Raw genomic sequence first — 109,574 nt, 5'->3', positions numbered from 1 at the left:
ATCTAAGAACATACTTCTCGGTTAGAAGCAGGCTTCTGAAAAAGAAATGGATGAATCACCAAAGCAAGACCAGAAAGAATCTTGAATAAGCCAGCTCCAGTAGAATTTTCAAACCTGTTATGTGAATGTTTCTGAAAATGAATTTGCATAAGATGTCGGGATGGGAAACAGGAACCACTAAATTATTTTCATTACAAATGTTTTGTACTTGTGCCTGGTTTTTACCATTTTAAATTGAATGTGGCAGGCCTGAAGGCCCAATTCAAAAGATGGCGTCCAGGCCCGACAGAATCATCTTTACCCCTTTAAATTTAAATGCAATATATGCACATTTATACTTTTATCTGTGAATCTCCCACCATGAATTTGGGAGGGTAGGGGCATGAAGGATGGACTTGAACTAAGTGGGGCTTTTTTACACAGCAGGCATAGTGATAAAAGTTCTGTCATGTTTTCTCTTCATTAATTCCATGTTTCTAAACAAAAGAAAATCCCAAATAATATTAATTTTCTTCTTTGGGACCTTGCTTTATTAAAGCTGCATTTTCTTCTTTTGCTTGTTACTTTAGTTCTGTGAATAGTGGACATAAATATTTATAGTACGGAAATAGAAAGATGTCCATTTTAAAAAGAAAGGCATTGTGTATTCCTATTTCCTGTTATCTAGAAGGTATTCAAATATTTTAACTCATTTTTTTCACGATAAATTGCACTGTGGTTCAAAAGGACTATAACGGCAACAGTGGGAGATCATGATTCAGAAGGACTGGTGGAGTGGAACGAATTTCTGTATAGCCACCTGCTGTTGCATCCTGAATAGAAATTTGTTGGATTTCTATATCAATAAGGATACATATTGGACTGCTGCAGTTATGTTATGACTGTTTGCCATCAGTAGTCACAATGTAGAGTTGGGTGGCCATACAAATCTTTCTCCCCTCATCTGTCTATCTGTCTGTCTATCATCTATTTATATCATCTGTCTAGAACATTAGAATTTCAAAATCTACCAATCATGGTTTAATATTTGTTTTCATTTCACTTGGAAACAAAGCCAACTCTGGATTAAAGTGGATGTTTAGGTTCGCCAGCCAATATTTTCTGCAAATACCGGACATTGTTTTGCCATTATCAATATTTGCAAGCACATATTCCAGTGAAAGACTCATTTATTTCTACAGTCTTCATGTAATAGGAAGAGCTGCAACACATCATAAAAGAGTGTTAAAAGGGTGTGGGTGTGCTTCACTTACTTTTATTTTAGAATGGTCGCACTAGTTGCCCAGATGCCACAGTGTTTTCTTTGTTGGCTTTTTTGACAGAAGCAGGCATCTGTACTTCCTATCTCGTGAAAAACGACTCTTCTTTTTCTCCTTTTAAAAAAACAGCCTGCTGCTTCTTTAAGCTTCCTTCAAAAGACACGACTGATCTTCTTTCTTTTGAACTGGAAGAAACTTCAAAGAATCTTGCTACTCAACTGTCCTCTGTCTGCCAGAAGCCTTATTTTAGTAGATAATATTTTTGGAGCTAAGGGGCATAATAAAGGAAACTCTGGGTGCTCTCATAAAATACATGTCATGGTGATGAGGGGGGCTTACCTATACATAGAACATGACCTCTATGATGTATATTCATTCGGAAACACCCATTGAGACCTCAAGGCAAACTGAGATTCTACCCCAAGTTGACTTTTATCTTGAGTGGTAGGTGGACAATTCCCAACAAAGTATGTGGTGCCTGCAGCCCATATATGTAAATATGCTTCTATAGGCTAAGGCTTTGATTGGTAGCATGTCATGTTTCCATTTATTTCTTCTTCATTGAAAAAAATAATAATCTAAAAATGGCCAGGTGATAAATGGGTTGAATCCAGATGCAAGTATCCTTAGAAGAAAACCCGGTGAAATCAAGGATGTTATAATTAACTCCTATTTATTGAAATATTTATTTGTTACCAGTAAGCAAGTGCATATGGCTCCCCAACTCATGCATGGTGACTCTGGACAACTTACAATATTAACATTTCACAATGAAAGGACCCATATACCCACCTCTTGCCGGCCATTGACAGCAACCACACAATTACACCAGCCACTTTATCTGTTTGGTATCCACATATATTTAGACTCTAGGCCAGTAATGGCAAATCTTTTTGAGTGCCCAAACTGGAACGCCTATGTGCGCGCCAAATCCCAGGAAACTTGAAGACCAGCTGCCCAGTGCACATGTGCACGCCAGCTACCTGGTCTTCTGGTTTCTGGCGCACGCATGCATGGTGGCCAGCTGGTCTTCACGCGTGCTGGAGCACGAGAAACCAGAAGACCAGGTGATTGACACACACCTGCACATTGGCCAGCTGGTCTTTGGGTTTCCAGGGCTCCGGCACATGCGAAGATCAGCTGGCCTGCATGCATGCGTGCACCGGAAACAAGAAGAACAGCTAGCAATGGTGTGCGTGTCCACACAGAGGGCTCTGTGTGCCACCTCTGCCATGTGTGGCTCTATCTGCCATGAACCTCTATATAGGTTCATTGACTAAATATGATACGATCTGGATTTACCCTAGATGTTTGACAGGATGACTGTTCCATTTTAGAGATGATAAATGGGACCTACACTAACATCTTAGTCTAATTAAGCTGTTTTTAAAAAGTGTTTACCTTTTATTTTGAATTAATTTTACAAAATGTTACTGTGCACAGCCAACAACACAAACAAAAATAGATCATTGAACAAATCAACCCAGAGTTCTCACACGAGACACACAAAAGAATTAAATTATCCTACTTCAGACCCATGGTGTGAAGACTTGGGATTCTGGCAAGGGTTCTAATGCTGGAAAAGGAAAGGGAGAAGAAAAGGGAGAAAGAGGATGACTAGAAACAAGTTAGATGGAGTCACTTACTGGTACAACAGAGGTCTCCAAACTTTCCAGTTTGCGGACTGGCGGAGAGGGCACTCCAGCACGCAGCTTTATTTACACAAGCAGCAGGTGCGAGCACCCACCACTTGCACAAATGGAGCTTGCACAAGAGTGCAAATGTCTGCCGTGCGCACAAATGGACCTGCTGGCCCGATCACAAGTGTCCGCATGAGCACAAGTCAGGTTGGGGGCTCCTGACTTACAGTGTCTGTGACTGCACCAATGGAAGATCTGAAAGACCAGGTTAGGTATAGTTTTCATGGGGGGTGGGGGTGGGGAGAGGAATCTATATGGTCTACAAGAGTCAAAAACGACTTGGTGACACATAACAGATCCATCATTGTTTTAAAGACTGAAATTCTAAAGCAAGTTTAGCTTATAATGGTTGGATGTTGGCATTCCACACTCTTGTGTATTTTCAACTAAGTTCTTCAGTTATACTGACAAGAGGAACTTTATCATACAAATTATTACTCTGCAATTTATGCTATCTGCCACCTTAAAAGTAACTTATTTCTGCTATTGATGTCATTTTACATGATTTATTATATTGCAATATTTTCATCTTGTCTAATTGATTTTGCAGCTCAACATGATCTACAAGATTAAAATGCAAAATATAATGTAAAGTGAAAGCATATAAAAGATTTATATTAAAAATATTCATATTTTTTTTCTTTTTAACGCTTTACCAAAATTTCAATTTTTCTAATACCAGCAGACTTTTGAAAATATCTTGGGTCAAATTGATCATTAGGAGATCAAACTAATTTTATTCAAGAGCACAAATGAAATTCTGAAATTTGCCATTCATTCATGATTTAATTGTGTCGTTTCACAATGATGTATCGATTTATGTGTTTAGACAAGTATCGCTTTTGTTGGTGGTTAAGGCACAAGGCTAGGAAACATGAGACCATGAGTTCTAGTCCTGCCTAAGGCACCTTGGGTCAGTCATACTCTCATCCCTAGAAAGCTGGTAATAGTAAACTAATTTAGTTTGGAGAAATCCTGTCAAGAAAACTTCAGGGACTTGTTCAAGCAGTTGCCAATAGTGAAGAGGTAATTTGAAGGCCCAACAAAATATAAAATAAAATAAAAATAAGGATTTACCACTCTTTCAGACCAGTGGTTCTCAAAATGTGGTCTGGGAACCTCTGGGAGTTTTCAAGACCCTGTCAGGGTATCTGTGAAGTCAAATAAGCATTTCCCAGTTTTAATTTCTAATACAATCAATCATTTTTAAGAATCAGAAGGGGTCCTGACTGAGACCAAAAGGTTTGAGTGCCACTGCTCTAGACCACCAGATTCCAGCAACAATTAACGATTACAATTAATGATTTTCACTTAACGATTCATCACATTTTATTTAAGACAATATAACCAATTCACAAAACAATTATTGTAAACTCTCCAGCTAGCAATTCCGCTTTTAGTTAGGATGGTGCTCCTTTTCTTCCATGTTTCATAGGTTGCTTTAAAGAATAAATTAATGGAAAGAGTGTTAGAAGATCCTTTAACTGAAGGATAGGATATATGCCCCTGGCGATCTTCTCCTCTCACCCTTAAGAGTTTTCATTCATATTACATGTCATGATCTGGAATGATATAATTTATCAGTTCAAATTAAAGAAGAGTTGTGAGAAGAGCTCATAATTCATAGTTGCTACAGGGCAGCTTTGATAAATTGCGTAGCTTTCCACACCCTTAGGAGATGGTTTTCTTTTATTTCTTCCTCTGTTTTTATCCCCTTAGAAAATGATGCAGTTCCTTTCATCTTCTCTTGCAGAGTTTGCCTAAGCAGTCAATTTTAACATTTTTTTGTGAATTAAGTGGAAAATTATCTTCCTTTCTTGTGGCAATATGAAATGAGAGAGAATCAATTGTATTCTCAACTAGATGAAGAAACATCTCATATGCTTTCTAGACTAAGGAAACTTGGAACTTCTCTGTTTCAAAGATCTAAAAGGAGATTTCCTTCATTTATTAGAAATTCATTAATTTATTGCACTCTTCAGAAAAACTTTTAAATTCAAAATCTTTCGCTCATTTCTCTAACCGAGATTTGAAGCCAAACCAAAACTGCAGGAAAGTCCACCTCACTACTAAAATGATAATAAATGTTCAGAAGGACCCATTATTAATTATGGTTCATCTCACATCTCAACATTGGGGGAGGGGATACAATACCACCAGTCTCCTGTTTGTAACACAGCCCTTTCAGCAATTCCAAGAAGATGCCACACTCATTTGCACTATTCAGGTGCCCCCCCCCCCCCCCGAGACCACAGCTAAGCCTCCAAGTGGCCTCAACAACTCAAAAGAGATTGCCTGCAAGGAATATAAATCCTTCCATTCTCTACCATTCAGAAGCTTTTTGGATGAGAAGTGAAATGTCTTCAAGGAAAAACAAAGAAAATTCAGTTGTCTTTTGAAAAAGCACCTTTGGGATAATGACCTGGATCAATGGTGAGATTCAATTTTTTTTGACACTGGTTCTGTGGGCATGGCTTGGTGAGCATGGCAGGGGAAGGATACTGTAAAATCTCCATTCCTGCCCCCCTCCAGGGGAAGGTTACGGCAAAATCCCCATTCCCTCCAGATCAGCTGGGACTCGGGAGGCAGAGAATAGATGGGGGAGGGGGACAGTCAAAGGGGGTATTTACTGGTTCTCCAAACTATTCAAAAATTCCGCTACCAGTTCTCCAGAACTGGTCAGAACCTGCTGAATACCACCTCTGACGTGGATGACTGAGAATCTCCACATATATTTATTCACAATACAGTATTCTGAAGAAGTGGAAATGCTTTGCTCGACTCTGCAGAAGAAGGGTCTACAATAGGAAATATGAATGATAACTTCACTAATATTTGTATTCTAAATAATGCAGGTTAAGCCTGTTGGGTAGAGTTAGCTTTTCAGTGAGTCAGAAACACAGTTATCATTAGAAAGCAGTCACCGGTGTCCTGAATATAGCAACAGCTGGGGAAACAAGATTAATGGCCTTCTGGAAATTAAATCTTACTTCCTGGGGACTAATGCTCATTAGTAACAGAAGAAGAAGAAGAAGTGATATTAAACATGTCATGATAGTTCTTTGATTGCCAAAAGTTTACTTTGAATTTTGTCTTATTCTATGCTTAATAATAATTAAAGGCTTTTAATGTTCTAAGGATACTTTCTAAAAAGCATTAACTAGAATTCCAGTTCTACGGGGTGAAGGAGTGTGCAGAAACTCAGTTTCTTATGAGGAGCATTACAAGTGACTTCTCGGACCATCAAATCTTACAGAACCAGAGCAGAGATATAATATGCCCTTGGCATTTCACTCCTTTACCCCAATTTCAACTTCCCGTCTTCAAAGGCAGCCTTTCCCATATCACAGTTACAATAATCTTGTGATATTTCAAAGACATCAGTGTTCATAAGAAATTGCTGGAGTTCATTTTTTCCAGAAATACGTTAATTTTTCAAGATTTATTGAGAACAAGTCTGATCCCTATTAGAGGTTAGTTGATATGTTTTGAAAGGAAACATTCACAAGTGCATGTGAATTCATACTATTCATACCATTTTAAGTTGCTCTGCTAAAATGTGCCCATAACATTACACCAGCCTGTTAGAGTTTCCAAGGACAAATAAAAATATCTTTCAGTGATGAGTCATCTAAATTTAATCTAGCAGTGCCAGATGTGCCTGAATTTAAAATTTAGAAGTAATACTGTATATTTGGGGGGGGGGGCTTAAAATAACAATCAACTGAACAGGGAAAAAGGCATTTTATTCCTGACTCAAGAATCAGAACATAATATGGAATCTATTCAAATTGAAAGTTTAGATGTTTCAGGCCAATAGCGGCTAATTAAACATCCTTTCCATTTTACAGGAATTTAGTGATTAGAGACAAATGCTTAATGGGAAGAATCACTTCTCCAAAATCAGCTACAGAGGAAGTGGCACAGCTCCACTGCTATTTCTTTAATAAGAAATTCATCTTTGGTTTATAATGTAATCACACCAAAATGAACTCACTGGCAAACAGTTGATTTAATTAGTATTTTCTTTACTTAAAAACAACTCTTTAGGGGTAAAAGATACAAGAAAGACAATTAATTACCACTATCAGTTGGAAACCGGTTCTTTCTTTTTTTTAATCTTTATAATTTATTCTTTTACAAATTCTGCCCAGCACAATTACAGGACACCAGAATATGATGGTGGACCTGACAGCCATAAAATCCCAAAATAGCAATGATTGATATCTGTATATTAAAATATATTACATCGCTATGAAGGTTAAAGTCAGTACTAACATTATGACCAATATGGCTCAAATTATAAAGTACAAACCAAGATAAAGGGGTTACACTAATTTCTGTCTCATTAAAACAATTAATGAGTTTAACAAATCATAAAACAATGAAATATTATAATCTTATGTTAGGAAATCCAAAATTTGGATGTGGTATTATCCCATTTATAAAAATGCAGTCGAAAATGTTTTCTACATTGCATTGCAAACTCTCAGATTTGTTTTTCCGATATGAAGTTAAAGTTGATATGGATGCATATTCCCATAACAACAATTTATTTACATTTATTTATTCAATTTCTATCGCAGTCGGAGAAATAAAAAGCACAGAAGTTAAAATAACCAGGAAACAGGACCCTTAACACATTGGGGGCACAGGCACATAACCAGGTCTTCAAAGCTTTATGAAAGGCCAACCAAGTCAGAATCATCCTAATTTCTGGAGAGAGAATATTGCAGAGGGCAGAGGCTACAACACAGAAGGCACACCTCCTAGTCCTCACCAGCTGACACTCCTTAGCTGAAGTGACCTGGAGTACATGTCCTGTCAGCCAGACTGGATTGGATAGAAAAGACAGTCCCACAGCCTCAGGTAACCAGATTCCAAGTCAGAAAGGGCTTTAATGGTGACAATCAGCATATTGAAATACAGGCAGAAACACACTGACAGCTAATGCAGTTCACGAAGCACTGGTCTCCCATGCATCAAATATCCCACACTTTTCACTATCTATGCAGCTGCATTCTGCACTAGTTGAAGCTGCCAGATGCTCTTCAAGGACAGCCCCATGTAGAGTGTGTTGCAAGTAATTCAGATGGAAGGTCCCAAAGGCATTGCCATTCCATTATAAAAGGGATTATTATTTCATAATTTTCAGTATAAGAAGTATAAGGAATCATAGCTGTTATCTTGTACAAAGCCATTTCTGTACACCTTGTAGAAATGCAACGTTAGTAATTCAGGGGTGGATTGCTACAGGTTCACCCAGGTTCAGAAGAACCCATAGCTAACATTATGGCCAGTTCAGAGAACCTCCAAATCCCACCCCTGGCTGGCCCAACCTCCCCGCCTCTGTCCTTCCAGGAGTCTCCATGCAGCCCCTTTTGAATGCAAAGTAAGCGTAGGGCCCGCATGGAAGTTTGTGGAGAGGATAAAACGGGCCTCCCGGAAGGCCTCCTGAGCCACGGGGAGGCAGTTTCGCCCTCCCAGAGTCTCGAGAAAGCCTCCAGAGCCCGGGGAAGGTGAAAATGAGGCAGCCAGAAGAAAATGGCCAAAATATCACCATATCACCTGGGTATATAGAAACTTCTTACTAGCTGTTGAATATCAATATAGACTGCTGCAACAAAAACACCCCCCTATCATGGTGCAGGAGGCACGCCCACCTAGCAACTGAGTTGAGAACCCATTGCTGAAATCTTTGAAGCCCACCCCTGGTAATGTTTAATTAAAAAATAGGTTGAAAAGAGAAATTCACTTTTAACACTTGTTTCATTTATACATTGTATGCCAAATTGTTGGACTTTGGGAAGTTATTGGTTCCTGATTGTCTTTAACTGAAATCTACTTCAGAAAGTTGTTATGATAAAGCAAGGAGAGGCAGATACCTCCCATCTATCCCAGAACCTCCAGAGGAAAGGGAAGATATAACTGCAGGAATTAATACAGGTAGTCTTCCACTTACAACAGTTCATTTAGTGACCAAAGTCACACCAAAGTCACTGAAAAGGTGACATGATCATTTTTCATACTTACGACCGTTGCAGCAGCCCCGTGGCCACATGATCAAAATTCAGAGGCTTGGCAACTGCTTTATATTTATGACATTTGCAATGTCCTGGGGTCATGTGATCATCTTTTGTGACTTTCTGACAAGACAAACTAAGTCGATGGGGAAGCCAGATTCACTTAACAACGGTGCTACTAACTTAATAATGGCAGTGATTCACTTAACAACTGTGGCAAAAGAAGGTTGTGAAATGGGGCAAAACTCACTTGACAAATGTTATACTTAGCAACATAAATGTGAGGCTCAATTGTAGTCGTAACTCAAGGACTACCTGTTCATATAATTTATGTACAGTTTATATATGGTCACCTATCTCATACCATAATTCTATGTGACAACAATCCATCTGGGGCGACCGCCAGTCAGATGTGCCTCTGAGGTCCCATTAGGTGGTAACATGATGATACTGCAGGTTTTTAGGGAAGCTGAGCAAAGAAGGATATGTTTTTTCTTGACAAAAGGGATACGTAAGGAGACAATTGGTAAATTTTCATTTCAGTTGGTATGAAAGAAAAAGTTCCTGGATGTGTCTGTCATCTGTACCCCTATAACTGTCTAGTTTGTCTCTGCAACCAAACAAGACAGACACAGACTTCAACGGATAATTAGAACTGCAGCAAAAACAATTGCTACCAAGCAGCCTTCCACTGAGGACCTGTATACGGCACGATTCAAAAAGTGGGATGTGAAAATATCTACAGACCCTCATATCCTGGATACAAATTGTTTCAACTTTTACCCTCGAAACGACACTATAGGGCAGTGTTTCTCAACCTTGGCAACTTGAAGATGTCTGGACTTCAACTCCCAGAATTCCCCAGCCAGCATTCGCTGGCTGGGGAATTCTGGGAGTTGAAGTCCAGACATCTTCAAGTTGCCAAGGTTGAGAAACACTGCTATAGGGCACTGCACACCAGAACAACTAGACACAAGGACAATTCTCCCCCCCTCCGAATTCTCTGCTAAATAACTAATTCCCACAACACTGTCAAATAATTTACTAAGACTGCACTACTATTCTTCTTCTCTTCCTTCCTAGTACCTATCTCTTCCCACTTATGACTATAACCATGTTGCTTGTATCTTTCAATTTTGTATTGTTTAATTTCTTTCCTAGTATGATTTAATTGCTTATTAGTAGCCTATGTCTATCACTAAGTGTTGTGTCTTATGATTCTTGATGAATGTATTCTATTTTATTTTTCTTTATGTACACTAAGAGCATATAGCAATAGCAGTTAGACTTATATACCGCTTCATAGGGCCCTCTCTAAGCGGTTTACAGAGTCAGCATATTGCCCCCAACAACAATCCGGGTCCTCATTTCACCCACCTCGGAAGGATGGAAGGCTGAGTCAACCTTGAGCCGGTGAGATTTGAACAGCCGAACTGCAGAACTGCAGTCAGCTGAAGTAGCCTGCAGTGCTGCATTTAACCACTGCGCCACCTTGGCTCCATATGCACCAAAGACAAATTTCTCGTGTGTCCAATCACACTTGGCCAATAAAGAATTTCTATTCTATTCTATTCTATTCTCTTTTATGTGAAATATGTTTTTAAAACATATTTTTTAGACATGCAGCAAAAAAAGAAAGGGAAAAGCCCAACTGATTGATTGATGGGGTGTGGATTTAAGAGCAACACACACACACACACACACACACACACACACACACACACACTATATTTCCAAATTCTCTAAAGAAATTGGAAACCACCCTGCATGTCATGAAATGCTGAGTATATAGAGACAACACAAATCTATCAGCCTCCATCTTCTGCTCCCCAGCAGGAGAGAATAGAAACACCTCCCATTCAATTACTCAACTTAAACTGCAACATCCTATTGTGCATTGTTGCATATTCAATATGCAAATACCAGCTGCGACCTGATTGGTTGGTCGTTTTGACAGTTGGTCTGAGTGCTAGTATAAATACCCTGACAGTTGCAGGGAACGTTTGAATCGCTTGTCACCTGTGTTATAATAAAGATCTGTCTTGCACATGGCTCCTGCATGTCAATTCCCTCACAAGAACAACCCACACGTTTACAACACTGGCGACGAGGATGGGATTGATATGCGATTCCCGCAGAGCCTAACAACATCAGCCAACATGAACGCAGTGAACGCAGGAAAAAAAATTTCTTTCCTACATTGAGGGCCTGTCAGGGCCGCCGCTATGGCCAGCAAGCGACATCAACAGCAGCCTCCGGTTGTAGCCAACCTCAGTAAGCTCCAGGCGCGGCCTCCATCCATCCGAGGGACGGGCTTCCTACGCTTAACCTCGACTGGAGCCGCCGCCGCTACTCAGGGACGAGCTATGGACCGTGATGGCTAAACTGCGCCAGCTGTGCCTGCCTGCCTGCCTGCCACCAGCTGTTCCTACGGCATGCCTGCCACCAGCTGTTCCTACGGCACTCCAACCGCCTCGTTCCAACCGCTGCGTTCAACAACAGCCTCGTTCTCCAAGATGCGACCTAGCACCACCGGCTACGTTCTCTCAGCCTGTCTAAAGTCTCTCCAACACTAGCACACTCACAACATACACCAGACTGTCCTCTACACCATGAGCACATCCGCTCCTGTGCAATCCACTTGCCTCCGCTGTGCCTCCCAAGGAGCCCAACCGCTGCTCTACCTTACAAAGCTGCCTGCCTCCCAAGGAGCAACTCTAGAGCAACTATAGCCGATCAGAAGCCTCTAGCCACTCAGAAGCCTGCCTGCTGCACAAGAGCCTCCTTCCGCTGCAAAGGCCACCGCTTGCTTCTCGAGCCTCCCTGCTGCAAAGATTCCAAAGGACCTGTTTTTTTTTCCTGGTTCTAAAATTTAGCTACGAAGGACTCACCACCATCTTGAAACAGCAGAACTGGGGGGAAGGAGAGAGATTGAATATGCAAATACCAGCTGCGACGTGATTGGCTGGTCATTTGGTCTTTAGAACTGGGGGGAAGGAGTGTTGCATATTCAATATGCAAATACCAGCTGCGACCTGATTGGTTGGTCGTTTTGACAGTTGGTCTGAGTGCTAGTATAAATACCCTGACAGTTGCAGGGAACGTTTGAATCGCTTGTCACCTGTGTTATAATAAAGATCTGTCTTGCACATGGCTCCTGCGTGTCAATTCCCTCACAAGAACAACTCACACGTTACAATATGCATCTCCTTCCCTGCCTTCCGAACAGAATGGAAATAAAATAAACTGCCAGCACCAAAGATGAGTAACAGGATACCAAATCTTGTTTGGCACAAGGCGTGGAGGGAATGATCCCTGTATGGTGTTAGAAGCCAGAGGTTAGGCTGAAACATGGGAAGTGTCCACCAGTGTGGAGGAGACCTTTCAACAAGGCATCTTCAGCTAATTTTAGTGTTGCTAACAACAAAAATGCTTCTTCTGCAATTCTTGACACAAACTGAGACAGAACAACAACAATTAAAGAAAATCAGCTCAGTTTAACTCATCACATTCAAGTGATGTCATGAGATTGCAAAGGCATGCAGCTACTTTAAGCTTGTGATATAAAGATACGTATGTGGGGGAGTACCTCTTGTAGCAAAAAGTGTTGTTGTTTGTGCAATACCACACAAACAAATTTTTGCTTGTTTCCAAAGCAAAAATTTAAATCTGTCAACATCCCAAGAAATCCAGTGTTCTCTATTGAATGAAATGAATAGAAAATGACCATAGGTGGTGACAAATCCTCACCTTAGATTTAGAACAGGGATCCTTCATCCTAGTGTTACCAGATCAGGGCTGCAAAAATCTGAACAATCACTAGATGGCAACAAAGAAACACAGAACCTCAACTCTTTGCTGCCATCTAGCAACTGTACAAATATCATCAGTCCAAATCTGATAGCTTCACCCTTTCTCAAAGTCTAGAGAAAGAGCTTGCACTTTCAGTTGTTCTTCATCAAAAAGACTCCAATTCATTAATAGTAGCACATATTGTATGTTTAAGACAAACCATAACTGGATTTCACATGTATGTTTTTAAAGAGTTGATTAATAAATGTTTGCAATATGAAGTAAGTTCACTGAGTGTTTTGAGGCAAAATTGCCGCATCTGCCATTACATTTCTGCCATTCTTAGTTGTAAGGCAGAAGCATACAATGACTCATGTGACAACAAAGATACTAGAAAACTTTGAAATGTGGATTTTATAGAAGACTACATAAAATATCATAGTGTGCATATAAACAAAATGAGATGGTCCTCCAAAGACAAATAAATACGCTGCTTGGACATTGTGAATACCATCACCAAAAGGACAGTAAAATATTAAGCACACAGGGTAAGCAATCAGAAATATAAAGAAAAGATTCAAGAAAACATAGCACTGGCAGATGGCATCAATCCTAGTTCAAAAAACTATATGTATTGTTTGACAAAAATGTATTTCCTTGTTTAGTAACATCAAAAGAGCAAATATTGTTGATGGTCACCAATCTCTGGGAGAAAAGAAGAAAAAAAGAAGAAAAAGAGTTCATTTGTGATTGTTTATGGTTCATGCACACAAATTGTGTGAACATTGATGTGGCATCTGCCTTGCTACTCTTCCACGAATCCCATTTCTACTCTGAAATTTTTCTGAAAGCGAGTCATGAACTTTAACCAAGATGAGATTGACCTGCAGATCCATAGATTGTCCTTGGCCATTTTATGCTCTATTCATACAGTGATTTTGATAAGATGAACACTCTTGGAAAAGCTCAGTATTATCGCAAATGGTCGCAATTTCAAGAGTACATATCTGACTGAATTGGAGACATCCAGAGCTTACGAAATTGTGTTGAAATCTTCTGCAAACTGATAGGTATTAATGCCTTTTTAAAATGCAGTGGGCATGTCATCTTTCTCAAATATTGTCCTATTCACTATGATGTGAAACCAAACTTTGTAACCATGAGTGACCCAAAACAGCCCTTATTGTTTAGTGCAACACAGAAAGAATTGCCCATAGTTAATCCTTTAATTTAAATTATTGAATTGAGGTCAATATTAATGTTCATACTGAGATGTTATATTCTGAATTATTTGTTCGTGAAATAAATAGCATTATAGCACTTATACACCACTTCATAATGCTTTACAGCCCTCTCTAAATGGTTTACATAATCAGCATATTGCCCCCAACAATCTGAAACAAGTACCATATTTGGGTATTGTTTGCTTCTTTTCTATATTAGTGGGGCCCACATGAAGTTCTGTCAACATTTAGTGGCAAAGCAATTTTTAAAATCACGTACATACACAACTGAGGCATCTCATATTGGAACACGTGAAAAATTAACAATGTTCAAGGGGAATCTCAACATCAATAAGCAATTGAAGTGAAGCCACAGAGCTTAGTGAAAAATGTAGCAGATAGTTTGATGCATATATTCACTGCTGAAACGTAGACAGCACCAAAATTGACTGGTCAATTATTTAACTCAGAATAAAAATGGTTCATAAGTTAACCACATAGTTAAGTTCCTTTTTTAAAGGTTTCACACAGTATGCCCTGCAAACAACATGGGATGATATTCTTTTGGTAGGCAGTGAAACAGACTTGAAACAGAACTACCTCTGATGCTGACAACTAATTATTTAAAACAAATGTATGGAAACTTCAGCCAGAACTGATGTTTTATTATCAGTTAATGATGAATTACTTAATATTACATAAAATATCAATATTATATTAAACTAAGCTAATACATAAAGGGACTCAGTGGCTCAGTGGTTAAGACGCTGAGCTTGTCGATCAGAAAGGTCAGCAGTTTGGCAGTTCGAATCCCTAGCGTCGTGTAACGGAATGAGCTCCTGTTACTTTTCCCAGCTTCTGCCAACCGAACAGTTTGAAAGCATGTAAAAATGAAAGTAGAAAAATAGGAACCACTTTTGGTGGGAAGGTAACAGCGTTCCGTGCGCCTTCAGCATTTCGTCATGCCGGCCACATGACCACAGAGACATCTTCAGACAGCAGACACTGGCTCTTTGAAATGGAGATGAGCACCACCCCCTAGAGTCGGGAATGACTAGCACAGATGTGCGAGGGGAACCTGTACCTTTACTTTAAGATAATACATGTTTTTAAAATGTAACCATACTTGTGTTAACTTTTGGCAAAGGAGATTGAACTCTTCAAAACTTGCCTGTTGTATAAAGAAAGTGGTGCCATCTAAATTATTAGAACATACATGTTGCTTTATGTTTTTATCATATTTATTTGTAATAATGTGCAACAATAAGTTATATATACAAAATTACACAAAATTGTTACAATATTTATCAAGAAAGCAGGACTAATCTTGCCTTTTGCTGCTTTTTAAATTACAGTAAAAAGCTTCTTTCTATTTTAAACAAAATATTAAATATTCCTCTGTTCACATTGGTACTATGGATTTCAAAGCCTTGATATTCCCCAGACATAAAATATGTATTTTTAAACAATTACCAAAACAAAACTAATGGCAATTCTTCAGTTCTCCAAGATAACTTTGTCAGTAGGAAGTTGGGATCTGAATTATTATTTATAGCTTGGAGCTGCATTAATGTGGAGATGCAGAATAAGCAATAGAAATTCTTGCGTGTTATAATCCCAAAATTATGACCCAAAGGTATTTCTTTCTTTTTTTTAAAGTGCTTGTGAATTTAACACAACTAATCCTACAAAGATGGAATAAAAACTAAATCCAGTTTGCAACAATGAACCTATGGGATTACTTTATTATGTCACCATTTTAAAAAAAGGAAAAGATAGTGTCCCTCAGTTCTAGTGTAATGCATTTATACTTGATACATTTATCTTATTTTCTTAGCAACAGTACACAATCAGCTTGTCAAAGTCTTATTGTGGCATTTTTATCCACCTATTATTATTTACGATCTAGAAGGCCCAACTCTGCTTAGCCTATTGAAGATCAGCCAGGCTTGGCCTAGATCATGCCACCTGCTATGATAATTGCTTCCTACCTCTGGATAATTGTCTTAGAGCAGATGTTGAGAAGACCACAGTGGGCAGTCTTCTTCTACCGTACAACATCTTATGATGTAATGATTAAGCTGTGGTATTTGCAAATATTAATTCCACGGGAATTGCTTGAGTTTCCACTGAGCATCCACCTGAACAGTCATACTGTGCACTAGATTATAGGCCATGGAGGCTCAGAATAAAACCCAAAGTTACTTCCTCCCCTTTTTCAAGGTACTAATCTGACACTTCTATTTATTTGTGTCTACGAAAATATATTTAAAGGTGGCTTCCAGCTGCATTGGAAAAAGGAACTGTAACAAATACTGTGTTTGCAAATTAAGTACAGGAAATAATTCTATCATTATTCAGAGGAGAAAGGACACAGCTCGGGTAGTAAATATATTTTAATGCAAGAACTCATGGGCTAACAAACTGGATGCTGCATGGAGACATACCAATATTAAATATTCATCTCGGTGACCCCATTAGACTACAATTTGATTTTTCTTATTTGGAATAAAGGCACTAGGGGGTTGGCCTAGTTATTATTTTCCTGAACATGAATTATAGTTTTATAGCATTTTCATTCAGTCATGCTTCTTGTAATTAAAAATGTTTTAAAGGCATGTTGTTTCTTTTAATAATAATAACTTACTGAAATCTGTCAACATAGCAGTTTCTGATAGGTATATTAACAAACTTGCTAATTAAATTTCTACCAACTCTTGGGCTCTGTAGTTATGATTCCTGGCATAAAAAGAGGGACTATTCCTTTCAAATCTATAAATAAAGAACACAGGCCATTGTATCCAAGGGCATAGTGTTTACACTAGGAATGTGCTATGATAAAACTGAATAGTTACTATTCTCTCTTTTTTTGCACAAAGCCAGGTTATCAGGATGGGTCACAGGAAGTGATCCAAATGCAAATTTCTCAAGTGCTGATGATAGGTAAGAATGGATGAAAGCCCTAATGGACGCTATAACTATACAATGTAGATCATCATAGCAAACATTAGGTGTTCATATGATATTCCTATAATCAGTTCTTCCATGGATTTCATATTAAAACATGTTACACAATTATTTTAAATAATATTGGAAAAATCAGTACCTTTACATTAAATAAAATAATTTAGAGCAATACAGTTTTATCATTTGGTACTTAGTCCAACATCCTATAGGCAGAAAAGAAACCCTCCACTTCTGAGGAACCTGCATCCATCATAGATGATTCTGAGATATTTAGTTCACATGGCAAACAGGTCCTTCTGACAGATGGCCTCTCAGCTGGGGAAAAGGTGAATTAAATGAAACACATCCTCAAACATGCCCCAACTCCATGCAAATTCAGATACTGTGACAAACTGGGAATAGTGTTCTCATTCGCTCAGATATTATAAACCAGATTTATTTTAAAAAATAATCATAAGAAAGATAATTCACTATATTCAAATATTAGAGGGAGCTGTGCTTGTATCAAAAGTAGATATTTCTGTTTCCTCATTAATTACTATTGTTTAGTGTTCCTATTACGGCTGTCCAGAAAAAATGGCTTTGGGTAAAGTAAAAGCCATCACAGGAAAACTAAGCATACCATATGCATTTCTGTTGGTGACTGCAACAATTCTAATCAAGAAATCTGTAAAAATTTTAAAAGCTTTCCATAAAAGTGTTTCAACGGTCATTAATTTCCTTTGCATCTAAAGTTGATCAATTTGGTAGATTTATTAGAGGCTTCTTCTTCTTGTTAATGATCTCTTTTCAAGAACTAACAAATGTTCCCATTTGTTTGTTCTAGTACATAAAAGATGGCCCCGATCAGATGTTTATGAAATGCAATAATACATTAATAAATAAATTCTGCTTATATTATAAGTAGTTTAAGTTTTCACTAGTATCTATGAAAATATTGCTGAAATTTCTGTGTGGACCACATGTACAAACTCTTACTTGCTACAATTTGAGTAAATTGGAATAAAGCTATAGATTTTATAATAATGATAATTCAGCCAACTTCACCTACAGGCATGGATTTTTTCCTCCCCAAATCCATAATATATGGGAGAAAAATTATAATTCAAAAAATACTTCTTGTAGCAGCACAGATTTTCACATAGATCACTATTTTTGATGTGACATATTCATTATCCAGGACCGAAACAAAATTAACCCATATTTCTTCAAAACAAGTAACGATACTAGATTGATCTGTACTCATGCTTGTAAATGGAACTGTAAATGAACTGTAATATCTTTTGGGGACATAAACAAGTCTTGTTGAAAAAGTCTTCAGTTTGAGCACTTTGTATTTGATTCCAAAAACCCCAAACAATTAAATTGTTTCAATAGCAAAAACGATACTGAAACAAAAGCTACAGAAGCTTCAAAAGTTTATCTCCTTCTCAATCCCTTTGTTATTTCAATCACCCCATCATCCTCTGGAGATGAATATCACAAAAATGCATGTCAGGAAGTCACAGCTGGATCAGGCTTTGGCATCACTTGGGCCCACTCTAAGATGTCTACACAGAGAGACTCAACGGCATCCAATCGCTCAATCTGAACCAGTTTTGTCAGCAGTTCTGGGATACTATAGCCAGCTGTGCTGATGCGGTCGAAGACTTGCATGCCATCTGTCATGCCACCAATTTCATCCCGTTTCAATCCAAAGCTCTCAGCAAGATGGCGCCAGGTCTTCACAATGGCTTTCTCAGTGTTGTAAGTGGAGCTGAGCATCCTGCTGGTCTTTTCCAGGCAATCAAAGGGCAGTTCTGTGGGACTGAGGCCTGGAAGAAAGTTCACAGTCACATGATTGGATCTGCCTTGTTACTATTTCACACGTCTGTCCCTTAAGATAATATTAATTGTATATTCCAAATGAAAACATATATTCACATTATGCATTTACAGAGTTGACAGGATCTGTTGGCTCATCCCTATTTCTACTTCACGGTACTTTCCCCCACTAATGCTACATCTTCAATAACATATATTCTATTTCACTGCTTTGATTTCATCTTATAGAAGAAACAGCAGCAAAGATTGTTGAGTCCCTTACTTTATATTTTAAAGCATTTTTTTATTTTTTACCTTCTCCTGGAATATATACCAATCCATTGCTTCTCTATCCCTTGTGATTTAAACACTTGCCAACATAACCTTCTGCCAACCTCCACATGAAGCAACAACAAAATTTAATTAAAGGAAAGAGATGTGTGTCTCCAGCCTCAAAAAAAGGCAGGACAAATGGTCCATTTGTACCAGAACTGGGAATTTCGATCTCATTGAACTACATGTTTCAACTATTTCAGCCCACACAGCTCTTCATGAAGGATGGTGGAAGTACTCAGTCATCTGAAAGGTCTCATGTTCCACAGCCTTTTATGAGAAATTCAAAAGAACCTTCCTGCAATATTTTCTTTTTTATTTTTGTGTGGGTGTTTTTTTTAAAAATCTCTTTATTTTGGGAGCAATGCACTCTGTATTAGTTAACTTCCCACTTCTTATTACAGTTAAGAACAAATCCTGCTCTGAAAGTTTCTTTTTCTTCCAAAGCTTCTTCTGAGATAAAACAAACAAAACAGATGTGAACAGCTTATATCCACAAATATGTGAGTTACTGTGTATAGGATGTATACGTTTTGCCTATTTTACAGTTTTTAAATAATATATCACAGACAGTTATTTTCTGAGTCTGGCTGTGTACAAATATAATTAATCAGCTTAAAGAACCCTACAATATAAGTTTATTTTAACACTCTCCACTTTGTGCCATCTGTCTTCTAGAATAACTATTGAATTGATTCTTAAACATCACAGATAAAGGCAGGATGCCTATGGGACTACAAATCCTATAACTGGAGTTTTTCCACGGAGATTGCTTACAAAAGAAGTTTTCAAGACTTTTCCCTGTTGAATTTCCAAATGTACCAAATGCCAACCTGATTCTGGCATTAGAATATTCAGCTTTACTTCTTCCAAAATAAGCTTTAAGAAAAAAAAATCCTTAGAATGGGATTAATCTGTATCTAGGACAGTGTTTCTCAACCTTGGCAACTTGAAGATGTCTGGACTTCAACTCCCAGAATTCACCAGCCAGCAAATGCTGGCTGGGGAATTCTGGGAGTTGAAGTCCGGACATCTTCAAGTTGCCAAGGTTGAGAAACACTGATCTAGCATTTGTGACTCCGTGGCAGTGTTGAAGCTCCATAAAGACGTGTACTTAAAAAAGCAGTTCATTTGTGTTTTCAGTTTCTATATTTTATTTCTTTTCACTCACCTTCTGCCACACTGCATACATTAGTGTATAGGTCGAGTATCTTTTTTCTCCGGCTTTGTATCTAAGGAAAATAAAAGACAAAAACATTTATCTTTCAAGACTAAACTGAGCTAAATCATTCAAGATTGTGAAGAATCAGAGGCAAAAGTGGCATTCCTTATGTATTTGGTATGGTAGAATAGAGTAACAGAGTTGGGAGGGACCTTGAAGGTCTTCTAGTCCAACCCCCTGCTTAGGTAGGAAACCGTACATCACTTCAGACAAATGGATATCCAACATCTTCTTAAAAACCTCCAGTATTGGAGCATTCACAATTTCTGGAGACAAGTTGTGCCACTGATTAATTCTTCTAACTGTCAGGAAATGTCTCCTTAGTTCTAAGTTGCTTCGCTCCTTGATTAATTTCCACCCATTGCTTCTTGTCCTACCCTCAGGTACTTTGGAGAATAGTTTGACTCCCTCCTCTTTGTGGCAGCCTCTGAGATATTGGAACACTGCTATCGTGTCTCCCCTAGTCCTTCTTTTCATTAAACTAGACATACCCAGTTCCTGAAACCGTTCTTCATATGTTTTAGTCTCCAGTCCCCTAATCATCTTCATTGCTCTTTTCTGCACTCTTTCTAGAGTCTCAACATCTTTTTTACATCGTTGCGACCAAAACTAGATGCAGTATATACAGTAGTTTTGGTTTGAACATAAATTACATACGAATCTTGGCTGTAGAGTTTAAAAAAACATATATTTGCATACCTAGCTGGAAAGAAGGAATTGTGTCAAATTGTTTGTGTTTTAAATGGAAATCTGCTCTTTTTATTTTTGTTCAAAGCACACACTGCTCTGGCTTGGATTCCTGTAATTTGGCTCTCAGGATTTTACTTTTTCAGGAGATACATATTGGATTGGATGAACTATTCAACTCTTAGTTCTGAATCCATGGAAAACAGGGAGGGAATGTCAAGATTATTATTGGCGCTGACAAGACTGAGGCAGCTTTAGGCAAGATTCTTCCATGTGGTTTCCTTGACATTACTGCTTCTCTTCCCAGTATGCAACCTATTTATTATTCTCCTTTAAAAAGAAACAAATAGAAATCCCTTTTATTCCTTCTTCTTGCACTGTGTCACAATGGACACGGGTGACATGTTTTTGAAGTCATCTGCACTGGAATGGTTAAGCCCACAGAGTTGGAGGCTGGAGGTCTCAGACCTTTTCTCTTCTGAGCCTTTTGGGTGAGTGACTTGGGAATACCTTACCTGGCATTGTAATCTTTGTTTATGCTTGCAATTTGGGAAGCTGCGGACACTCACCCCAGCTACCATTCCTTCTTCCTCTCCGTCTTACAGAGTGGACAGTTGCACTTTGCAACTGGGAACATCAGTGGGGGGCTTTGTTCCCGGTTAGCACATCATTTCTCTGAGAAGTTGTAAAGGGAATAATGATGCTGCAACATACTGCAGTCTGCTCAGAGGCCCTGGACCTACATCCCTTCATCCAGACTTATATGCATCACAGATTTCCCTGAAGAGGCCAACAGCCTTCCTCCTACAAACACGCAGTAATGATTTTTGCTAGATCTGTTTGCTTCTAAGAGGAAGATGGGTTGGCTACAAAGGCAATAATAAAACTGCAGTCTGTTTCTCAATCATATCCTTGCCATTAACAACTTTGCCTCTAAAGCAGATATATACTTGAATACATTTAATGAAAAAGTCCCTATATCAAACTGTAAGGGCACTGTGTACTATCAAGTCCTTAAATGTTGCTGGCATATTTTTCTGATCAGTTCCAGGCATGTTTCTTCCCTACAGCAGCTAGTCACTATCTCATGTAGAGATTTCATATTGGGCTGCTCAGTTCTCCTTGCTTTTATATATATATAATTTTGTAGTTGATCCAACAGTGCCCTGTTAAGACAATGATCTTCCCCCTTAGAAGCTCATATTTCCTTTCCCACCTGTGCCACTTTACTGCTAAACTTTTTCTTGATTTTTAAAACATCATTAAGTTGCAATATAGCAGCATGATTCCTTTCCTATAAACTGGAACTCTCCATTTTCCTTGCTGTAAAGTTTTTATGAACCCACAGAGGAAAGTAGGGGTGAAAGAACGTGTTCCCTATTGTTATGTTAATTGTGGCATTAGAACTACGATACTGTGAAAATAAAATAAAAAAGCAAATGTATGTCTTAGTGCAAAGGAGATCACCTGGGAAAGAGGATCAGAGGGTGAAGGCAGCCAGATGTGCAAACATTTGGGAAAGCAGGGAAAAGCACAGGGATTTGTGAAAATTGTGTCTTTTTGGTTTGCGAGTAGCTTTTATCACAGTATTTCTCAAACTTTGCAATTTTAAGATGGGTGAACTTAATGCTGGCTATGGGATTCTGGGAGTTGACGCCCATCAATCTTAAAATTGCCAAGGTTGAGAAACACTGCTTTAGCAGTTTGATGGAAATAATATAATTCCACCCCATTTTTAGTCTTTTTCTGATCAGCTCATCACAAAGACTCCTTTGTACATTCTTCTTTTCGATACTGTCCATTTAAAGTGCAACTAATCACTGTAGCACATCATCAAAAAGCTCACTGATTCAACAAGATTTCCAATTAACTTACTCCGGTTGATTTGTTGTTTGTTGAAGATTTATCTCGAGCCAAATGTACCAGAGACAACAAACACAATTCCGGAGACCCTTGCTTGTCAATTGCAGCTTCTTCATCGCTGTCCATGCTGCGACTTAAAAGCCTCTCATTCTCTGAAGAAGCATCATTTTCACTGAAAAACAGCAAAACAACAAATAAATATGCTAGGATTTCTTTTAAAACAGCAACATGCACAATTCCAGAAATGCCCCTTTGGATTTAAATTGCATACTTGTTAAATGTTTATTTAATATAGATGATGAATACTAGATTGAGTGTAAGTAAACACTGCAAAAAAGGGGGAGGCAAAACACTCTTCACTTGTATCTGCAAATTAATGTCTAGCAGTATATTTATTCAAAAGTAATCCTGGTTTTCTTCAGCAATGTAGGACTGTAGTGTTCCGTGCATTTCCACTTCCAAGAGAACGTACATGCCCAAGTCCAGCCCTGGTGAATATTCTACTGAATATTTATGAATGAATTCTCTATACATATACATCCACTCCTCACATTTCATTTAACAGGGGCTAATCTACATCTGCATTTGAGCACCATTACTTATTTATAGTCTTAATTTTGAAGAGTTTAAGTAATGGAAACTGTTCCCTCTTAAACAATGCTTGAGCCTTCATTATTGTCCCTACTAATTTATTTGATCTTATTTTCTCATTATACCAGCCATGTCATTGCCAATGAAAACTGCTTAGAAATTCACCCACTGGATTCAATGGGGCTCAGTTTAGGCACAAACATTCCCCCACCCCAATAGATTGCAATTGTTGTCATGTTGCACACAAACACACCCTCACACATACAAGATGCTGTTTAGATAGCACGTACCTCTTGACAACCTTAGCTGGAGTTGCTGTCAATTTTCCAAATTCATCTTTTTCAGAGAAAATTTTTCCATTTTCTGCAATGGAAAAAGAATGTGAAAAGAACAAAGTGGCAAAAATGCAAAACAGACACATACAACAACCATCTGACATTTGAGTTGTGAATACAATTGCCTTGGAGCTTCTCCAAGCAGGTGAGAATGCATAAATAACCAAATGCAGAGCTGAATTTTCATTAGTTTTCGATGCCTTTCCAATTATTCTTCCATTAACAATTGGAGCTTATGCAGTTATATTAAAGCAATGTAAGCCCTGTGGGCACTGATGTCTAAATAGCAGAAATTACAAAATGGTCCCAACCTTGGGCTTCTGTTTTTTCTTCCTGTATGTCGGCCTGGGCTTCTACTGTCTTCACTGACTGGCTGGTGCAGCATGCTGTAAGATCAAAATATATCAAAATTAACTCGTAAGAGTCACCTACACCAAGCATTTTGAATACAAGATGGCAAATGCAGCAGCATGATCAAAACTCCATTCTTTTCATACTTCATTGTATCGCATGGACAAAAGGTGTGGCACTCCAATTGTGTCCTTGCAACTGTCAGCTTTCCCTCTTTTTTTTTATTCTGCTGCAACCTTCCCCGCCCCCCCCCCATTTCAAAACTGTAATCTTTGCTATTGATTTACCTTGAGCTGAAGTTTTAGTTTTCATAATGTAAAACATGATGATCAGCACAATAGCAATAGCCATTATGAAAATAGTGGACATGGCAATGATAAGAGCAGTAGCCAGATGCCCTTGTCCAGAAAGATCTCCTAGAATAATAAACAGGGAGAGAGAGAAAATATAATTTAAAAACATTTTCAGGGTTAACCATCAACTACTTCATTTAATTATTGATTAAATGCATCTAGGATCAACTCAATACTTCTAAAGCAGATAAAAATCCTTCCAATGTTTTGTTATTATCTCCGGTTTGGTTGAATAGGTAGTCATTCTGGTGGACACGTGACCCTACTGGTTCTATGATAGGCCGACACCATCTTGATTTTCTGTTCTGCACATGCGCAGAACAATCTTCATTAAAATGTAATTTTTGTTCATTTTTTTAATGTTGTGTGCATGCGCAAATCATTTTAAATGAAAATGTGCACATGTGTGGAGTGTGCATCTGGCGTGCACGCGAGCAAACCAAGTGCGTGCACGCAATTTTTTTTTACTACCTAACCGGTAGTAATGGCAGTTGGAACCCACCCCTGATTATGTCATAGATAGTACCAGCATCATCTTAAATCAGGGTGCCATTCCGTATGCTTGAAGAAAGCAATGATTTCTTTTTGATGGTGCTTTGCTTGCTGCAGTTACTGAATAAGCAACAATTTTTAAAAAACTCATCTAACAGTTCATTGGAGGTTATTTTTAATCTACTAAATTTGTAATTATTAACCTAATTTTAACAGTGCTTTAAAATTATTATTGTTCATTTAATTAAGGACAATAGTGCACACAGCAGTGGCATAGTGACCCTACCCTAGTAAGAGGATATGAGATATTGGGGGATTACTGTCTTTAGATTTGTATGTGCTGAAAATGGGAGCATAAAAAGTGGAATTGAAGGTTGAACAGGCCTTAGAGATTGTAGATTGGCCATGTCTATAATTTACAATTCCTTGAGAATTAATGAAATTCAACTCAAAGTGTTTGTCTTTAATACAAGTACTTGTATAGTACATTTATATGTTCTCTTAAACAATTAACTGAGGGTAATATAATCAAACTAAACACAATTAAAAGGTAAACTTCCCTAATGAAAATGAAATGTAATTCTCCACTGTCCCATCCAGCTTCTTAAAAAGGATTTAAGAAGGCTCCCAATCTGCCAAAGCAGATTCCAAAGATATCGAGGGAGAAGAGGAGCATCCTTCTCAGCTTTGAAGAAGCAACTCCTGTGCTAGTCGTTCCCAACTCTAGGGGGTGGTGCTCATCTCCGTTTCAAAGCCGAAGAGCCAGCGCTGTCCAAAGATATCTGCTTGGCCATGTGGCCGGCATGACTAAACACCGAAGGCACATGGAATGCTGTTACCTTCCCACCAAAGCTGGTCCCTATTTTTTTACTTGCATTTTTACATGCTTTCTAACTGCTAGGTTGACAGAAGCTGGGACAAGTAATGGGAGCTCAGTCCGTTATCCAGTGCTAGGGATTCGAACCGCCAAACCGCTGACCTTTCTGATTGACAAGCTCAGCATCTTATCCACTGAGCTACTGCATCCCTAACTCTTTTAATAGAAGAGCTTTAATAAAATCACATCACATCTTTATCAAATGCAATCAGCACTAAATGTAAAGGCAATTTATTACCGGTTTGAAATAAATTCCACTAAGTTCAACCAACAAAGTGTTTACAACAAAGACGAAGAACTAAATGTTTCTTTAGTCTCCTGGGTCAAACCTTTCCCTTCTAAGCAGCCAATCTCTTACATTTCATCATTCCCAGCATGTAGAGCTCATGTCATTTTAATAATATACAGTACAGTAACTATACCTAGGATTGTGTTGCCATACGGTATAATATTTTAATTTAAGTCAACTGAATTGTACTTTGCTTGCAGCGGAATAAAAGGGTGGCCTTTATAAACCTCTATGTTTCAGATTGCAATCTATCTTCACTCTCAATCGTTTTTTCACCCTCCATTCACCGCAGAGCATTGTTCACAGAGCTCATTCAGAAAATAACAATAAGAGAAAATGTAGTCTTGGGTGCTCTATCCTCACTAGTCAATACCCATCTCAGAATATGACATTCATTGCAAATTGTGGACATTTTATAATGGCTCACTGACTATTCCAGTTTGTCTATTCAGTCTTTTTAGTACTAGCCATGAAAAGATCAAAGCTGGAGTTGAAATCCTTCTGCAGCTACCATCTATTTTTATTTGTAACTAGAGGATAACTTGGCGTTGCCCGGGTATATGGGGAAAATGTCCGGACCAAAGTAATTTTTTTAAAATAGATTTTTATTGTTATTTCCATCTATAATAACTTTCAATCATCACTTTAACATTGTTGTGTCATCATACCTATATATATGTATATATTGATCTTATATCACTTCTATATTTATATACATTCATTTACAGTTCTATACATTTCTCTATTGCTTCTTGGCTAAATTAACTTTACTTCTGTTATACAACCATTATACCAATTATCCCAAATTTCATAGTATTCACACTCTTCTTTGTCCTTTAATCTTAATGTTAATTTATCCATTTCTGCACAATCTAGAATTTTCTGAATCACTAATTAATCTGGAGGAATATTACTCTGTTTCCAACATTGGGCAAATGTTATTCTGGCTGTAGTCAACAAGTGTATTAATATATATTTAATTTTCTTTCTATATTTTTCCTTGGTTATTCCAAGCAAAAAATGTTCTGGTTTATATTCTATTTGTTCCTCTATAATTTGTTGTATCCATTTTCAAATTTTAATCTAATGCTTTTGATTTGATCACCACATATGATAGAAAGTCCCTCGTGTTTTTTTTTCCCCACTGCCAACAAATCGGATTCATGTTCGGGTACATTTTGGCCAATCTCATTGGTGATAAATGCCAACAATAAAACATTTTGTACATGTTTTCTTTATATGCTAATGATCTTGCTAATTTATAATTTATATTCCAAATTCTTTCCCAATCCACTAGATCTATATTATGTCCAAAATTTTTGGCCCACGTTATCATGCAAACTTTAACTATTTCTTCTAATGTCACTTCTAATAGATATTTGTACATGTTTGGACCTGTTAGAATTTCATCTATTTGTTGTAATTCCGTGTAGATTCTATATTCTTTTACATCTTTTTTCATATCTCGTGAAAGATAATTTCTAATGTTGTTCTCCCTTACCAGAGCCCCCTTGTGGAGTACTGTGAAGCCGTTACCATGGCAACTCCTTTGCACTGCACAGTAGAAGCCATTTCAAAGCACAACAGGCTGTATCTTAACAGAACACCACCACCCCAGAGTTTTAGGGGTATCTTATCCCCACACTATTTTTCTCCAGAGGGTAAGTGGTTGTGGTTGAAATTGCTCGAGGTGTTCCAGAGTTATGCTGGAATGTGCGCGTGCGCCCACACACACACACACACACACACACACACACACACACACATATATATATATATAGAGAGAGAGATTGTCACTTAAAAATAAGACTTGAATTTTCAATAGAAATGGATTTGCCATTTGGTTCCTTGATTCTTCAGAATGGATTATTTTGGTTGTTTTATTTTATTAAATATGGAGTATTTTATTGTTTGTTTGTTTGCATTTTATTTATTTTTTAGTATTATATGGTTCATCACACAGTCAGCCAGAGGTTCCAACTGGGATTTGGCATTATTATAAAATAAGTATTCTTATTTTAGATTTAGCATATTACCCTTTGAATAACTGTATAAGCCACCTGGAGTCAGTGAGAGTGAGTTGGACAGCCATATAAATTTCAATAAATAAACAACAACAAAAAAAAAACAAGCTTGTTGTGCCATGCAGGCATTTCAATATATTTTTCTGCAGCTTGTTGATTTTTGTTTTGTGCCAGTTTGAAACATGCAACTCACAAAGAAGGTAAACTTGCTCCAATTCAGGAAGATCCCCAATTTTTATATTTGTAAACCAAGACTTATTGTAAGCGAGTATTCCCCATTCATGCATAAAAGGCGCTAGTATAGAAGTCTCACTAAATGCCTGGTAAATTACTTCCATACTTCCTTCTCCTTGCAATTAACTAATGAAATTGCTGGGCATTCTTCACACATTACAGTGATGATTACTCTTGGGATCAGAACAAAAAGCTGATTTCATAAACCACATACCCCAATTACTAGGCTGCATATCATTTCCATATATATGTCTCCTAAGCAAGGATCTGGAGGATTAGCAGCCAAAAGCTTGTTCATTTGACTACATTCCATCACATTTCTGCTTTCCAAGTCAGTTACACTCAAGGAGATAAAGCAACCAAATTAATTTCCCTGAATAGGTACATCCCTTTGCAAACGAAAGTCATATAATTCATCTTTACTGAAGTAGACTGATTGCTGAAGAATAATTCTGAGGATTCATCATATCTGAGAAAAAAAGCCATTGTGAAGGATTGTCTGTCGACTGCAGTCCTTTTGCAGCTTGTTCTTTTACAATTTTACACTCTCCTGTAGCTTTGTGGGTTTTTCTCCCATTGGAGATTAGAACAGTCCCCATCCTGTGTGCCTTTTGTAATGCTTAAAAACTTGGCTAGCTACCTGGGTCTGAAGCTGTGTTAAGGGCCCTGTTTCTTGGCTTTTCTGTTAGTTGTTTAACTATCTGGGCTGCCATATGTATGTGTTTTTTCAATGTTTTTATTGTTATTGATTGTTTTAACAGTTTTATAGTTTTAAAATTATAAACTCCCAGTGTCACTTAGCTAGATAGGCTGTTGTAGAAATGGAATGAATGAATGAAAGTAAATAAATAAGGGTTTGCCCGGGTTTGGGAGAATCCGTAGCTAGCGTTATGGCCAGTTTGGAGAATCTCCAAATCCCACCCATGGCTGGCCCTGCTCACGCTGCCCACGCCCTCTCACCCCACGCCGCCCCTCCCAGGAGTCTCCACGTGGTCCATTTTGGATGCGAGGTAAGTGAAGGGCCCACACGGAGGCTCACGGAGGGGGAAAAATGGGCCTTCTGGAAGTTCCAGAAGGCCCGAAACAGGCCCATTGCCAGCCTCCAGAGCCTAGGGGTGGCAGTTTTTGCCTTCCTAGAGGCTCGAACAAAGCCTTTGGGGCAGGGGTGGGTTTCAAAAATTGTTCGAACCACCTCTGTGGGCGTGGCCTCCTTTGTGGGAGTGGCTTGCCGCCCATGTGACCGGATGGGAGTGGCTTGCTGCCCATGTGACCGGATGGGAGTGGCTTGCCGCCCATGTGACCGGATGGGAGTGGCCTGCCACCCATGTGACCTGGTGGGAGTGGCCAAGACGATGTTATTACTAGATATTACTAATTACTAGATATTATTAATATTACTAGATCATTATTAATGCATAGATAACTGTGGGACATTACACACCCACCCACACCCACAAACTATGACAGTGCTAGGAAAACACCAAAAAAATAAAAATCCCCCCCCCCCCAAAAAAAAGAAAGACTGCCAATGAAACCAGTTTTTTTTTCCTAAGCCTAAGAACAGGAAAGACAAAGTCACTGGAATAAAAACCATCAAGGCAATGTGGAAAATTATAAAGGACAGGCACTCACAGAACCATCAACCACCTCAGAATTACCTAAACAAGTAAGGTGACCAGATTTTCAGATTGGTAAAGAGGGACACCATTGACCGTGGGGGGGGGGGGAGCTAGGCCGCGGCAGTTACTGCCAGCCTGCGACCTTGCTAGGGATGTCTGGTCACCTTAATTATATACATCCTCTCTCTCTCTCTATCCATCCATCTGTCTATCTGACTGCCTATCTAGTTATGGTATCCCTCTCCCTCTTTCCCCCCTCTCTTTCTCCATCCATCTATCTGCTTGCCTACCTATCTCTCTCTCTTTCTCTCTATCCATCCGTCTATCTGCCTGCCTATCTGTCTATCTAGTTATGGTCTCTCTCTCTCTCTCTCCCTCTCCCTCTCTCATTATCATCTATCTCAGTGCTTCTCCACCTTTTTATAAAAATATTTTTTTTTATTTTTTTTGTTACATAGACGACACATACCCACAACAATAAAAACAAAACAAAACAAAAAGAAAAAAACCCATCATCACATATAGCATGTCGTTTGGTTACAAGTGTTTTAACATTTATCATTCTTATACATTTATTATTTCATTTAATAGGTTATAATATACAGTTTGGGTTGCTTTGTTTACCATCCCTTCCTCCTGTTATAACACCACCTTATTTTCCCTTTCTTTTCTCCCTTCCTCCCTTCTCTACTTTCTTCCTTCCTGCTCTCCTTTCCCTTCCTTCTTCCTGTACCTTTCTCCTACTCCTGCTCTTCCTCATCCCCTTCCTACCCTCTCTCCTCCTCTTTCTCTCCTTTCCATCCTCCTCTCCTTACCTCTTTCTTTTCACCCTCCCTCCCTTCTCTACTTTCCTCCTTCTTCCTCTCCTTCCCCTTCCTTCTTCCCTTCCCTTTCTCTTACTCCTGCTCTTCTTCTTCCCCTTTCTACCCTCTCTCCCCCTCTTTCTCTCCTTTCCATCCTCCTCTCCTTACCTCTTTCTTCTTTCCCCCATCTTCCTTTCATTCTCTCCTCCTTTCTCCCTTTCTCCCAACTCCCTTTCTGGGAGTTGAAGTCCACACACTTTCAAGTCTCCAAGGTGGAGAAAGACTGATCTATCTAATTCATATAATTATTTCTCCCTCTCTTTTTCACTCTCTTTCCAGCGCACACACGCAAATGCATAGGGCAGCCCACCTCACACACAGGTAACTCCGGGCGGTTTACGGGAAGAGGACAGCCGACCACTCAACCACGCGGGGGGGGGGCAGGATTTCGCCAAGAAAAGTTAACTTTCCTGCGAAAGGGGCCGGCAGCCTCTCAGCTCTTCCCGGCCGGAAAGACCTCCCCCCACTTCCACTCCTGCGACCCTCCTCCCGCCTCCTCGGAGCTTCAAGCAAGCTAACTGGGAAGGCTGGGGAAGAAGAAGAAACGGAGGCGCGAGGTCAGCGGTCCTTGGGGGCGTGGCGGAAGCCCTGCAAAAGCGCCCCTTTCCCAGCTCGGCTGCCGTTGTTCCTGCTCATGGCAGAAGGGGAGGAGGAGGAGGAGGAAGAGAAAGCAACGGGGCGATCCCTGCAGCCGCTAAGGCAGGAAAGGTGCGCTTTGACAGGGCTGCCACAGCCCTGCAAAAGCGCCCCTTTCCCAGCTCGGCTGCCGTTGTTGCTGCTCATGGCAGAAGGGGAGGAGGAGGAGGAGGAAGAGAAAGCAACGGGGTGATCCCTGCAGCCGCTAAGGCAGGAAAGGTGCGCTTTGACAGGGCTGCCACAGCCCTGCAAAAGTGCCCCTTTCCCAGCTCGGCTGCCGTTGTTGCTGCTCATGGCAGAAGGGGAGGAGGAGGAGGAGGAAGAGAAAGCAACGGGGTGATCCCTGCAGCCGCCAAGGCAGGAAAGGTGCGCTTTGACAGGGCTGCCACAGCCCTGCAAAAGCGCCCCTTTCCCAGCTCGGCTGCCGTTGTTGCTGCTCATGGCAGAAGGGGAGGAGGAGGAGGAGGAAGAGAAAGCAACGGGGCGATCCCTGCAGCCGCCAAGGCAGGAAAGGTGCGCTTTGACAGGGCTGCCACAGCCCTGCAAAAGCGCTCCTTTCCCAGCTCGGCTGCCGTTGCTGCTGCTCATGGCAGAAGGGGAGGAGGAGGAGGAGGAAGAGAAAGCAACGGGGCGATCCCTGCAGCCGCCAAGGCAGGAAATGTGCGCTTTGACAGGGCTGCCACAGCCCTGCAAAAGCGCTCCTTTCCCAGCTCGGCTGCCGTTGCTGCTGCTCATGGCAGAAGGGGAGGAGGAGGAGGAGGAAGAGAAAGCAACGGGGCGATCCCTGCAGCCGCCAAGGCAGGAAAGGTGCGCTTTGACAGGGCTGCCACAGCCCTGCAAAAGCGCTCCTTTCCCAGCTCGGCTGCCGTTGCTGCTGCTCATGGCAGAAGGGGAGGAGGAGGAGGAGGAAGAGAAAGCAACGGGGTGATCCCTGCAGCCGCCAAGGCAGGAAAGGTGCGCTTTGACAGGGCTGCCACAGCCCTGCAAAAGCGCCCCTTTCCCAGCTCGGCTGCCGTTGTTGCTGCTCATGGCAGAAGGGGAGGAGGAGGAGGAGGAAGAGAAAGCAACGGGGCGATCCCTGCAGCCGCCAAGGCAGGAAAGGTGCGCTTTGACAGGGCTGCCACAGCCCTGCAAAAGCGCCCCTTTCCCAGCTCGGCTGCCGTTGTTGCTGCTCATGGCAGAAGGGGAGGAGGAGGAGGAGGAAGAGAAAGCAACGGGGCGATCCCTGCAGCCGCCGACGCGGGAAAGGTGCGCTTTGACAGGGCTGCCACAGCCCTGCAAAAGCGCCCCTTTCCCAGCTCGGCTGCCGTTGCTGCTGCTCATGGCAGAAGGGGAGGAGGAGGAGGAGGAGGAAGAGAAAGCGACGGGGCGGTCCCTGCAGCCGCCGACGCGGGAAAGGTGCGCTTTGACAGGGCTGCCACAGCCCTGCTAAAGCGCCCCTTTCCCAGCTCGGCTGCCATTGCTGCTGCTGTGGGCGGAAGGGGAGGAGGAGGAGGAGGAAGATAAAGCAGCGGGGTGGTCCCTGCAGCCGCCAAGGCAGGAAAGGTGCCCTTTGACAGGGCTTCCTCTCCGGAGAGGTGTTTTTTAAAAAGAAAAACCCTGCAGGCACCCAGCGACAGGGGCTAGGAACCCGGAAGTTAATTACTTCCGGGTTCACTGACGAACCGGATCGCAAGAACCGGTGCGAACCGGTAGGAACCCACCCCTGCTTTGGGGCCTAGGGAAGGCAAAAACGCCCACCCCCGCAGTGGTGCAGGAAGCTGATTAGGCCACGCCCGCCATGGCCACACCCACCCAGCAACCGGCAGAGAACCCATTGCTGAAATTTTTGAAGCCCACTCCTGAATAGACCCTAAATATTCACAGTGTTTCCTAGTTGTGTCATTGCATTTGCCAAATTTGCTCCAAGCTGACATTACAAAGGCTACTGTGGCTATTAACTACAAAGAAGAATTAAATCAAGAGCTGCTTTTCTTACCTTTGTGCACATGTTGAAAAGGAGAATGAGTACTTGTGCCAGAAGTACTTGGGAAACTGGCTGAGACACCAGAAGTAACGCCTGTGCCTGTAACAAGGAACAAATTTGCTACACATTTTGCTGGTTGCTTGCAAAATCTCAACTTTGAACTGGTTTTTTTTTTTCATGAACAGAGACCAATTATTTGAGACTCCTTTACATTTAAAAGATGACTTTATACGACTCAATTTATCCCGCTGAGATGTGAAATAGAGAATTGGCACATTTTTGTGTCTGAATAGAGATATTTACCCATTTTTATCTGAGGCAGAGAAGCAATTTATGATCCCAAACATTTTTTTCAGAAATTAGTTATTGATTGATTTAAAGAAGACATGCTAGCTAGAGGACTAATATATATGTGTGTGTGTGTGTATGTGTGTGTGTGTGTGTGTGTTTTATTTGTGCTGATAAAATAAAATAAAGGGAGACTATATATATATATATATTGCACATTTTCTTAAGACTGTGATCTCTTACATCAGCAATATGTTATTTTATGCTGAAAAAGGAGTATTTTCAGTATTTTCATTATTATCCTCTATGCATTAGATGAAGTAGAGTCTAGTTGACAAAAAGTTTTGCTATAATAAAATATGGGTTTGTTTTTTTTAAAAAAAATTGTAACACTATATGGCTACTGAAGAACTAAAACAAGACCAGAAACAAAGCTTTTAAAAAATTAAGGACAAAACCAAAGGTAAGTACAAAAACAAAGAACTGAAACTTTGGCATATGAATACTTCTATAATCCTAAGGAGCAATACAAATATTATTAAACCTCCATTTAATTGTCTTTTTAGAGTGATATTTCTATAAATGATAAAACAGGCAGAGGCATCTCTGGAAAAAGGTGCAAGGGGGAGATCCAAGAGAAAGAGACTTTATACATGTATAGTGTTATTGCACAAATGATGCAGTTTGCTTCCTTTGAACATTAATTATATCCCACTGTTGGAAGAAATGTCCATCTGAGTTCAGTTCCAAGTTAGCCTAGGGCTCCTACAGGTTAGAATTAATATTTTATTTATTTATTAAATGTATATCCACATTCAGGTCAAATCATTCTGTAGTGAAAAAATTATTACTATTCTGCAGTTCTGGAATAAGAATCTTAGGTTAGCTCAGAGACACCAGGCAAATTGAACAGGGCATTCGGTTCTCTAATACAATGAAAGAAATATCTCTCCGCTTACAAGGCAAAGTGATGTGTATAGATTAAATAAAATGTAGCACTAAATAAAATTTTATACACTATATTATGTAAAATATTTTAGAAAATGACGTCCATTTTCATTTGCCCATGATTTTGAATAAGTCTTTCCTAAAACAGTGGGAAGCATTTTCCAAGCAATACTAGCTATGAAATATAGTGTACCTTTAATTTTTAAGGAAGTTCATTTGAAATCCAAATGGTGTTCATGCAATGTTAATGAACTAGTTTTATTTAGCTGGCCTGTTTCAGCTGTGCCTGCATTCACTATATGAAACGTGACTTTTTTGCTGACATTTATTGCTGTGAATTAAATTGATGATCCAGTAAATCTGGAGCAATTTCCCTGACATTTTTTTACTTAGTCTTTCCCTGGTGGGGTAAATATATTTCTCCCCCATTTTTAAAATTTTTTATTTTGTTACATGTTGTTTTAGAACATTTTTAAAATATTTATTTATACTTTTATTTCACCTGTATTATTTTTTATAAATAACTCAAGGTGTAGAACATATTTAACACTCCTTCCTTCTCAGTGATCAAATCCCCATCCTCCTTGTCTGGTGAGGATAGTTAACTGATGCACTCCTTGCAATAATTTACACCATAAAACAAGGGTGGAGAACTATGACCTTTTTATGACTTGTGGATTTCAAGTCCCAGAATGCTGGCTCAGGGATTCTGGGAGTTGAGGTCCACAAGTCATAAAGGAGCCATAGCTCCACACATCTGCCATAAAACCAGATCCCATTATAGCCAAGGGCACACAATGTCTATAGGTTTTCAGTCACTCGCTGCTTTGTTTACATAATTGTAGCATAAATTACTGAAATATTTATATAAATCAGGGTTCAATCTTGGTAACTTTAAGATTTGTGGATTTCAACTCCCAGAATTCCCCAGCTACCTATACTAGCCCGGGAATTCTGGGAGTTAAAGTGCACAAGTCTTAAACTTGCCACGGTTGCACATGCCGATATAAATGATATGAAAAATGGTTTGGTCTAATTTAAATTCAGGTTTCCTCCCTTGCATCCAAAGTTGAATTAATAGAGATCCATAAAATAAAAAGTTGTATTACATTCCATGGCAAGTTAGTTGTCTTCAATCTGTTTATTTGCTTATGCCTTGCTTTACTTTTGCCTCCTGCCAAGCCAGATCACATCCCTTAACAATTTGTCCAAATTTACAGTCAAAATAACCAATGCATACATGCAATGTTGGAAGAGCAAATCATAGGGCAATAGTCTAGTAAATAAAGATATTGGGACTGTAATTGATTGTCATTGAACTTGAATGATGCAATTGCAGGAAGGAATTCCAAATAAACCATTGGACTATCTTATTTTAATTAAAAAAAAATAAGAGCAATGGTTAAAAAAGATAAATAATGCTTGAGGTATGTTGACAAAAATGGTATAATTTCTTTTTTCTTAAATAGAGATTTATTTATCTACTCACCCCCAAAAGGTTGGCTATTCTGATCATTTTGCAGGAATTGTAAAATGATAGAGGGGACCTTAACATATGATTATGGATTTAATATCCATATGTTTGTTAATTCAGTTTTCTTCTTTGGAAAAAGAAATACAGTTCAGATTTGTGAATGTGATTTGATATATGGACATTTAAGTATTATGCCTGATGTTTTCTGTACTGGAACGTTTGATTTTTTTGTAATATAAAATACAAAACTGCATTCTTATAAAAGAGAATTATGAAAAATCCAAAATGTTACCCAGTCAACATTCTATGTACAACATCACAGTATTTAAAACAGCCTAAAATGTAGGTTAAATTAAAAGGAAAGTAAAATTAAAATGGAATCCAACTTACATTCTTTAGTGTTTGGAGGTGCCATTGAACATGAGTAACAAACCATTCCATAAATATTCCGAGGCCTGTTTTCTAACATATAATAGCTGTATAAAAAAAAAAGGGGGGGGGTTAAGACAAAGCAAAACTAATAAAAAAACTGGGTTTACTGATATTAACTATGGTTGAAATAATTAATTACTGTATAAACACCCTACTTTAAATGCTTCAATATTATCTATTTTCCTTGCTTGACTAGAAAAGGTCCCTTCTCCCTTGCCTCAAAAGATTAGTGAAATCAAGCTTGAAAGGTCCATGGCATGACGCTAATTCAACGTACATTTGTACATAAAACTTGCAGTAAAGTTATATTTTCTGCACTAGAAATTTCTGGCAGAGGTAATCTTCCAGACAGCTCCTGGTCTTAACTGACACAAAAATAATATCCTCAGGTACTGAAAAAATCAAGGGTGTAACCTAGTTAGGATAAACACAATAGTTAAAATAAACACCCAATGAGTTTTGGGAGCTGTGGCAATATTCTGTGTTCAGCTGGGCATGCACAAATGTATTTGCCAAGCCTCAGTTTGGATTTTGTACAAAAATTAAGTGGGAAGCAACTTAAGATTTATCCCAAATAGCCATTCCCATTTTGCTGATGATAATTATATCAAGGCAAGACATCAATGCATTCATGTGGGTTAGCAAACAAGTTTTACGTGCTTTTATGTTACTTTCTCTCTAGCTTCAACTGTTCCTCTGTTACTTTTAGGAAGCAAAACCTGAAATAACATTATGATGAAAGCTAAGCAAAAAGTCATTTATTTGTAATTAGGAAAAAAGAAACATTGCTACTCTACTAATTGCTTTGGGTTTGACCCAGAATTAGAAAAGGTCAATTAAGAATTGGGTTTAGGTTTATTTAGGTTTGCAAAACTCTGGATAGCCATCAGATGGCAGCAAAAAGTATACAGAAAACTAATTCTTATGTCATCTAGTGGTCATCTGGATTTATGGCTGGTCTATTTCTACTGGGCGGAAAAGAGCTTTATTGACAGGAGTGGTTCATGCAAAGACCACCCTCATATCTGCAAAAAATACCCTCAATATGACGGTATAGAGCAGTGCACACCAAGACAACTAGACACAAGAACAGTTTTTTTCCCAAATGCCATCACTCTGCTAAACAAATAATTCCCTTACCACCGTCAAACCATTCACTAAGGCTTCATTACTATTAACTATTAGTCTTCTCATCGTTCCTATCACCCATCTCCTCCCATTTATAACTGCATGGCTGTAACTTTGTTGCTTGTATCCTTATGATTTATATTTATATTGATCGTTTCTTGATTGCATATTTGTACCCTATGACTATCATTAAGTGCTGTATCTTATGATTCTTGACGAATGTATCTTGTCTTTTTATGTACACTGAGAGCATATGCACCAAAGTCAAATTCCTTGTGTGCTAATCACACTTGGCCAATAAAGAATTCTGTTCTGTTCTATTCTATTCTATTCAAAAATATGGCCCCAGAAGCACAGAAAATCCTCATTTCACTTCTTACTTCAGTTGGGTAGGTAAATTAAGTTTAAAATCATCAGGATTTAAGACATGACTTCCTTTTCACATTGCTTGCTATGTAAAAGTAAAAGTTTCAGATCCAAGAATCAGTAGTGGCTTCTAATTTTAAGAAACAAGAAGGTGTGCATTTGAGTTGATATTTCATTTGCTTTAATAGTCTTGTTTCTTTCTTGAACACAAATCTTTGGGGCCACCTTTATCATTGGCATATAGATCACTATTATGCATTTAAGTGAATGCAGAAAAATGGAGCAAGTACAGAATGAAGACTGTCAAAACTGTAATTAAATCCTTACCCAGGGAGACAAGGTCCACATTCGGCATCATTTTCTTTATCTCCAGGTGTCATCACTGTTGCCCGAAAGAAACCTTCACAATCTTTGTGTCTCCGGCAAATATGATATCCACCTTTAGAAAATTTTTCTGATGGGCATGGGATGCAGCCATAATCTTCATCTCTAGTGCCATACCCACATGTCTGTGAGAACAAGAACATTTCAAATCATCTGATTTTCTTTCAATGACTTTTACAAACAGACAGAATTGATGGCCCTTCCTCCTTTTTCCCACTGTCTTCCTTGGCAGATTGCCTGAAGGTTACTTTGGTAGTCTCCGCTTTGCATTCCTGATAGGATTAAACTCCAATCTAGAACAGAGTAGAGATACTGGATATTTTTACTGTGTTGTTCTCCATATTCAGTTTTGAAAGAAATATGAAGTGTTTCTTCAATCTAGTGAAAAAAGACCTTCTTTGTCTGTGACTAGTTTAATAAAAAGTGGAACCTTCTTTGGGGTGGCACATAGTCCTTTGTAGGATTTTAGCACCCACCCTTCTCCTAGGAAAATGAGATATTTTAGGAAATATTAAAAGGGCAAAATATTTCCCCTAAAAGGGAGGCAGAAACTCACCCGTTCCCTTTGTTAATGGGCCTTTAAGGCCTGGACCAGCTCACCCTCAGTACAAAAGACATGGCCTCCAGGGCATAATAAGACCCATCTAGCAACAGTACTCACCAAATCACACCTGGGAAGATTACATCACCCAGTAAGGCTCAACCAAGCTTGGGACACAGACAACCTACAAAGTTACCCCTACATGGCCCCATGGAAGTCTGACAACCAATCAGAATACAAGTTCAAATTCAAAGTCCAACAGAGTGAATAAAACCCAGGCACTCTCAGTATCTCTGACCTTTTTTGCCCAGGATCTCAAATCATGTGATTTTATTCTTCTATAAACCTTCTTTCCAAGAAACTTCCATGAATCCAGTATCTTTTTCCCCACTTGGAACTGAACCCAGATGGACATTTCTTCCAACACCTTGTAGGATCTCTCTGTCCTCCTCCCCCAGATGTTTGTGGCTAGGTTCTTGTTTCTTGCAGACAGTAATATTTGCTGTTTTTCACTAAGTTTTTACGGCACACATTTAATCTCATGTTATTTATAAAGTTGACTAGCCTTTGCTTTTAAAAATATTCTCTAGTTCTTTGGTTTTTTGTCAGTATTGGCACAGGACTTCACAAATCACTCAGCACCACAGTTACCTAAGCTCAGGCAAGGGGCATTTATCATAGTCTTCAGTGTGAACATGAAGAGACCCTAGCATTGTGCATCTGGCCTGCTTATTTGCATACAACAACTGAAAGGCGGTGAAGTACAAAGGATGAAAGAGGATGAAATACCAGGGAAAATTCTCTGTTACTGCTGTTTGTCTGAAGGAGGAGTTTTAAGTATCTCTTATGTACCACTGGGTTTATGTAGGCCAGAGTTTCATTCTCTCTTAGTCAAAATATGGTGCCCATTAAAAAAAATTGCTGCCAGGGATAATTATATTTCTAAGGTAAAGTAATTATGGGAAATTGCACTGGAGAGAAACTGTTCCTGCTTTGCTGGACTTGCCAACCTTGTCTGAAATTCTATTTGGAACACAAGGGCTATTTTCTTACTTCATAGCAGTCCTGTGAAGGCTATTTTCCTGGCAGTGAGGAAATTTAGAATAATGATACCCTGCACCACAGGGAAAATGACATTGTTCACGGCCATTGTCGAACAAGACTTTTAAAAAAGTGTACTTTTGTTGGCCTATGGATATGATTCAGTACAGATTTCTATTTTTATTTGGACAAATAAGAACATCAGAAATTGCCTTTATAAAAGAAGGCCAAACTTATTTAGTCTGGTATTGTTTACTGCTCTGGCTAGGAGGAAGGATTTCTCATCCTCACGCACACATGCACACAGGCACGCACGCACACACACACACACTCACTCAAGGAAGAATATATGGTCTTTCTGCCTTTCTCCTTATGGAACATCTCTCTTTTCAACTTTTGCATGGAAAACACATTCACTACAGCTACACGAAGACAGAAGGAGCAATGCTTTTAAAAATATGTTTTATAGTATTTTGGACACATTTCTTAATAACATTGTTATCTTCTGAGACACATTTTTCAAATTGGCACCTTTAGAAGAAATGATCTCAAGAACATCACAATGATGTTGAAGGAAATAAATAATAAGTTACTCTTTTATAAAAGTGTTAAATATATCAATAAACTATAGAGTTCTTCCTGTTGATAATTAACCACCAAATGTGCTCAGTAAAACAGTGTGTGATGACTTGCTAAAACTAACTTCCTTTGAAAACAGAAACACACTCCCAAGGCAAGGCCACCATTTGGTGAGATAGGAACATCTGCTGCCTAGGGTGAAGCCACAAGGAAACAAAGATGACTGGGATTCTACAGAAAGGGTCATGCTGACCCTTTATAGTGTAAAATGACTTAAAGAATGACTTAGGAGAAGGGGAGGGCTTCTTCTTAGGCGTCGCGTGCAATGTTTAGGGACTATAAATTGCGTAGCTTGAAAACTGTTTTTTTCTCTCATATTAAATCCATTTGGGAGGCGGTGCTTGCAACCACATTTCATTTTTCTTCAATAAGCCTTTGATAAGAATTTTAAAAGTCATATCTTAAGAAATGCTTTACTGCGGGTTTGGAAAAAATATCAATATAAACTAAATGACAAGTTACCCATGTGGGCAATTCCTAGACATGCAATTGAAAATATGAATATAGCACAAAAACAGGATAGAACCACCTACAGACAACTTCTCATTTTGGAAAGGGGGGGGGGGGTACTACAACTAAAATCTTTAGAGGTATTGAAAGAGGAGAAGGTAGTTCAAACATGGTTCCAGTATGGCCAATTACAGGCCAGGTGGAAAATAGACCAAAAAACTGGTTTTATACAAGTTGAGGATAATTTGTTTAAACAAATAAGAGATCAAAGTTTAATGCATATAAAGAGGATATATAATGTACTAATACAGATGGATTCGGAAACAGAACTAGTTAAAGATTGTATGATAAAGTGGGCTCAAAATATTGAAGAACCAATAATGTTGGACACATGGGAAAGAATATGGGTAAGAAATGTGAAATTCACACAAGCACAAAACCTGAGAGAAAAATTTTACAAGATGTTTTATAGATGGCATTTAGATCCTAAAAAACTGGCTTCTATGTATCCGAATGTACAGCCTAAATGTTGGAGGTGTGGTTCTCTCGATGGTACATATTTTCATATATGGTGGACTTGTCAAAAGGTTAAGGCATTTTGGATAAAAATGTGGTGGATTATGCAAAATATTTTTAAAAGAAGGATAAAGTTTACTCCTCAGTTATTTTTACTAGGTATATGTACTGAATTTACAGCGGTAGAGACTAATTTGGTTCTGCACTTAATAACGGCAGCAAGACTGTTGGTGGCGCAATACTGGAAGAAGGAAGACTTGCCTACAACTCGAGAATGGACATTGAAAGTTACAAACCTAGCTGAGATGGCTAAAATATCGGCATATCTTAAAGACCATTCAAATGAGAGATATAAACGAGACTGGAAAAAATGGATTGACTATATACAAAACAAATACGGGACTAAGAAATTACAGATAGCCTATGGTTAAGATTAGGAATAATCTAAACTGCTTAAAGTTAGTGCAACAGGAAGAAGCTGAGTTTAATGCAGAGATGTTATTAACTTCTTTTTTTATTTCCTTTGTCTTAATATATTTTAGACTGTATTTGTTAAAAACCTATACCGTATACGGGCTCTGGGAAGTCGGGGGGGAAGGGAGGGGGGTGTTGGGGGGGGAGGGGGATATATAGTATGTGTTAGATTTTAAAGTAACGCGACTGCACTTGTATATTGTTGCTCTTTAATTTCACTGTAAAAATAGGACAAGCTGAATATATTAATAGATAGTAGAAATACACCGAAGGGAGGAGTAGAGGGATAGAAGAAAGAGGGGGAGAGAGGGTGGGAGAGAGGATGGGAGGGAGGGTGAGAAGGAAGGGAGTGTACTGGGAGAGAGGAGCGGCAGAGGGGGAGGGGAAGTAGGGTAGAGGGGAATGTTGGAGGGAAGATGGAAAGTTGGAGGGGGGGCGAAAGAAAGGGTGTATGGAGGGTCGAAGAGGTACATTGGGTTTCTATTTTGGGGGGTATTGTTGACAAGAGGAATGGCTGTGTTTATTGTTTAATGTTATATGGCCCCGGTTATGCACAGTATATATGTGACTGTACGAAATGAAAATGGAAAATAAAAACACATTTACAACAAGACCTACAAACTTCAACTCCCAGAATTCCCCAGCTTGCCATGCTGGTTGTGGAATTCTGAGAATTGAAGTCCACACATCTTAAATGTGGCCAAATTTGAGAGACAGTGAACTGAGGTATATAAGAGGCAGTATAGAAAAAGCTTAATCAGACTTAACACAATTGTCTTAATGCAACCTTAATAAAGCTCAGTTATAGCCTTAAAAAAAATCCTTTGAATTGTTAACCAGACTTTTTTCTGTATTGTGAGTATTAAACTATTTGGGTCTTATATCTCACAATGTGGAAAGCTCACCATATAAGGTTCTTCTCCTGGCTCACACTGTGGACATTCGTGGCACATTCCAGTTGTCTGATTGTAATACTCATTTTCACCACAATTAGAATATTCAGCATTACCATAATACACAAGAGATGCCTGTATCAAAAAATAAAGCTTGGTTACTTCTATTGCCAAGTTGTCATAGTTATTTAAAGGCAGACATGATGGATGGCTGAATCACTGGGCTTAAAACATACAACAACCCCTCCCCCCTTACTGGACATTGAAGAAACTATCTCCCATCAAAACTTGACATGGATCTTCTAATCTTTATGAGCTGAACCAGATGACCTTGAATTTCTTCCATGATTTCACATTTTCTTGGAATAGAAAAAGCTAAAAATGTATTTATGTCTACTGTTTATTTGACAGGCAGAAATATGAAGAATGTGGTAATGGGAGCAATAGCTAAATTTTAAAAATTGTCCACATCTTATTTTGTTAAAATATGGGACATTACAATTGAAGGCATGTGTGAAGGCATATATGAAGAACAATGGAAGTGAAAAGGGAGCAAATTAGATTATTGGTTGTAAGGTAACTTCAAAATTAGAATAAATTAAATATAAAAATGGAGCCCATTTTTCAAAAATAAGCACAGAATTTAGCTTTCTTCATAAAATTATATCCCTTTTAAATAGAATGTAAAGCCTTGGATATTAATCAGTGCCATATAAGTTTATATTTATTGATGCTAATTGTGGATTTGAAACAAGAAACTGCTGGTCTGTTTCAATACATTATGTCTAAAATATCTAATAAAGAAACATTGTATTTCAATTGTCTATACATGCAATATAAAGGGCAATATTGTTTGAAAAAGATGCCTAAGGTTATTTCCACATTAATGGCTTATAATATCTTATAAGTGTCATTCATTTATCATTGTGCCAAAATAATAATAATGCATACAAGATTTATATCACTTCAACAATGGCTGGGTAATGCTATGAAAATACGATACAGGTGCAAAAATGACCAACAACTTTTCTTCAGAATGGATATCTCCTTTAACAAAGGCTATTTTGTTAAGTTATCTGTTTGGCATAATAAAAAAGAGGTCATCACCATGGAATTTGGGGTGGTGTTTTTTTTACACTCATCAGTCCTTTTAGAGCGCAGTGGTTAGAGTGCAGTACTGCAGGCTACTTCTGCTGACTGCTGGCTGCCTGAAATTTAGCCATTCAAATCCCCTGAGGCTCAAGGTTGATTCAGCCTTCCATCCTGCCAAGGTGGGTAAAACAAAGACCCAGATTGTTGGGGGCAATATGCTGACTCTGTAAACTGCTTAGAGAAGGCTGTAAAGCACTGTAAAGCAATATATAAGTCTAAGTGCTATTGCTATTGCTAGTGAGACCCAAATTTGCTTTATTCTTATTGACTTATTAGTATTTTCAGCTTAATTACAGACAATCATCCATGAGAGTATGGTCAGATAGTATGACAGCCATTCTGTGTATAGACAAAGCCTCACTGCATTTTGAGAGAGCTTCCATTTCATGCTCCCAGCATTTCAAATCTGACAAGCCCCAAAAGCAAAATGAAGCAAAAATGCTTTTATTAACATAAAAGTACTGAATATTGTATGCCTTCTTAGTAATGCTTTCTAAAATTAGCTATCTGTAGCTATTGTTCTCAAGATCAAAGGAGTCCATTTCCACTTATTTTCAGAACTTTTCTGAAGCAAATATTACATTGAACATAAGATAGCTTGGACTATATTAGCAATTTCAGCATTTCAAAATTAAACGGATTATTTTCTTTTGAGAACTTATTTTTCATTGTTTTTCTTTTTTTATAAACTTTGCTGATCCCCAAAATAAGAGTGAAGAAGCTGAAGCCCTGAATGATAATTCCCAATCCTTTTTTCCTTCTGTTAGCTGAAGTTTATAAGCTGGTGATTTTAAGCTTATTCCAGATTCAGAGGATCATAGAATTACAGAATTGCTCTTGAAATTGCCCTGAGTTTATTCAAATCTTTTTTCTTGATGACAAAGGTTTGCATATGACTACATTCTCTAGCAGGGTGTAAGATTGATCTGCTATATTTATCTGCTATATGTTCTCTATTGCTTGAGGTTAAGACAAGAATACTTAAGCAACTTGTTTCTTTTACCAATTGGTGAAGTGATGGAGCTTTCTGATCATGTTGGAAATTTCCTGTAGATTTCCTCCTAAACTCCACAGATTTCATCCCTAATTAATCTGCCATTGCTATTACTTTCAGGCCCTTCGAAAGATATTTTGTTTGGTTGAGTAGTCAGTAACGTAAACCAATAACACTATTGCTTTTGCTTGTTTTCGTAGCTTACGTAGCCAGTAGTTTTCTACAGTAAACCAAGGTCATCTATCTGAATTTCTGAGCAAATATGCATATTTTTCACACACAACTCTTCTTTCATTTCCATTGCTTTATAAGCACTATTGTAATTGTGTGAATTGTGTCTATTGGTTGCTTTCCTGTAATGAGTTCAGGCTCCCCTTTGTTTATTTTCCATGCTGTGAACCTTGCTTTATCTAGATACTGAAGACAATGAACTTTATGAATCCATGTTCTTCTTCATTTTTAATTTGAGTAGATTAATAAGTCCCTTTATTGGACTTCATACTGTAAAAAAAAAATTTGGGTAGTCTTTTTGAGAGGCAGACCATCTTGTCACAGCTGTCTATCATCCGGTAAAACAAACACAGGAGTGGGTTGTTCCCAGTTTGGCCCGGATCAGGCGAACCAGTAGTGGTGGTAGCAGGAGGTTCTGCCCACCCCCCAGGAAGCTTCTGTGCATGCGCAGAAGCATCTCGCACACATGCGCACAAACAAACTGGTAGTGAAAAAATGGAAACCCACTACTGTACAAACCATGGTCCCAAAAACCAAATCTCTTCCATCCCTTTCCACTCCTACTTCACAGAGTGGAAGAATGAAAACTACAGGAGCTGCTAGAAATTTCTGCTCTCTTCCTTCTCCATCTCTATCCAACACAAACCCTGGATCTTGTAAAAATAATAAACATTACATGTACTTTGCCAATCAGATCAACTTAACCCCTTGAGATTCAACAATATTAATGACATTTATTGGTTTGATATTTTTTTTAAAGACATAAAAAGGTGTTTTTAAAATGAAATATTCTGAAGTAGCGACATGGAAATTTTTGGTTCTGATCAATAAAGCACTAATGAATGGTTCTTTACTGTCAATTTGCTACAGTTAATGGATGGACCTGCAGCTTATGCATTCAAAATACCTACTATGAGAAAAGGGAACATATGAGTCCATCTGCCTTCTCCCAGATACACCATATTATCTTGGTAATTTATCTGAAAAGAAAAGAAAGATTAACTGTTATTGCTGGGGGAAAAAGGTCACATTTAGAATGCTTTCTTATGCATATTACTTGGAAATCATTGTCATCGCACAATAAGAAGCTGCTATAAAAAGTTCTTGTTTTTATAGGAAAGAATGGTTAAGCAATTCATTAGTTAAAGCTAAGTTGTTCTGAACAAGAAGCTTAAGAGACAAAGGATGTTATTATTTCCAGAGAAGGACACTTTTAATTAAAAGCACAATAGACTGGGAAGTGTCTCTCCTTATTCCAAGAGGCAGAGTCCCAATTTAACTGTGGATGTGTCAGCCCTCCCAGGTAAACTAGACAGGAAACACAATTAGATGTGCTACTCCTACTTTATTGTAAGGCTACGTTAATAGGCTCTTGCAAGTCTGAAGATATAAACTTCCAGCCACCATTTTAAACTTCTTGATCCATAAAAGTGAGTCTTTCCTAAGTTATTTGTCTCACCATTAAGCTGCTGAAGGCTCTCCCTGTCTTATCTGATTGTTTTCCAGGTAGCATCTCTTTCCCTTTATCCCCAAGGTCATTCATACATTCCAACACAGAATGAGATAGCAGACCTGGTTTGTATTATTAAAATCTGAATGAAAGAGTTCTGCCCACCCAAATGTTGGATGTGGCATTAGCCACAATCCCATTAGAGAGGGGAGGGGGGGAGCTGTTATCATCCATGAAACTCTGCGGGCGTCAAGAGCACAGCATTGCAGATGCTTCCTGGTTTTTGAAGGATCAGATGGGTTTGCTTGTGGATTGTGTTTCTTGATTAAATCTTCCTGTTCCATTGTGTTATCCTTGGCAGGGAGGGATGTATATAATATTAATGCTGGGTGATAGTAAAGTTCCCCAATCTGATTGTGCTTGGAAGTTTTAACTGGTCTTCCTTGGTGAAAGATCTGAAATAGCCCAGGAATTCATGGCATCCATGGCAACATGGATTTAAACCAGTTTACTGAGGGAACATATGAGATCTGAATTTTGGTTTGGGACAGATGGAGGAGACTGAACTTCTCCCCTTGTTATGGACAGACCATGCTTGACTGAAGTGCCATGCTTTTCTGCAGAGGGGAGGATCTGTTAGAGAGGCCGGTTCCAAGCATCTAATGCAGTGTTTCTCAACCTTGGCGACTTTAAGTCCTGTGGACTTCAACTCCTAGAATTCCCCAGCCAGCTATGGTGGCTGGGGGATTCTGGGAGTTGAAGTCCACAGGACTTAAAGTCGCCAAGGTTGAGAAACACTGATCTAATGGATGTCTTGGATTTTCAGAGGGTCTTGGGGAGTTTTCTGGAGAGGTGATGGGCAGCTCAATCAAAGTATGAATTGCTAAATAAATAACATGACAGACAGACAGGCAGACTCTAGCATGAAAGTACTGCCAGAAGAACAAAAAGAACTCCCAGATTTAAAATACAAAAACATACCCTTTTTTTACCAAAAGCATGAGAGACAACTGATTGGATTCAGTAATTGGTTTTTCCCCCTCTCCAGTGAAATTGTTGGGAGAAAGGGAGTAAAAATCCTGCCCTTCAGCAGATGAGGGGAAAAAAAGAACAAGCTTTTGCTATAAAAGGTTTATGCTTCAGGGTTTTAACAAATTAAATATCTCTGATATTTGAGGTGTGGCTGTAACAGTGTGGTCTTTGCAGAAAGCATTAACTCTTTTTCTATACATCTATTTTGAACACATATCTTTTAAGTTATTTTCTGAATCTCAAGGCAGCATACAGTAGTTTCAGTTTACATTACAGTGTCCAGTTAAATAATGGTACTCTCTCTCACACATACAGATGTTACTTTTAAAATCAATACAGCTGATGTCATAAATATACTACTGAACTACTAAGTAGTAAACTCCCCGCATATGTTCCTTCTAGCAAGTAGACTAGCTCAGACAAGTTACTGTATAGATGGGGAGAGGAAGGCAAAGAATCTGATCTATCTATACATAATTTCTTTAGAACACAAATCAACCCGTCAGCCTTTAAAAAAAAGTCTTATTGACTCCGGAAATGAATGAAATACACATTATATTTTCACTTGAAACTGATGCAGTTAAAACTTCACAATTTTGATTAGATAATGCCTCTAAAAATTGCTTTATAAAGAGCAGACAAAAAAACTTAGATTGCCTAAATATAGGTATTAAGAATATCATTTCACAATCATATCTTTTCTTATTTCCTTATATTCTTATATTTTTGAGAGTAGAATCATGTGTTCATAACTATGGAAGGAAAAATCTTATATCTTATATAGCTTGCTCTGTGTTGAAGTTTGCTAACAACCATGCATTATTCTACTAAACACATTCCAATAAACCATTCCCAACAAGGGTACATTTACTTATTCTTTAGTTGTAGCCCAGGTGTGGAGGCTGGTACATAAACATTGTCATGAAGATTGATTCTACCCTATTATATAAAGTATACTATATATACTGTATCTTTATATAGTGTATGTATATCATGTACACTATATAAAGAAGAGGAGGTCAACTTATTGACCTCTTCTTCTTCATAGAAGCACCAGAAGGCAAGACAAGAAACAATGGATGGAAACTAATTGAGACCTGGGATTAAGGTGAAACTTCCTAACAGTGAGAAGAATTAACCAGTGGAACAAGTTGCCTTCAGAAGTTGTAAGTTTTTAAGAAAAGACTGGGCAGCGACCTGTCAGAAATTGTACAGGGTCTCCTGCTTGGTAAGAGGGTTGGACGAAAATACCTCCAAGGTCCCTTCCAGCTCTAGTCTGATTCTAGATTCTATCTCTGCAGACCATTGACCTCATTCATAAAAAATGTAGCTATCTGACTGAAAGCAAGCAAATTAACTTTTATTAACTTAAATGCCACTGATTTGTCTCAAAAAATAAATGAGACTTGATGAAGACTGTACCATAGTGTTATTATAACCAAGGATAAATTATTCTGAAGCAACCTTGCTTCTAGCAGAAAGATATAGCTAGAATTAACAATTCAGTTCCAGCACAATATCGCGAAGCCCTTCTCCGCGGAGACATAAGCGCGAAGGGCTAATCCGTGCCGTCCAAATCGCTGAAGCGAAATCGACCTTACCACGCTGACATAAGGGCAGAGGGCAAATCCGCGCCTTTCCAAGCTATGTATCAACAAAATGCGACGCTAGCGCGGCGTCATCACACAGACGCAATCGCGCTAACATGTTGCAGCTGTCAAAGCTGTCAACTGTCAAAGAATCGCGCGCACATTGCAACTAATCCTAAACCTAACCCTAAACCTAACCTTAAACCTAAACCTAAACCTAACCCTAAACCTAACCCTAAACCCAACCCTAAACCTAATCCTAAACCTAATCCTAAACCTAATCCTAATCCTAATCCTAAACCTAACCCTAAACCTAACCCTAAACCTAACCCTAAACCTAATCCTAACCCCTAAACCTAACCCTAAACCTAATCCCTAAACCTAACTTATTTAGTGACATAATAAACTTAATAATAAATAAATAAATAATAAATAATAATAAAACTAGTCCTAAACCCTAAACAAAACCCCTAAACCTAACTTATTTAGTGACATAATAAACTTAATAATAAATAATAAATAATAATAAAACTAGTCAACAAAACTGATTGATTTGATGCAACAAAATAAACTTTTATTTACATTTCACTGTTTCAAAACATTCAAAAGCTGCATTTTACATATAAAACAAACATTAAAAAAAACATTCAAAAACTGCATTTTACATTTAAAACAAACGTTAATTTTTACTGCGCTTAAAACAAACGTTAATTCAAAGCATTCACTTTTTCACGCTGCCTTCGTCACGCTGATATTGACGTGGTAATGTGGACGCGCTAATGACGACGCGTACTTGTCGACACGTATTTGTCGGCGCTCTTTTGACTGGCGCGGTTTTGTCGTGCCACGAACAATTCAGCTCTCATCCTTCCACTATCCTCCTATATTGTTAATAAGAAACAAGCAGGCACTCTTGTGTTCATCATGTTTGCCACTAATATGATCTAAGGCTAAGCAGTCAAGGTGAAAGTATATAATTTTCTTGAATACCTTCATCACATCTTTCTAGCCATGTTCACAGAATCTGATTAAATAAGTCAAAGAAAGACCCAGCAGCTGCCTTAAGGTAGTTTTGTGTTATCCTTGATTTTTTTTCTTGCTTAGTGTATTATGTAAACTTAGTGTCTTTTGAAACTTTAAGATTTATCAGTGACTTTTCAATCAGCTTTTGGGTTCAGTTCAAAGTACTATTTCCTATAAATCCCCCCTTGGCATAGGGACTGGCTAACTCTCCCACTGTTTCTGCCCACCTAGTAAAATCTAACCAGTGTTTCTGTCCCATCCATTAAGCAATTTCATTTGACGGGCATACAAAGAGCCTCTTCTCTGTTGTGGGTCCATTGGAGTAGAATTTCCTTCACATCTGAGGTTAGGACTGATGGGACCTTGCAAGCCTTTAAATCAGTGGTTCTCAACCTTCCCAATGCCACAACCCTTTTATACAGTTCCTCATGTTGTGGTGACCCCCAACCATAAAATTGGTGTCTCAGTTCCTAAGACCATTGAAAATATGTGTTTTTCGATTGTCTTAGGCGACCCGTGTGAAAGGGTCGTTTGACCCCAAAGAGGTCCTGACCCACAGGTTGAGAACCACTGCTTTAAATAATTGTTGGAAATCCCCCCCTCCGGATTCTGGAATAATTTGGGGTGTGCCCATCTGTCAGTATCAGTTTTGATTAGGTTATCTCTCCCAATCCCAATATTTATTTTAGTGTTATTTTGTTTTGTTTTTATATAATGTATCAGCACAATGCAGTACACCACTCAGAGTCAGTGATGATTGGTTGCTTTCTAAACTGAAATTCTAAATACAAATACATAACAGAATAACAGAGTTGGAAGGGACATTGAAGTCTTCTGGTCCAAGCCCCTGCTCAAACAGGAGATCCTATACCATTTCAGACAAATGGCTGTCCAATTTCTTCTTTAAAATCTCCAGTAATGGAACATCCACAACTTCTGGAGGCAAGCCATTGCACTGTTTAATTATTCTCATTGTTAGGAAATTTCTCCTTAGTCCTAGGATGGTTCTCTCTTTGTTCAGTTTCCATCCATCCCCTGTCTTCAGGTACTTTGGAGAATAGGTTAATCCCCTCTTCCTTATGGCAGGTTCACAAATTCCAGGAAATAATCAAGGAGAGAAGGAACCTGGAATTAAGGAGAAACTTCCTAACTGTGAGAACAATTAACCAATGGGACAGCTTGCCTTCAGATGTTGTGGGTGCTGCAGTGGTGGGTTCCGTGTTCCGTTGCAACTGGTACAGTGCAACGGGGCTGGGCGTCCACCACATGAACTTGTGCAGCATGCGCGTGCATGTGTACTTATTGCCTGCAATGCTCCACCATGCTCCAGCTGCTCAACGGAGCATCACACAGGTTCTGTATGCTCTGTGTGCATGCATGGAAGCCCCAAACAGTGCAAATACAGGTAAGGAACATGGGCGGGCCAAGCGGGCCCTCTGGAGCACTGTACCAGAATGGAATCTGGTGCTCCCAGCAGGCACTGGTACACCTGTACTGGGACGTACTGGTCGTATCCCACCACTGGTGCTGCATCAGTGGAGGTTTTTAAGAAGACACCTGGATAGCCACTTGTGTGAAATGGTATAAGGCAGTGATGGCAAACCTTTTTTCCATTTGTGTGCCAAAAGTGGGAGGAGCGCAGGTGGGTAAGCCCCCACCCCACATGTGCATGTGCGTGTGACCCTCCCCCGCTTTTGACACACAATGGACCCATTTTTTGCCCTCCGTAGGCTCCAGAGGCTGTCTGAAGCCTCTGGAAGACTCCAGAAGGTGAAAAACGGCCCTACAGGCAAACCATTTTTCGCCCTCCGGAGCCTTCATGAGGCTTCCCTGAAGTCTCTGGAGGGTGAAAAATAGCCCAACGGGCAAACTGGAAGCAGGGTGTTGGAATAGAAGATCTCCAAGGTCCCTTCCAGCTCTATTCTGAATTTTTAAAAATTGGAACATTGCTATCATGTCACCCCTAGTCCTTCTTTTCATTAGGTTAAACATACCAATTTCTGCAAATAAATTGATGTAGAGAATCTGCTTCAGTACAGGATCAGGCTAATTCTATTATCTCATTTCGTTCTGCAGGCTTATTATTATGGTCGCCTGGGAAGAAGGAAGAAAGAACTGCCCCCACATGAGCCATAATTTCAGATTTTCCCATTTCAGTGAAAAATATCTTAGAAACTGTAACAAAGTAAAATGTGCATTCTAACTATAGATAGTGCGTGAAAAGGGTCCTATATTTCAGCATTACTAGCTAATGAAAATCACACAAGATTCTGTTAATCTAACCTTACAATAAAGTTAGAGCAAATAATTCTGGGTGTACTTCTTGTCTGGACTACTTTGTAAGACCGACATCAATCTTATAAGTATCCCTCCCTCCCTTCACTTGTACTCTGCTGAAAACTAGGAAAGGTCCATTCTGAGGTATTTTTGCTACTCTTCCTCCTTTGTATGGAAATTTCCTTTGTTTGGGCTGTGGCTCTTCCTCCTCTCACCTAAGGTCATTCCCACATACCATTACATCTAGCCAGAGGTGGGTTGCTGCTGGTTTGGCCCCCATCGGCCGAACTGTTCGTAGCAGCGGCAGGAGGCTCTGCCCACCTGCCCAGACGGTTCTGTCCAAGGGCGGGGGAGTGCGGCCGAACTGGTGGTAAAAAATTGGCAACCCACCTCTGCATTTTGTTATGCTGTCTATTTTGGAAATCTAGGATTGCTGTACATTAGAAACATGTTGACATGATACTAATTTGAATTCCCTGCAAAACCCCTGTCTAGGATGCTGCTGAAACACACCACTTCTGATTCAGGAATGCCTTTTGTATGTAGATTGAAAGGGGAAAATAAGGAGGGAAATGCCTGTATCAAAACAATTGTGTCTAGTTTTGCAAATAGGTGGCCTTCAAAAATCTACTAGGGCGCTCTCTGACATTTGCAAAATTGAAGATACTTCCGTCACAACAAATGTGCTACTGGTGCAAAGGGGATGTGGGTCCCATTACTTGAATAAATTCTTATGCATTATTATTATTATTATTATTATTATTATTATTATTATTATTAGATTGTTCCATCTCTCTTCCTCCTGAACTGAAAACTGATGGCAGAACAAAATGTGGCTAGGGTTGAGGGCATCCAACAGAGGCATCAGACGCTTGTGGCTGTCATCTTGACTTTTTTATGCACGCATGGACCACTTTCATTCTTTCTATATGTAAAAGACTCAGCAGGTATCCTTGCAAATATGCCGTGTTCTTCAAAGTAAAGGCTGTGCTGTGCCCATCAGAGGGATTATAGGCGTGGTGGGATTCAAATAATTTAACAACCAATTCTGTGCCCTAAAGACCAGCTGGGTAGGCGGGGATCGGTGGTCAAGTGAGTGGGTGGGCATGGCCAACTCAATGTCACTCACATCGATTGGCACTTCGTCTTAGCTGTTACAATGTAATAAGGGTTAACCGGAGAGGCAGTTTCTGTAAACAGGGCAATAAAGATTAGGCTAGAAACAACACCAGAATGTTTCCTTCCTGCCTTCCTTACAGGATTAGGCCTGTAAAGTGGGGGAAAAGCAAAATGGGATTTCTTCCAACAATCGGTTCTCTGAACTGCTTAGAAAGTTAACAACCGGTTCTCCTGAATAGGTGCGAACCGGCTGAATCCCACCACTGATTATAGGGAATGATGACCCTTAAAATACTTTAGGTTGGTATTTCAATGTCATTCTGAATGCTTCACGCTTTTAATAAATTCATATCGCAACTACAGTTGCTATTGATTCATTCTAGCCATTTCTCTGTGAAGCTTTTCTGGCGTTCTTTGCCCCCCCGCCCCAAGTCGTTGTTCAATGCCATGCGCTGAACCCTGCACCACCTGGCAATCCAAACGGAGAGAGGGCAAAGATAGCAAGTGGGATTTGCTTTTTGTCATATTGCAAACTCAGCAGAAAAGCTAGGTGTGTGCAGTTAAGGGAAGGAGCTGCAGCCTTTGGAAGGACTATAGCATGTGATCCTGCTCCCGTGCCAACTCGCAGGCCCGAGCAGGATTCTCCAGGAATCTAAAGCCACACAAGCTGCAGGCAGAATTCATACATGCGGGGGAGCTTTGGAGGCAGTTCCCTGTGCTGAGCTTGATCACGTGCCCAGCTAATTGCAAAAATCACAAGCTGTTTGTCAAGGAGATTGTAAATCAGGGCTGGCAAATGCTGGAGAAGCAGACCAGGAGGGGGTGGGGGGTGGTGGAAAAAAATCAATCTGATTTAGTAAAGAAGAAATGTAGGGAGCAAGCACACCTGGACCCTTGCAGAGCATTAAATACTCTTTGACACAGCAGCCACATATCATCTGGGCTCTACAATGGCAACTTTATGGATATTATTCTTCAATATGAACTCAAAAGCTACTTAATTCATTCTTCCCAGATGACTAGAATCTCATTCTTGGGGGAGACGGGGGGGGGATGGGGACATTAAGCATAGGGACAGTGTTACAGAAGGCCACCTACCTTTCAACCTTTCTAGAAGAAAATTGTTCCACTAGCTTGTTTCTACGGGGAGTTGCAAATCAACAGAGACATTATAATACTACTTCTAGTCCAACCTTCCTCTTCCCCACTGATCTTGAAGGACATTTTCAGTTTCATGTAAGACAGACTTCTAAACATACACAAAACAATCCCCCAGGCCAATGTTCGTAGTCAAAGAAGATGTTAATTTGAAAGCAAAAACATCCCTGCTAAGTAGAGCTGATGTATTGGCACAAGGTTGTAGAGATTCTAAATTAGTTGCAAAGCTGCAGGGAGTAATGAAGTATTCGGGGTGGTGGGTTTTTTTCTTCTTCTTTTCTTCTTAATATTAATTTTGAGGGGGTTAATCTCTCCACAGCCCTGGAGGAACTCTGGAAAGATTTGATGTTCATCTGGAGAGTTGTCAAGATTTTTTTACAGCAATTTAATGACTGCCAACATGGGTGGTTGTTGCTTGGAGGTATTCCAGTGTGGCAATTTGGAGGTTGGGGTTTATAAACTAAGAGTGTATATTAATCAGATCTATGTAGAACTGGACAAAAAGTGGGAAACATAAAATATTGCTGAAATATCAGGTATACTTTTTAAAAATTCAACACAATTGAATGCATATTAAAATGGATTACATGCTGTGGTTAATCATAGTTAATCTACTGCAGATGAATTAATTTAGGGCAGTGTAAATGGCAAGAACTGGGCTTTTTAATGAGAATGCTGTGCTTAGTCTATAAAAACATGAGAGAGAAGACTCAAAAGTGCTGGAGGGGTGTCCGCTTATGCTGCTTTTGGCCATCCTTTAATTGAAAAGGAACATCGGGGCCACAGACCTGTCTGTAATAAAACTGGGAGAGAGATGAAACAGAATCCATATTTTTATCCTTGAACTTTGGTCTCTAAAAGGATTTTTCTTCATTATAGGTAATCCTCAACTTACGACCACAATTGAGCCCAGACTTTCTCGGTTGCTAAGTGAAACATTTGTTAAGTGAGTCCTGCCCCATTTTACGACCTTTCTTGCTACAGTTGTTAAGTGAATCATTGCAGTTGTTAAGTTAGTAACACAGTTGTTAAAGTCAATCTGGCTTCCCCATTGACTTGGCTTGTCAGAAAGTCACAAAAGTGATCAGATGACCCTACGAAACGGCAACCATCATAAATACGAACCAGTTGCCAAGTTTCCAAATTTTGATCACATGACCAAGGGAATGCTGCAATGGTTGTAAATGTGAAAAACAGTCATAAATCACTTTTTTCAGTGCTGTTGCAACTTTGAATGGTCACTAAATGAACTGTTAATTCAAGTACAGGTAGTCCTCAACTTACGAGGACTACCTGTACTTGGATTGATCTGGAGTCTTGGGCATGGGTCTCGAAACTTGGCAACTTTACAACTTGTGGACCTCAACTCCCAGAATTATTCAGCCAGCTATGCTATAATGGTTGGGGAATTCTGGGAACTGAAGTCCACAAGTCTCTTAAAGTTGCCAAGTTTGGAGACCTCTGATCTTGGAGATCCACTGAATGCAAATTTTAAGGCCATGGTCTTAAAGTACCTATTAATCTGAAAGGAAGCCCCACAGAATTTAAAGGGAGCTATTTCTGAATAGATAGATATAGTTTTGCTCTCTGGATTTTTAGTACTTAGATTTTGCATCCCCCACAAAAAACAATGTTCATGTATTAGATGGTTTGGTATGCTGGTTTGATATACAGCCAGATTATTTTTAAAAAATTACACTAGTTTTGCAAATATTTTTTCTTAGGACGAGTCCAAATGCCAGGGAAATAACTAGCACCCCTTCTGAAATGTTTTCCTTTGGAAACATTTTAGTAAATTAACCGGATCGCCTGAAATAGAATTAAAGGAGGCTGGATTTTATTTATACAATCATATATTTATATTATACCTTTTGGATTTTTTGTATGCTACCCAGAGTCTTCTTGGAGCTGGGTGGCCTTAACAAATGCAATAGTAAATAAAAATAAATAGATTATCTTGTACCGTTGAACCAATGGTTGCATATGCAATGATGATGTACATTGAAACAAAGAGAACAGAATCCAATGTATAATTTAGCTCTGGTTTTCTTTCTCAGTTCCTATGGTTATACTTTTAACTGTGAAATACATACTGTCCACTGAACCCAGCATGGCTTCCTTCTGAATAGATATTGTACAGAGCTGAAGGACAGGTGTCACTATCAAGGCAACAGGCAGATGAAAGAGGCTTGAGACTATGCAAGAAGAAAACATCTCAGAAAGGCCAAACCTAGTCCACCTGAAGATAAAGAAAGGAAGGAAGGAAGGAAGGAAGGAATGACTTCCAAGTCATTCAGACTTGAAAGTTTCTGTTGCTGTTACAATAAAAGTAGCGCTGACTTACATGGCATTGGATTCTTAGTCTACTTTGAAGGATATATAGCCCTACTTTAAAAAATGGGAATTTGGACCAGCAACTCTGTTGCTCAGCAACTCCATTGTAAAGTACAACCTCATGTAACTTTGCCAACTTAGGACAGTAGCTGCAGTAGACACAGCTGCCATTGTTAAGATGAATCCCACATGGTCACAGTATCTTGCAGCCACAATGATCACCATTTGCAACCTCTTACCAGGTTCATTTTGCTTCCTGGAAGCTGTTATTGATGGTGGCAAATGGCAGTCATGTCACTGGAAAGCAATATAATACAATAGCAGAGTTGGAAGGGACCTTGGAGGTCTTCTAGTCCAACCCTCTGCCTAGGCAGGAAACCCTAAACCGTTTCAGACAGATGGCTATCCAACATCTTCTTAAAGACTTCCAGTGTTGGGGCATTCACAACTTATGGAGGCAACTTCTGTTCCACTGATTAATTGTTCTAACTGTCAGGAAATTTCTCCTCAGTTCTAAGTTGCCTCTCTCCTTGATTAGTTTCCACCCATTGCTTCTTGTTCTACCCTCAGGTGCCTTGGAAAATAATTTGACTCCCTCTTCTGAAACCAAACTGCAACCATCCTGACCAACCATCTGAATCATGATCACTCTGGACACCCTGGGATCGCACCTAGAAGACAGGATCATAACTGTCCTTGTTCAGGATTCCTTTGTGGTTTAATTTTGGAGGTGCCCAAGTAGATGTGGTGGCAGTTGACTCAAACAACAAGAATAACTGAGAATGATCAGATAACAAGGGCCCCCTCTGTTCTGCTTACCTGCATCACGTTTGGTGAGTATCTCAACAATCTTATATTTGTCCTTCTCTGACGCACACTCTTGTTTTAATGTTTTAATGTTTTAAACTATGGTTGGATTATTTATGAGCCATTACATATCATTTTCTCCTGTAATTTGGTTCTGAATAGGGCTTCTGAATCTCGCTGGAGCAAACTGAGCTGCTATTTCAAACTCAGAAGCCCATGTTTATGCACCAGGACTACCAAGTGCAAGCTGTAAATGCTACTACTTTAAGGGGCGAAGTTGGGCAAACTCTTGTGTTTGCAGTCACCAGTTAAGGAAGTGTTGTCCTGGACATCTAGAGGATCCACACTTTTTGTCATCATGAGGAAAGCAGCCCCATGAAATTGCACCTCGAAGTCCATACCTTTTCTATGTTTAAAAACAAAACATTTAGGAGGAGTCTGCTAGCACCTTTTCTAACAAATTTTATTGAAAAGTGGAAAGCTGATGGCATCTGATGAAGTGAGCTGCAGTTCACAAAACCTGATGCCTTTTAATAAAAATTAGACAGAAAAGGAGCTTTAAAAAATCAGCTGCTAAATCAGACTGTTTCTGTGGGTTTTTTGCCACCATAGCCTCACACAGCTCTCCTCCTACAACCATTTATATGTGTGAGACTTTTGTTGTGACTACAGATTGCTGTTTTTGTCATTCTTTTCTCACAACTCCTCCTGCAGACACTGCTGGATGCTGCTTTGCACAAATCGTGCTATATGTAAAACGTGTTCTAGCAACCAGAATATTTGCTATTGACAATGGTAACCTGGCCAGATTTTAAAATGTACTTTAAAATGAAGGATTAGCTTTTTGTGCTGATTCCAAATTTTGTGCACTCATTTCCTATTTAGACTATTATCGCAGCACAAATATGGGGGCTGGTCTTAATTAACATTTGGCTCTTAAGTATTAAAGATCTTAGATATAGTTTTAATTTTGTGCTGCCTGATAGAAAAAGTTCAAAAGACAAGAAAAAAACCAAATACGGGTGGTTAGGGGAAATTGTGTTGGAGCACATCAATGAGTGTCTAAATATTAGATTCTAAAATAATTGATAACTGGAGGAAAAAAGAGGGAAGAAATTCATTGGATTGTATTACCATGAAGATCAATAGGAGAATAATTTAGATGATTAATCCAGGCAAACTGAAAGTTTGGGTGATAAATAAGTATGAAATTATTGCAGTAATGGACAGTATATAATGGTCTCCTCTGTGTTTAAAACAGAGCATGAGAATTTGAGGGGTTTTTATTCTTCTAAAGGAGTAGGAAGCTATAAATCCAGTTCATAAATTAATTTTGAAGCTGTCTTTTCCAACCCAGAGGATTAAGGAAACGACTCTTTTCTGCATGCATAGACACCACCGAACTGACTTAGTCACAGATGTTATTTGATCACAGAGGTGACTGAGATGTTCAGAAGTTATACATAACCATGTGGTGTCCTTCCTTAAAGAAACTGAAGTAAAAATTCCAGTCCAACATGAATGAAAAAGGCATAAATCTGCATTCCCCCCCCCACGTCAAGTGATTTCTTGTGCAAGGTTGGTGGCGGGCAGCTGGAGGGAACGGTGTTATCAATTATTTCCTGCACCAACCCCCTGGAAAATATAAAAATACATGTGGGGTTTGTGCAGCAAAATTAAGAGTGGAAACTTTTATTGTGCAATTAATTTCAGTTGCCAACTCTTTCATTTGGTGTTTACAGAAGAACAGGAGCTAGGAAACACATAGGAGTTATTGGGATTCAGAGTTAATCCTTTTATTAATGTCTTAATTTCAAAACTAAGGATTACTGCTATTGAAATTGAAGGTAAAAATGTGTTGTCAATTTTTTTACAGCCATCAGACTGTCTAAGTCTGTGAAGAGACAGAAAGGCATTAATTGATTCAAAGTACTTTCAGAATAATATTTCAGGAATTTTGGAAAGATGCTGCCAAGATGTCTAGTAAAACAAGAATTAAAAATCTGTGCATTAAATTGCACTGAAGGAATATTTCTGGTGTTTGCAGTCTTGGTATCACCTAAAAACAGTATTCTGTTCTTACTTTTTCATTTCATACTAATGGGGAAAGGAGCTGTACAAGGTAAATTTTGGCCCTTTGGATCCATTATTTCCTATTTTGCTAGAGCTGTTAAAAATGTGGATAAAATCACACTTTGGGGTACATTTTATTTGCTTCCAATAAGCTCTCCAAGAAAGATCTTTTCTGCTCAATCAACTATATACAATAGCTAAGTCCTGCAGATGTTCTGCAGTGTCCCAGCCTATTGACTCTGCTGCAACTATGGTACTGTAAAAATTCTGCCTTGGGTCACTGAAGAATGTGTGTGTCTTTGAAATGTAATTGTTCTATCTTCAGAGAGTGATGCCAGCAGAGTGGAAACATGGCCAGATCTACTGCTACTCAGGTGCACACCATTCACACACAACGGCAAAGGCACCATGTCATTTTCCATTCCCTGTCAATATTTTACATTGTTCTTTTCAACATAGCAACTTCCTTCGCAATGTTACTGGCTCAGTGAAACAACATTGAATCAGTGTTAATCTTGATGTCTATTGTCCAGGACTAGACCAGCCCTTTCCCATCAGGTCAGAGGTTCCTCCTGGTACGGTCCAGTTCAGCCGAATAGGTAGTAACTCAGCCGGACACATGACCATACCGATTCTATGCTCGGCAGCACCATCTTGATTTTCTGTTCTGCAAATGTGCAGAACTATATTAATTGAAAAAAATGTAATTACCCCCCTTTTAATGTTGTGCACATGCGCAGACCTTTTTAAGTGCAAATGTGCATGCGTACACAAAATCTTTTGGGCGTCGAACCGATAGTAATGCTGGCAGGAACCCACCCCTGCATCAGTAGCTATTAAACTATTAAAAATGGATGACTCTGCCTATTTTGATATCCACAACTTTTCTTTCTAATATATTAGCATGTAATCTGTTTCACCAGCAATTTCCCCTAAAATATAGGCATCATTATATGCAGTATATTTATTTTATATACAATTCACAGAAATACCTACATATTTTAAATCAGGAAATTGCAGCTCATGAAGTGCAAACATAGGGAGATAATTTCATGCCAGTTTGGGTATTAATTTGGGAGTTCCAAATTTTAATGGTTTGTACTCTTCTAGAGTGTAACAGGTACAAAAACACTGAGACTCTGAGCACTGAAAACAAAGGAATACTATATTTAAATCCTGAAAAAAGGATTTATATACCCTTGGTCCAATATGATTTGAAAGCCATACAGGAAAAATGGAAAATAAAACTGCCTAAAAGCAACTGTTAAGCTGACATAATCTCACTGAGATAAGCACAATTATTTAGAATTCTGATTCATCAAAGAAGCTTTGGCATGTTTTTCTGTTAGCAGACCACTTTTTCTTCTTGGCTTATGATTCTGGTTTGTTAGGAAAGAAGCAAGCTAGGAAATGCATTTTGCACATAACTTGCAACAAACCATAAACTGAGTAACCTGCTTTGGTTACCTCTCCTACTGGCCAAAATTAAATTGGATCAATCAGGATGCATTTGTTCCTAGCCACCTATGAAAAGTTAAAACTCTGAAATATAATGATCTATCATTGCCTGTATCCTATATGCCATTAAGTCCAAAAAGGCCTTTTTTACAGGTATTCCATTTCATTCAACAAGTAATTGTTACATAGTGTATTGGCCATGGCAGTGAAAGTTTTGCTTTCATTCGGAAATATTCCTATTACATGGATAATTCAAGTAGGATTGATTGGACAAATTCCTATTGTGATCAGCCAGCTGGTTAGACTGGATTTGGCATCTACTGAGTCCTCCCCAAGGATGTGAGATAGGTAGATATTGTCATTTGATGGTGTTAAGAGTATCATTGCAGCATGTAAGCTGTTCCAAATAAAGCTACCTTTTGCAATTGACTGATAGTGATTTTGTAAATGTCAGTGATATGCAAGTGGTACTCCAGTTATTTTAGGATTGCATCCATGGCACCCATTACTACTTTGCTTTCTCTTGCCTATTATCATTACTATTGTTTTAAAAACCTTTAAGCGCCAAAAGATCATATGAAGTTGGTAGAAAATATCTTGCTATCACCGAAACACTAACTTGTAATGTTAGTGCACATGCCTCTCGTGGCCTATCTTTGCCCCTTTATTTTTAGACTTCTTCAGCTGTCTTTCCCTTTACTTATGCTCACTTGTTGCTATTGGTTTTATTTTACTGATTATATTGATTTTTAAACTGTTCCAAGTTAGCCTGGGTATTACAAATGCAGCTAAAGGTTATGATATGGATATTTTTTAAGTAATAAGCATTATTTTAAAGCAAGCAGATTTCATGGCAGCATTAATATAAAGAACTCTGGAAGAATTGGTAGAACCAAATAATGTTTGTCCTCAGGTGTTTCGTCACTGAATAAGGAGAGAGATTTCTTGGCAACTTAAAAAATAATCTACTTTACGGAGCAGAAGAAATAATGATAGGGCTGGTTTTCACATGCAGATTCAACATCCTGATGGTTGCAGGATCAAGTGGTAGCTTGAACAAGTGGATAATAAACAATCATATATACAGCATATGGAATTTTTGTATCATCACAAATGCAGTTTTTTATATGGATTCAATCCAAACATTTAGCAATGGGGCATAAATATGGAACAATTGTTAGTTGAGAAAACAATACATCATTGGAAAACAAAAGAAGTCTGATAGCACTTATCCATCTACTGAATTTGATTAAAAGGAATTTGCTTTCATGAGCTACAATTCATTTCATCAGATGTGCATGGACTCACTCCATTGTGGAGTGCAACTCTGCATATAACAGTGGTGCTGAACCTATGGCATGTGTGCCGGAGGTGGCACGCAGAGCCCTCTCAGTGCGCAGGTGCGCTGTTACCCCAGCTCTATTTTGGCTCTCTGCCTCACATGTACGCGTGCCTCCCACCAAGCAGCTGGTCTTCTGGTCTCTGCTGCGCATGTGTGGGATGCATGCATGCATGGAACAGGCATGCATGCACCCATGCCTTACAGTCTAGGCAGGGTGGGGGCACATGTGCAGGGCACCCATGCGCATGCTCCCATGCCTTGCAGTTTGGGTACCCACCCATCACACTTTGGGCACTCTGTGCCCAAATATGTTCACCATCACTGGCATAATGTAGCTTTTCCAACCCAAGGCCAATTAGAGTTTACAAATTTCATAACTGCCCTTTCTTACCCACAATGGATAAGAATGTCAGGAACTGAGTTCAACACATGTCGACAGAACCAAGTGAGGAAAGTTGTAAACAGACTTGGAAAACTGTTCATCTGAGAATTTAACGTTAATCTGGGATAACCTCAAGCTGTAAGAAAAAAAATCAAAATGGTGGCCACAATGGTGGGAATTGACATGGATAAACCGAGGCAAAGTTTTAGTTGCACTATCCTAGTCACCATATTGCCTTTTAAAAAATCATTCTGTTGGACACCCCTGAAATTGAAACATTGAACCTGTTTTTTGTTTAACTACTTTGCTTCCACATAGTGGAATAAGCACCATTCATTCCTATAAAATTACAATTATTCCAATATTATAGAGATATTCCTTCCCTGATAGGAATCCTATGAGCTAACAATAAGTAGCTGGCCAATGATTTGTAAACATTTCAGCTAAAGGAGATTAGGAAGGAAGCAAGTTAGGTACTGTTGTTCGCTCTGCTCTGCATTATTAGATGTTCAATAAAACAACATTTTTGGGTCCCACCATAGATATATTTGACATTTTGCAAGCACTATGTTGTGGGAGAAAATGTCACTGGTGATGTCAAACGACATCACTCCTAATTACCTTAGGAGAAAGCTCAAAGCATACTTATTTATCTAGACTTTCTGATAATAATTTTTACTGTTTTCATTGCTTTAAATGGGTTGTTTCTACAATGTTTTATGGTTCCTTTTAATTGTATTTCTCTGCTTTCAGTGGTTCTTCCTTTAATAGCTCAGCTGTCCTGAGGCATTAAAGGAGTGAGCAGCGTGCAAATAAACATTGTTTCATTAAGTTTTAAGAATAAAATGTTTAAGACGAACACTTTTAAACAATGGGATCTTTAATCAAGAAAATGAGTTGATGAAATAAAACAATAACTTGCAGATGGGAAAATGAGTTTTTAAACCACAAGAGTGGACATGAAACCCATGTTGCTGCGCATTGGGCTGAGAAAAATCATGCTATTGCTACTTCAGTGCTCCACATTATCTTCCTGGTAATTACTTTCCTTCATGTCCCTTTTTCTTCTCAGAATCTCTTTTCAGAGTCCGAGTCCAATTCCATGCTAACAATGAAATATGCTTGTTTACCTCCAAGTAATATATAGCCCCAGCATAGACACTTTCCCCATTTCAGCACATCTGTCCATCAACTGATCTCAGGGGAGCTTGCTTTTTATATCTAATTCACTCATGGAATTGGAGAGAACATTTGGGGAGGGAACTATCAATGGGTATTATATTTGAAGGAAGATTTCAGACCCCAAATGTCTTCTTGACAGTATTTTTTTTAAGGCAATCACCCTTATGTTCCATAATCAAGATAAACTGGAATCTCTGATCCAAAATCTCTGCAGAATCTACTTTGGGTCTCAATCTCTCACTCACCCTACTCTTTGTGGACTGTTCCATTCCTCATAACAACTCAGAGGCCCTCAAACAACTGAAATCCAGGTAACTTATACCCCAACTCCTATTTATGTATTCTTCCTTTCCTGGCTGAAACTTGAGTCTTTCAAAGTGTGGGGTGCTTCTTTTACATGATTAAAAACATAGGAATGTTTACCAGAGGAATATCTGATTCCTCTACATAAGGAGCAGTTTGACAGTGGCTATGGGAATATCTTTCAGCATTGCTCCAAAGCAAGGTTTTTAAGATGCATCTATGAACTTAGAAACTTTACACTATAAGTAATCTTCAACTTATGAACAAAACTGGAACCAGAATTTCCCTTGCGATGCAAGGCAATTATTAAGTGAGTTGCACCTGATTTTATAACCTTTTTGGCCACGGTTGTTAAATCACTGTGGCTGTTAAGTGAACCATGCAGTCCTTAAGCAAATCCAGCTTCCCCCATTGGCTTTGCTTGTCGGAAGCCAGCTGAGAAGGTTGCAAATGGTGTTCACATGACCCTGGGACTCTGCAACCATTAGTAAATACATGCTGGTTGCCAAGCTCTTGAATTTTGGTCACATGACTGACTGTGACAGTTGTAAGTGCAAGAACCGGTTGTAAGTCTTTTCAGTGACATTGCAATTTTGAACAGTCCTAAACAAATGGTTAGAAATCAAGGATTTCCTGTTGTGCCCACTTTAGGCAATGCAATGCATGAAGCCTAAGTGTAGACGATGAATGAGACGTTTGTTTTGCTACAGAATTTTTACCTATTTATTGAGTATTATGGCCTTAGGGCCCATACAGTATCTGAGACAAAACCAAACATTTTTTTAAGTCTGCAGGATTTGTAATTAGCATACAATAATGTTATAGCTTCTAGGAAAAATCTTAAAACCATTGTTTGTTTCTCCCTGGTGGGGAATATAGCCTATATTTGGACAAAAAGGAAAATGTGTTATTATTTATGCTTCTGTAGAGGATCATATTGCAATTCTACATAGGTTATTCCCCCATTAAATCATACCAGGCTCAATTGTAGAATAAATCTGTTGATGAGAACTATTGAATAAATCTTTTAAAATTTGTTGATGCTACAATCCTGTACAGTGAGGTTACAGTCTTGTATGATTTTTCTTTTGGTTTATTATATTAACATTGTTTATAAGTGTTAGCAGGACCTTTTAAAAACTCTGAGAGGTTCACACAGCCTGAGGCTCATTGAAATACTTTCTACACTGCCTTCTTGCTACATGCTACAGTAAAAAACATCTTTTTCTCCATTATTATTTTGTTGATTGTGGTCAGCAATCAGAAGCATACAGAAACTGTAATATTGAAACAATCCTTGCCATGATTTTACATGATTATTGTTGTTAGTTGGAATGAAAAAATATGGATCCTTCTTATTTCAATTACCACATTTCCTTTGGATGGGGCTCTATCCAAGGCTGTGAACTGAGGTAATTACCCTCATTGCACCTGCTTTAAAAGGTTCTTGAATGTTGTTCTTTTGAGGTAACCATGTTTTCCCAAAAATAAGACAGGGTCTTATTTTCTTTTAACCCCTGAAATAAGCACTTGGCCTTATTTTTGGGGAGGTCTTATTATTGGTGAGGTACAAGAGGCAACGAGCATGATCACCTCATGGCTGCTGTTGTGTTGCAATATTTTTGAGGAGGGCTTATTTTTAGGGGAGGGCTTATTTTAGCACATGCACTCAAAAGCCCAATTGGGTTTATTATCTTGGGAGGTCTTATTTTCAGGGAAACAGGGTATTGTATATTGTATACCTATTGTATACCTTTTAAAAAAAGGATTGAGGTGATACATTTTCCTATATTATATGTTTTCTTTTGTTGTTATGTGCTTTGAATTCTATTTTCCACACAAGATGATATATTTTTAAAAAATATTGTAAAAAAATTAGAATATCAGTAACTAATACTTCCAATAAGCAATGAAACTGCTAAATTTCCACCAGCTTCCATTGGATTTAAGTAACTTAACTGAATGACATAACATTTTCCAAGCACCTTCCATGTTTTAGGAGAGTGGGCAACAATTATTTCGTCTCTCTTTTTTATTCCTTCATTGAATAAAATTGAAGATTATTTTTGTTACTCCATTTGACTTCCTCCACAATTGATTATCTTCTTTCAGTTAAGAAGCACAATATTTATTTTTTCTGAAAGGCTGCAGTTCTTTTAAAATATTGCTACTAGATGGAGAATAAAAAGAATATTCTCACCTAAGAAATATCAACATTATGGATAGCCTCCTAAACTTTATCTGAAATAAGAAGGAAAAATGGACATCAGAAGAGTGTGCCAAGAAAGCCAAGAAAGACTAGAGTCATAGACTCTAGTTCCAGGTACTTTTCAGACCTACAGCTAAAGTTCTTTTCATTGAATGCCAATATAATTCTATTTTCATATCCAAAGCACTATTAAAAATGCTTGGATCAGGAAACTTGAACTTTGCTTTTACGCTTCGATGTTATACCTAATAAGTAGATGTGCTAAGCTCAAACTGGAAAGTTGGAATGCTTTTATATCGGCATATCAATGGGGCATTTAGTACATTTTACTAAATATAGTAAATGCCCCAATATAAAAAGAGGCTACTTTTTATTTCTCATAGTAATTACTAATAGTTTCGGAGTAGTCTCTTTCTGTCATAAATATATATTTGAAGCTTATTTTTCATAAACATCAAAGGAATGATATGGACTGGGGTGGGCATGAAGTCTGAAAAATTCAGGTCGTAAAAAATAAATACATTTTAATGCACTATCAGAAGGAAAGAATATCAAAGGTTTTGTTGCTGTAGTATCAGCGTTTGTGGACTAGAATCTGTTTCGTCAAATCCATGAACTGTTTTTCCTGGATTTTCAGAATATATTCACATTGGAAGGATAATTACAATCAGTGAAATCAAATACAGAAAGCAGAGAATAACTCCTTTCTTAACAGGGGCCCATTAACTCTAATAATACAAATTTTCTTCCACTGCTGTGTTGAATAATACAAGTGTGATGAAAGAACAAAAATGGTTTTATTGACATAAGTCAGAGTCAAAATCAACGTGAATGATTTCCTTCGTTTTTTAACAAAGAGGTAAAATAGAACAAAAAATGAATGTTTTCAAAAATCCAATGTAGAATTGTCCAACTTGCAATACTACGCTTGCTTACCAAGCTGTAGGTCCCAGTGGATTCAATAGGGCTTATTTTGGAGTTTATTTACACGAGAAATGACCAATTTTATGTGTCCAACTTCAGATGTATTTTTTGTTTCTTGGAGCAATTGAATGAGGGATGGAAAAGGAACAGTTTTTCTGAGTTTTGTTTGGCCTTTAGATCTTCAATTTTGAATCTTTTTTATCATCTGTACAACTTTTAGAATTTATTACCCACATGTTCAACATTAACAGGTTCTCATTGAAATCAGATGGTTTTGAGTAACTCTAGGAAACACAGACAGGAACTTATAACATCTGGTTCTGTCTTAGATTTTACTCCTTAACCTTCAAAGAATACTTGGCTGGGCTAAGAGATGACCAACAAACATCCCATCTTCAGAATCAGTTTATATGTGCTTCCCCCAAGGACTCTGATAAAATTGTAGCATGTATTTTTTTAATATGTTCCTCACTTGATCTTCAGCAGGCATTTTATGTGGAAAATTTAAATGCACAAATTACACAAATAAATATATTCTTCCATGTGATGTAAGCAGTTGCTCTGGCCACAATCTTATATCTTATACAAACATATACATGTCAAATTTCCATAACCGAAACATTCCAAATACTCCTATGGAAAAAGAAAGCAAAATCTTACAAATGTTTCTCTGTTTGTTTGTTTGTTTGTTTGTTGGGGCTGCCATAAAGAAGAGGGAGTAAAGCTATGGGTGGAAACTAGGAGAGAAGGAGAGAAGCAACTTAGAACTAAGGAGAAATTTCCTGACATTTGAACAATTAATCAGTGGAACAACTTTCAGAAGTTGTGAATGCTCCAACCCTGGAAATTTTTAAGATGTTGGATAACCATTTGTCTGACGTGGTTTAGAATTTCCTGTCTAAGTAGGGGGTTACTCTAGAAGACCTCCAAGGTCCCTTCCTTGGCGGTCTTCTCCAAGGAATGTTAGTCTATTCTATTTATTTATCTAACTAACTCGTGGGCCTCCTCAATCACTGCTGAATCCAAGTTGCAAATACTGCTTCCTAGCAAGGGTCAAAACAATACACAGTAAATATTAATCATGAACAGCTTGATGCAACACAAAAACAATCTCACACATAAACAAGCACTACCCACAGGAGGGCCATCTCTACTCCAAATTATGAAAGCTCCCTGAATATTGCAAATCTAAAAGTATAATTTTTGTGCCATCTCTTTTATAGCCTGAGAAACCAGGGAAGGGACGTGAGCCTTTTTCCCTGCCCACTGTCCAGCTGAAGGCTACACTGTCTCTTATCTAACCATTCCCTAGGCAGCATCTCTTTAGAATAGAATCTAGAATAGAATATTCTTTATTGGCCAAGTGTGATTGGACACCCAAGGAATTTGTTGCCACTGTATAAGCTCTCAGTGTACATAAAAACAAGAAAGTAATATAATCATAAGTTATAAATAGGAGAAATAGGAAAAATAAGAAGTATAACAATACTACAGCCATACAACATGGGTAAATACTATAAGATGATGCTGTGGGAATTAGGTGGTTAGAAGAATGGTTGCATGTGGGGGAGGGGAACTGTTTTTGTGTCTAGTTGTTTTGGTATGCAGTGCTCTAGAGTGGCATCCTGAGAGGAGGAGTTGAAACAGTTTGTGTCCAGGATGTGAGAAGTCTGTAGTTATTTTCTGTAGATATTTTCTTTCTCTCATCTTCCAAGGTCTTCCCTAAATATATGTTTGGATCCAATTACTGGCTGTTCATCTGTGGTAGATGGCTTTTAGTTTAGGCAATCTTGTGATATTACTTGTATTACTTGTGATTCTGAATATAAATTATGGATGGGTGATATTTTGGCAATGTTTATTCTGTTTTCTTGTATAACTTAAAATGGGCAATTAAACAATTTGGTAAATTTTCAAGTTATAGGATTCATTGGGAAAAATCTAATTTACTTCCTTTGGGATCTGGTCAATTGATAAATGTAAGATGTTGGGATCTGTACACAACGTATTGAATATTTAGGATGATATAAAACAAAAGTATTTCAGATAAGATTGTAATGCATATTAACAGATGGCTTATAGTTCTATTGTGGGCGGCTTACAATCCCTAATGATTGTAAGCCGCCCTGAGTCCCCTCAGGGAAAAGGGCGGCCTATAAATCCAAATAAAATACTAAAAATACTAAATCAAAATGAATATTACCCTCAAATGATTTATATTTTAAGATGCATTTTACTATTAGTTCCAAATAGGTATTTTATTCAGATCAATACACTACCGAGGAAAGGTAAATGGGAAGATAGACCACCAAGAATTTCATCAGCTAAAATGAGATTATCTTTTAACAAAGGAGATTTTAATTTACCAGACTTTCAAATATATCATTGGGCATTTATTTTATAGTCTATGTGTATATGGGTTAAGAATTTAATTGTATATCATTCTTTATGGGCTTTATTGGAAAATTGTTATTTATTTCTGTTAAGATCTTGGCAATTGCTTTGATCACCATATAGCAAAAGGAGTTTCATTTCATGACTTGTAAACTAACTACATATTTTTAGGCTCAGGAAAAGATACCTTACTGAAAGAATTTTATATATTAAATCATAGGTGATTATAAACCACTCTTGTGGGTTCATACAACCAACTAAGTTACAGAGTGACAAAGTGAATGATGCTACCTTGATCAATGGTTTCATTGATTATTCAAAGCTGCATTCTCATATATTGGCTTAATATGTGGTTACCCAAAAATAAAAAACTTTTTTTCCAGTTACGAGCTACAGTTATGTTTTGCTCCTTGTTTTCCAAAATGGCAGAGGTGGGTAGCTCCTGGTTCGGCCCGGATGAGCGAACCGGTAGCGAGCACGAGCAAACTCGAGTGAACCAGTAGTGCCAAGATTTGCAACCCACCTCTGAAATGTGGCAATGAGCAGACTTCTTAACTTTTTAGTCTCTAAAGGATGAGGAAAGTGTGTTGAATATGTCCACCACCTTGTGTTTTTTATAGAAATAATTAAGGCCAGGATACAAACCAATGGTGGGTTGCAATTTATTTTACTACCGGTTTGTTCCTGTGCACGTGCATGCTCATGGAATCGCATGATGCTTCTGCGCAAGTGCAGAAGTGTCCTGGCGAATGGGCAGAGCCTCCTTCCACCGCCACTACCAGTTCCCCTGATCAGGGGCGAACCGGCAGCAACCCACCTCTGATACAAAGAAATAAATAAATTACATTGGAACCAATCCCCACATTTATGACCTTAAGATCATAAGTGTAGTCATAGTTTCACTTAGGAGTGCTTTGTTTAACAACTGAGTTGCCAATCCCAACTGTGGTCACTAAATGAGGACTACCTGTAAATCTCACTTTCATTTTTTATGAAACAATATCTGTAGGAAGCAACACTTGGGGTGAAAAACACTTGTGCCAGTTCCAAGAATAGAGGACCATATATCTTTATTCACCATGCAGTAAAATAACAGGTAAAACATTCTCAGATAATTGCCTTATTACCATATATGTAAGCTATAAGAAGCTACACAAATGAATTTGCTCTAAGTGTAATTTTCTCTGTCATCTGGGTCTCAGACATGGGCTAGAATTCTAGCATTTCAGAAAAACAGAGCTTATCACAATGTTAAAATAATAAAATTTGCATTGTCTCATAATCACCACGTCTTTGTGAACAAAGAGAGCATCAGTTCCCAACTTTTCAGCTATGAATGCCTTCTTTTTTTTAAAAAAAAACTGAGATAAGTACTGCATAGCATTTGAAAAGTGCATTAGTAAGGAACATGCTGGTTGCCTGCTGATTTGATATTTTATTGGAAGTAATCATTCTAAAACAAGTTCAAAGTAATGGAAACCCATAAAACTATGTGGAGTGGCAAAGCCTGATGTATTCTTTTTCTTTAAATAAATAAATAAATATGACTTTGTAAACATAATAGGTTCACGTTTTATAGATTCCAATACAATTTTTTTCCCATATGTAACTTCTTTTGGAAAAATGCTGACAGCAGTGTTCGTCTGTCTTAACTGAAATGTAATTAAATTTCTATGTAGGTAACATAGTAGTACCTCTTTGCTTGCTTCCAGTTACATAGTGAAATGAAGTATATGGATGAATTGGATGTTGATTTTAACTGCTTATATAACTTGAGTCAACACATTAATACCAAGGCTGACTTCAGATTGAAAGGAACACCTGATGAAAAACTGTAAAATACAGTGTTCCTTCCTCTGTTTCAACTTTCCAAAATATTAGGAGAGTTGCTGAGTTAGACTTAATACCGAAAGTCATAAAATCAGAAAGTTTGGTCATTTTGGTCATGAAGTCCAATGTCCTGATCATTGTGAATATCCACATTAAAGCATCCTCAACAGATAGCAGTATAGCAGTGGTGGGTTCTGGATCCCGTTTCAACCGGTACCGTTGGAATGGGCCCGGCGGCGTCCACATGGATGCGTGCAGAGTGCGCATGCATCTTACCGCCTCCACGAGCCTCCGCGACACTCCAGCTGCTCAGCGGAGTGTCCCGCAGGTGCTGTATGTGCCATACACATGCACAGAACCACGGAAGCCTTAAAAGACAGATAAGGAGCTCGAGTGGGTGGGTGGGCCCTCCAGAGCACCGTACCGGAATGGTATCTGGTGCTCCCGGCAGGCTCTGGTACACCCGGGCGTACCGCCTGCAACCCACCACTGGGTTATAGCCTTTTTCTGTGTAAAAGGGAACTAAGAAACTGATTCCGGATTCATGGATATAATTTAATTACTATCCTGCATATTGAGATGATGATAAAAAAAGAAATCAGGGCCTTTTTCTATGGGGAAGCCATTACTGTACTTCAATGTCTCATAGGATATACAGTATTTTCCAATTCTTTGCTTAGTCTCATTACCTTCCTTTGCATCTGCCTTGGTTTGTCTTCCATAAAATGAAGTGCTTAGAAATGCATATGGTAGTCATTCTTGGATATGATCAAACTAGAATGCAGTGGAACCATGAGTTCCCATGACCTGAACATTTTTATTGGTGCAGTTCAAAATTTACAATAATTCTACACAGCCATGTTGCCCTGCTAACTTGTATTCAGCTTATCATCAATTCCAGTTCCAAATAGTTTGCATAAGTGCCACAGAGGCCCATGGAAGGTCAAAAAAGTCAAGAGGTGATCATGAACATAGGCAGTAGAGCCTCACCTTCGTTTAGGTGCTCGGTGCAAGAAAACAAATAGGGAAAAAACTCACTGCTGAAACATTTTGCATCTGCCTGCATTGATTTCATGATGTTGTTATGATACAACCACCACAGATATCTGTTTTACTGAATTGTCTTCTCTCCTTAGACTGTAGGTGATTATTATCAACTGCCCTTTAAAACAGAACATGGTTGTTTTGAAGTAATATTTATTGTGCTTAAATTCTATTGCTTGTAAGCCACTGTAAGAAGACTGTTGCCCTGGATATAAATATTTTTACAAGAAAACAAACATTTACATCCCACTTTTCTAAACTGTGAAGCTCATTCCAATACCACTAAAGAGGTGAGATGTGGCACTATTCTTATTAAGTCCATAACAGTGAGAAAACCTGGGACATCCTTACTATAGAATAGTTTATCAAAATAGACCACACTGAATATATGATCCACATCATTTGTTGGCACTGAAACCAGTTGGGACATGTCCATAGTTCTCCTGGTTGGGATAAACACCTGAGGTATTCCAAAGAAATCTGCCTCAAATTGGATTTTAAAGTCACCGAGTCCCAAACATTTATTTATTCATTGACTAAATCCATCATGAGTCCACCATGACTCTGGGCAGGGTACAATACAAGCAAATATAAAATGATGCAATATAATGCAAACAATATTAAAGGATGCAGGGGGAGACACATTGAGATAAATCAACCACTCATCAAAAAAATGTGTCATCCAACAAAAAAAAAGACTTGTGCCCTTTCTAGCCCAAGTCCTCAGGGAAAACCAGGTCTTATGCCATGTTATTTGGAGGACTGCAAAACCAGCTCTGATACTACTTTTAGCTCTACTATTTGATAGAACAATGACATAGTAAGAGGAACCTCAGTCTATCCTTAGTCCCAACATTCAATATCAACAAACTCTTTCATAGACAATAAGAAAAATACAACATGTTGCTTAAAAAAAGGCAAAACAAGCCAAATGAAACCAAAATAAATTCATGGGATCAACCCAATGAATGTCAATAATATCTGATGCTCTACTCTTCTGTAACAAAGACTAGAGCTTTAGGCATTTCTATCCTTTAAACAAAGAACGTGTGGTGGTTCAGTGACTAAGACACTGAGCTTGTCAATCGGAAAGGTCAGCAGTTTGGTGGTTCGAATCCCTAGTGCTACATAATGGAGTGAGCTCCTGCTACTTGTCCCAGCTTCTGCCAACCTAGCAGTTTGAAAGCATGTAAAAATGCAAGTAGAAAAATAGAAGCCACCTTTGGTGGGAAGGTAACAGCCTTCCGTGCGCCTTTGACATTTAGTCATGCCGGCCACATGACCACAGAGACATCTTTGGACAGCACTGGCTCTTCGGCTTTGAAACAGAGATGAGCACCGCCCCCTAGAGTCAGGAAAGACTAGCACATATGTATGAGGGGAACCTTTACCTTTTTCCTTTAAACAAAGAGAACAATATAGCAAAGAATATAAGAACACTTTGTCAAATGAAACATAATGGGAACTTTTTTCCATGGTAAAAAAAAGTAACTCATCTTTCCTACCACATTCAACATTACATCTTTGTAACAGTTTTGATATTCCTTAATTATAGGTCAAGAAAGCTCTTTGAGGCAAGCTGTCTTTTTAAAGACAAACAAGATTAATTGCATGGTTCCTACATAAAATGAACCAGCAGCAGGTTAACAACAAAAGGTGTTTTTCTTGAGAAGTCTCTGGATTAAAGAGTGTGTGTGTGTGTGTGTGTGTGTGTGTGTGAGAGAGAGAGAGACAAAGTTGAACTGTTACAGGAAGCAGAACAGCTGCCAAATTACTATGTCTGTGAGCTTCACCCTCATTATTACACTAAATGGATACCCCCCACCCTTGCCCTTTCATCCTTTTCCAGGCACAAGGAAAAGCAGAAGAGAGAGAGAAAAATCACTTTGTACAAAGAAATCTCTCTGAAGTTTGGAATGCACCCTGCTTGTTTGAAGACTTGATTTATACCTGACACCTTTCCCTAAGCTTGTTGTTGAGACTCGCCTGTTTTCAAATCAACCGCAGACTGACTGCTTGAAGTACTTCATCTGATGACGACCACATAAGCCAGGAGAAACACACAAGGCCTGGATAACTTTTCAGGTTAGGAAAAGGTGTGTGTGGCAAAATGAACGGAAGGGGAGGAATTGGGTCCCTAACACAGTTCATAAGTACAACGAATTTGGGTAAAAGAAAGGTAAATAGAACATGCAAGAAAGAGGCAATTGTAGCAGGAATGAGATGTAAGGAGCTTACAAACTTCTTTCCTTCCTTCCATCCATCCATCCACCTACCTACCTAGCTGCCTGCCTGCCTACTTACCTACCATCATCATCATCATCTGCCTTCACTATTTTACAAATAACCCAAGGCAACAAACACACCCAACACAAATTCCTCTTCCTGTTTTCCCCACAACAATAACTCTGTGAAATGGATTGAGCTGAGAAAGAGTGACCTGACTGGCTTTCATGACTAAGGGACTTGAACTCAGTTACATGTTTTTTAGCCTGCTGCCTTAATCACAAGACCAAACTGACTCTCATTGACCACAGACCTGTCAATTTTGGCAAATATAGTTAGAAAGAATGGCTGCAATTGGGCACACTTTAGAAACTGTGAGGAATAATAAGTTGCATTCATTCTTATTTTATGAGAAAACAAATGTATGCTATAGTGGCTTTCCTGTAATGCCATCTTTTGGATTATAACTCCCATCAGTTATTACAACCTAACATCCTAGTTGGTGATATTGAAATCTGGAGATGTAAATATCTACAGACAATATTTTGCAGTAATTCTATAGCTGTTCAGAAGAGAACTTTGCATTTCAAATCATGTCTTTGATCTATTTCATAGAGGTCCAGACTGTTCCACCTGGGACTATCCCACTCATCCCCACATGCAGCTAACATCTGACCCATGGCACGTCAAGTGCAGACTTTGCCAAGAGTTTTAGATCACTGTGACCCATGAGGTTGACCCCATTTCAGAAGTGGAGCCAATTTCTTCCTGGCTCATGTGTGTTGTATCTGAATCCACAGTAACAGATTAACAGTCATATCATTTAGTAATTACTGGAATTACAGAAAACTTTACAATGACACAAATGCTCAAAATCCAGTGATGTGAAATGCTCTAGATATGTAGACTTTGGGATTCTCCCCTTTAGGAGAGCTGGAGTAGTCTTGGTCTTTGGAAGATAATTTCACTTTTATTATCACATAAATAGAGGTCCTCAAGATAATAAAAGTTATTTCAAGGACAAATGACTTTCAAGATATCCATGGAAATGATTCCCAATAGCCAACACTTCAAAAACAAGCCAAAGTTTGAGCAAACCAAACTAGATATAACATAGCTTTCTCCTCAGGGAAGAGTTTTCCTCAAAGTATGAACCGAATATGGTAACAATTGATATTTCTCACTGGGTAGGGATAGGCGTTTATTAACATTTGATCATCTCACAAAGTGGGATGCCCTAAAGACAGCAGCTGCAGAATAATATCCTTATAAACATGGGCTGCTACCTGTGTTTCACATTAGGATTACTTTTTGTGGCATAGAAGATAAAATGGCTTATTACAGTCCAGGAGAACAGTGTTATATTATCTTTCCTATTAGCTAAGCTGGGAAATTAATCCATCCATCCATCAATCCAGAAAGATTCTATAATGCCACCAAGAAAGCAGCACGCCATCAGGGACATGAGCGTGTCTAAATCTTTACCTTTCTCAATGGAAAGACATTTTCAAAAGAATTAGAATACACTTTATTGTAAATCCTCTCCTGTACTTTTGTCACTGTTCTTTTTTAGGCATGCTGGTGATTCAGAGATAAGGGCTATTTTACTTTAGAAGAGATAAACCAAAAATGCTTTTCATAACGTGATAGCAGAAAGTAGAATAGAAAATAGAAAATCTGGGTCTTATCAAGTGAAAAGTGTATTTAGAATATAGTCCTCTGCACATAGACTTAGGATAAGTCCCACTTAACCTAAGAGGATATTCTTTTTCTCGGTGGACATAGATGAAACTGCATGTGAAACTTTGAATAGTTTAGTTCTTAGTATCTTCATAAAGACTAAACAGTGAGATTATAGGACCTGTAATTGAATAGATTTTTGCAAATATCACTTTTTTATGCCTGTGATCCCATCAAGGGCACTGTACTTTGCAGTTTTAAACACTATTCTAGAAATAAGACTCATTGAACTCAGATGGAAGTCAACATGGATATGTTTATGCACTGAATGTTGTTATTGTTGTTGTTAGTTGTGAAGTCCTGTCCAACCTACCATGACCCCATGGACAATATTCCTCCAGTCCTTCCTGTCCTCTACCATCGTCTGGAATCCATTTAAGCTCACACTTACTGCTTCAATGACTCCATCCAGCCATCTCAATCTCTGTCATCCCCTCCTTCTTTTGCCCTCAATCTTTCCCAGCATTAGGTTCTTCTCCAGTGAGTCCTTCCTTCTCATTAGGTGGCCAAAGTATTTGAGTTTCATCTTCAGGATCTGGCCTTCTAAAGAGCAGTCAGGGTTGATCTCCTCTAGGATTGACCAGTTTGATCGCCTTGCAGTCCAAGGCACTTGCAGGAATCTTCTCCAGCACCATAGTTCAAAGACCTCAATTCTTTGGCGCTCAGCCTTTCTTATGGTCCAACTTTCACAGCCATACATTGCAACTAGGCAAACCATAGCCTTAACTATACACACTTTTGTTGGCAGGGTGATGTTTCTGATTTTTAGAATGCTGTCTAGATTTGCCATAGCTTTCCTCCCCAGGAGCAAGTGTCTTTTAATTTATTGGCTGCCATCCCCATCTGTGGTGATCTTGGAGCCCAGGGGGAAAAATCTGTCAATACCTCCATTTCTTCCCCATCTATTTGCCAAGAATTGAGTGGGCCAGATGCCATGATCTTAGTTTTCTTAATATTGAGTTTCAAGCCAACTTTTGCACTCTCCTTCTTCACCCACATCAAGAGGCATTTTCTGCCATTAGAGTGGTATCATCTGCATATATGAGGTTGTTGATATTTCTCCCGGCAATCTTAATTCCAACTTTTGATTCATCTTGCCCCGCCTTTCTCACAATGTGCATTGAATGGGGAGAACCAAGTAGACTGAGTAGGCTTCTTTGAAAAGTGAGGGAAGATGAAATATTAGAAAGATGAGAACTCCCAATCAACAAAGCCAGAGGTATTATATCACCACCTTCTACTCATGCATGTCCATTACACTTTGGAACCCAATATGGTGGATAATGTATTCAAAAGAGAATGCAGTAACTTTTCAAGACTATTGTGATATCAGAAAAAAAAAATTTAAAACAGGTTATATGGAATTTACCCAAACTAGGCTTAGTATGGATTCAACGTGGTGATCCAGAAGCAGACAGATTTGACTTGACTTGCTAAACAACTAATGTCCATAACTGTCAAATTACTAAGACTGTATTACTATTATTCTTCTCATCTTTTCTATTATCTATTTCCTTCTACTTATGAGTATAACCTTGTTGCTTGTAGCTTTACAATTGATATTGTTTTATTTAGTTCCCTAGTATGATTTTGATTGCTTATTTAGTATACTATGACTATCACTAACTGTTGTATCTTACAATTTTTGATGAATGTATTTTTTATGTCCACTGAGAGCTTATGCACCAAAGATAAATTCCTTGTGTGTCCAATCACACTTGGCCAATAAAGAATTCTCTTCTATATGAGAAGCTGTTACGAATACAGAAACACATAATGGGCTATGGCAATTTGTTTCTATTTTTTCACAAAATGCAATCCAGTTGGCAGGTAGAATATAAACTTTGGAGGTGATGAAGTTGTTCAATTTCAGAGACTAAAGACAAGGATTTGGAAGTGAATCCTTTTTTATATGAGAAGTACTTATAATTTGTCAAAATTGACAAAATGATATAATCTATCAATAGGGTAAGACTGAACTTTTTTCTATTCTACTCCTATAATCTTTTCTCCCATTGTATACCTACAAAGGAAATCCATGCTGGATTTTGCAAAATGCCAAGACCCACTCCACATTTTAAAAATGATATGAATTGCCAGCATTTATCTCAAAAGCACTGATTAAGAAGAAAGCGGCCTACACAATTGATATGTGATGTATTCAGTGAAACAAGCAATCTAAAATAAATCCAACTGTACCCAATTTTGGCTATGAAAACAATCTTTCTGTCAAGTACATTCCACACATGGGAGAAATTCTAATTACAGGATACAATTTTTTTTATTGTCACCTAGCATCCAAAGGAAACTTGAGAGCAAAGAAATTTTAGCTTTCAAAACTAAATACAGCATTATTTCACAAAGTATTAACTAAACACCTGAAACAAAGATAACTCCATGCTATTTGCACTCCAAATGATGCTGACGTGAAAAGTTATAGAATTCTTAGTGGTCTAAACATAATTGTTATAATGTAACAGATAATATGATACTATACTTCCTCTTTTGCTATTACTTTTATCTATGAACTTGAAAATAATATTTTTGCTTCTGAGCCAGAACAGATCTTAAGTAGGCGGCATTAGTTTTAATCACGCAGCAACAGGTTATGATATCTTTCTCAGCTTATATTCCCCTCAAGGCCTAGATGAAGAATGCAGAAAAATAGCAATTTTCAGTTGCAACCCTTTGCTGTTCTGTGGTGTTATAATATTTGCAGTGATGTGAAATGCTACAGGGTTTTTAAAAGATATTTTTAAAAATGTACTACAACCTTTTCCCCTTTAAAAGTGGTTCATTGATTGTACTATAACAACAAAAGAAGGAAGAATAAATAAATAAACTTCCTTTCAAACGGCTCAGGTTTTACCAGAAATTACCAGATCTTTAAAGAGAAGTAATTATGTGTATTCTTAACACCTCTGTTTTGACAAACACAGAAAACAATGGCTTTCTTTCTGAAAGCACATTAACCATTGATTTTATGCAGATGGAGAGAAGAAAAAGTAATTTCAATTTTTAGCAAATTCTCCTTAAGGGGAAGGATGGCATACTTGCCAAAATACAGGAATTTACTCTCAATCACTAGGCCACTTGTTTCTAAAGTGGAAGGAGAGATGGAAGATTTGATGTTGTACCTCTGGCTCACAATGCTTAGTTACAGAGCCCTGACCGATGTGCTTTCTGGACATGCTTCACCTAACCCTCAAGCAATATATTAATAATAATCTGACAGAGTTTGAGGAAAACTGATGATATCATCTTGCATGATGCAATTTACCAGAGAATAACTCTTTGTAGTGCAGTTTCTCCATTCATGATGACCCTCTTTTCTTTCTCTAGTGCAAGGGAGAAGACATAACATTGATCAAGCCACATTCTGCATACATCCCATTCTACAATGTTGTATACTTGTTTTAGAAGACAGGTTAGCAGATTATATGATCTGATGGAAGACCGTTGGAGTTGATTTTACCATTTGTCCTCTTTGAAGAGAGGTCTCAACCTGTGAGAAAATTGTTTTCTCTCCAGCAACATCATGTTTCCTTGAGGCCATCCTATTCAAAATGATCTATTTATTTTTGCTAAGGATTTGTTGATCAGCGTTTCTGTAAATAGAGAGAGGTGGGCAATGTAATTCTTTTTTCCTATTGACAGTTAACACTGTTTTGAAATCTTGAGGGAGCTGTGATCTGGAAGATCTGTTTTGCTGAGATTCTACTCTTAGTTCTTTGGCTATTCTCAGAAGGTGGCACTAGGAGGTATCTCCTAGACCTCTTGAGAATATTCTGGAAGGATTCTCCAGAGTTTTACCCAGAGTTCTAAAATGTATGGTATCTATATGTAGCCATATGGAAAGCTTTGGACTCAACTGATGCTATGATGCAATTATACTCAGATGCTAATGATATGCTAATGACCCAAATCATAGGTTGAATGTTTTGTGAGCCTAGCTTCTAGGCCAGTGTTTCTCAACCTTGTCAACTTGAAGATGTCTGGACTTCAACTCCCAGAATTCCCCATGCATTCGCTGGCTGGGGAATTCTGGGAGTTGAAGTCCAGACATCTTCAAGTTGACAAGGTTGAGAAACACTGTTCTAGGCCATAGGAGGTTAGATTTGGAAGAATAAGATGAAACTGAATTTGGATTTAAAAAATACTTACTATTGCTGCAATATGCTTTTTCAGATGGAATCTCTCTTCCCTTTAACTGGGACAGGGGCTCATCAGTTCTTCAAGGAAGACCAAGGCAGGAAATAGCTAACACATGAACTACTGGAACTTGATTATTAGAGGCCAGGGGTGTCAAACTCCTGGCCCATTGGCCACACCTACCCATTTTAGTGAAGGGGGAAAGTCCCATGACAATGTGACACCAAGAGTTTGAGACCCCTGTTATAGGCCATGGTGTGCTGGAGTTAACCAACTCATGAGAGCTGGTTGTTTAATTTTCTGCAGTTTTTCAAGCTGATTGAGAGAAGAACTGTGATAATATGCCTTGCACATCAATGAGCTGTTCCATGGCTAGTCAGTGGTATGGTGCGACAATGCAAATGGAGCTGACAGAGTCATTTCTAAAATATATACCAACACACCACTATTTACAGAGTAAAATAATTGAAAACCGAAAGCCTGACAGAGGTTCTCTGTCTTCCATCTTATATTGCAAGTGACATTTAATTAAATCCATAAATATTCAAATATTCTTGATGATCTATTGTCAATATTTTGCCAGTGAAGTTATTATTCACACACCTAATCATACCAGTTAAAATACTGGAGACATAGGGAAATTGTGTGCTGTTAATCTGTATGGTATTGCTTACACTTTGTGCCAAGAAATGTAATGGAAGAATGCATTCTTTTTAAAAAAAAAAAAATCCAGGTACATTGTAGATAATTTTAAAAATGAATATGTTTCGCATTTCTTTTCCTTTCCCAAATAATAGAATAAGTGCAGCTATAATGGGAAGACAATTTGCATTAATACAACTTTTGGATATGTCAAAAATAGAGGCAGTATCTATAGAGCTTGGCAGTGATGAAGCTGGCCAGAGCTTTTACGGTCTGTGGAATCTGATTGGCATGCTGATGCAAGGACCCTAAATTACAGTTATCTTCACTTCTGCAACAGTCAAAATAATGAGTACTTATTATGGGTACTCATGGTCATTCTCTTCCCACATGACCAAAGAAAGTGCAAAGAATGCAATCAATCATGTCAAGTCTCCTGAGTTATTATTGGTCCTATAGTAACAAAAATCCACAATTTCACTCAAAACTAAAGCCAAAAGCAAACAGCCCATCTGCCTTACCTGACAGTTTACAGAAACAAAACAAAACAAATCAGGACAGCTCATATGATGGGAAACTATGTGAGGAAGATTTAGTTGTAAAATATGAACAAAAGCATTGAAATCACTCAAAGGCTTTCAAGTTTCTTAGCCACCATTCCTTTATTGCATTAAAAATACCTTATAGAACTTTGAAAATCAAATGATCATGTCAGCAATGATCTCTTGGCCATAGCTAGATGCATGGTTCAGAGGTGGGTTGTTAATTTTTTTACTACCAGTTCGGGCGTGCTCCCGCATTGCTTGTGCGTGCATGTGCCACTTCTGCTCATGCACAGAAGTGTCCAGGTGGGTGGGCAGAGCCCCCTGCTGCTGCTACTACAGGTTCACCGGATCTGGGCCGAACTGGCAGCAACTCACCTTTGGCATGGTTGCATGGTGTTATGGCAGCTTGAATAGGAGAGATAAATTTTAAGCTACATGCAGATATAAGCTCCAGGAGGAGAATGCTGAAACTCCAAGACAGTCCTGAGGTAAAGGTAAAGGTAGGTAAAGGTTCCCCTTGCACATATATGGTAGTCGTTCCCAACTCTAGGGGGGCAGTGCTCATCTCTGTTTCAAATCCGAAGAGCTAGCGCTGTCCAAAGATGTCTCCGTGGTCATGTGGCCAGCATGACTAAATGGCGAAGGTGTACGGAACACTGTTGCCTTCCCATCAAAGGTGGTTCCTATTTTTCTCCTTGCATCTTTACATGGTTTTGAACTGCTAGGTTGGCAGAAGCTGGGACAAGTAACAGGAGCTCACTCCCATTTACGTGTGAGCTTATGCGGCACTTGGGATTCAAACTGCCAAACGGCCAACCTTTCTGATCAACAAGCTCAGCGTATTAGCTACTGAAGCACTTTGTCCTTGTCCTAAGGCCAAGACCAAAAAAAAAAATGAAGTAATGGGAATCTCACCAATGGGAAAACAGATCACCCCAAACAACATTGACAGATCAATTTGGGTTCAAAACTGATCCCAAAGTGGAACAAAATACTGATGTGAAAGTGTAAAGCAGAGGTGGGTTCCTACCGGTTCGAACTGGTTCGGCTGAATAGGTAGTAACTTGGCCGCCCACACATTCAAACCGGTTCTATCAGTAGCGTCATAGGCACTGCCATCTTGTTTTTTGTTTCTGTGCATGAACATAAACATTTTTTTACCTAATGCTCATCATGCCCAAAGCACATCCCTGAGCGAACCAGCAGTAAAAGAATCTGGAACCCACCCGTGATGTAAAAGCACGTTGTATGCTGCTGGTTTAGAATCCCAAGGTCATGAAAACTTTGAAAAATATGCTAAATAATCACCATAAAAAGAGTATCCGTGGTTTTTGGTGAGGACCCACACACACACCTTCCAGTCAGTCTTGATTCCTGGAGGCCACATGGGAAAATCCATGCACTATTCTTAACAACATTTTCAAAAGTGATTTGTTATTATTATTTTACCTTCTTCTTAGGACTGAGAGCCCAAAATCACCAGCATAGCATAGCATAGCATAGCATAGCATAGCATAGCATAGCATAGCATAGCATAGCATAGCATAGCATAGCATAGCACAGCACAGCACAGCACAGCACAGCACAGCACAGCACAGCACAGCACAGCACAGCACAGCACAGCATAGCATAGCATGGTCTCCATGGATTGTTTTGAGTCACCATTTAAAATCTCAATTTTGGCTCGAGGCCTGATATGGTCCTTATCTGATAATTCTTGCTATATCTTACTGAAATGTCTTGCCTGCTGCTCTAGATAGTTTTAAGTTTTAACATATCTCTTTTTGAACTACACAATCTATGACAATCAAGGCAATCTTCCCTGGAAGAAGAATACTTCTTTCACGTGCTATTATAATGTTAAGTGCTAACTTTACAAAACTGTGTCTTAGCAACTGTCACTTTATATTTTGCATTTTTGACTTGAATTCAGAAATCCCTGGATAAAATATACATAGATCGTTCACTGACTGAAAAATACTTCGTGTAAGATCTGGAATGTATTCATTTATAATATATGAAGAAGGAAAGGACTAAGCTGACTGTATATGTGTGTGTGTGAGAGAGAGAATGCATACACTTTAGAATTATTTAAATCCCAATAGAAAAATTATTGGCATCAAAATTGGCGAGGCAAATAGTGAAAATTTCTTCTATATGTTGACTTTTCCCCCCAAGTACCACCACTTGTGGCACTTAGCATGTATTTCTGAGAGAATTTGGTATATTTTATTTTTTTATTTATTAAATTGATATGTCGCCTATCTCATTAAATACATACAGTGCAAATACTTTCCCGAATAATATGTATTTTCCATATATCATCATATGAAGAGATACTTTTTCATAATCTGCATTCTTTAATGTCCCTTGGTTAGTGTCATCTGAGGGAACAGTTCTATGGCATGAATTGCTATCTATCATGTTGAATCTAATTTTTCAGGGTGCAAATCTTCTGATAGGGTGACATAATACTTCAATAATTTGAGCCTTAGGCCACGAAGAAGCACATTTCTTATTAAAAGCCATGGGGATATAGGCTCCAGTATGCTTGAGGGAGACAACTGTAATCTGCGGAAATCAGTGAGCATTTGGCAGTGACTTCAATGAATCTGGCCATTTTGCAATAAGAAATTATACCCTGCAGAGAAACATAGACTTCTGCAAGCATAAACAAAGGAAAATTGACTGGCTTTGCAGGATTTGCCAGCAGATACTTGCATTTTAAAAATCATTACCAATAGGTGGTATAGAGATATTACATATTAGATCCTAAATGTATTGTCTAAGGTTTTTTTTATGGCAAGGATTGATTTCAAATAATTTTGGAGAGCTATTGACAAAAGCAACGCAACCTTTATTTTGTGATTTATTTGAAAAACAATATACAAGTAAAAACAATACCTTAGCTAAACGGCTACAAGACTTTATAACAGCTTTTGAGCTTTTTCTTTGATCAATATTGCTGAATGCAATACCAAAGTAACGTAAGCATATTGGAATCAATCTGATCTTGATATCAACAAAATAATGCCTTTCAGATGCAATCTTGGTTCTATACAACTACTAGTACCAAGATATTAAACTCTTAAATATCTACCCAATTTCTGTGACAAGCTAGAGAAAACACAACTCCTTTCAACTCCCTGACTGCAATTCATCACATTATATATGCTGAGAAATATATTTGTCTGTTGCAATTTATCGATAAACCTAAATTCCAGACATTTCAGAAACACTGTGACAATGACTTGCTGCTACTTCTTTTTCTTAATTTGAATGAAAAACTTGCAAAAAATACATTGTTTTATTTTTAAATTAAAAATAAATGAAACATACAAGGAATCCTCCCTCATATTACATCTTCAATCCCCCTTTTTATTGCTTTATTTAACTGAATGCCATCTTTAACAGTTGTAGCAATCTCTAATGAAACAAATGAATTCAGCTTGTTGCTTTTTCTGAAAGCCCCTGATATAAAATGTATTCATTTATTTATCAAACTTATTAGCTGTCCATTTCCCTCACTTAGGGACTCTGTTATAGTTACGAAAATCAAAAGTTCATTGAAATCAATGCCTATCAAACAGTCTTCATGTTGTCTTAATCTGCCCCAGAAATTAAGATAACAATTCATAGGATTTCCGAAATATTGGTTCCTTCAGAATCAAGGCTGCCTTGTATTAAAGAATTTATTCATGTTTCAAAGTTTTTAGTCTTATTTTCTGCCATCTTGAGAATCTGTATATATGTTTTTCAAAGACAGGCAGGACATGGAATCTACATCATTAATAACAAGACACACTCCATTCCCACCATGGGACGGGTACTATGTACCCGTCTCTAAAGAAATGGTGGATGTGATCGTCTTGCTTTATAATACTTTATTTTTAAGCAAGAAGAGAAGAAAACTAGATTTTTGTCCCAACCTTATTAGGTCATTTCATCAACTGAAACTGGGTGACTAAGGTTTGTTACAAATAATGAGTTCCATTAATTTCAGTAAATTTACTAAAAACATGACCAATTCAAAAACACTTTAGTTTTCTCTCAGCTTTAGTACCACTCACATTGACCCCTTGTGAGTTGAGGCAAGGATTAGGTTCAATATTACTCTGAAGTTACATTTGTTATGTTCGTTTTAATTGCATGAAGGAAAGAATTATTACAGGTGTCATTCTCATTTTAGGAGAATTACTTGGTATGCTGCTTGGACTTTTAGGGAAATAATACTTCATGTAAACCTAGCAAGTACGTGCTTTTCACCTAATAAACCTTTACTCTTCTAAATTAGAAGAATGACACCCATAATAACATCAACCCTAAACTGCCAATTGCAAGCAACTAAAAATAATTAACAGTGTTTTGTTTAGAGGTGGAATCCCCTGGAAGCAATTCAGCAGAATGTGATTTTTAGTACCAGATGTCACATCCACAAAGTTGATGGCCCAGTCCTAAAATCTGCTGTAGCAAAATAATAATTTATTAGGATTATTTTGTATAAAACAGGTGGCCGTAAATAAGTTTTCCAAATAAACAAATACATTTAATTTTAGTTCTTAAATCAAGATAGTTTTTGTTCTGTCTCTGCCTTTTCTTGGAGTCTAACTCATTCAAGATTCACATTAAACTTTGTGGTTGAAAAATATATTTCACTCCTAAAATATGGAATGTTTCCAAGTAAAGCAAACTTCTCCAACTGCTTATCATAAAAGACATGACCTCTGTACCAACATTCCTATGATCCACTTTTGTTTCTGAGCTTAGGAGAAAATATTTTCCAATCTCTTTTTAAGTTTTTACTTTTTAAAAGTCCCATTTATATTTATTATTCCTTGAGGAGCCACACACACAAACGTTTTGATCACTTGACTATATGAGAAAAAATATGTTGCTGGCACAATGCAGAAGGGTTCATTTTGGAGATCCAGCAGAAGCCATATTGGGAGAATGCATAGCCAACATAATCGGAAGGAACTCCTACTGTGAACATGACAAGACTATGTTTTCCACTCCCTGAAACTGCTTCAGTGCTTCTTTTTCTTGAAACATTTGACATTTTACAAGAGTAATTAGCCAAATCTGAATCTCAGAGTGAATGAGGAAAGAGTCGGTAACATACGCAGCCTGTAAGGTTTGGCTAAGTGACAATGTCACGTGGGCAAATGAAGCCACTTGAGAGAAAAGGTAATTCTTTAGTTATACAATGGGATCGTAGCCATTTGGTTCACTGATTATTCTCAATCTGAAAACTTTCTCCCTCTTTTAATCTGGCCAAAGACCACCACTGGCAGAAACACCAATGACTCTACTTTTAAGTCACAGTTCTTCCCTTGGGAGTCCAGGAAACATCTGCAGCTGATGTGTTCAATAGTGGATGGGCAGTTCTTCCATCCTGTCCTGAACCAGTGTTCTGATGGTCATCTTTGGATATTAGTATTGTTCTGCCCAATGGTGCACTTAGCATTTAGAAGGTAAGATGGACACTCCTTTGTGCACTCTATACCCAGGTTTCCTAATTTCAATATCTCTATAACTCCCTCCCCACCTACTCTTTCTTCTCTTCCTTTCTCCAAAGAGCCTCTAGGCAAGAAAAGCAGGAAGAAGAAGGCGTAGAAGGGAACATTCTGCCAAATGTGTATGGAAGATCTACTGATCAATGTCTGGCAGTATCTTTGACCTTGTTCTTGCTACTAAAACATACACAGAAATGTGCTACAAAAGGATAAATTTCATTTAGTCCTGATATTTTGACTGTTTCCTTTTACTACAACACTTTAAAAACATTTAAGCCATTTCTTTTTGTTGTTGTTGTTGTTCTTTCTAAAGTTCATGGCTTCGGGCAGAAAAAAGCATCCTAGCTCTCACAATTTCAAAGCCTTCATTTCTCTGCTTTTAATATCTCCACCATTCCACCCCCTCATCTGTGCATAGGTCTACAATGATCTTGGGCTGTTACAGATGGCTTCCTGTTCTTTCTGCCAAATCTGAAATTGCCATAAAACTTGAAAAGAGCTTGAGGTTGTCACTGCATGAAAAATGGTACTTTCAGAGGGGTGGGGGTGGGAGTGGAATTAAATATCAGACTTATCCTTTAATTGCTTAACTTTAATCTTGTTTCATAAATGAACTTTTTTACCCCAAATCTTACCTCAAAGCTTCCGCTAACATAACATAAAGGGTAAAATAAAATACAGTGATGTATTTCAGCCTCGTCTATGTTCTTTGTCAACAATAACAACTTCAAAAGCAACAACAAAAGAATAATTGGCTGGTTCTATTTCAGATATGGTCCCTACCCCATTATCTTTTTTTTAATGCAGATCCTTATGTTATAAAGATATGGAATATAACCTTTTCTAGAAGAGACAAAAATAAAGGATGCATTTCAAAAGAAAGTGAAATCTCTGAACATTTATGTTTCTAAATTGTTCTTTGACCCTCTGGGACGATTGTTTGAGGATATGATTATAAACTTGAATAATAGGCCTTATCACACATCTAAATGCTTGCTCACTAGAGAATAACTTCCACTGAATATCTTGAAGTTTCCACCTGAATAAATATAAATGGGAATGTGCTCTCCATTGGTGGATATGCAATAACAAAAACTATGAGAAACACAAATGGTGAAGTTAATATTGTTATTATTAGTGATGGTACAGTCTATGCTACAAATGAAAAGATCAAAGGCAATTTCTTGAACCACAGAATAAAGTGTAGTAAGGAAGGGATAGGAAGAAGACTATGAGGTCATTAAGTCTAACTTGATGCTCAGTCAAGAATCCAATTAAGGCATCCTTGACAGATGGCTGTCTAGTCTCTTCTTCTTGAACACAACTGATGAAGGAGAGCAGCCTGTCTCCTCCTGCATAATCAGTTCCAACACTAAACTCCTCTTACTGTTAATAAGGTTTTCTAACATTCATTCAGAATCTGCTGTCCTGTAAATGAAATCCATCATTCTGGGTCCTGCACTCTAGGATCTCATCTCTTTCTGCAATAAAATAAAAAATGCTGCTTTCACATGTGATCAATAAAGATCTTGCCTACTTTGAAATTGATTGGAAATTGCTAGTTTGTTCCAACTGACCAGTCTAGAGCATTCTATATTTTATTTTTACCAATTAACTTTCTGATTCTACTTCTTATGTATGCTCTGTGTTTGGCAGTCAAATCCACCATCTTTACACACACTCAAATGTTCTTTCCTTGATGTTATCCATCATTTTCATTTATTTTATATACAGTATTTCATTTATATCATATAAATGAACTCCAGAACAACTTTAGGCAACTTGAAAATTAAAAGAAAGAAAAATCACAATATCAAGAAAGATAACCTCAGAGATGACTCTGGACAAACTATGCATAATTGTTTTCTCTTTTTCACGTAGGCTTAACAGGTGATTTTGTTTCCATAACTGTTTCTGCATAGTTTCTCCAAGACCATCTCTTTGGCTCTCTACAAAAATAAACTGATTACCTAATTGGAGAATGGCAAAGTATCTGGGTGGGCTTAAATCCATCAAAATTCCTTTAATCCAATAAGGGGTGGGTTCCGGCAGCCACTACTGCTGGTTCGCTCATGGGTCCATGCACACTTGATGCACGCTGTGTGCGCATATGCAATACAATTAAACTTGTTCTGCTCATGCGCAGAACCAAAAAACAAGATGGCAGCACCTATGGCGCCATCCGGAGAACCAGTTTGGGGGCGTGGCAGTTCTGGGTCGCTGCTGGTTCCAGCGACCCAGGCCACCAAACCACTACCGGTTCGGCCGAACCAGTCCAAACTGGTAGGAACCCACCTCTGAATCCAATCCATAATGTTGGATCTTTGTTGACATTCTTTTTGATGACACTCACACTGAAGAATTTTTGCAGATACCTAAAGAGAGGAACAGTTTCATAACAGCACCAATATACAGAAAAGTTACACTGTACAATGTAAGTCTACTCCACTAATTATGAAACAATCAACTTAAGTATTATCCAGAAGCAAAATGCCAAGGGCCTTGATCAGACTGTTTTAGTCATGGAACAAGCAAGTTCTAGGCTACTAAACAGGCCATTCAGTTGAGGACAATTGTATTACCTATATCAACTCCTTACCCCCAGAAGTCATAAAGTTCCCTCTCATGTGTCTTTATAGGAAACAAATGTTAATGGTTATATTTTATCATGCTGTGTCAACCCTATGTATATGTTATTGGCATTAAGCTTTATGTCCACCTTATTGATTTACAGTTACCCTTGTTTTTTATCATTTTTATTTTTTTATGGCAATACAACATAAATGCGTAACCCAGCCAGAAGCTTTTGACTCAGGTAGCTATAAAAATTGTAGAATGATTAAATAAATATTTGATAAAATATTATTCCAGCTTTCTGTAGATTCTCTCTCTATGCTGCTTTCATCGATCGGAAAATGGCTTTTGATTCAATTCTCTGGGAGAAGTTATGGAGAAATTAGCAATTTCATCTATCAATCACCTCCTCCTTCAACAATAATGATTCTCTATGAGAACAGCTTCATATACCGTATATACTCGAGTATAGGCCGACCCGAATATAAGCCGAGGCACCTAATTTTACCACAAAAAACTGGAAAAGTTATTGACTCGAGTATAAGCCTAGGGTGGGAAATGCAGCAGCTACCGGTAAATTTCAAAAATAAAAATAGATACCAATAATGTTTTTGAATATTTATTTCAAAGAAAAACAGTAAACTAGCGGTGTATTCAATGAAATACTTCACTCACCTCATGATGCTGATGTCCTGCTGTGATGATGATGTCCCGCCTCCTATGACACACGGCACAGTGATTCCTATCATTGGATCACTGTACCAGAGGAGGTGGGACATCGCTATGTGGCTGCTTGCCATAACAAGGAGGAGGTGGGACATCGTTGCAGAGCGGCAGGAGGGGGAGGAAGGGGAATCGTAAGACAGCCCTGCATTACATTAGAACGTGAGGAGGGGGGATGGTGCGGTGCGCGGTGCGCGGCAAACTGACACAGAGGGAGGGGAAACTCACAGGGGCACTGGGCCATTCACGAGTGTCACCCAGCGGCATGGCCCCACCCCTTTTTCTCCTCCATTTTGGGCAAATTTTTCACTGACTCGAGTATAAGCCGAGGCGGCTTTTTTCAGCCCAAAAAGTGGGCTGAAAAACTAGGCTTATACTCGAGTATATACAGTATGTTAAAAACATGGTTAGTGAGGACCTGACACTTGCATTATACCATTTAATTTCTATGTCAATAACATTGTTCATTCTTTGCAAAATGTAAATGCCACTGTCCAACTCCCACCCTGTTATATGTTGATGGTACCATTACATATCAAGTTCACCTTCAGTAAAGATTTCAAGGGTTAGTAAAATACATCCAAAACGTGAAATGAACTGTATTTAAAAAGTGATAGCATTTATTAGTTATCACAATCATCATCTCTATAAATAGAAAAATAATGAAAACCAAATCAAGCAGATCACAACATTTAAATATCTAGGTATCAATTTCCAGCTTCTGCTTCCTAGAAACACGAAGCCTGTGAATTCGCAACATCGTCCATCAATGCAATAATCAGATCTGCAAATTTTATGAGCAATAACTTTGTGCCTGCAGCAGACACTTTATTTAAGGCTGAAGTGTTACACCCATTTTGCACTTAACTCATTCAGAAGTAATCCAGTTTAAATTAATGAGAACCACACTCAAGCTTCTCCACTCACAGAAGAGTCATTGCTTGGCTGCAACTCTAATTGTAACCTGCATGAAATTTTGCTCTAAGACTGGGGTCTCCAAGCCTGACAACTTTAAGACTTTTGGACTTCAGTTCCCAGAATCCCTCAGCCAACAAAGCTTTGTACTGCTCTAAGAAGTACTGAAAGAAACAAAGCTGGCTAAGGAATTCTGGGAGTTGAAGTCCACAAGTCTTAAAGTTGCCAAGGTTGGAGACCCCTGCTCTAAGAAGTACTGACAGGAACAACTATTTGGGACTGTGTCCCTGGTCCAGCTTATCTTGATTGACTGCAATACTTCTTCCTGGAAGAAGTGCTTACTCTCTAACCAGTATTGTGTATTAGGATTGTCAACCCGCTCTCTACTTATGTTTATGGTTTATTGGACTTATATGCCACCCTTCTCCCAAAGGACTCAGGGCGGCGCACAACATAAAAACACATATTATAAAAGTTAAAAGAAAGATTAAATAGAACATCCAAAAAACCTAATAGACATTTACAATAAGACTTAGAAATTAGATTAAAATTAACAACTAAAATTAATAATTAATTTTATGTAGGCCAGGTCGGATTGCTGGAAAAGCCAGCTTTTTAGGGTGCGCCAGAAGGACCGGAGGTCGGGCATGTTGGGCAATGCTTGGTAGAAATTAAGCAGAGAGACTGATAGCTACAAAACAACAGATCAGAAAGCTTTTATTATTGCTTCCTGAACTTTAGCACCCATTTTACATCATCCCTGAAAATTTTTCTAATTAATTTATAACGTAAACTCATTCATTATTAAATCATATAAATTTATAATATTATCTCTGCTCCCCCTAGAAGGCCTTTCACCTCAATAAGATATGATGCTCTATTTTAAAGTGTTGGAAGCAAGATTAAATGATATCCCCTCCCAGGAACATATACTGTACTTGTATCCTTAGAGAAGCTGAATCACTTTCACGTGTTTTCTTAAACTGCCCTCTGCGCATTGTCTGATATATAGAACTAATGTCTTTCCTTTCTAGCAGATGCAGTACATGAAATGATCCCAATCAAAAACTCTATGTTTCCTATTAAGGAACCCATCTATTGAAACCTCTGCAAAAATCTCAGCTTTTTTTGCCATCATGCTTAGAAGACGCCAAGTTTGATTTGCCTTCAGATAAAAACAGATTTTGTCATGCAGGCTGTCTTGTGATATCAGTATTTAATTTTTTTAATAGTCTTTATTTTCTGTATATTGTCCTTATGTTTATTGTAATTTCTTTGTTTGATTGTTGTAATCAATGTTGACATTCAGGCAGCATTCAAGTGTAATTTATTACAGATGGTCCTTGACTTTTAACTGACCATTTAGTGACCATTTGAAGTTACAATTTCACCCACAAGGTACTTATGACTTGGTTCAGAGGTTGCCACAGCCATTACCTTTATGGTCATGTGACCGCATGCTGGGACTAGCCTGCATTATTTGTTTGTTTGTTTGTTTGTTTTCCACTTTTATTATTTTTACAAATAACACACATATATTCTGTCTTCCTCCTATTTTCTTCACCACCTATTTTCCTCAATCCTGTGGTGTGGATTGGTCTGAGAGAGAATGACTGGCCCAAAGTCATCCAGTTGACTTGTATGGCTAAGGTGGGACTTGAACTCCCAATCTCCCACTTTGTGCCCTGCTGCCTTAACCACTAAGCCAAACTGGCTCTCCAATACTCTCCAAGTTCAGACTTGGTTCCAAGGTTCTGACAGCCGCCACCCCCTCCGTGGTCATGTGTCAGCATGTTAGGCACTCACCAACTAGCCTCCATTTACAGTGGTTTGCAGCTGTTTGCAGTTGTTCATTTTATAATAGTTTTAATGAAAACTATTTTTTGGCTAAAAATACCCCATAGCAAACAATGGGTTTGCTCTGTGACATTGACATTCTGTTTATAACCACAGTGTTTGCTTTACAACTCCAGTGTTTGCATTATGACCACCACAAAAAAGGATGTTAAAGGATGTAAAATATCACAACTTATGGCAATAATTGGCAGGCGATGAAAATTGAAGACTACCTGTATTATTATGTGCTGGTAATCTATAATTTCATTCACTGTTTAAGACTAGTAGAAATTTAATTCAAGTCTTAACTAAGGCTATAAGAATTATTGCAGTAACATCTAAGGTTACAGGAAATTCCAAGTAGGGTGGGTGAGGGGTTCTTTTGTAAAATTAGGTATTAGGGTCTAATGAATCTATAAAGCTAATAAATAAATACATTCATCCCAAACTTTATTAAGATTTGCCTGCAACTGTGTGGGTCACGAAAACTATACATGCACAAGATGCTATCCTCTAGCTCTCAAATCATGATTTGAAGTTGACAGCCAAAAGGTGCTGTTCATTCCCTACTTCCTAATGGTTGGATGCAGCTTCATTTTTGAAAGAACAATAAACTCTTTTTGAGATACTGTTGGATTATTCTCTTTGGAAATGAAAATAATATTTAAGCAGGACTCAACTGTAGCCCTTTACTAACCTCCTTTTCAATACCCTCAATTGAGTTGTGGACATATGCTGTTCCTTGAATCATTACTCATCTTGCACTCTCATTCTAGGTTGTAGATGGGATGAACAAGCCTACCAGTACTTGTTTTAAAAAATAGAATTGCATATTTGAAAAGAAGGGATGACGGTGGAGTTTCAGGAGTCTTTGTAATACATCTACCTTATTACGAGCCCCATTGTAATAGATTTGAGCAGTTTCAGTATGATTCTCTCCATCTCAAGTAATCAAAACTCCAATCTTCCTACAAAACGCTTATAATTTCATAAAGTACTTTGACCTCTTTTCTAGCAGCACTTGAAACTTTATATATTGAAATTCTCTCCTTTTTTTTCTATTTATGTGTTGGTGGCTAGATGTGTCGTGCTATGTCAGCTTCTCTATTTTTCAAAGTGAATGTTCAAGCTATGAACAAATAAGGAAATTGTTAGGATTTTTCCCCTTGCAAATCTGGGGTGACATTTCCCTAATTTAGAGCTGCTAGAAGCCTTATCAGAAAACTGCATCTTTGATACCGATTATAGGAAGCTTTTACGAATATGAATGCAAATAATTTTAAAAGCCTGCATAGAACTGATTTTTCTGTTAAAGGTGCTCTGAAAGTCTTTAGCTTTTGTCAAAGGAACAACACAAAACTGAAGAAACGACAGTCTTTCTTTGCTTTAAGGACACATATGAGCTGTATTTTGAAAACACATCTTTCTATAGTTCCTTTTGGGTAAGTTTGTCTGTTTTGCATTGGAGTCTAGGTATTCATTTTACCACCGAGGACAATAAAAATAAGTGGATCATATTAAATCTTGCAAAATAACTTTTCTCTGTTTGGGTAGAACAATTATGCAAAACATTACTTCACGCCATCAGACATAACAGAGAAGATCTGGATAAAACATTCCCCAATTGTCTTCTTTTTGTAAAAACTACCATTCCATTGCCGTGGCTGCAATCTCTGCCTCTCTATTGCCCCCATCTCACCACTGTGTCATCCTGCACACCAGTGGTGGGATTCAAATAATTAACAACCGGTTCTCTGCCCTAATGTCCAGCTGCGTAGGCGTGGCTCAGTAGTCATGTGACTGTGCGGGTGTAGCCAACTCAAAGTGACTCACGTTGATGGGCGCTTCGCCTTAACTGTTACAATGTAATAAGGGTTAACCAGAGAGGGAGTTTCTGTAAGGAGGGCACTAAAAATGAGGCTAGAAACAACATCAGAATGTTTCCTTTCTGTCTTCCTTACAGGATTAGCTTGAAAAGTGGGAAAAAACAAAAGGAGATTTATTCTAACAACCAGTTCTCCTGGAAAGTTACTAGTTGGCTGAATCCCACCACTGCTGCACACACCCCTGATGCAAACTAGCATGGACAAATGGTGATGTCAATAGGAAAGTTATCTCTAAAATTGATTCTGGGATATACCACTTCTCATGGAGGCAGAGATCAGACAGGATTCGTGTTCTATATGGGCCTTAATTTTTTTAGTTCTTCTGGGCAACATGTGACAACATAGCACATGGCCACAAAAACAAGACAACAAAGCAATATACTAGCATCTTAAATTGTTAAGGAATTGCAAACCACACAGAAGATCTTAGTGGAGTCAGTGTTTGATACTTTTGAAATAAGGCATAAATTTCACAATAGTATTGATCCATAATCTTTTGGGCTTTGCAAAATTACTGCCATAGGTGTAAAGCAGAGAATAAGGCCTTTCGCTCCCCATTCTTGTTGCCCTTCTCTTGTGAAGACTAACAGTTCAATCAGAGCACAGTGTTTGTCTCTGTTATTTGCTGTATAGTGTAGAATAGTCTGTCTCAACCTTGGCAGCTTTAAGATGTGTGGAGTCCTAGAATTCATGTTAGGCAAAGAGTTCTGGGAATTGAAGTTCATGCACCATAAATTTGTCAAGGTTGAGAAACACTTGTGCAAAATGTGGTTTGAGAGCAGTTTGACACTTGACAGAGAATTGACATGGATAAAAAATGCCCTGCTTTTAATTCTGGCTTTATACACAAGGATAGCAGCATGAAAGAAGAGAGCAAGATTGAGCTATCTTTCTTGTTTTTCAGTATCACACACTGAAGCAAATAATGTTTAGAATGCCTGAATAACATTTTATTTCTAAATTGGGGAAAATGGAACTGCAATCAGGAACTTGGCTCCTTCGGAAATTATAGTAGTGATCAAAATTTAGACCCTGGCAAAAATAAATGATTGTCAGAACTGAGATTAGAACACACTGATTGAAGAAAACATTTCAGTTCCTATTATATGTAAAAAATACAATGCTATTAAGAGTTTCAAACAGAAACTTTAACCTGGATGGGTTGACCTCACTTCGCACAAAGGTGATATCTGCAATGTAAGAATGCTATCATATGTACGGGCAAGACACAATTACAGCCAAAGTAAGAGCATAGAAAATAGCGTATGTACAGATTATCCTCAGTTTATGACTACAATTGGAACCAAAATTTTCATTACTAAGCAAAACAGTTGTTAAATGAGTCACACCCAAATGTATGTTCTTTTTTTCCACGTCATTAAGCAAATCTGGATTCCCCTTTGACTTTGCTTATCAGACACTGGCTGAGAAAGTCACAAATAATACAATACAATAGCAGAGTTGGAAGGGACCTTGGAGGTCTTCTAGTCCAACCCCCTGCCTAGGCAGGAAACCCTATACCGTTTCAGACAGATGGCTATCCAACATCTTCTTAAAGACTTCCAGTGTTGGGGCATTCACAACTTCTGGAGGCAAGCTGTTCCACTGATTAATTGTTCTAACTGTCAGGAAATTTCTCCTCAGTTCTAAGTTGCTTCTCTCCTTGATTAGTTTCCTCCCATTGCTTCTTGTTCTACCCTCAGGTGTCTTGGAGAATAGTTTGACTCCCTCTTCTTTGTGGCAACCCCTGAGATATTGGAACACTGCTATCACATCTCCCCTAGTCCTTCTTTTCATTAAACTAGACATACCCAGTTCCTGCAACCGATCTTTATATGTTTTCGTCTCCAGTCCCCTAATTATCTTTGTTGCTCTTCTCTGCATTCTTTCTAGAGTCTCCACATCTTTTCTACATCATGGTGACCAAAACTGAATGCAGTATTACAAGGGTGACCTTACCAAGGCATTATAAACATTGTAAATACATGTTGGTTGCCAAACACCCAAATTTTGCTCCCATGTCTGTGGGGATGTTGTGATGGCCATACATGTGAGAACTGGTCATAAGTCACTTCTTTCAACTTATAGAAATCTAACTTTTTAAAACTTCAAGCTGAAGTTTTAAAAACATGAAGGCTACATTATCAGAAAACTTCCTACATTTTTGGCTGCAGGAGACCTGATTTCATATTGCTGAAACAATAAATCCTTCATTCTGTCCTGCCTGAACAGCTAAGAAGATTATGAATTTTTATTAATATTCTAGCCTGAGAGAAAAATTACAAACAATAAATAATTGTTAGGTGAAGTGTGTGACAAATATATGCATATCCAAATACCTTGAATGAGTCCTAAGAGAATGGAATACATGAGTAATATGAGTGGAATACACATCCGATATTGCAGACATGATTCTATTTACATTGAAAGTTGATTTTTTAAATTATTCTGTAACATTTAAATCTACATCAATTGCCCAATTGTTACTTTATTATTCAGGGTTTTCCATATTGTTGTAATGATTAAACCTCAATCTAATGATATGTACTTTGGACAAATTATCAGAGGCACAGCTAACCCTTTTTTCTATTTATTAAAATGCTTCCAGTTTTAATTCCAAAAAAAGACAATGGACAATATGCTTTAGAAACAATGATGAGCGGAAGCAAAATTAGACTCGCATGATTATTAATAGATAATTGATATTAAGTTGTGGATAATGGAAATTATCAAATAACTCAGTTGTCTTTGGATTATTTCTACATGTAAAACCATTTGATAATTTCAAGGCAATTTGGGAAGGATTATGTAAATTTGCATGATTTTGTTGCATAGGAAAGGGTGCAGAGAGAGAGACACACTGAAAATATGTTTATCAAGGCATCATAAACCAATATATAGCTCTAGAGAGTTGTCTGGATAATGGATTTGTATAAAAGAGTATTTAAGGCAAAATGGGATATTTCATCCCTTTAATAAAATGCCTCTTTCAAAAGACTTAATAGAATCAGCCAGGAATGTTGGCTTATGTGACCTACTGATAGCAGATATTTAGTTGAATAGAAACTCCATAATCTTGTGCAATCATTTGAACAAACAACTCATTTTTATTTCAAAGTAAGGAGAACAAGCAATCTTATTTATTTCAAGAACTGGGATGACTTGTTTTAGGATTGAGCATTTGTGTGGTTTACAAATGAAAAGTAAAGATGACACAAGTGATATTCTAATGGCATTGTTGATAAATGATTCTGAAACAGAATTCCTTATATTGAAACACCAAAAGCAGTTTTTCCCAACTCAGTTTATGTCAGATGTGCTAAACTACAATGGCATGGCTGTTGCACAATATGAGAGATTTCACAAATCTATCTGGATGGTCCATATTGATGAAGGTGGTTTTAGATGATTTAAAGACGATACAGAAACACAGTACATCACAGCAATTATGCAATAGGAACAATAAAACCCAGATATATTTCCAGAACAGCATTTGCAACATCTATCTCTGAATAATTATTATGCAGTTGTTACCCTGATTTTCTGTGAGACTTTACAAAATAAGGAATTAGGATTAAAAGATTTATAATATAGATTAAAACCTAGAGAGTCAGCCTATGTATGTATATAGCATGCGTATATGTTTGTTTTGTATAGGTAGATATATACTCTCTTTTGAGAGCAGGCAACAGAATTTCATTTTTAATGTGTGCCAGTGTGCTGACAGTAAAAATGATAATAAATATTATCTTAATTTTACCTTAATCTTAAAAGTTAATCAGAATAAAACATTTTCAGAATCTATCTGAACAGTCAACATTCAATGCAAAAGGGTCCCTCAAAACAAGTGGTTGAGTGTGCGCAGAGGGATGTGTGCATTCATTAAAATAATCTATATCCCTGGTGATCATTAATCTAAACTGTTTAAACTGTAGACATCCTAGCAATTCTGGCAGATCTATGCCAGGGTCTCCAAACTTGGTAACTTTAAGACTTGTGGGCTTCAATTCCCAAAATTCCTCAGCCAGCATGGGAGTTGAAGTCCACAAGTCGCCCAATTTGGAAACTTGTATTCTAGGTTCTTTAATCCAATGCCTTCCAGATGCACTTAGTCTCTTGGATGGAGATTATACGAACTGCAATCCAACACATGTCAAGGGCATGAAGACAGATGAAAAGGGTAGGCTGTTCTACATAAAATAAAATAGATACAAACTTTTACATTGCAGTCTGATAGAAAGATAATAAACTTTCTTTCATTTGCCCAGATCTTTAGTGAAAGGATTGCAATATTTTCATGCATTCCCACTTCCTGTATAACTATATTTTAATTAGAATTTTCCTTGTTAAGAAAAGAAACAGGAAATATATTACATGAGTGATAAATGAGATTAAATTATTTCATCAGACAGGTAGTGGGTGCACTTCTGAAGTGTTTGACATTTGCACTTAATACAAATATAAATTTATTAAACTGAACTGAACTGAACTGAACTGAAATGTCTTCAGTTCTTGGGAGCCAAGAAACACTTTTAGAATTTATTCTCAGTGCTGCCTGTTGAATCCTCTTGTGCATCTTGTGATGGTTGGAAATCTGTTAAGATCCTATGAATATAACAGAATCCCAGAAAATGTGACTCAGCCTATATTCCCTTGCTCAAAAGTGGAGAAGGCCTCACAAATACCATGGGTCATATTTACTAGTTTCATGTTATCTATGTGCTTGAAATAGCTGCTTGATACTTTTCCGGATGTTGTGTCTCATGAAACAGCATGGTCTTTGAGATGATTTGATGTTAAACGAAGGTTGTGTAAAGCCCATTTATATAGCCCATTCATTAGTTGATGCTGGAGTCAGTAAGCAAACAATGTTAACAATATTCTGCTTTGCGGGAAAATGAATGCATGCATCTTAAAAATACATCTAATATTAGTCTTCTAAACCTGTATAATGGATGTATTCCTAATTAGTGTACTCTGATAGAAAACTAAGCATAGATTATTGCAGCTGGTCCATTAATTACTCATTATTATTATTATTATTATGCAATTGTATCACAGCGGCCAGTTGTTTCACCGGATTTGGCATTGGTTACTAGTCGGGCCCCACCCAGGGGCCTAGGACGTCGTAACGTATTTTCGTAATATGCGTGCAGATCCAAGCAGTGCGGCTTTTTGCATTTGACTGATGGTGATTTTGTCAATTTTTAACTGTTTTAAATGTAATTCCAGTGCTTTTGGAATAGCACCCAGTGTGCCAATTACCACTGGAATTACCACTGCTGGTTTGTGCCATAGTCGTTGAATTTCGATTTTTAAGTCCTGGTATCTTGCGATTTTTTCATGTTCCTTCTCGGCGACCCTGCTATCACCTGGTATTGCGATGTCTATGATTGTGACCTTATTTTTCTCAACCAGTGTGATGTCTGGTGTATTATGCACCAGTATTTTGTCAGTTTGTATACGGAAATCCCACAAGATCTTGACCATCTGATTTTCGGTGACTTTTTCAGGCTGATGTTCCCACCAGTTTGTTGCTGTTTTAATATTATAATTTTTGCACAAATTCCAATGGATCATTTGTGCTACTGAATTGTGCCGCAATTTATAATCAGTCTGCGCGATTTTTTTACAGCAGCTGAGTATGTGATCAACAGTTTCATCAGCTTCTTTGCAAAGTCTGCATTTGGCATCATCAGAGGATTTTTCGATTTTGGCCTTAATGGCATTTGTGCGGATAGCTTGTTCTTGCGCAGCCAGGATTAGTGACTCTGTTTCTTTCTTTAATGTACCTGTTTTTAACCATGACCAAGTTTGTTCACTGTCCACTTTATCTTTTATTTTTTCCAGAAATTGACCATGCAGTGCTTTGTTCTGCCAACTCTCCATTCTTGATTTTATCACATCTTTTCTGTATTCTTGTTTTGTCTGTTGGGCCTTCAGTAGATTTTTGTTCTTTACTTCGATTAATAGATGTTCTTGAGTGTCTTTTAAATAATCAGCCAGTGCATGTTTTTCTTCTTCAACTGTTTGCTTCACTTGTAATAATCCTCTGCCACCTGATTTTCGGGGCAGATACAGTCTATCAGTATCACCACGTGGATGTAAACTGTAGTGCATTGTCATTAGTTTCCTGGTTTTTTGGTCCAAAAGGTCCAAATCAGCTTGTGTCCAGTTAACTATGCCAGCTGTGTATCTTATAACTGGTATTGCCCAGGTATTTATGGCCTTGATTGTATTTCCACCATTCAATTTAGATTTCAAAATTTTCCTAACTCTGTTGGTGTACTCTCGCCTGACAATAGTTTTTACTTCTCCATGCTTGATGTTATCCAACTGCAGAATGCCTAAGTATTTGTAGGCTTCATTTTCTTTGCATTTAATTAGTTGGCCATTGGGCATTTCAATTCCCTCAGATGCAGTGATTTTGCCCCTTTTTATGGATACAGTGGCGCATTTTTCCATGCCAAACTGCATTGAAATATCGGTGCTGAATACTCGGACTGTATTTGTCAATGATTGGATTTCTATTTCTGACTTTCCATAGAGTTTCAAATCATCCATATATAGTAAATGCGAAATTTTTTCAGCTTTTTTGGCTGTTTGGTAGCCTAATTTCATTTTTTTTAAGATTACTGATAGTGGGATCATTGCGATGATGAAGAGAAGAGGTGAAAGTGAATCACCCTGGAAAATTCCTCGCTTGATATTAACCATTCCGTAGCTCTCATTCCCTACTGCCAACTCAGTTCTCCATTGTTTCATTGCCTTTTCAGTAAAGGATGTAATATTTTTGCTAATGCCAGTTGTTTCTAAGCATTTTATGATCCAACTATGTGGCAGTGAGTCAAATGCCTTTTTGTAATCAATCCAGACCATATTCAAGTTCGTTTTTCTGTTCTTACAATTTTCTAATATCATTTTATCAATTAGAAGCTGATCTTTTGTGCCCCTGCTCCTTCTTTTGTTGCCTTTTTGCTCTACTGGCAAGATGTTGTTTGTTTCCAAATAATCCATCATGTTATCTGCAATAATGCCTGTGAGTAATTTGAAGGTTGTTGGTAAGCATGTTATTGGTCTATAGTTTTCAGGTGTTGTTCCTTTAGTTGGATCTTTCTGAATCAAGTATGTTTTTCCAGTTGTTAACCATTCATCAATTTGGCCCTTTTGTAAAATTTCATTCAGTTGCCTGGCCAATATTGCATGTAAACTGGTCAGATATTTGAGCCAGAAACCATGTAATTGGTCTTTTCCAGGTGATGTCCAATTCTTTACCTTTTTAACTCGATTTTTGATCATCTCAGTTGTTATTTCTAATACTTGCATTTGTTTGTTGCCAATGCTTTTCTCAAAGTCATGTATCCACTTTGCTTCCTTGTTGTAGTCCTTTGCATTTTCCCACAATTCTTTCCAGAATTCAACTGTGGCCTGCTTTTCTGGTTTTTCACTTTTGGTGTCACCATTCACATTAAGACTTTGATAAAAACGCCGTTGGTCTGATCGAAATTGCTGATTTTGTTTATATTGGATGATGTTGATGATGATGATGATGATGATTATTATTATTATTATTATTATTCCTCTCCTTCCCCTTCCCCTTCCCCTTCCCCCTCTCCTTCTCCTTCTCCTTTTTCTTCTTCTATCAGTCTAAATTGATAACAATCCAGCCATGACCTTCTCCCCTGTAAATATCCTTGTGGGAAATGTGATTCTATCTGCATGTTTATGAGTCACAAGGCATAGAACAAGAATACAGTCATCTCTGAAGTTGAACAGGTCATTATAGGGATCCTTCAATGGGCTACTAAATTTGTTTAATAGCATTAAAGTGTGATGATTTTGGCAGTATTTCCTTTGTTGTTATTGTGGTTGTTGTTCTGTCTAATCTCCTTGGGGGCTGGGCATGAGTGAGACAATTGACTTGCCTCTTCTTTTTACTGCATGCAACTTACAGTTTCTTACCTCTACATCTGTGTCTGCAGTCAGCAGAGATGCCCTAGATCAGGGGTCTCCAACCTTGGCAACTTTAAGACTTGTGGATTTCAACTCCCAGAGTTCCTCAGCCAGCAAAGCTCTGTGAGTTGAAGTCCACAAGTCTTAAAGTTGCCAAGGTTGGAGACCTCTGCTCTACACCAGGATGTCCTATGGACTTCAATTCCCAGAATCCCCATGCTGGCTGGAGAATTCTGGGAGTTGAAGTCCACAGGTCTTAAGGTTGCCAAGGTTGGGAAACCCTGGTCTAGATTGAAACAGAAAGCTGTGTAGCTCCTACTAAGACAAAGAAAAATACCACGTACATAAGTTTTTAAAAGCTTGTACAGAATTTTATTTCATCATAATGTATTTTGCATTAAATAAAAGTAATGAACCAATTTATCAATGTAACCATACGTATCTCCTCACCCAAACTGACTTTTTGAGTCTGTTTCCCCATTTCAATCCCAAAATTATTGAAAAGGTGTTTTCATCCCTAATCTAAACTGATTTGACTTCTGCCCTGTCTAGTCCTTTACTGTTTACTTCTAAGAATAATCTGAGTGTGTAATGGCTCAAAGACATATATTCTATAAAGCTCCTACTAATAACAAAGGTTTTGCCCAGAATTCATATCTACATTTGTATTTCAATGTATTTCACATTATCAGGAAAGTAGGGAAATGGAACAGATGATTTCTTATACACAGAGCCCAATAGTGGTACCAGGTTATTCTATAAACTTCAGGGTAATAAATGCCACTAAATCAGTTTAATTATATTAATACATAATTAAGGATTATAACCTTATAAAATTTCTTCACAAAAGTGTTCCTTTTTAGCATTTTTCAAATAGTTTAGTCAAAACAATATCTAATTTGCATTGATGGTAGTGATCAAATTCCATTTGCTTGATATATTCATGGTTAAATATTTCATGCACTGGATAACTGTTCCTTACTTTTTAAAATATGTTTTGGCATTTCATATTTATTACTATTGCATTTTCTTTTTCTAGATTAGAAGGCATCTTATTTTGGAGTACTTTGTCTTCCACAAAGTATTTGTAACTGTAACTGTAATTTCTTTTTGAAATCTTTTCAAAATTACAGATGAAAAACTAAGTCCCTCCTCCCAAGCCTTAAACATTTTCATATTTCTCTTCTGAACTCTTTTTCAGTTTTTCTTTTGCCCTTGTGTAAACATCAAAAAGCAAGCTTCAGCAGTAGTTTTAACAAATTGGACACATGAAGGTACCGTCACTCTTGCTCTTTAACACACTCTTCCATGTTCACATTATTATAACATCACACTGAGTATTATTAAAATCCAAAATGATGAAATACTACACACATGAATAAACCTATTGAGCAGAGTGGGCTACTTCTGAGTAACTTGTGCAGCTTCTGAAGTTCACATATGCTTGGGGTTTTGTTTGTTTGTTTGTTTTGCTGTGCCCTCCTGCCACTCAAGAAATTATGGCTTTTCCCATTTGGACTATTAGACTGACTGAAGTCCAGGTTTCATTTACATCAGTTCAATTCGGGTCAGATTTTGGCACAAATAATACAGTTTGAAGTCAAAGAGGCTAGTGCTAGGGGTAATTGGTTTTCTTTGCTTAGAGTTTTTGCTTGTATGTTCAGGAATTTTAAAAAATGCCTTGGGGAAATATTTGGAAAGATTAACATTTAATAATTATTTTCACTTTGGCTGATTTTTAAATGAATGATTGCAAAGTATCTCAGCCAAGAAAGATTACATTAAATACTCCTAATCTTAGTCATTTAGCAAAGTTCATATTATCCCCTGAACTAATTAACTTTGTAGTTTTCATAGTTTTATCTAGTTCAACAATTAAACTCTCCAACAGCACCATGCCTTTAATTTAACTGACTATAATAGCATTCACTGCTTTTCCCAGGTGCATAAAAAATATGGAACCCCTTTTATCCAGCTTTTGATGAATAAATATTATTTAATTAACATCATTCAATTAACAGATCTTTTAAAAACATTTGGTTTATCTTAGAATAAAATTGCCAGAATTTGTTATTTCTTAGAGTTTAGTTCTTTTTGCCACAAGAGCTTCAGATATTGTATGTGTGTGTATGTATGTATATATACAATGTGTATGTGTGTGTGTATTGTCCCCCAATCCAAGTCTAGTGATTAAAAGCTACACCACACTGGCTCAGATGTATATACTGTCCATGCATACGCCAACATTTACACAATTGAAGTCACCGCATTCAGTTTTTCATTTGAACAGAAGACAATTAAGAAAAAGCTTGGTGGTTCCTACAGAGAAATCAAAATTAATCTTTCTCATGAAAGATTGGAAGAAAGACAAGATTAATAAGAGGATCCGGTGCCATCATTTGAGGCAGTCGTCTTACCTCTTTTCAATGTCATAAAAAGTAGCACATTTTTAGTTTTAAAGTCTATTATTCATTTTAGAATGGAGAGTATGTAATTCTGGAATATTTCACTCATCAGAATAATTTGACATGTCTTAGCTACCATGTACCTTAACCTGTGAGGAAACCTGATGAGATGGGTTGATGTTCCATCTGAGAGAGCAAAATGATTGCAGTCAACCATGACAAGAATTTTTTTTTTCAATTCTAAGTGGGTAATAAAAATAGTGGATTTGAAAGGAATAATAAAATACTGCCATTATTTTAACAGCAGCAAATACCTTGAATATACCAATAATTAAAACAAAAAGAGAAATAATATTGCAGAAATTAAAATATTAAATTAACCCGGGACTTTGCAAAAGAAAATCTTTAGGTATCATAGGCTAGGTCATAGAATTAAGGATAATTTCTTTCAACATGTAAAATGGTTTTCTCTCCATTTGGTCTGGAATAAAATTGTAATAGGCTCTCACAACCAACCTCACAGTCATGACTAAGGAGGACCTGAACTTCTTGACATTGTCATCAGAGAGGTTCAGTAACATCAGGAAGAATTTCTTCATAACCAGAATCTGATTCACTTGGGATAAGGACAGCATCTTTCTTTATGTTACATTGATTAGGACAGTGTTTCTCAACCTTGGCAACTTGAAGATGTCCGGACTTCAACTCCCAGAATTCCCCAGCCAGCAAATGCTGGCTGGGGAATTCTGGGATTTGAAGTCCGGACATCTTCAAGTTGCCAAGGTTGAGAAACAGTGGATTAGGACCTCTAATAATGTTAACATTGAAAGCTTTCAATTATTAAGACTGAAATCTACCAACAACTTAGGTTGTCTGTATCTTCAGGATGAGGAAAGAGCATAAACTGAGAGATTAATTGACCCACGCATTTCTTTTTTATGGAAGTATATGCTGTAAAAAACACACAGCCATCAAAAATATTGAAAACTAATTTTATAGTTTTGTCAGAGAGATTGCAAAGGAAAACTATTCTTAATCAAGTACTTCAAACAAATAGACATATGCATTCGAAGTTCAATCTCTATTAATGTTCAGAGACGTGTTTCATATCCAGGATAGGGTCCATGGTTCCTTCCAAAGGGATTACCAATTTTAAGTAACAATCAACAGTCAACAACTAGAAAAGATGGAAGCTACACTCCAAAATAACCAACATGAAGCCTACTTGTTTGGAGTTCATTTCTCATGATCAATATCAAATTAAACCTTGAAAGAGATTGAAACAAACTTCAATCTGGTTCTGCCCCTTCTATTTTGCAGTCATGTAATCACCACTGCTATCCAAAAGCCAATCACTTGCTGCACACAAATTTCTTATGTTCTTTTACACTGAAAAATGTTCGGCCTCAACCAAGGCTGCTGAATGCAAAACTTTGGGTTCTGATCCTTTCTAAATGGTGGAAAATCAATGACATTTCGCTAATCTGAATGACGGTATAATATTTCCAGTTCAACTCATAAATATCCCCATATATCTTTTCACTGTTTCACCAGCTAAGTTTATTGATACACTCAGGGATCCACAGAATGTGATCATCGACTCTTATCACCAGTGATTGGTTCTATATTGCTCCGGATGAGCAACACTTAGAAAGCTTTTCTCTAGAAACAAAACTGTGCAAGCTGCTAAACTTGTATTTACAGGCATGTAATTCCCCACATTCAATCAACCTCATCTCAGCAAGTTACTGCCTCGCAGTAATGTTCTTTGTTCCAGACGGCATAAAAACTATAAATATTAAATTGGTGTTCTGTACAATCCAAATAATTAAACCGCAGTTCCTTCATAGAAGCCCTGAAATTACGGTCCACTAAAGTCCACTAAAGCTACTTGCACACCATTGTAAAAACTATACGGCAAAGAAAAAACAGATTTGATATAAACTTCATGCTTTATTACATGTGCTGTAAAGAAAAAAACTCATTCTGAACAAGTCCTCAACTGCGAATAGTACGACAGTTGCCTAAGTGAAGAAAGAGATACATGATGCTTTTCAAAGCAATGTCCTTACACAATAGCCTTTCCTCACCCCAAAATATTAATATTTTAAAAACTTTACTAGATTGCTAAAACACAGTTCTGCCCTGAGTACGATTGATTGTTTCCAAACATTACATTTATTTCATTAAAAAAAAAACTTACCTTATACAGAACTAAATGCCAGCACTTAAACTCCTTTGAGCAGTCAGTAGGTTAAAAACATGTGGAGAATATCCAGTTTCAAGCTACCGAAATAATCTTTCCAGCTGACATTGGTCATTTCATTGTCAGATGCTGCTTTAAGTAGATAATATCTATTACAGTAAGTATTTTGGTTTAGCCAAGGTCTATTTGTAGGCTCCACTTTGCTAATCTTGCGTCAACTTCTCAGCTTTAGAAGTCTTCTCTGCAACTTTTTCTTGAGTTGTTTCCCAACCTGTTTGAAAGATCTGAAGAGTAAAAAATTCATCAGGGGCTTTTCTTACACGAAAACTAATTTGCGCCATCTAGAGGTCATAATACCAGAAAAGCTATTAAAATGGGACAGTGCCAGCTTCATTCCCACTTCACACCCTGGAACCAGTTGACTTTTGTTTGTTAATATGATTTCCTTTCTTCCCTTTTTTTGCTCTGACATACAGATACCAACATCTATTGTAATGCTAATGTTTAGTAAGGGATTCTAATCATTGCAAATCAAGGAACTAAGAAATGCGAGATAAGATAGTTTATTAAATTATGGGTGGGTACAAAGCATAAAATTGAGTGAAACTGTTTTTCTTTAAACCACTCAGTTCCCCCTCTGATAATAGAAGTGATGTTTTATATTTTACTTACTAATGAACTTTGCTGCTAAGAAGATCAGAAGTTACTTATCTCAGCCAGGTTTTAATAATAATGATAGATATATAACAAAGGGAAGTTGGGAGATCTAAGAGGAGAGACTGTGGAAATAATTTTCTGCTTATAGTTGTTACTTTTCTGCTACATTTATTCCTAAATGTGTAAGTTACAATAAAGAGCAGAAGACTTACTGA

At 38.1% G+C, this 109,574-nt stretch overlaps 1 protein-coding gene across 1 annotated transcript; it reads right to left on the bottom strand.

Moving 5' to 3' along the window:
* Positions 1 to 15,282: 15,282 nt before the first annotated feature.
* EDAR (ectodysplasin A receptor) lies at positions 15,283 to 108,949 on the bottom strand. Its single transcript, XM_087726924.1, has 12 exons — positions 108,700 to 108,949; positions 46,365 to 46,433; positions 43,089 to 43,211; positions 38,466 to 38,647; positions 36,603 to 36,688; positions 33,515 to 33,601; positions 24,437 to 24,565; positions 24,110 to 24,184; positions 23,754 to 23,826; positions 22,885 to 23,044; positions 20,272 to 20,332; positions 15,283 to 18,778 (listed from the first exon to the last, which is right to left on the bottom strand). The coding sequence occupies exons 2-12, from the start codon at positions 46,413 to 46,415 to the stop codon at positions 18,459 to 18,461; spliced, it is 1,347 nt and encodes a 448-aa protein (XP_087583050.1). The 5' UTR covers positions 46,416 to 46,433; positions 108,700 to 108,949; the 3' UTR covers positions 15,283 to 18,458.
* Between the last annotated feature and the right edge of the window lie 625 nt (positions 108,950 to 109,574).

This window comes from Thamnophis sirtalis, unplaced genomic scaffold (assembly GCF_051295495.1).
Source record: "Thamnophis sirtalis isolate CommonGarterSnake01/CBP01778 unplaced genomic scaffold, rThaSir2_p1.2 scaffold_12, whole genome shotgun sequence".
NCBI lineage: Eukaryota > Metazoa > Chordata > Lepidosauria > Squamata > Natricidae > Thamnophis > Thamnophis sirtalis.
This window is presented reverse-complemented; position numbering and strand designations above follow the sequence as displayed.

Bases quoted from the DNA above. Each gene is read 5' to 3' on its own strand.
- EDAR (XM_087726924.1), bottom strand. From the start codon at position 46,415: ATGGTGTATCTGGGAGAAGGCAGATGGACTCATATGTTCCCTTTTCTC. The intron at 43,212-46,364 runs GTAGGTATTTTG...TTTTTGATACAG, and splicing joins ATATGTTCCCTTTTCTCATA to GCATCTCTTGTGTATTATGG. The intron at 38,648-43,088 runs GTGAGCTTTCCA...TTGTTCTCACAG, and splicing joins CAGGAGAAGAACCTTATATG to ACATGTGGGTATGGCACTAG.